The sequence below is a fragment of the Sciurus carolinensis genome, chromosome 16, assembly GCF_902686445.1.
Source record: "Sciurus carolinensis chromosome 16, mSciCar1.2, whole genome shotgun sequence".
In the NCBI taxonomy this organism is placed as follows: domain Eukaryota; kingdom Metazoa; phylum Chordata; class Mammalia; order Rodentia; family Sciuridae; genus Sciurus; species Sciurus carolinensis.
In genome coordinates, this window is record NC_062228.1 from 60,886,445 (window position 1) to 61,030,623 (window position 144,179).

At 42.8% G+C, this 144,179-nt stretch overlaps 2 protein-coding genes, 1 long non-coding RNA gene and 2 pseudogenes across 3 annotated transcripts; 2 read left to right on the plus strand and 3 right to left on the minus strand.

Annotated features, from left to right (window-relative positions):
* Positions 1-14,502: 14,502 nt before the first annotated feature.
* On the minus strand, positions 14,503-15,388 carry LOC124966192 (vomeronasal type-1 receptor 4-like; annotated as a pseudogene).
* A 31,887-nt stretch (positions 15,389-47,275) lies between these two features.
* LOC124966193 (vomeronasal type-1 receptor 4-like) lies at positions 47,276-48,165 on the plus strand (annotated as a pseudogene).
* Positions 48,166-58,382: 10,217 nt separating this feature from the next.
* Positions 58,383-77,515, plus strand: LOC124966194 (vomeronasal type-1 receptor 4-like). The gene is made up of 5 exons (XM_047527241.1): positions 58,383-59,255; positions 60,332-60,462; positions 68,717-68,796; positions 72,386-72,405; positions 77,294-77,515. Exons 1-5 carry the CDS (start codon positions 58,383-58,385, stop codon positions 77,513-77,515), a joined length of 1,326 nt encoding a protein of 441 aa, XP_047383197.1.
* Positions 77,516-79,271: 1,756 nt separating this feature from the next.
* On the minus strand, positions 79,272-109,165 carry Ppp2r1a (protein phosphatase 2 scaffold subunit Aalpha). Its single transcript, XM_047528920.1, has 15 exons — positions 108,998-109,165; positions 96,189-96,279; positions 93,282-93,382; positions 91,919-92,151; positions 90,961-91,108; positions 90,702-90,857; positions 89,130-89,244; positions 88,955-89,025; positions 88,228-88,362; positions 84,526-84,699; positions 84,158-84,218; positions 83,345-83,499; positions 82,258-82,400; positions 79,838-79,929; positions 79,272-79,721 (listed from the first exon to the last, which is right to left on the minus strand). The coding sequence occupies exons 1-15, from the start codon at positions 109,073-109,075 to the stop codon at positions 79,705-79,707; spliced, it is 1,770 nt and encodes a 589-aa protein (XP_047384876.1). The 5' UTR covers positions 109,076-109,165; the 3' UTR covers positions 79,272-79,704.
* On the minus strand, positions 96,291-108,639 carry LOC124967004 (uncharacterized). The gene is made up of 3 exons (XR_007105447.1): positions 107,748-108,639; positions 104,561-105,671; positions 96,291-97,369 (listed from the first exon to the last, which is right to left on the minus strand). It is a non-coding gene; the product is annotated as an uncharacterized LOC124967004 (long non-coding RNA).
* Positions 109,166-144,179: the final 35,014 nt, after the last annotated feature.

Sequence of the window (144,179 nt, forward strand, 5' to 3'; positions counted from 1 at the left end):
ATTAGACAGACTAAAGAAATTAAAGGGATACAAATAGGAAAAGAGGAACTTAAGTTGTCACTATTTGCTGATGACATGATTCTATATTTAGAGGATCCAAAAAATTCCTCCAGAAAACTTCTAGACCTCATCAATGAATTCAGCAAAATAGCAGGCTATAATATCAACACGCAAAAATCTAAAGCATTTTTATACACAAGCAATGAAACATCTGAAAGGGAAATGAGGAAAACAATTCCATTTGCAATAGTCTCAAAAGAACCAAAATACTTGGGAATCAATCTAACCAAAGAGTAAAAGATCTCTACAATGAAAACTACAAAACATTGAAGAAAGAAATTGAGGAAGACCTTAGAAGATGGAAAGATCTCCCATGTTCTTGGATAGGCAGAATTAATATTGTCAAAATGGCCATACTACCAAAAGTGCTATACAGGTTCAATGCAATTCCAATTAAAATCCCAATGATGTACCTTACAGAAATAGAGTAAGCAATTATGAAATTCATCTGGAAGAATAAGAAACCCAGAAGAGCTAAAGCAATCTTAGCAGTAAGAATGAAACAGGTAGTATCGCAATACCAGAACTTGAACTCTACTACAAAGCAATAGTAACAAAAACGGCATGGTGTTGGCACCAAAATAGACAGTTAAATCAATGGTACAGAATAGAGGACACGGACACAAATCAAAATAAATACAATTTTCTCATACTAGACAAAGGTGCCAAAAATATGCAATGGAGAAAAGGTAACCTCTTCAACAAAGGGTCCTGGGAAAACTGGAAATCCATATGCAGCAGTATGAAATTAATCCCTATCTCTCACCCTGCACAAAACTCAACTCAACTCACAATGGATCAAGGACCTCGGAATCAGACCAGAGATCCTTCACCTTATAGAAGAAAAAGTAGGTCCAAATCTTCAACATGTCAGCTGAGGATCAAACTTCCTTAACAGGACTCCCATAGCACAAGAAATAAAATCAAGAATCAACAATTGGGGGGTTTTCAACATGGCGGACTAGAAGGTGGCTGCATTTCATGTTGCTCCAGGAATCAGGATTCAAAAGAGGAGATATTGAGAGACTTGGGACCAACTCAAAGCAGCTGGGTGAGTCTCTTCCGTTGGGGAGGCGTCCTGGATGGGGCAATAGTCCCGGAACACAGGGAACTTTGTGAAGTAGAGCTGCCCAACGAGACACCCCCCTACCCCGCCGCTGGAGCAGTGAACTCAGACAACTGGGAGCATCATAGAGGAGGCCACTCAGCACAGCGCTTGGACTCGGAGCAACCCCTGGGGCTCTGGGCAGCTGCACAGAGGAGAAGCTGCACGGCGAGCTGTTTGGACTCAGAGCAACCGCTCCTGAACACGCCCGGAGGAGGAGGAGCGCGGCAGGTCGCTTGGACTCAGAGTGACTGCACCAGAGCTACAAGCGGTTGCCAGAGGAGGAGCTGTGCAGTGAGCTGTTTGAACTCAGAGCGACATCCCCTGAACACCGGGGCCTGCCCGGAGGAGGAGGAGGAGTGCCGAGGGTCGCTTGGACTTGGTGTGACTGCATCAGAGCTCCAGGCGGCTGCTCAGAGGAGGAGGCAAGTGGTGAGTTGTTTGGACTCAGAGCGACCACTCCTGAACACCTGGGGGACTGCCCGGAGGAGGAGAAGGAACGGGACGGGTCACTTGGACTCCAAGTGACTGCCCAGGGCTACGGGCGGTTGGCAGGAGGAGGAGGAATGCAGTGAGTTGCTTGGACTCCTAGTGACCGCACCAGAACACCGGGCAACTGTCCAGAGGAAGAGGCATGCAGCGGGTCACTGGAACTCGGAGCGACTGTACGGGGTTCCAGGTGGCTGCTCAGAGGAGGGGCCCGATAGCCAGGTGATTAGGTGCAGAGCAGGGTCCCAGGACCTAGGAGGCTTCTTCGTGGAAGAGCTGCACAGAGACAGGCTTAGAGATGGAGCGAAGGTTCCAGGACTGCGGGCAGATTCTCTGAGGAGAGGCAGCCTAAGGAGACTCATCTGCGAAGGGTGAGGCTCCCAGGCCCAGGAAGTAGGTCCAGGTCCCTGGAAACCTTACAGAGGAAGGCAGACCAGCCCAGGCGGTACTTGTAGATTGAGGAGAACGTCTAGGAGGGGAACTGACCAGCAAGATCTCCCCACCAGGTGAGTCTTCCCTGCCGGGTGAGGTTTTCCCACAAGAATGGTAAAACCAGAGACACAAGCCCAAACAGGCCTTGCCTCAGCCCAAAGCCTAGTCCCCTTTGGATGACCATTGGTCAACAAGTGGAGGCACTTCTGCCCACTAGCAGGGAATATACCCCACCTGAAGGCCACCACCCTTAGAGAGGCAGCTTCCTTTGGAGCACTGCATTATCAACTTCCTCCAAGACTTCAGGCTACTGAAGGCTTAAAGGGGATATACTACAAATCTTCAGGGACATTATAGGTCAATAGAGGAAATCTGCAATATCTTAGCAGTCCACTGATACCTGAACAATATGAGAAAACAAGGGAAGAAAATGCCCCCCAAAAATCTAGATGTTACATCAATAAAATCCAATGACAGCATGGCAGAAGAACTGACAGAAAGGGAGTTCAGAATGTACATAATTAAAATGATCAGGGAAGCAAACGATGAGATGAAAGAGCAAATGCAGGCATTGAATAATCACACCAATTGACAGGTAAAAGAGCAAATACAGAAAGCAAAAGATCATTTCAATAAAGAGTTAGAGATATTGAAAAAAAACAAACAGAAATCCTTGAAATGAAGGAAACAATAAAACAAATTAAGAACTCCATAGAAAGCATAACCAATAGGATAGAACACCTGGAAGACAGAACCTCAGATACTGAAGACAAAATATTTAACCTTGAAAACGAAGTTGAACAAACATAGAAGATGGTAAGAAATCATGAACAGAATCTCCAAGAACTATGGGATATCATGAAAAGGCCAAATTTAAGAATTATTGGGATTGAGGGAGGCTTAGAGAAACAAACCAAAGGAATGAAAAATCTATTCAATGAAATAATATCAGAAAATTTCCCAAATCTGAAGAATGAAATGGAAAATCAAGTTCAAGAGGCTTATAGGACTCCAAATACACAAAATTACAACAGACCCACACCAAGGCACATTATAATGAAAATACATAACATCCAAAATAAAGATAGAATTTTAAAGGCTGTGAGAAAAAAGAACCAAATTACATTCAGGGGGAAACCAATACGGATATCAGTAGTTTTTTTCAATCAAGACCCTAAAAGCTAGAAGAGCCTGGAACAACATTTTTCAAGCCCTGAAAGAAAATGGATGCCAACCAAGAATCTTATACCCAACAAAACTTATCTTCAGATTTGACGATGAAATAAAATCCTTCCATGATAAACAAAAGCCAAAAGAATTTACAAAAAGAAAGTCAGCATTACAGAACATTCTCAACAAAATATTCCATGACAAAGAGATGAAAAACAAAGAAGCAAATCAGCAAAAGGAGGAATTATCCTAAAGGAACTGTTAAATAAAGGAGGAACCAAGTCGTGACAAAAATAAATAAATAAATAAATAAAATGAGTCAAATGACCAGGAATACAAATCATATCTCAATGATAACCCTGAATATTAATGGCCTGAACTCATCAATCAAAAGACATAGACTGGCACATTGGATTAAAAAGAAAGATCCAACAATATGTTGCCTGCAAGAGACTCACCTCATAGAAAGAGATACCCATAGACTAAAGGTGAAAGGATGAGGAAAAACATACCATGCACATGGACTCAGCAAAAAAGCTGGAGTATCTATCCTCATTTCAGATAATGTGGACTTCAAGCCAAATTTAGTCAGAAGGGATAAAGAAGGACATTTCAAACTCCTTAAGGGAAGCATAAATCAGCAAGATATAACAATCATAAACATCTATGCCCCAAACAGTGGTTCAACCATGTATGTCAAACAAATCCTTCTCAATTTCAGAAACCAAATAGACCATAACACAATAATACTAGGTGATTTTAACATGCCTCTCTCACCACTGGACAGATCTTCCAAACAAAAATTGAACAAAGAAACCATAGATCTCAATAACACAATCAATAATTTAGACTTAACAGACATTTATAGAATATACCATCCAACAAAGAGCGAATATACTTTTTTCTCAGCAGCACATGGATCCTTCTCTAAAATAGACCATACATTATGCCACAAAGCTAATGTTAGCAAATATAAGAAGATAGAGACACTACCTTGTATTCTATAAGATCATAATGGATTGAAGTTACAAATTAATGAAAGAGTAAAAAACAGAAACTACTCCAACACCTGGAGATTAAACAATATGCTATTATATGATGAATGGATAACAGAAGATATTAGGAAGGAAATTAAAAAATTCTTAGAAGTAAATGAGAACAAAGAAACATCATATCAAAATCTCTGGGACACTATGAAAGCAGTACTTAGAGGAAAATTTATTTCATGGAGCGCATTTAATAAAACAAGTAAAACTCAACAAATAAACGACCTAACACTACAGCTCAAAGCCCTAGAGAAAGAAGAACAGACCAACACCAAAAGTAGTAGAACACAGGAAATAGTTACTCTGAGCTGAAATCAACGAAATTGAAACAAAAGAAACAATACAAAAAATTGACAAAATAAATAGTTGGTTCTTCGAAAAAATAAACAAAATTGATAAACCTTTAGCCACACTAAAAAAGAGAAGACGAGAGAAAACCCAAATCACTAAAATTCTGAATGAACAAGGAAATATCACAGCAGACACGACTGAAATACAAAACATAATTAGAAGCTATTTTGAAAATCTATACTCCAACAAAATAGAAAATTTCAAAGACATCAACAGGTTTCTAGAGACATATGAATTACCTAAACTGAACAAGGAGGAAATACACAATTTAAATAGACCAATTTCAAGTAATGAAATAGAAGAAGTCATCAAAAGCCTACCAACAAAGAAAAGTCCAGGACCAGATGGGTTCTCAGCCGAGTTCTACAAAATCTTTAAAGAAGAGCTCATTCCAATACTTCTCAAAGTATTCCATAAAATAGAAGAGGAGGGAACCCTCCCAAACTCATTCTATGAAGCCAATATTACCCTGATACCTAAACCAGAAAGAGACACATCGAGGAAAGAAAATTTCAGACCAATATCCTTAATGAACATCGACACAAAAATTCTCAACAAAATTTTAGCAAATCACATACAAAAACATATTAAAAAGATAGTGCACCATGATCAAGTGGGTTTCATCCCAGGGATGCAAGGTTGGTTCAACATCAGGAAATCAATAAATGTAATTCACCATATCAATAGACTTAAAGTCAAGATGATTTCAATAGATGCAGAAAAAGCATTTGATAAAATACAACACCGCTTCATGCTCAAAACACTAGAAAAAATAGGGATAGTGGGAACATTCCTTAACATTGTAAAGGCCATCTACGCTAAACCCATTGCTAGTATCATTCTAAATAGTGAAAAACTGAAAACATTCCCCCTAAAATCTGGAACAAGGCAGGGATGCCCTCTTTCACCACTTCTATTCAATATCGTCCTTGAAACTCTAGCCAGAGCAATTAGACAGACCAAAGAAATTAAAGGGATACGAATAGGAAAAGAAGAACTCAAACTATCCCTATTTGCTGATGATATGATTATATACTTAGAGGAACCAGGAAATTCCACCAGAAAACTTTTAGAACTCATAAGTGAATTCAGTAAAGTAGCAGGATATAAGATCAATGCACATAAATCTAATGCATTTTTATACATAAGTGATGAATCTTTGGAAAGAATAATTAGGAAAACTACGCCTTTCACAATAGCCTTGAAAAAAATAAAATACTTGGGAATCAATCTAACAAAAGAGGTGAAAGACCTCTACAATGAGAACTACAGAACACTAAAGAAAGAAATTAAAGAAAACCTTAGAAGATGGAAAGATCTCCCATGTTCTTGGATAGGAAGAATTAATATTGTCAAAATGGCCATACTACCTAAAGTGCTATACAGATTCAATGCAATTCCAATTAAAATCCCAATGATGTACCTTACAGAAATAGAGCAAGAAATTATGAAATTCATCTGGAAGAATAAGAAACCCAGAATAGCTAAAGCAATCCTTCGCAGGAAGAGTGAAGCAGGGGATATCACAATACCAGATCTTCAGCTCTACTACAAAGCAATAGTAACAAAAATGGCATGGTATTGGTACCAAAATAGAAAGGTTGATCAATGGTACAGAATAGAGGACACGGACACAAACCCAAATAAATACAATTTTCTCATACTAGACAAAGGGGTCAAAATATGCAATGCAGAAATGATAGCCTCTTCAACAAATGGTTCTGGGAGAATTGGAAATCCATATGCAACAGAATGAAACTAAACCCATATCTCTCACCATGCACGAATCTAAACTCAAAATGGATTAAGGACCTCGGAATCAGACCAGAGACTCTGCAGATTATAGAAGAAACAGTAGGTCCAGATCTTCAACATGTCGACTTATGACCAGACTTCCTCAACAGGACTCCCATAGCACAAGAAATAAAAGCAAGAATCAACAACTGGGATAGGTTCAAACTAAAAAGCTTTCTCTCAGCAAAGGAAACTATCAGCAATATGAAGAAAGAGCCTACAGAGTGGGAGAAAATCTTTGCCAATCATACTTCAGATAGAGCACTAATCTCCAGAATCTATAAAGAACTCAAAAAACTCTACATCAAGAATGCAAATAATCCAATCGACAAATGGGCTAAGGAAATGAATAGACACTTCACAGAAGAAGATCTACAAGCGATCAACAAACATATGGAAAAATGTTCAACATCTCTAGTAATAAGAGAAATGCAAAACAAAACCACCCTAAGATTCCATCTCACCCCAATTTGAATGGCGATTATCAAGAATACAAGCAACAACAGGTGTTGGCGAGGATGTGGGGAGAAAGGTACACTCATACATTGCTGGTGGGGCTGCAAACTAGTGCAGCCACTCTGGAAAGCAGTGTGGAGATTCCTTAGAAAACTTGGAATGGAACAACCATTTGACCCAGCTATCCCACTCCTTGGCCTATACCCAAGGGCTTCAAATCAGCATACTACAGAGATACAACCACATCAATGTTCATAGCTGCTCAATTCACAATAGCCAGATTGTGGAACCAACCTAGATGTCCTTCAATTGATGAATGGATAAAGAAACTGTGGTATATATATATACAATGAAATATTACTCAGCCATAAAGAATGATAAAATTACGGCATTTGCAGGCAAATGGATGAAATTGGAGAATATCATGCAATTCTACAGCAGCAAACAAAGCAAAACTGGAGGTTGAAATTCACACTTGATTGCATTAAATCTAGGCATGGAAGCTGAAAGAAACCAGCACAGACTTATCATAAAAACTTGACTACACACCAAAGATCAAAGTTATGAAAGAGGAAGAGGAATTCATGTCAATAAATGTGCAATCAAGATATTTGAAAAGACAAGAAAACAAGTAAACAAGTCTTACCTCCAAATTTACAGTCCAACCACAAAGGAAATGGAGGAATTTCAAAGAAAGACTATTAAATGATGATTATTATAAATGTCTAGTGAGCTAAAAGTTCTGAGGAATAAATTCAGAAAGCAAATGCAGGAGGTGAGAGACCATTTCAAAAAAGAGTTCAGCACCATAATATATGATCTAAAATTATATTATAGAGTCATAGTGTCAAAACAGCATGGTGTTTGCATTTCAACAGACTTGGAGACCAATGGAGCAAAAGACAGAGAGACAAATACACATAGACTCAATCATCTGATTGTTGAAATGGCTGTCAAAAACTTATGTTGGAGAAAAGTAGTCTTTTTCACAGCTGGTGCTGGGAAAACTGGATAGCCATATGTAGAAAAATGAAACTAAACCCTTACCTCTCACCCTGAACACAAAGTTCATCAAAGATCTAGGAATTAGAATGAGGTTTGGAAACTGATAGAAAAAAAACATAGAATCAACACTTCAACATGTTGACCCAGGCACTGACTGTGGGGACTCTTGGTAATTGACTAAATGTATTTTGATTTGTAAAATGGTCATGAGCTCTTGTGGGCCAGAGGTAGAATGTTAGGAATGTTATGCTTCAGTTATAAGGTGTCCCCCAAAAGCTCATGCATGAGACAGTGCAAAAAGGTTTAGAGGTGAAATGATTGGTTTATGAGAGTCTTAATACAATCAGTGATTTAATTCCTTGTTAGGGATTAACTGAGTGGTAACTGAAGGCAGGTAGGGTATAGAAGAGGAGGTGGGTCCTTGGGGGTGAGTCTTTGGGTTTATATTTTCACCTGGTGAGGATGGCTCTCTCTGTTTCCTGATTGCCATATCCTGAGTGACTTTCCTCCACCTCACACTTCTGCCATGATTTTCTGCCTCACCTCCAATCCTGAAGACAGGAGATGACCATCTATGATCTACTTCTGAATCCCTTGAGTGAGTCAGGACAGAACAAAATATGCAGTGCCTCATCACAAGTTCAGGTACCTGTGATCAACCTAGGATGAAATGGAGAATCTCAGGGAACAGAGCACTTGCAACTTGCTTTTATCAGTGTCTATCATTATAATCATTCTACTTTATTACAAGTCCCTGTCTATACTTTATTCCCTGATCTTTATCATATATATGGGTACATGCATAGGAACACAGTGCATAGGTTTCAGTACCATGCATGAATTCAGGAATGCATGGGGGATTGTGGGTTAGTGCATGAGCATCTCCATTGCCCAGTGCTGCAGATCCCAACTGGAAGGGCCAGATCCACCTACCTACTCTTTTCTGGGCCTCCCTCTTATTCACATCCATTCTCTAAACACACAAACAGTACACTTTTGAAAAATATCTATTAATTCCACATTTACTCTAGTTAGTCTCTGAGTCTGGTTTCAACCCTAAACAAAATCTCTCCATAAGATATAAATATATGAGATAAATATAAGGATTGTTTTTCTCCTACAATATCTACCACTCATTCCTCCACTGCATTTGGTCTTAGCAAGCATTTTCAGGAGTCATTGTAATTAAAATTACTTTTAAGAAGTAGAAGCTAATCCATTGAGTTTGCCTCCAGCAACATAGAGGATACTCTATGTGGGATGAGGACAGCCATCTTCATTCCTCTCCATAATGTCAAGGGAGGTCCCATATTCAGCCAGCTGAGGACCTCAGTGCCCTTGAGGGTGGACAACAGAAACACAAGTGACTCTTCCGTAAGTTTCTCTATTGGTATTTTGAGAGAGAATAATGAAAAAACATTGCACATTTTGCAAAAAAAAAAAATGTAATTTATATACTTACAATCAGATTGAGTAATTTTGTTTTCCTTAAAAGCGGAGCCTGGATAGAAGGGAGTCACATCTCCCAAGAAGAAAGGGGCTGACAGAGGGAAAACTCATAGAGATCAGCCAATTGGTGTTCGCCAACCACCAGCTGGGATTAAACTAAAGGGTCATACAAACATTTAATAGGGAGGAGAGAGTATGGAATGGCACAAAGTTGCACACTAGGACAAGCATTCTCTGGGTGGCTCTGGACTCAGGGCACAATTGGGGGGAAACTTTGATGTTGTGAATGTGCTGAACCTGCCGCTTGTTCCTGTACAGAAGGACAATCATGGAGCCACTGGACCAGATTATGACCACAGAAAATAGAACTTTGGGAAATACAAATAATGCTGCCTATAATGATTCTGTCATTTTGTCATGCCCTGCAGAAGAACAGCACCCCAAATATCTTTTCTCTGTTAGGTTTTTACTACTCCATTTGCCAAGAGTGGAAAAGTGGAATTTATCACCATGTACAGGATCCAGCAGAAGGAAATGGAGAATCCAAAGTACTTTGGAGCTTTTCCTTTGAGATTTTTCCAACAGCATTTAATGAGGCTGATTGCGATATTCTGGTAGACACCCAAGAGGCAGGTGATGGCGATGGAAGCACTCCTGCCCTCTCTCTGAATGTACAAAATAAGTTTGCACCCAAAATCACTGAAGAAATATTTCAACCCAAAACTGCTATTGTTCTGGGAACACCATTAGAGAGGATAATGATGGAGCTGGCTACAGTCAGGTACTTGAGAATCGGATCAGTGGACCTTAATAGCACTTATTGCTGGAAAAGACTAGGTATTGATAAAGCTGAGAGAGATTTCTCATAATTTTAACAGCAAATTGTGTTAAGAACATCAGTCCTATTACCACATTCTTGGAGGCCATTCTGTCATTTAACACATTGTCCTTTCCATTATGGCAACAGTCTTTTCTCTGAGCAAAATAACTCATTAAAACTTTTTGTAGCCAAACACAGTGGTGTGCCCCTGTAGCCTCCTACTCCTCAGGTGGCTGAGGCAGGACAGTTGCTTCAGTCTGAGTTTGAGACCAGCCTGGAAAAAATAGTGACGCCCATCGCAGAATATTATACATATTTTACACCAAGAGTAACTTTCCTTGTGTGCATTTGTGGGATTGCAAAGATATCAAATGGCATATATGAATGGGGGGATTCCCCAGTTTTTTCATGGAAAACTCAGCATGAGAAAACAGGTGGCGATAACCTGGGAGAAGCAATGGAAAGTGAGAGCAGTGCACAGAAAGCATGAGTCAACACCTCCAGAATAAACTGATGTTTGCTAGTCACATTGAAGAACAGGCAAGTTCAATCACCTGTGCATAGAAGGCACAAGTTCTGAATGTATTTCTGATCTAAATTTGAAAGAAAATGGAAGTTTTATGATAAAAAATAATATTTCCATAGCCTTAGGTATAAAGATGTTTATTTCATAAGCACTTAAAGCATATGTATTTCAAATGAAAATTAGATCATATTGATTACAAGATTGTTCTCATCACTATGATACTATATATGCTCTGTGACTCAGTCAGTGGGAGAGACTTTACAGAATGAACAATACAATAAGATGGACAATATATTCCAGCAAAACCTAAAAGAGAAAGACATTATTCAAAGAATGAATAAGCACATGGGGAATATGTTTGGTGCCTCTGTTAAGACCACTCCCTGGTATTATCACATAGCAACAGAAACTAAAATAAAAATGTCAAGAAATACTAAGTTTTGACATGATGGAAGTAAATTAGGAATCTCATACAATGACAATGCATGCTAAAATTACTACATATATTTTGGAAAAGGGGTGGTTTCTATTTAAGTAGATTGATATAAGTTATATGTAAGGTATTCATGTAAGATAATGTGGAAAGCAGGGTGCTTTAACTACCACAATGCTTCAGCACCTCCACAACCAGATTTCATTATCAACATCTGGGATTATTAACAATAGTCACCCTCAGTGAGGACCTTATTACATTGTATTTGGAGCCATCCTGGATTGGCATCATATCAGGGACATGGTGCCTACTAACTCAGTTCACATCAAAACAATTGTTCCCCTCCCTCCTCTACACAGGCACTAGATATGTTTCTACCCCAAATCATTTTCCAGAAGTGAGCACTTTCTAAAACTTCCCTCCTTATATACTCAACCTCTGGGACAGAAATAGAAAATACTCACCATACTTCTTGTGTGCAAGGTGCTGGGCTCAGTGTGAGGTCTTGACAGTCAGCATGAAGGGAGGGAGGCAGCTGCACCCTGAGATAACAGTCTGTGCTCCTGTGACCTCATTTCCTCTCAGGGCTGCAATTATCACTTCACCTGTAGAGGCAATGACAGGGCAGGCCTGGGGAGTCCAGGACTTTGCTAAAACTTTCTCCACACTTGCTAATTACTAAGGTAATCATGAATTCCTTGTTAGTAACTTCAAAATAATTGTTTAGGAGTTTGGAAGAGGTCATTGCTATTTCCTGACCCCTAAAGTTTGAAAAGGTGTCTATGAAAGGTGCAGGAAATGATGCTTTCCTGATTTCTTCTGTCCAAAACCTTGTTAATTCTTAATATTCAGATATTTTAGGCTCATGATTTTAAACAAAAACAAAAATTAAAAAAAAAGAGAAATAAAACAAATGGAATGAGGGAAATAATCTGAGATGGATGTGTCTAAAGGAAAAGGAAAACTCTAATGTCACAATTTATATTAGAAAACCCTGGGTTCACTTGTATAATTTAATATGAATTAATTTGGAAATGATGATATGAAAATATTGTAGGAATTATAACTTCATGAATATTGCTTCAGTAATGGTAGGAAGTATAAACAGAATCTAGTACTAGAAGAGAAATGCTTATAACAGTATCTCACAAATAAGATCCCCAGAATTAGAGAGATCAGACAGCAGTTTCTGACATTTTTACTAAGTATCACATAAGCAAATGTGACCATTTTAATCCAACAGCACTGAAAGTTCTCAGAATATTGCACATCATTTTGCAGAGAATATTAATAGAGTATGCATCAGCTATGTAATTAAGGAATAAATAAAAATTTTCATGGTGAAAAATCAATCTTTTGGTTTTTGCAATGTTGACCTATGTTCACTTTCCATTTGTCTCTCAAGTTTTAGGCTGAAGAAGAAGTTTGCAGGACACAGGACACTGTGCACACCACACCTATGAGGGGTCTCAATCTAGATCACCCTAGGACATTTTGACAAGTGAAGACTGTGCCCCCAAAAGACCCAAAGGGTCCTGGACTTTTTGAGGTGGAAGGCTTTTAATTGTTGCTTCAATTTCATTGCTTCATATTGGTGTGTTTATGTTTTCTATATCTTTTTGGTTCAATTTAGGTACATCATATGTCTTTAGGAATTTGTCTGAATCTTTGAGATTTTCTAACTTATTGGAGTATAAATTTTCAAAATAATTTCTTAATGATCCCCAAGATTTCAGTCATGTCTTTGTCAATAGCTCCTTTTTCCAACTATGATTTTGTTAAATTGGGTCATTCCCTTCTTTCTTTTGAAGAAATTGACTAAGGGCTCTTCAGCTTGTTTATGTTTTCAAAGAAAGCATTCTTTTGTATTGATCCTGTGTATTTTTCTTTGTTCTTAATTTCATTAATTTGACTCTGATCTTAATTATTTCCTGTCTTTGGAATAAGTTTATTTTTTATTTTCTAAGGCCTTGCCATAGAACATAAGCTTATTTATTTGTGAACTGTTTTTAAGTGAAGATATTCAATGTTATAAATTTTCCCCTTAGAACAACTTTCAGAATGTCCCAGAGACTTTGATACATTGCATCTCTGCCCTCATTTGTTTCTAAACCTTCCTTGATTTTTCTATCATTTATTATATGATCCATTCTTTATTTAAAGAAGTATCATTCAATCTCATGTTTTTGTGGGTTTTCTTGTTATTGATTTCTAGTTTCCCTCTATTAGATCTGATAGGCTGCATAGGATCATATGTTTTTTTCTTTTTTATTTGCTAAGATAAACCTTGTGACATAAATTTTTTTTCTTAAGGCTTTTAATTTTCTTTCTTCATTTTGTATGTTGATTATGATGCATCTTGGAGAATTTCTCCTCTGATCTTCTCTATAAGTCCTATATGATTTCCTGTATGTTGATGTCTATCTCACTTCTGGGGAAATTTTTCTGCCACTATCTCATTGAGTGAAGAATGTCACTGAAATATTGGAGGTATTGCATTGAATCTATAAAATGTTTTTTTGTTTTATGGTAGGAGTCTCTCTTGTGCCTACTGGTGTGGACTTGATTGACTGCTCTAGATGTTGAAATACATTGTTTTTAATCAGAGTCTCCAAACCACTATAGAGCTCAGTAACATGCATGGATTCAGGAATGCATTGGGAATCTTGAACTGCATTACCCTGCATAAGGCAAAGTAGCTGCATGACAATGCTCCACTGTCCAGTGCACCAGATTCCAACCTGCAGGGCCACAACCATCTACATACACTTGCCTGGGCCTCTCTTTATTTCATCTCCATTCTCTAACCACAACAATGATAAAATTTTGAAAAAAAAATCTATTAATTTCACATATATGCCAGGTATTCTTATGATCTGGTTTTACCCTTGAATAAAATCTCTCCACAAGATAGGAACACATTAGATAAATATATGGAGAGATAAATATATGGAGATATTGTTGACTACAATATCCATCACTCATTTCTGCACTGTATTTTCTTCTGGCAAATGTTTTCAGGAGTACACCTCTTGTCTAGTCATTGTGCCTAAACTGATTTTCTAGGACTGAGAACTCATTCATTTGATTTGCCTCCAGCTACATGAATTCAGATGACTTTATACAGGATGCTGTGCATCAGCATGAGCATAATCAGCTTTATTCCCTTTCACCATTCATTCATAGATCCCACATTCAGGTAGCTGAGGATCCTGATGCCCCTTGGGGTTTAAAATAGAAAAACAAATGAGTCTTCCATAAGTTTCTCAATTAGTGCTTTGAGCATGAAGAATGACTAAATAATTGCACATTGTGCAAAAACATACAATTCATATAATTATTAAAGAATTTAAGAATTTTCATTCCTTAAAAACAATCTGATAGAATGGAGTCATGGCTCATGAGAATGAAGGGGCTGACGGTGGGAAAACACATGGCGATCAGTGCACTGGTGTTCACCAACCACCAACTGGGATTAAAATGAAGGGCAACACAAACATTTAATAGGGAGGAGAGGATATGGAAACTCACAAAGGTGCACACCAGGACAAGGATTCTCTGGGTGGCAATGGACTCAGGGCAGGATCTGGGGGAAATTTTGATGCTATGAATGTGCTGAACCTGCTGCTTGTGCCTATACAGAGGGAGAATCATGGAGCCACTGGGTCAGATTATGAGCATGGAAAAGAAAACTTTAGGAAATACAAACAATGTTGCATATAATGATTCTGTGATTTTGTTACACCCTGCAGAATAACAGTACCTGAAATAACTTCTGTCAGGTTGTTGTTACTCCATTTGCTAACTGTATAGAGAGGAAAAATGGAATTTACCACCATGTACAGGATCCAGCAGAGGGAAATGGAGAAGTCAATGTACTTTGGAGCTTTTCCTTTGAGATTTTTCCAACAGGAACTCATGGGGCTGATTGTGATGTTCTGGAAGACACTCAAGAGGCAGGTGATGCCAAGGGACACACTCCTACTCACTCGCTGAATGTACAAAATAAATTTGCATCTAGTCACTGAAGAAGTATTTCAGCCCAAAATCTATTGTTGTCTGTGGAATTCCTCTGGCAAGAATGACCAGAGTTGGCTATGATCAGGTGCCTCAGAATCAAATCTGTGGCCCTAAATATACACTCATTGCAGAAAAGGACTAAATAATAATAAAGCAGAGAGAAATTTCTCAGAGTTCCCACTGCAGTCTGCGATAGGAACTTCAGTCCCATTGCCATGTCTCTGTAGTCCATTCCCTCATTCAGTACATTTTTCTTTGAAATATAGCAACAGATCTTCCTCTGAGAAAAATGACTCATTAAAAGTTTTTGTACTGAAGCTGAGTTGTATACACTTGTAGTCACCAGCTCCTTAGGAGACTGAGGCAGAAGTACAGTTTGAGCCAGCCTGGGAAATATTACAACACCTATCTCAAAATATATGTATTTTTTTACACCATGTGTATCTTTTACTGTATGCATTGGTTGGATTAAAAACACCAAGGTGTACATGTGAATGGGGGAAGTTCCCAGATTTTTTTCATAGAAAAGTCATATTTAAAAATCATATGATGATAATCTGGAAGCAGCAATGAAAAGTGAGACAAGTGAATAAAAGCACAATTCAACATTTCCAGAATAAACTATATTTGACAGTTATCTTAAAAAGGAGGCCTTTTTGACCTCCTCAGTGGAAATGATTCCTTAGCTTTACGTTATTATTTTTTCCTACATTTTTTTAATGTTTTTTGGTTCATGGACATATATACATAAGCATATATTTCTTTTTTCCTCATTTTCAGCATTTTTAAAATGTTTATCATTTTTTAAATTTTTTCCTTGTTCTTTCTTTTCCAGGGATAGGGTTTTGGATTATTAATTTTGGTTTTGTTTTCTATTGTTTTTGTTTGTGTGTTTCTCTTGCTTTTCTTTCTCTTTTCTTCAACTGACAGCCAAATTTGACTGTTCTCTCTTTCAGAATGTTAAGTGGTCTGAACTTCCCTAACTACAGACCTTTGTATCCCTCTGCTCAAACCCCTCCCTATGTCAACCTTTTTCCACTTTGCAGTTGCTAATTACAAACTCACAATTTTCTTCTTTATTCACAGCCCCGGGATAGCTGATGAGTCCCCCCTTGCAGATTCTGGGGTCCCTGAGGCCTCCCTCTCCCCTTCAGGTTCCCCTCCCCAAAGCCCCACTGCCCCCGATTAGGTCCTTCTCCCCAGAGTCCCACTTTTTCCCAGCAGATCCACCTCATCAGACCCCATACACAAGTTCCCCATCATTAGCATATGATTTCTTGTCTCCTTAAAAACATGGCAAACAATTCTCATACCAAGGTTAATTGGGACAAGATAAAGGAAATTATCCAGGGACCAGCTCTCTGTTTGACCCAGCTTACTTAACAAATTAATATTAAGTAACATTATGTTGTTACATTAATGTAACATTATGTTAAGTAACATTATGATGTTGTTAACAAATATACAAATCTAGATCTGAAGAGTCCTGGTGGCATTCTCTTTCTCCATTTTAATTTTATCATCAGGTCTGCACCTGACATTCATAAAACACTTAGTTAGAAAATGGACCCAAGACACCTCAACAACTGGTTCTAGATACCGCTTTCAAAGTTTTTAACAACTGGCAAGATGAGTCCAAACAGGATAGAGACACATCTTAAAGCTAACTATCAGCTCCTGGCCTCCACTATCCAGGGCCCGATTAAAGACCCTATAGCTAATGTCTCCACTGGACCCTCTAATGTACCTCCCAGACCCTAATGCTGATGTGGGAAAAATGGACACTGGGCAAAAGTCTGCCCTAACCTCAGGTCCCCCTCCAAGCCCTGTCCCAACGGTGGATAATGGGGACACTGGAATGTGGATTTTCCCCAGGGAAGCACACCCCTCCCCCTGGTACAGCTGCTCAATTCCCAAGTCCCATTCACCGTGTTGTTGGACGGAGGGCACCCCCGGGCTTCAGGTGGTGCATCTGAGGAACCCTGGGTTACAGGGATGGTGAATGGCCATGCAATTTCATTTGTGGCTGTTCCCACATACCCTGTGCCTTCACTTTTGACTCAAAGGCATGGACAAACTTTCAAATCAAATACCCCAATTATGGGAGTCTCAGGGATTCATATATCGACTGCAAACACCCCCCCCATTTTTGCACATTTGGATCCCTTTCATTATCCCATTCCTTTATAATTGTGCCAGGTTGTCCCATCCCACTATTGGACTGAGATCTCCTTCATAAATTAAAAGCTTCCATTGTCATTCCCCCTTTAATGTCCACTACCATCTTTTTACTTCGTTCTAGTCTGGACGTGGTCTCCATGCTCCCTCAGCCTCCTCATCGTCCTTTACTTGCTGGGATTAACCGCACAGTCTGGAATATTTCTCAACCTAATAGCCAGACACCATTCCTCAGTTCATATCCAACTAAGAGACCCCACCCATATTTCATGCTTCCCCAATATCCTTTAACCCCTTTAACCCTCAGAGGGTTAGAGCCTATCAACTCCTATACCAACCAACTCACCTCCTAACTCCCCCATTCTCAGTAAAGAAATCCAATGTCCAATTCCAGCTAGTCCAGGACCTCAGAAAAACCAATGAGGCAGTTGTTCCCACATACCTGTTGTGCCCAGTGCACCCTTTTATCTCATATCCCAGGCTCCACCACACAGTTTTCAGTGTTGGACCTGGAAGATGCCTTCTTTACTGCTCCCCGCCATCCTGCCTCATGCCAACTTTTTGCCTGTACCTGGACAGACCCAGGCACTCACTACTCGCAGCCACTCACCTGGACCGTTCTCCCACAAGGCTTCTGAGATAGCACCCACTACACTGGCCAGGCTCTCCAATGTGATCTGGCCACCGCCAATTTATCCCCTAGCCACTTTATAAAGTATGCAGATGATCTCCTGCTCTGTTGCCCTTCAGGGGGACATTCCACCCATCATACTGCCACTCTCCTTAATTCCTGGGCCTCCTGGAGGTATTGGGCTTCTCAACCTAAGGCCCAGCTCTGCTCCCCTCAGGTACGATATTTAGGCATCCTATTAACCCCAACCTCCCACATCATCCTGCCACAGAGACTGCAGGCTTTAAAGGACATTCCCCTACCATCCACTAAAAGGGACATGCTGTCCCTCTTGGGCCTTTTTTCACTATTCTTGCATCTGAATACCAAAATTCTCCCTCATAGCCAAATCCCTTTATAAAGCTTCCAGAGGGAACCTTTCAATCCTCTTCCATCTCCCTGTTCTTTTCCCTCTACCATTTCTACACTCCAGAACTTTATTCTCAAATCCTAAACTCTATTTATCAAACCCTGATAAGCCTTCTTTCCTGTCACTTTACTCAGAACACAGACAAACCTGGGGAGTTCTTTGCCAGAAGTCAGGGGTACCCCCACCCCATCACATTTCCTGCCAGAAAATGAGACTTAGTTTATCAAGGCTGGCCCTGATACCTCCGGGTTTTAGCGACAGCAGCACTCTTTATCCTGAAGCCAGAAAATTTGTGATCTATGAGTCCATTACTGTTCTCACCCCTCTCTCTTCCCAGATCTTCTCAGTCTGGGAAGAGATCTTCTCTCTCCCTTACCCCAACCAGAGTCCATCACTGCATGCACAACTCCTGGATAACTCTACCTACCTTCTACAACTCCTGGATAACTCTACCTACCTCTACTCTACCTCTACCTACCTTCAGGCAAGACTCCTCATTAAAACCTGCCACTCTTCTTCCACAAAAACCCATCTGCCCCTGTGATTTCTCACTCTTTTCCTGACAGGCTTGATTTCTTAATGACTCCCTTTTCACATATAATGAAAGTTGCTGATTCTCTTGCCCCAAATTCCTAATGTCACTTTCTCAGATGTCCTTCCACCTTTTTTTTTTCCTGTGGTGCTGGGGATCGAACCCAGGGCCCTGTGCTTGTAAGGCAAGCACTTTACCAACTGAGCTATCTCCCCAGCCCTCCACCTCTTCATAACAACACTTAGAGACAAATTATATTTATCTTATTTACCCTTTACCTTTACCTTTCTCCACCTCAATCACCAGACCTCTAACTTCAAGAGACATTCATTGGCCCAAACCCCACTCAAATTTTTTCTTCTCTATAAGTTTCCTAAGTATCATCTTTAACAGCCACACTGTACCTGAAACAATGAAGGCAAGAACTACCTGATTCCTGGTGGTCCTCCTGGTTACTCCCCCTTTATATTCTTTCCTCTCACAATAACTTTTCTTCCCTGTATTCTTTTATTTTTTTTAGTTGTTGATGGGCTTTTATTTATTAATTGATATGTGATGCTAATAATCAAACCCAGTGCCTCACACAGGCCAGGCAAGTACTCTACCACTGAGCCACAACCCCAGCCCCATGTCTTCTTAATTTTATACAGAAGCAGCTTCTTAGTAAGGTGACCCAATTAGCCCAAACTGCTCCCAGGCACATCTCAAAGTCATTCTCCTGCATTGACAATCTGAGTTCCTGAAACCACAACAAGGAAAGATTGCCTGCAGTTACCCTGAAGCTCCTTCCATACACACCCCTCTTCAGCTCCAACTGCCAGAATTCCTGTGTTCTCTCCCAGAACTCTGACTGGGGACCCTACTTTGCCCCTTGATATCAGGAAACAGCCAGACATGATATGGACACCCCCAATTCTTTATACCCCTTTTAAAGTATGGAATGAAGGATATGGTTACCTACCTGTTCTCCTGCTCCACACCAAATGATCCCACCATCAAACTCCTCCCACGACCTGGCCCTGTCCGCTGCCTGCCAGAAAGATCCACCTGAAGTAACTAACTCCTCCCTTGGTCTGGCTCTGCTGAGGCAGTACAAGAAGCCAAGAACCTTGTGTGGCCAGCAGCCATTTTACCCTGAAAATGAGTCACGTCAGTTGTTTGGCCCATTGACCCTGCCACTGAATGAAAAAGACTTTGCCGATCTGAGGTCTGCTTTCCCCTCTGTCACTTCGTGTGCCATGTGCCATGTACTTGCATTGGTTACCTATTGGCTTTGCTAGTGGCTACCAATTCTGTTTTTTGTTGGAATTAACAAAAAGATGTCATAGCAAAAACTAAGTATCTAGTTTAATGCTGTATATTGTTTGCATAGGTTGTTGTTTATTGTTTGTTTTGCCCTATTCTCTGTGGTGCTGGAATCTACAGTGACACTAAAAATCCACAGGGTAAAAATTCTGCTGCTGAACTCAGCCAAAAGACATACAAATTAATCACCCTAGATCTTCAGCTATACCTTATGCAAACAACAGAAGAGACAAAAACCCAAATGAATGACCAGGCCCCAAGTAGAAATGAGTAGGGGTGGACCACCCAGTCCAACCTATGGATATCCATTGCAATAGTAGAAACAGAAAGAAGTAACACAAAACCTGTGGACAGAGCACATGTGAGAGGGTCTGAATTCAGATCACTCTTAGATACTTTTTTCCTAAAATAGACCATGTTATAAGTCACAATGGAAGCTTATCAAATACAAAAAATGTGATGTCATCCTGTGAGTCCTGTCAGATTAGAAGGTAATGAAACCAGAAATCAACAGCATGGTACATAGAAATCATACAAATACATGGAGATTGAAGAATACATTTTTAAGTGAGGGACTGATCATATAATAAATGAGAGATGAAATCAAGAATTTTAAAAATAAATGAGAACAGAGATACAACATATCAAAATTCCTGGGACAGTATGAAGGCAGTTCTAAGATGAAAATTTGTAGCACTGAATGTCTATTAAAAAATTCCAGAAAGATCCTAAATAATGTAATGCTAAAAATCAAGGTCCTAGAAAAGGAAGAACAAAAAAATATAAAATCAGTAGAAGACATGAAATCATAAAGAAGATAATCAAAATTAATGAAATTGAAAATTCAAAAAGCAATACATCCGGGCATATGTGGTGCATGTCTGTAATTCCAGTGGCTCAGGAGGCTGAGGCAGGAAGATTGTGAGTTCAAAGCCAACCTCAGCAACTTACCAAGACCCTAAGCAACTCAGCAATACCCTGTCTCTAAATAAAATATTAAAAAGGACTAGGGATGAGGCTCAGTGGTTAAGGGTACCTGGGTACAATCCCCAAGAAAAGAAGAAAGAAAAGCAATACAAAGGATTAATAGAACAAATAAGAGATCATGCTTTGAAAGGATAAATAAGATTTATAAACTTTTAGATATCTGACCAAACTACAGAGAAAATTCAAATTAATAAAATAAGAGAAGAAAAAGGAAATATTACCACAGGCACTTGGGGAATCCAGAGAATAATTAGAAACTATTTAGAATATTTATTCTCTCTCTCTCTCTCTCTCTCTCTCTCTCTCTCTCTCTCTCTCTCTCTCACACATGAACGCACATGCTAAGGATTTAACACAGAGGCACTTTACCACTGATTTACATCCTCAGTTTTCCCCAGCACATTTTATTTATTTGTTTTAATTTTGAAATAAAGTATCATTAAGTGACCTGGTTAATTTGATGGAATTGACTTCACACAGCAATTCTCCTGACTCAGTCACTCTGAGTCACTGGGATTAAGTGACTGCACACACCACTGTACCCAGCTATTATACTCTCTTAAACTGTAAAATTAACAACATTGAATGCCTACTAAAAGATACCAGAAAGATCCTAAATAATTCTAGATAAATATGACCTGCTCAAATTGTTCCAGAGAAAACATAAGCATTCCAATATCAAGTAAGGAAATTGAATCAGCTATTAACGTCTTTTTGATAATGAAAAGCTCAAGACCAGATAGATTTCTCAGCTGAATTCTACTACACCTTTAAAGAAGAACTAACTCCAGACCTCCTCAAATTATTCCATGAAGTAGAAAGGACCAGAACTTCACATTCTATGAAGGTTTTATAATGCTGATAGAAAAACCCAAGGAAAGAAATCTACAGACAAATAACCCTGATTAACATAGATGCAAAAATACTTAATAATATATTAATGAATTCCTTTAAAAAATACTTTGAGAAGATAATATACCATGATCAAGTAGGTTTCATCCCAGGAAATCATGGTTTGTTTACCACATTCAAATCAATAAGTGTAATTTCCCACATGAAAGGAAATTAGGAAAAACAATCACATGATCATCTCTATAGGTGCAGAAATAGCCTTTGACAAATTCCAGCACCCATTCAAGTTAAAAACATTGGAGAAACTAGAGATAGAAGGAACTTGATTCAATTTCATATAGGCTACATATGGCAAACCCAAAGCCAACACCATCTTGAATGGAGGAAACAAAGTATTCCTCTAAAATCCAGGACAAGACAAGGATGTCCATTATCACCACTCCCATTAAATATAATTCTTGAAACTCTGACCACAGAAATCAGGTAAGAGAAGAAAATTAAAGTGATACAAATAGGAAAAGAAGAAGTCAATTATCTGTTTGGTCATGACATGATCCTATATTTTTAAAAAATCCACCAGAAGATTTCTGGAGCTGATAAATTCAGTAAAGCAGCAGGCTAGAAGATCAATGTTCAGAAATCATTTGCTTTCCTATATTCTAACAGTGGATCTGTTGGGAAAGAAATCAGGAAAACAATCCCATTCACAATAATCTCAAGAAAAATTAGGTGGGAATAAATCTAAACAAGGAGGTGAACTACCTCTATAATTAAAGCTACAGAACCCTGAAGAAGGAAGTTGAAAACAACCTTGGAAGATGGAAAGACCTCCCACATTCTTGGATAGGAAGAACTGATCTTGTGAAAATGGTTGTATTTCTAAAAGCACTAAACAGATTCCTTAAAATCCTCATCAAAATACCAAATGACTTTCTTCACAGAACTAGAAAAATCATCCTAAAATTCCTTTGGAAGGATAAAATACCCAGAATATTCAAAGCAATACTGAGCAAAAAGAGTTGTAATAGAGGAATCAATGGCAGATCTCAAGTTATACTAGAGCTATAGGAGAAAAAGAGCAGATTTTTAACAGCAAAAAGACATGAAGATCAATGGAATAGAAGACACAGAGACAAACTCACAGTTACAGTCATCTGATACTTGACAAAGTGCCAAAAATATGTTGGAGAAAAGATAGCCTTTTTAACACATGGCACTGGGAAAACTGGAAAACCCTGTATAGAAAAATAAAATGACATCTTTATCTCTCAAACTGAACAAAAGTCAAATCTCAACCAAAGTGAATCAAGGACTTAGGAATTATACTAAAAACTTCTCAAATGCTAGAAGACATAGGCTCAACATTGCAACATGGAGTTTCAAGATGGCGGCCTAGAGGGCGGCTGCATTTCACGTTGCTCCAGGACACAGGATTCAAAAGAGGAGATAGTGAGAGACTTGGGACCAACTCAAAGTTGCCGGGTGAGTCTCTCCCGTTGGGGAGGCGTCCCGGATGGGGCGGTAGCCCCGGAACGCAGGGAACTTTGTGAAGTAGAGTTGCTCGGCGAGACGCCCCTCCCCCCACTGGAGCGGTAAACACGGACAACTGGGATCATCGTATAGGTGACGGCTCAGCACAGCGCTTGGACTTGGAGCAACCGCTGGGGCTCCGGGCGGCTGCCTGAGGAGGACCTGCGTGGCGAGTTGTTTAGACTCAGATTGACCGCTTCTGAACACCGGGGGGTTGCCCAGAGGAAGAGGAGAAGCGCGGCGGGTCGCTTGGTCTAGGAGTGACTGCATCAGAGCCACAGGCAGTTGCCAGAGGAGGAGCTGCGTGGCAAGCTGTTTGAACTCAGAACGACCGCTTCCGAACACCAGGGGGTTGCCCGGAGGAGAGGAGAAGCGCGGAGAGTCGCTTGGTCTAGGAGTGACTGCATCAGAGCCACAGGCGGTTGCCAGAGGAGGAGGTGAGTGGTGAGTTGACTTCACTCAAAGCGACCACTCCTGAACACCGGTGGCCTGCCTGGAGGAGGAGCGCGGTGGGTCGCTTGGTCTCGGAGCCAATGCTCCTGAACACCCGGGGGTCTACCCTGAGGAGGAGGAGGAGGAACAGGGTGGGTCACTTGGGCTTGGAGTGACTGCCTAGGGTTACGGGCGGTTGGCGGTAGGAGGAGACTCGAAGTGACTTGCTTGGACTCCTAGTGACTGCGTCGGAAACCGGGCGGCTGTCCAGAGGAGGACGTGTGTGGCGGGTTTCTGGGTATCGGAGCTATTGTACGGGGCTCCAGGTGGCGGCTCAGAGGAGGGGCCGCATAGCCAGGCAATTAGGTGCAGAGCAGGGTCCCAGGAGATAGGTGGCTTTTTGCTGGAAGAGCCGCACAGAGACACGCCTAGGGGCGGAGCGAAGTTTCCAGGACTGCGGGCAGATTCTCTGGGAGAGGCAGACTAAGGAGACTCGCCTGCGGAGGGTGAGGCTCCCAGGCCCAAGAGGTACGTCCGGGCCCCTGGGAACATTGCAGAGGAAGACAGCCCAGCCCAGGCGGTAATTGTAGATTGAGGGGAACCTCTAGGAGGGGAGCTGACCAACGAGACATCCCCACTGAGTGAGTGTTCCCTGCTGGGAGAGGTTTTCCAACAGGGACGGTAAAACCAGAGACACAGGCACAAAAAGGCCTTGCCTCAGCCTGCAGCCTAGTTCCCTGTTGGATGACCATTGGTCAACAAGTGGAGGCACCTCTGACCACTAGCACAGAATATACGCCACCTGAGGGTCACCACCCCTAGTGGGCAGCTTCTTCGTGGAGCTCCGCATTATCAACTTCCTCCAAGACTTCAGGCTACTAAAGGATAAGAGGGGATATACTAGCAATCTTCAGGGACATTATAAGTCGATACAGGAAATCTGCAATATCTTAATGACCCACTGATTCCTGAACAATATGAGAAAACAAGGGAAGAAAATGCCCCAAACAAATCAAGAAGTTACATCAATAGAATCCAACGACAGCATGGCAGAAGAAATGACAGAAAGGGAGTTCAGAATGTACATAATTAAAATGATTAGGGAAGCAAACGATGAGGTGAAAGAGCAAATGCAGGCAATGAATGATCACACCAATCGACAGTTAACAGAGCAAATTCAGGAAGTAAAAGATCATTTCAATAAAGAGTTAGAGATATTGAAAAAAACCAAACAGAAATCCTTGAAATGAAGGAAACAATAAAGCAAATTAAGAACTCCATAGAAAGGATAACCAATAGGATAGAACACCTGGAAGACAGAACTTCAGATATTGAAGACAAAATATTTAACCTCGAAAACAAAGTTGAACAAACAGAGAAGATGGTAAGAAATCATGAACAGAATCTGCAAGAACTATGGGATATCATGAAAAGGCCAAATCTGAGAATTATTGGGATTGAGGAAGGCTTAGAGAAACAAACCAAAGGAATGAACAATCTATTCAATGAAATAATATCAGAAAATTTTCCAAATCTGAAGAATGAAATGGAAAATCAAGTCCAAGAGGCTTATAGGACTCCAAATACACAAAATTACAACAGACCCACACCAAGGCACATTATAATGAAAATACCTAACATACAAAATAAAGACAGAATTTTAAAGGCTGTGAGAGAAAAGAACCAAATTACATTCAGGGGGAAACCAATACGGATATCAGCAGATTTTTCAATCCAGACCCTAAAAGCTAGAAGGGCCTAGAAAAACATTTTTCAAGCTCTGAAAGAAAATGGATGCCAACCAAGAATCTTATACCCAGCAAAACTTACCTTCAAATTTGACGATGAAATAAAATCTTTCCATGAGAAACAAAAGCTAAAACAATTTACAAAAAGAAAGCCAGCATTACAGAACATTCTCAGCAAAATATTTCATGAGGAAGAGATAAAAAACAAAGAAGCACATCAGCAAAGGGAGGAATTATCCTAAAGGAACTGTCAAATAAAGGAGGAACCAAGATGTGTCAAAAAATAAATAAATAAATAAATAAAATTTTAAATATGAACCAAATGACCGGGAATACAAATCATATCTCAATAATAACCCTGAATGGCACTCTGCTGGGGCAGTGGCTGTAGGCGGTGGTGTTGCTAGAGGGCGCTACCGGCAAGGGTCCTGGTGGCGCAGGGTGGGTGGTGATGGTTCCTTCTGAGAATTCAGCAGAGCTTGAGCGACTGCAGGCTTTCAGCGTTCACGTGGACAGAGCGATTTTTTTCGGCTTCAGGGCAAGAGGTCTGCTGTAGGGCAGCTGAACTTGCACCAAAGAGCTCTTCCTGGACAGGATCGAGAAGGGCCTTGCTAAGTTGCTGAGACTGGCATTGAACTGGCGATCCTCCTGCCTCAGCCTCCAGTGTCCCTGTGCCTTTGCACCTGGCTTTTCTTAACAAAGATCATGCCACAGTCACAAACACCCAATGGCCCTTTCAGAAAAACAGTTCAATAACGATCACCCTGGAATGGAAAGAGAGGACACAAATGTGCTCAAGAGAGAACCAAGAGTCTATCATAGGGGTGAGACTTACAGACTGAATAAAGAGTGCACACTCTGAATGGTCTTCGAAGCAAATACTGAAGTCATTATAACTAGCTAGGCTTGGTCAGCTCTGTTTACGTTGAAGTATGAGGCCTCATTAGAAATGATTTCAGGATCCAAGATGGCGGCCTAGAGGGAGACTGCACCCCCGGTCGCTCCACAACCCAGGAGTTAAGAAGGGGAGGCATTGAGAGACTTGGACTGAAGTGGAGCCACGGGTGAGTCTGCCCACTGGGTAAAGCTCGGCCCGGGTGGCAGGCCCAGATAGAGGTGGCTTATCGGAGCCGGGCAGGGCAGCTAGAGTCATCCACAGCAGTCCTGCGCACTCCGGCGGTGGGCCCCGCCCACACAGCCAGCTTCTCCAGGTTCTCGGAACGGAACTGGCCCGCTAGTGAGAGCCTGTCTGAACAGAGCAGGCTCCGAGTCCCGGAGCCGCTGCAGTGCAGTGTACTCCTGCAAAGAACCAGCGGAGAGCCTCGATCTGCAATTAGCCTCAGGGATAAGGGCAGGGCAGCTGGAGACCTCTTCAGGCGGCTCTGCCCACTCCGGCTGCGGGCTCTCTTCACGGGGCGATCCAAGATGGCGGCCTAGAGGGAGACTGCACCCCCGGTCGCTCCACAACCCAGGAGTTAAGAAGGGGAGGCATTGAGAGACTCGGACTGAAGTGGAGCCACGGGTGAGTCTGCCCACTGGGTAAAGCTCAGCCCGGGTGGCAGGCCCAGATAGAGGTGGCATAGCAGAGCTGGGCAGGGCAGCTTGAGTCTTCCCAAGGTAGTCTTCCACACTCCGGCACTGGGCTCTTCCCACACGGCCAGCTGCACGGTGCAGGCCCACAGTGAGAGCATTTCCGCACAGAGCCAGTTCCAAAACGTGGAACCAGTAGGGGGCTAGGGGCAGTATTCTTCGAATGAGCTGCTTTATCAGATTCCTCCAAGACAGCAGGCTACTGAAGGCTGGGAGGTGATACACTGGAAATCTACTGGGACACTATAAGCCAATAGTGGAAAACTGCAATATCTCAGGGTCCCACTGACAACTGACCATTATGAGAAAACAAGGGAAGAAAATGTCCCAAACAAACCTAGATACTACATCAATAAAACCCAATGACAGCACAGCAGAAGAAATGTCAGAAAGGGAGTTCAGAATGTACGTAATTAAAACGATCAGGGAAGCTAATGAGGAGATGAAAGAGCAAATGCAGGCATTGAAGGAGGAGATGAAAGAGCAAATGCAGGCATTAAATGATCGCACCAATCAACAGTTAAAAGACCAAATACGGGAAGCAAGAGATCATTTCAATAAAGAGTTAGAGATACTGAAAAAAAACCAAACTGAAATCCTTGAAATGAAGGAAACAATAAACCAAGTTAAAAACTCCATAGAAAGCATAACCAATAGGATAGAACACCTGGAAGACAGAACCTCAGACATTGAAGACAAAATATTTAACCTTGAAAACAAAGTTGAACAAACAGAGAAGATGGTAAGAAATCATGAACAGAATCTCCAAGAACTATGGGATATCATGAAAAGGCCAAATTTGAGAATTATTGGGATTGAGGAAGGCTTAGAGAAACAAACCAAAGGAATGAACAATCTATTCAATGAAATAATAACAGAAAATTTCCCAAATCTGAAGAACGAAATGGAAAACCAAGTACAAGAGGCTTATAGAACTCCAAACATACAAAATTACAACAGACCCACACCAAGGCACATTATTATGAAAATACCTAACATACAAAATAAAGACAGAATTTTAAAGGCCGCGAGAGAAAAGAATCAAATTACATTCAGAGGGAAACCAATAAGAATATCAGCAGATTTTTCAATCCAGACCCTAAAAGCTAGAAGGGCCTGGAACAACATATACCAAGCCCTGAAAGAAAATGGATGCCAACCAAGAATCTTATACCCAGCAAAACTTACCTTCAAATTTGATGATGAAATAAGATCCTTCCATGATAAAAAAAAGCTAAAGGAATTTACAAAAAGAAAGCCAGCATTACAGAACATTCTCAGCAAAATATTCCATGAGGAAGAGATGAAAAACAACGATGCAAATCAGCAACAGGAGGCGCTAGCCTAAAGGAATAGCCAAATAAAGGAGAAACCAAATCATGTCAAAAAAAAATATGAGTCAATTGACTGGGAATACAAATCATATCACAATAATAACCCTGAATGTTAATGGCCTGAATTCATCAATCAAAAGACACAGACTGGCAGATTGGATTAAAAAGAAAAATCCAACAATATGCTGCCTGCAAGAGACTCATCTCATAGAAAGAGACACCCATAGACTAAAGGTGAAAGGATGGGGACAAACATACCATGCACACGGACACAGCAAAAAAGCTGGAGTATCCATCCTCATCTCAGATAATGTGGACTTCAAACCAAAACTAGTCAGAAGGGATAAAGAAGGACATTACATGCTGCTTAAGGGAAGCATAAATCAGCAAGACATAACAATCATAAATATCTATGCCCCGAACATAGGCTCATCCACGTACGTCAAACAAATCCTTCTCAATTCCAAAAATCAAATAGACCACAACACAATAATACTAGGCGATTTTAACACACCTCTCTCACCACTGGATAGATCGTCCAAACAAAAATTGAATAAAGAAACTATAGATCTCAACAACACAATCAGCAATTTAGACTTAACGGACATATATAGAATATACCATCCAACAAAGAATGAATACACTTTCTTCTCAGCAGCACATGAATCCTTCTCTAAAATAGACCATATTTTATGCCACAAAGCTACTGTTAGTAAATACAAGAAGATAGAGATACTACCTTGTACTCTATCAGATCATAATGGATTGAAATTAGAAATAAATGACAGAATAAAAAACAGAAACTTCTCCAATACCTGGAGACTAAATAATACACTATTATATGATGAATGGATAACAGAAGACATCAGGAGGGAAATAAAAAAATTCTTAGAAGTAAACGAGAACAAAGACACATCATATCAAAATCTCTGGGACACTATGAAAGCAGTACTTAGAGGAAGATTTATTTCATGGGGTGCATTCAAAAAAAGAAGTAGAAATCAACAAATAAACGACTTAACACTACAGCTCAAAGCACTAGAAAAAGAAGAGCAGACCAATACCAAAAGTAGTAGAAGACAGGAAATAGTTAAAATCAGAGCCGAAATCAACGAAATCGAAACAAAAGAAACAATCGGAAAAATTAATAAAATAAATAGTTGGTTCTTTGAAAAAATAAATAAAATTGATAAACCCTTAGCCACACTAACAAAGAGAAAGAGGGAGAAAACTCAAATTACTAAAATTCGGAATGAACAAGGAAACATCACAACAGACACGAGTGAAATACAAAACATAATTAGAAGCTATTTCGAAAATCTATACTCCAACAAAACAGAAAACCTTGAAGACATCAACAAATTTCTAGAGACATATGAACTACCTAAACTGAACGAGGAGGACATACACAACTTAAATAAACCAATTTCAAGCAATGAAATAGAAGAGGTCATCAAAAGCCTACCAACAAAGAAAAGTCCAGGACCAGATGGGTTCTCAGCCGAGTTCTACAAAACCTTTAAAGAAGAGCTCATTCCAATACTCCTCAAACTATTCCATGAAATAGAAGAGGAGGGAACCCTACCAAACTCGTTCTATGAAGCCAATATCACCCTGATATCTAAACCAGACAGAGACACATCAAGGAAAGAAAATTTCAGACCAATATCCTTAATGAACATCGATGCAAAAATTCTCAACAAAATTTTAGCAAATCGCATACAAATATATATTAAAAAGATAGTGCACCACGATCAAGTGGGTTTTATCCCAGGGATGCAAGGTTGGTTCAACATTCGGAAATCAATAAATGTCATTCACCATATCAACAGACTTAAAGTTAAGAATCACATGATTATTTCAATAGATGCAGAAAAAGCATTTGATAAAATACAGCATCCCTTCATGCTCAAAACACTAGAAAAAATTGGGGTAATGGGAACATTCCTAAACATTATAAAGGCCATCTACGCTAAGCCCATGGCTAATATCATTCTAAATGGTGAAAAACTGAAAGCGTTCCCCCTAAAAACTGGAACAAGGCAGGGATGCCCTCTTTCACCGCTTCTATTCAACATCGTCCTTGAGACTCTAGCCAGAGCAATCAGACAAACCAAAGAAATTAAAGGGATACGAATAGGAAAAGAAGAACTCAAACTATCCCTGTTCGCTGATGACATGATTATATATTTAGAGGAACCTGGAAATTCCACCAGAAAACTTTTAGAACTCATAAGTGAATTCAGTAAAGTAGCAGGTTACAAGATCAATGCTCATAAATCCAATGCATTTTTATACATAAGTGATGAATCTTCAGAAAGAGAAATTAGGAAAACTACCCCATTCACAATAGCATCGAAAAAAATAAAATACTTGGGAATCAATCTCACAAAAGAGGTGAAAGACCTCTACAATGAGAACTACAGAACACTAAAGAAAGAAATTCAAGAAAACCTTAGAAGATGGAAAGATCTCCCATGTTCCTGGATAGGCAGAATTAATATCGTCAAAATGGCTATACTACCTAAAGTTCTATACAGATTCAATGCAATTCCAATTAAAATCCCAATGATGTACCTCGCAGAAATAGAGCAAGCAATTATGAAATTCATCTGGAAGAATAAAAAACCTAGAATAGCTAAAGCAATCCTCAGTAGCAAAAGCGAAGCAGGGGGTATTGCAATACCAGATCTTCAACTCTACTACAAAGCAATAGTAACAAAAACGGCATGGTATTGGTACCAAAATAGACAGGTAGATCAATGGTACAGAATAGAGGACATGGACACAAACCCAAATAAATACAATTTTCTCATACTAGACAAAGGTTCCAACAATATGCAATGGAGAAAAGATAGCCTCTTCAACAAAGAGGAAGAATTAATATTGTCACAATGGCCATACTACCAAAAGTGCTATACAGATTCAATGCAATTCCAATTAAAATCCCAATGAAGTATCTTACAGAAATAGAGGAAGAAATTATGAAATTCATCTGGAAGAATAAAAAACCCAGAATAGCTAAAGCAATCCTTGGCAGAAAGAGTGAAGCAGGGGGTATCACAATACCAGATCTTCAACTCTACTACAAAGCAATAGTAACAAAACGGCATGGTATTGGTACCAAAATAGAAAGGTGGATCAATGGTACAGAATAGAGGACACGGACACAAACCCAAATAACTACAATTTTCTCATACTAGACAAAGGTTCCAAAAATATGCAATGGAGAAAAGATAGCCTCTTCAACAAATGGTGCTGGGAGAATTGGAAATCCATATGCAACAGAATGAAACTAAACCCATATCTCTCACCATGCAAGAAACTAAATTCAAAATGGATTAAGGATCTCAGAATCAGACCAGAGACCTTGCATCTAATAGAAGAAAAAGTAGGTCCAGAGCTTCAACATGTCAGCTTAGGACCAGACTTCCTCAACAGGACTCCCATAGCACAAGAAATAAAAGCAAGAATCAATAACTGGGATAGATTCAAACTAAAAAGTTTTCTCTCAGCAAAGGAAACTATCAGCAATGCGAAGAAAGAGCCTACAGAGTGGGAGAAAATCTTTGCCAAACATACTTCAGATAGAGCACTAATCTCCAGAATCTATAAAGAACTCAAAAAACTCTACACCAAGAATGCAAATAATCCAATCGACAAATGGGCTAAGGAAATGAATAGACACTTCACAGAAGAAGATCTACAAGCAATCAACAAACATATGGAAAAATGTTCAACATCTCTAGTAATAAGAGAAATGCAAATCAAAACCACCCTAAGATTCCATCTCACCCCAATTAGAATGGCGATTATCAAGAATACAAGCAACAACAGGTGTTGGCGAGGATGTGGGGAAAAAGGTACACTCATACATTGCTGGTGGGGCTGCAAACTAGTGCAGCCACTCTGGAAAGGAGTATGGAGACTCCTTAGAAAACTTGGAATGGAACCACCATTTGACCCAGCTATCCCACTCCTTGGCCTATACCCAAAGGACTTAAAATCAGCATATTACAGAGATACAGCCACATCAATGTTCATAGCTGCTCAGTTCACAATAGCCAGATTGTGGAACCAACCTAGATGTCCTTCAATTGATGAATGGATAAAGAAACTGTGGTATATATATACAATGGAATATTACTCTGCCATAAAGAATGATAAAATTATGGCATTTGCAGGCAAATGGATGAAATTGGAGAATATCATGCTAAGTGAGATAAGTCAATCTCAAAAAACCAAAGGAAGAATGATATCGCTAATAAGTGGATGATGACACATAATGGGGAGTGGGAGGGGTTAGTGTTAGGGTTAGAGTTAGGATTAGGGAGGGGGGCAAGAATGGAGGAAGGAAGGGCTGTATAGAGGGAAAAGAAGGGTGGGAGGGGTGGGGGGGAAGGGAAAAAAATAACAGAATGAATCAAACATTACCCTATGTAAATTTATGATTACACAAATGGTATGCCTTTACGCCATGTACAAACAGAGAAACAACATGTATCCCATTTGTTTATAATAAAAGAATAAAAAAAATATAGTCAAAAAAAAAACATTGCAACATATTGATGAAGACACCAACATTCTTAAAAAGATCTCTGAAACTCAAGAAATAATACCAAGAGTGATGCCATCATATTAAAATGCTTGTTAACATCAGTGGAGATCATTAAGTGCACGAAGAGAGATCCTGCAGAATGGGAGAGATTTTTTGCTTGCTAATTCTCTGACAGAGGGTTAAATTTCAGAATACATAAAGATTTAAAACACGTAACATCAAAAAAGCATCAACAAAACAACAAAAAACAAATAACCTCTTGGTGCAGTGATGCAAGCCTGTAATTCCAGCAGTTTGGGATTGAATCAGTAGGATCCATGGTTCACTTCCAGCCTTAGCAATTCTGTGAGGTCCTAAGCAACGTAGAGACACCCTGTTTCAAAATAAAATACAGGGTTGAGGATGTGACTCAGACATTAAGTGCCCCTGGGTTCAATTCCTAGTGCAACAAGAGCAACTACAACAAAAATGCACCCAAATAATCCAATCAATAAGTGGGTTAATGAACTGAAGAAGCATTTCCCAAAGAAGAAATATAAATGGAACACAAATGTATATAAAAAAATTGAACAAATGTATATATAAAAAAAATTGAACCTGGAAAACAGGGAAATGCAAATCTAAATTACAGTAGCATTCCATCTCACTCCAGTTAGAATAGCAATCATCAAGAATACAAGTAATAAATGCCAACAAGGATGTGAGGAAGAAGGTACACTCATTGTTAGCATGACTATAAATTAATACAACCACTTTGGAAAGAAGTATGGAGAGTTCTCAAAAGATTAGAAATGGAAACCCCATATGACTCAGCTTTCCGACTCCTTGATATTTATCCAAAAGAACAAAACTTATTGTGCCATAGTGATGAGGGCACATCAATATTTAATGTAGTGCTATTCATAATAGCCAAGATATGGACCAGACCAGGAAACCATCAAGAGGTGAATGAATTAAGAAAATGTGGTGTATATTCACAATGGAGTTTTACTCAAACATAAACAGGAATGAAACATCAGCACTTGCCAGTAGGGGGATGGAACTGCAGAGTATTATGCTAAGTGACACAAGTCAGACTCAGAAAATCAAGAACTGAATGGTTTCTTTCACATGTGGAAGCTACTGCAAGTAAGGGGCAAAGGGGAAGTGATCTTATAAGGGAAGACAGCTGGAGCAGGAGAAGCAGATTAAGGGAGAGAGAGAAGGGACAGAAAAAGGTAGAAATGTGGAAAGAAGTTTAAAATATTATGCTATGTCCATGTATACACAGGACACAATGAATTCCACCTTTGTGCATACCTATAAAGTACCAATTAAAATTGACAATTAGGAGGAAAAGCAATAAAGTTGACGAAGGGGAATAGTGAAAGGGAAAAGAGGAGAGAAACAGAAATCACTGAGGACTGATGTGGACTAAATTCAATTTCATGCATGCATGATTATACCAATATGAACCAACTATATTGTATAACAATAATGCACTAATTATAGCAAAAATTGTATTTTTGTCACTTCAAGAACAAAAATATAGTAGGATGTATAAATATATAATTGAACATGATTTTTTCCCTACACCATGACACATGAAATACTAATAAATGATAAAATAGTATAAGATAGAAATTAAGTCCTTAGCAATTTTATGCTAAAAGCTCGTATTTATCAAAACCTATTACACCACTGATAATAAATTAAGATTTTTTGAAAGACAAATAAAAGAAACATTTACCTACTCTGGAGACTAGGAATTTGAGCACACTGTATGAACTGAAACACAAAGGAATATGGGCCAATGGTTTGGGGTAAGTTGAGAATATTAACAAATCAGAAGAAAAAACACAAAGTACCTTTGGCCCTGACCACCAGGGTCCAAGACTCATAAAAATACTTCCCGTACCTGGTGTGTTTCCAAGTTCATCAGAGGAAGTCTCACCACAAGCATCACACCACAGGTGATTCAGTGGAGACACAGTTTCTGTCTCCATTGAGTGAATCAGAACTAGATGCTGGTCTGGGTTTCTGCTGAGGATGAGGTGATTTTCATAGTTTTATCCTCCCCTTTAGACATGAAGGCAATAATACAATAATACTGATATAATAATACTGATGATTTATTCTATGTTCATGCACTATGATGTGGACAGCAGGGTGCTTTGATTGTCACAGTCCTTCAGCACCTCCACAACCAGATCTCAGTGTCAACATCGGGGATTGATAACAGTAGTCACCCTCAGTGAGAACATTATTACGTTCTATTTGGAGCCATCCTGGACAGACATCAGGTGAGGGACATGACTCCTTTACTAACTCAGCTCACAACAAAAGAATTGTCCTCTCCCTGAGTACACAGGTATTGGATGTTTTTACTCCAAATCATTTTCCATAAGTAAGCACTTTCTAAAACTTCTCTCCTCACATACACTGTGACAAAAGAAAATACACCATGCTTTTTGTGCATAAGGTGCTGGGCTCAGTGTGAGATCTTGACAGCCAGCATGGAGGGAGCCAGGCAGCTGCACCCTGAGATAAATTTCTGTGCTCCTGTGACCTCACTTCCCCTCAGGCCTGCAATTATCATTTCACCTGTAGAGGCAATGACAGGGCAGGCCTGGGGAGCCCTGGACATAGCTGAAAATCTTTTTCCCCACTGGTTAATTACTAAGGCAATCATGAGGTCCTTGTAGCTTCATAATAAATGCTGAGGAGTCTGGGAGAGCCTTTGCTTTTTCTTGATCCCTGGAGGCTCACAGGGTCTCAAATGGAAGGTTCAGAAAATATCATGAGAACTATGAGGGACTTTTAGAGGATTTGTGTGTCTGTGTCTCACAGGATTCCAGGTTTCCCTGAGTTCTACGCCAAATCTTGTTAGTTCTTTTTTTTAGTTTTTATTTTTATAGACTGAATTTTGATTCATTATACACAAATGGGGTGCAACTTTTCATTTCTATGGTTGTGCACAATGTAGATTCACACCATTCAACTAATCATGCATATACATAGGGTAATACTGTCTGTCTCAGTCTACTGTCTTTTATTCCCCCACCCCTCCCACCCCATTCTTTTCTACACCATCCAAAGTTCCCCTATTCTTCTCTTGCCCCCCCTGCCACCTATTATCATCCACTTATCAGAGAAAATATTCAGTTTTTTTTTTATTTTTTGGGCATGGCAAGAGCCATAATTTTATTCTTCTTTATTACTGAGTAATATTCCATTGTGTATATACACCACATTTTCTTTATCCATTCATCAATTAAAGGGCATCTTAGTTGGTTCCACAATCTATTGAGCAACTATTGTGAATTGAGCAACTATGTACACTGATGTGGCTTCATCACTGTAGTATGCTGATTTTAAGTCCTTTGGATATAAAACAAAGGGTGGACTAGCTGGGTCAAATGGTGGGTCTATTCCAAGTTTTCTCCAGAATCTTCATACTGCTTTCCAGAGTGTCTGTTCCAATTTGCAACTCTACCAGCAGTGTCCACATCCATGCCAACACTTATTATTGCTTGTATTCTAGATAATAGCCATTCTAATTGGAGTTAGATGAAATCTTCGGGTGGTTTTAATTTGCATTTCTCTAATTACTAGAGATGATGAGCACTTTTTCATATATTTGTCGATCATCTATATATCTCCTTCTGGGAAGTGTCTGCCCAATTCCTTAGCCCATTTATTGATTGGGTTCTTTGTATTTTGGGTGTAAAGTTTTTGAAGATCTTTATAAATTTTGGAGATTAGTGATCTGTCTGAAGTGTGTGTGGGAAAGACTTTCTCCCACTCTGTAGGATTCTTTTCACATTATTTATTGTTTCCTTTGCTGAGAAAAAGTTTTTTAGTTTGAATTCATCCCATTTATTGATTCTTGCTTTTATTTCTTGTGCTATGGGGGTCTTGTTAAGGAAACCTGATCCTAAGCCAACATGATGAAGATTCGGGCCTACTTTTTTTTTTCTATTTGGTGCAGGGTCTCAGGTCTAATTCCTAGATCTGTGATCCATTTTGAGTTGAGTTTTGTGCACAGTGAGAGATATGGGTTTTAATTTCATTTTACTGCATATGGATTTCCAGTTTTCCCAGCACCATTTGTTGAACAGGCTATGTTTTCTCCATTGTAAGTTTTTGGCTCCTTTGTCAAGTATGAGATAACTGTACTTAGTGGGTTTGCCTCTGTGTCTTCTATTCTGTACCACTGGTCTACCTGTCTATTTTAGTGCCAATACCATGCCATTTTTATTACTATTGCTCTATAATAGAGTTTAGCATTTCATATAGTGATACTGCATCACTCTTCCTACCCAGGATTACTGTGGCTATTCTGGGTCTTTTGTTCTTCCAGATGAATTTTATGATTGCTTTCTCTATTTCTATAAGAAATGTCATTGGTATTTTAATTGGAATTGCATTAAATCCATAGAGCACCTTTGGAAGTATGGCCATTTTGATAATATGTATTAATTCTGCCTACTCAAGAACATGAGAGATCTTTCCATCTTCTAAGGTCTTCTTCAATTTCTTTCTTTAAGGTTCTGTAGTTTCCATTGTAAAAATCTTTCACCTCTTTTGTTAGGTTGATTCTCAAGTTTATTTTTTTTGAGGCTATTGTGAACAGAGTTGTTTTCCTCATTTCTCTTTTCTATAATTCATTGCTTATGAATAAAAATGAATTAGATTTATGTGTGTTGATTTTATATCTTGCTATTTTTCTGAATTAATTTATTAGTTCTAGAAGTTTTCTAGTGGAGTTTTTTAAATTCTCTAAATATAGAATCATGTCATTGACAAATAGGGATAGTTTGAGTTCTTCTTTCCCTATTCATATCCCTTTAATTTCTTTGGTCTGTCTAATTGCCCTGGCTAGTATTTCAAGGGCAATGTTGAATAGAATGGAGAAAGAGGGCCTCCCTGTCTTGTTCCAGTTTTCTTGGGGCATGGTTTCAGTTTTTCTCCAGTAAGAATGATGTTGTGTGTGGGCTTAGCATAAATAGTCTTTACAATGTTGAAGTATGTTCCTACTCTCCCTATTTTTTCTAGTGTTTTGAGCATGAAGGGGTGTTTTATTTTGTGAAACATTTTCTATGCATCTATTGAAATATTCACATGATTCTTAACTTTAAGTCTATTGATGTGATGAATTACATTTATTGTTTTCCAAGTGTTGAACAAACCTTGCATCCCAGGGATGAACCCCACTTAATTGTGGTTCACTATCTTCTTAATATGTTTTTGTATGCAATTTTCCAGAATTTTTTAGTCTAAAGTTTTCTTTCCTTGATATGTCTTTGTCTGGTTTTGGTATAAGTTTGATACTAACCTCATAGAATGAATTTGGAAGTGTTCCTCCTTTTCTATTTCATGAAATACCTTGAGGAGTATTGGTATGAGTTCTTCTTTGAATGTCTTGTAGAACTCAGCTGAGAATCTGCCTGGTCCCAGGATTTTCTTGGTTGGTAGGCTTTTGATGGCTTCTTTTATTTCTTCTTGAAATCAATCTGTTTAAAGTGTGTATGTCCTCCTGGTTCAGTGTGGGAGGATCATATGTCTCTAGAAATTTGTAGATGTCTTTGATATTTTCTATTATGTTGGAGTATAGATTTTCAAAGTAGCTTCTCATTATGTTATGCATTCCAATGGTGTCTGTAATGTTATTTCCTTTTTTATCACAAATTTTAGTATTTTGAGTTTTCTCTCTCTTTTGTTAGTGTAGCCAATGGTTTGTCTATTTTGTTTACTTTTTCAAAGAACCAACTTTTTGCTTTGTCACTTTTTGAATTGTTTCTTTTGTTTTAATTTTATTCATTTCAGTTCTGATTTTAATTATTTCCTGTCTTTTAGTACATTTGGTGTTCTGTTCTTTTTCTAGGGCTTTGAGATGTAATGTTAGGTCATTTAGTTGTTGACTTTTCATTCTTTTCTGGAATGCACTCCATGCAATGAATTTTCCTCTTGGTACTGCTTTCAGAGTGTCCCAGAAATTTTGATATGTTGATTCATCATTCTCATTTACCTCTAAGAATTTTTTTATCTCCCCACTGATGTTTTCTGTTATCCATGCTTCATTCAATAGCATATTATTTAGTCTCCAGGTATTGGAGTAGTTTCTGGTTTTTATTTTGTCATTGATTTCCAATTTCATTCCATTATGATCTGATAGAATAGAAGGTAGAATCTCTATTTTTTTTTTTTTTTGCATTTACTAAGAGCTGCTTTGTGGCATAACATAGGATTTATTTTAGAGAAGGATCCATGTGCTGCTGAGAAGAAAGTGTATTCACTCGTTGACAGATGGAATACTCTATGTATCTCTGTTAAGTATAAGTTACTGATTGTATTATTGAGTTTTTTGTTTAGTTTTTGTTTGGAAGATCTGTCCTGTGGTGACAGCAGTGTGTTAAAGTACCTAGAATTATCGTGTTGTGGTCTATTTGATTCCAGGAATTGAGAAGGATTTGTTTGATGTACATGGATGCACCATTGTTTGAATCATTAATATTTATGATCATTATGTCTTCCTGATTTATGGTTCCCTTAAGCAGTATGAAATGTCCTTCTTTATCCCTTCTGACTAACTTTGGCTTGAAGTCCACTTTATCTGAAATAAGAATGGAAACCCCCGCTTTTTTACTGAGTCTGTATGTGTGGTAGGTTTTTTCCCATCCTTTCACCTTTAGTCTGTGGATGTCTTTTTCTATGAGATGAGTCTCTTGAAGGCAGCATATTATTGGGTCTCTCTTTTTAATCCATTCTGCCAGTCTATGTCTTTTGATTGATGAGTTTAGGCCATTAACGTTCAGGGTTATTATTGAGATATGATTTGTGTTCCCAGTCATTTGGGCTTACTTTTGGTTATCTTGACTTGGTTTCTCCTTTGAGTGGTTTTTCCTTTAAGGTATTTCCTCCCTTTGCTGACCTACATTGTTGTTTTTCATTTCCTCCTCCTGGAATATTATGCTGAGAATATGCTATAGCGCAGGCTTCCTATTTGTAAATTCTTTTAACTTTTGTTTATCATGGAAGGATTTTATTTTGTATTCAAATCTGAAGGTTAGTTTTGCTGGGAATAAGATTCTTTGTAGGCAACCATGTTCTTTCAGAGCTTGAAATATGTTGTTCTAGGCCCTTCCAGCTTTTAGATTCTGGTCTGAGAAATCTGCTGATATCCATATTGGTTTCCCCCTATATGTAATCTGATGCTTTTCTCTTGCGGCCTTCAAAATCCTATCTTTATTTTGAATGTTAGGCATTTTCATTATAATGTGCCTTGGTGTGGATCTGTTGTGATTTTGTGCATTTGGTGTTCTGTAAGCCTCTTGTATTTGATTGTCCATTTTATTCTTCATGTTTGGGAAATTTTCTGATATTATTTCATTGAATAGGTTGTTCATTCCTTTGGTTTGTATCTCTGTGCTTCCTCATGCCCAATAATTCTTAAATTTGGTGTTTTCATGATGTCCCATAGTTCTTGGAGATTCTGTTCATGATTTCTTACCATCTTCTCTGCTTGGGCAACTTTATTTTCAAGAATAAATATTTTGTCTTCATTGTCTGAGGTTGTCTGAGGTTCTGTCTTCCAAGTGATCTAGTCCCAATGCTTTCCATTGAGTTTTTAATTTGGTTTATTGTTTCCTTCATTTCAAGGATTTCTGTTTAGTTTTTTTTTTTTTTTCAGAATCTTTATCTCTTAGTTGAAATGATCTTTTGCTTCCTGCAGTTGCTTTTTCAACTGCTTATTGTCTGTATTTGCTTGCTTATCTCATCTTTTGCCTCATGAATCATTTTAATTATGCAGGTTCTAAACTCTTTTTATGTCATTTCTACTGCCATGCTGTCATAGGATTCTATCAAAATAGCATCTTGGTTTGTTAGGGACACTTTTCTTCCCCTGTTTTTTCATATTGTTTCTGTATATTCCTCTCTAGCAGTGAAAATCTGAGGTACTGAAGTTCCCCCCCTGTAGGCTTATTGTGACCCTGCAGTTTTCCACTACCTCTCCTTTGAAGAGGAGATCAATATTAGAAGCACCCAATACAAAGAAAATGCAACCCTGAACAAGATAGGACCTATAAAGACATTAACATTATTGTAATAATGAGTTTGATTATTATTCACAGTATTTCTAGTGGTGAACGAAAAGGAGGGGTAAAGATGTAGGATGTAAGTGAGTACATAGAGGCACCTGTCAAAGGGCCTCCAGTCTCCTGCAGGTGTCTCAGGAAGGGAGCCACCTTCCCAATGTTGGTGGCCACGCCCTCAGAAATAATTTAAAATGCCTGCACCAGCCTCGAAAGAAGCTGGGGAGCACCAGCAAGGGCACGCTGAGTCAGCGCAGCATGGGCAGGTCTGAGTGGTGTCCGGCATCTGTCTGTGGTGGGGGGGAGCAGGCAGGATCCATGTTCCATGTCCATCTGCCTTGTTAATTCTTAATATTCAGATATTTGTGGTTCATGATCCCAAAAAAGGAAGAAAAGAAGAAAACAACAAAAGAAAACAGAAATATATAAATGAATAAATGGAATGATAGAAATCATTTGAGCAGGATGTTCAATGACATTAAAGGTAAAGGAAAAATACAATGTCATAATTTACAATACGAAACCCTGGACTTATTTGTAAAATTGAATATGATCTAAATTGAAAATGATAATGTAAAAATATTATAGGAAAAATTATTTCATGAATATTACCCCAACAGTGGTAGGAAGTCTAATCAGAACAGTATCACTAGAAAAGAGATGCTTATAACACTATATCACAAATAAACTAACCAGTATTATAGGATCCGCCAGCAAATTCTGTCATATTTATTGAGTATCCTATAAGTAAATGCTACCATCTTAATCCAATAGCACTGAATGTTTTTCAGAATTACTCCACATACTTTTTCACAGCAAATTAAAGGATTATACATTGACTTTTAACTAAGGAAGTAAGAAAGAAATGTAAATTTTCATGGTCAAAGACAATCCCTCTATTGTTGCAAAGTTGACTTATGTCCACTATCCATTTGTCTGTGAGGACTTTTTGTCAAGGGTAAGGTTAAGGGATACAGGACACACACACAAAAAAAAAACAATCACTTCCTACCCATCTGTCAGTCTGGGGATTCCCTCAATCATCTTTGACCTCTTACCTCCCTGTAAGCACTCATGACATCCACAGAAAACTCTCATGCTCATGGCTACCATTCAGTACAGGACAGGAATGCAGATTAGAGTCAGCCCAGGGAAGAATCTGAGAGGAAGAGTCCAGGAGAGGTTTCTAATGTGGAGTTGCCTATCATCCTCCCTATGGGGTCCCAGATGCACTGCTTCCCCACCATATGAGAGAACAGTCCTGGATACCATCAATCAGGGAATCTAACCTAAACCTGGGTGCCAAGAGCTTCTTCTGGAGCCCATCACACACTCCACATGGATGAGATTAGCCTAAGGCTGGGATTTTACTGTAGGACCCCATACCCAGCACCACTCACATCATTAGAATATCTTGTGGCCAAGCCTCCAGGCAAACACAGCCTCTCCTCTCAGGAATGAAAGTTCAGTGGTCTGGTGACCACTGCCCAGTAGCTAAAGGCAAAGGCCTGACCTCACTTGGGTAAGCCTGATTTTTCACTTCATTTTCCAACTCATGGTCTCAACTGAAGGCTCCCTTTCAGCAAAGTGAGCATGTTTGCTGGAAATCTGCACTTCATTCAGACCTGACAGAACCCAGGCAGCAGTGGGGTCATGTGCATATGTCCAGCACTTGGAAAAGCCAGAGAGGGGCAGAGAGAGATTTAAACAAACAGTGACTCAATTCTGTGCGTCCATTACATACATAAAAAAGCCCAAGTGCTTTGGTCAAGCAGGAACCTCATGAGAAGACCTTCTCCATGCTTCTTTGTTCTGCCCCATGTCCAGCCTCCTCACTCACCATCTGTCCTGACTGCCTAAGCCCACCTACCCTCGCTCAGAGCCAGGTACTTGCCTGACTCTACCCCTCAGAGGATCAATCTTGCAGCCAAAAATCACTACCAATTATTCCAGTTCTACTACAGGTTCTGTCTGCTAATCCCACCCCAGGACTCAAAGGATGTCAGCACATTGGAGACCCCCCACCAGGCTCAGAACCTGGAGACCTGACCTCATCTCTCTGGACTATCTTCTCAGAATACTGATGCTGCCCGAGTCCACAGAATGGAGCTCAGATTTTAGCCCTATGTGGAAGCAGAATCTGTAGCACAAACCAGTCCTCCCAACAAGGGCTCTCACTGAATGCAGGCTCAATGACCTCAATTACACATATCTTTTCAGTTCAAACTCTCACCAGTGCATGAGAATATGTGATATTGTGTGTGTGTGTGTGTGTGTGTGTGTGTGTGTGTGTGTGTGTAGAGGGCTGGCCCACAATAATGACTCTAATCCCTGACCTGAAAATGGGAGTGATTGGATCGTGAACTTTACATACAATTGTGGATATTTTTAATAAATAACAGCGTCAGTTTCAAGTGTTACTTTGTGTTTCTTATCAGAGCAACGAGCACTCATTACTGAAATTTCTTCACAAAAAATGGTGCAGGATATTTTTTAGGGTTTATTTATATTAATTTTGCAAGAATATTTATGCAAAAAGTTTATATCAAGCCAGTATCTTTTTTATCTTTTTTATTTAGCTTTTAATTTTTTACAGACTGCATTTTGATTCATTGTACACAAATGAGGTACATCATTTCGTTGCTATGGTTGTGCATGATGTAGATTCATACCATTCGTGTAACCATACATGTTCATAGGGTAATGATGTCTGTCTCATTCCACCATTTTTCATACCCTGCTCCCTCTCATTTCCTTCTACATAATCTAAAGTTCCCCCATTCTTCTCTCACTCCCCACCCACCCCACCCCCACTATATATTTTTTGGTAACCATTTTATATTCTTTTTTTTTTCTTTTGATACCAGGGATTGAACTCAGGGGTACTCAGTCACTGAGCCACATCACCATCCCTATTTTCTATTTTATTTAGTGACAGGGTTTCACTGAGTTGCTTAGTGCCTTGATTTTGCTGAAGCTGCCTTTGAACTTGAATCCTACTGCCTCAGCTCCTGAGTCACTGGGATTACACGTGTGCACCGCTGTGCCCAGCAATGTTTGATATTCTTAAGTAACTAGAACTACTTATCTGATCTATACAAACATCCTGCCAAGTAATCTCATCCTGGTGTTTTTATGTGTGTGAAATATTTGTTGATGCTTCTCTGTTTCTGCTATGGGTATTGATCTGTTTCCTTCCTTTCACTCATTGGGGTAAATAGTGGTAAAGTATATTTTGCTACAAATATAGATATATATTCATTGAGTTATGCAAGTGAGTCCAAAAAATTGACTTATTTTTGTGCAGAAAAGTCCAGTAACTTCCAAGGTGAATTATTAGCATCATGTTCTTCTTTTTACTTGTGTCTCTTTCTAACCCTTCCCAGATATTAACTCATTTCATTTCTCCGTTAATTCCTTCAAAGATGGTGCCACTCAGGGAAATGAAAAACACAAAGTACTTGGTTTGGGGTAGAAAATTTCTCAGGGAAGCAAGGAATACAACAGGATATTCATAGCTTAAATCCCAGTCCTTCACACAACTGACCTCAGTGTCTCCCGCCCCTTCGAAGTGAGACCCTCTCTTGCCTTCAGAGATCATAGATAAGTAAGAGCTTCTCCAAACACTCCCAGTTCCACTGAAGACATATTATGAAGAAACATAATTGTTTTTGGTGAGTGTCACCTGGGGGAAAGTTTACAGAAGTGCCCTCAGCTCCCCAAGCCTGCAGTCCATTGCTGCTACAGGCACAGTGATAATAGCAGGTCCAAGGGGAGGTGAGGTCACAGAGTCACAGACCCATGTCTCAGGAGCTGGCTGCTCCCTGCAGCACACATCTTGGTCACAGAGGCCTCTGCACTGAGATCATCTTCCTGGCAAAGAGAAAGTGCCTGGTGAGTAATACAGTGTCAGTCTGAGAGCTGCATCTGTGAAGGAAGACCCATTTCAAGAGTCTGGGTAAGTGATCACATCAGAATAGGAAACGCTAGATTGAATCCAGTAGAATTTCAAAGCCACTGAGAAAGTAGAACGGTTACTGAAGAATAGACTCAAGACAGGAAATATAAATGGGTTTCCACGTCCAGCCCCAATTCCTTATGGCTCCTAAGTGTAACTAATGTGATACTCACTGACAGTGATTGTTGTGGTTTAATGCAAGTAAAAATGAAAACTGATTTTCAAGGTGCGAAAGGAGATTGCTTTAAAATCAGTCTTCAGCTTAGCCTCCATGACAGGAATCCTAGCCTGAATCCTCAGGACTTCTAGACATGAACCAATAGTCTCTCTCCATGCTTGATGTATGGAGAGAGAAAGTTACGGAAATCATCTCGCCTTATGGAGAGAGTGATCTGAGGGTGACTGCTTGAGCAGTTTTCTCTGGCTCTGGGCATGGTGCAGTTTATGCAGACAGTAGTTGTACCAGTCCTGAAAGCACCAGAGTTCTGTGTTTACAGCGAGACTATTTCCCTCTTTGGGCGGTAAGCAACATGTATGGAAAAATGAGCTTAGTTATCTTGGGTTTTCCAGCATCATCTGCCATACATCTATCATCTTGCTTCTGTATGAAAATATTCTAATCCTCATGGTAACAAACGCACCATCTGGCCCAGGAAATGATCATGGAGCAGACTTAGGGTATCTCTTCACCTTCTATTCATTATTTTATGGACATAAAACCATCCTAAGAATAAAATCTACTAAATTGATATTTCTAGATTACAACAGAAAATTTACTATTGCAATTTTTTATTTTAATGTTTGTATTTTTTAAAATTTGTTCTAATGTGTTACATATGACAGTAGAATGCATTGATACATTTGATAGATCACACATAAATGGAATGTAACCTCTCATTTTTCTGATTATACATATTTCAGGATCACATCAGTCATGCAGTCATCTATGTACATGAGGAATTATAGTAGAGTGAAACAGACACTATTGCAATTTTTTAAAAACTCAAGACTTCTTTCTGTACATATGCCACATTACATACTGAAATATCACTCACCAATCTTGCTCTGTGCTAACCAATATCCAATATTGCCCACTCTCCAGGGTTACTGCTGTGCAGATTTTGTTAAGTTTCACTTAACATAGGTATTAATTAACCCAATAAATGTATCATCTGAAATCAGTAATGATTTTGTTTCTACTCTACTCTTTTATCAGATGTTGGTGCCTGATGCTAAAGCTTAGGACATGGCATGAGATTGTCACAAATTCCTGTGATAGGGGTCATTGAGCCTATCACACAACCATGTGAGTCCTGGGGCAGCTGCCCTGATGTGGCCAGTCCTGCCTCATTGCTTGTCACTCACCATGGGACAGGTGCCTGCAGTGCTACAGTTCCCCCAGTGCATCTGCAGGCACTAAAGTGTCTAAACATTTCCTAGTAATATATACTGACCCATAGTCTAAATCTTTACAAGCAAATCGAAACATATTACAATAATAAATTATAAAGTACCATGAGTTTAGCATATAATAGGAATGTTGACAAACAAAAGTAAATACAGAACTGGATAGTTTGAAGAACACAGATAAAAAACCTTTAGGATACCCTGGTGGTTCACTGAACTCTATTTCCCCTCAGCCAGTTTCAAGACCTCTCTCTGTCCTGAATCAGGACATGAATTTGGATAGACATTTAACCACTGAAGGTTCAAGTTCCTTGTCATTATGGAACGTCACCTTAGCAACCGCCCCTTGTTGTGAAGATCCATGAAGTCACCACATGTGTTCCCTACACAGCAGCAAAGTGTGCATAATTCATGTTTTTAAAAATATATAAAAATCACTTAGAAATAGTCTAGTAAAAGAAGAACCTTATGTAGATCTTCACAGTAATAACTCTGGAGAGTGGGCAATGCGGGTGTTGGTTTTCAGGACATGCAGCCCAGGCCTCCTGTTCCCCTGCAGGAACCTCTGGCTGGGACAGCAGGGAACTGGCAGGATGGCAGCCAGTTATGTGGCTGCAGGAATCATCTTCCTGTCACAGACTGTGGCTGGAGCTCTGGACACTTCCTCTCTTCTCCTCCATTACCTGATTCTTGACTTCACTGGGTGCACTTGATTCTGGGCACTTGATTGTGGCCAACTTATTAACTCTCCTGGGTAAAGGAATTCCTCAAACAATGGCGGCTTTAAGTTTGAAATTTTTCCTTGGTAATATTGAATGCAAACTGCTTTTCTATGTTTACAGGGTGGGCAGGAGTGTTCATTGTAACCATGTACCTGCTTAGTGCCTTTCAGGCCACCGCTATCAGCCCCAGGGACTCCAGGTGGGCAGGTCTTAAAGTGAAAGCTCCCAGGTACATTGGTTGCTCCATACGCCTGAGCTGGATACTGTATATGTATAGATATTATTACTAATATGTATGTGCCTGGAAAATGGAGGGATACAACCATGACAGACCTAAAAGGTTTTGGATACTGTTCTGCCATTCATCATGACACAACCACAGTCACACTGCATGCAGCATTGCTCTCATTCCCTGATGCTGTGTGTGTGGGGCTCATGCTCTGGGCCAGCAGCTCCATGGTGCTCACCCTGCACAGGCACAAGCAGAGAATGCAGCACCTTCACAAGACCAGCTCCCCCAGGTCCTCTCCTGAGTCCAGAGCCACCAAAGCCATCCTCCTCCTGCTGAGCACCTTTGTCTCTTTTTACACCCTTTCCTGCATCTTTCAGGTTTGTGTGTCTGCTATTTATAATCCCAACCAGTTGTTGGTGAACACAGCTGCAAATGTCTCTGGTGTTTCCCAGCTGTCAGTCCCTTTCTGATCATAAGCAGACACTCCAGTGCATCCAGGCTCTGTTTTGTCTCTATAAAAAAATTTTAAATTCCTAATTTATGAACAACATGTAAATTGTAAGGTTTGCACAGTTCATTCTTATCCACAAAAATGTAGGCACTGGATTGGTTGTATCACTTGAAAGGTGGTTTACACACCAACATTTGTACGATCTAAATGTGTACATGTGGGTTTGTATGTGCATTTGTGAACATGAGCATGTGTGCATGAATGTCACTTTGTTATTATCCATAAAGTGATAATTCTAGAAAATTGTATGTGTCAAATGTGAATTTCATATTTAATACCAATTAGAACTGTTTCAAACTGATTTCACATAAAATCCACTTACATATTTTCTTGCTATTCTGCAGGCTTGTTATGTTCAAAAATGCAGAATGAATTTTTTATTTGCCTACTATGAATCCATATGCATGAAATAGGTACTACTTTTTATTGTTACAAATGATTTTTAAATTACTGATATGTACCTTCGAAGCAGTTTTATGTCCAAGTCAGGTATGAATTGCTCAATGATATCTTATAAAGAGCGCACACTTTGCATTCAGCTTCTATACTGTAGTACAATCCTGTCAGTCTCAAAGTTTCCTCTTCATGCCTCTACCATAATTATGTTCAAGAGGAAGCCGCACGTGACATCTAAGACCATAAACCACTTTCATTTTCTTGTACTTCCTATAAATGGAACAGTTCAGCATGAACTCTTTTTTTTATATTTGACTTTGAAAATTTGATATGCATTAAAGTTTGTATTTTCACATGTGCTTGGTGATAGAATTCTGCAGGAATATCAAATAATTAATTTGCACCTTCCTTTCTTGACACACAAGTGCTACGGTATGGATATGATTGGAGTTTTTCCTCCAAGTTTCACATGCTGGAAGCTTTGCCCCCAGTGTGATAGTACTGGAGGTGGTGGAATCTTTGAGAAGCGGAGGCAAGTAGAAGAAGGTTGGGTCATTGAGAGATCACCCTAGAAGGAATAAATGATGATCTCCTGGAATGTATTGGCTCCCACAAGAACGAGTCGTCTTACAGCGAGAGCAGGTGTCTCTGTTGTCTCTCACTCCCTGTCCTGCCCTGTCGTCTCTTCTGCACATGCTCCCACCATTGTGATTCCATCTGCTAGGAGACCCTCACCAGAGCTGAGCAGATGCTGGCCCTGTGCTCTTGAATCTCCAGAACTGTACTGAAATAAATTGTTTTTTTCAAGTACCCAGCCTTAGATGTTTGGTTATTGTAACAGAAAAAGGTAGATGTAATGTGATCATTTTTTGGTTTGCAGTATCATGATGAGGACTTTCATGTAGGTTCACAAAGTGTTTTGACGATGATTGTATGAGTTTCTGCTGGTATGTGTGTAGGGTGCCTTCATTGGTCATGGGTTTATACTTACTTGGCATTAGGATACATTGACAAAGAGTTTACCAAATGTTTGTATGAATTTCATCCATGTAGATGCTCCTATTTTAGTAAATATCAATTGATATGTCCCTCTTTAGAGTTAATAATTTATGTTCTGTTAAACATAGTTTGCTATTATAAAACCTATGGCATATTCTCCTTCATTGTCTTCAAAGACATCAATTAATACCTTGAAAATTTACATCAGTGAACTATCATTAGAATCAACTTTAAATATATGTTGATAGTGACTTAAAACTTTTTAAAGAAGCAAATTATGAATTTCAAACTGTTCTGAAAATGTTGCATTAGATATTTTTTGTCTCTGATTTGTCATAATGTAGTCTATATTTTAAAACCTCTGGGAAAATATTTTGAGAGTTTTTGCCTTGAGATATTCTCGCTATTTGAGGAGATAGATATGCTTACTCTGATTGAAGATTGACAAATGTGCACACTGTATTCTTCTATCCTGTGGTACCCTATAAATATGTACAATTTTTAAAGACTCAGATAAAGGTAAGTAAATTTAGCTGTGCAGGATGGGGTACACTCGCAATCCAAGTGGCTTGGACGACTAAGGTAGGAGGATAACAATTTCAAAGCTTCAGGAACTTAGGGAGAGCCTAAATAATTAGCAACACCCTGACTCAAAATAAAAATAAGGGATGGGATGAAGCTCAGTGGTATAGCACCACTGGAATCAATCCCTGCTACTACTCCTACTCCTAGTAATAACAGTAAATTAATAAATTAATTTAAAGCATCTGTTTCTCGCAGTTTGGTCAGGTGCTCACACACTTACCATCTTCAGTGCCAGTAATAATACGAAACATCCCTCTCATATGTCTCATCTCTGACCATCTGTTCAGCTGCACCTCTCTGCCTTCTGCATTAAGGGTCCATGTAAACACTCTAGGTCAGCCAGATTATCCAGGTATCCCCTGTCTTAAGATCAGGCGATCAGTCATCTTAGTACCATCTTTAAAACCCATGTAACCTAACATAACCTCAGGAGAGACTACGGGACCACTCTTCAGGTCACCTTGGAACGACCCTGTTCACAGCCCAGTTTTCACTTGTATTTCTCAGGATAACTGCAGAATGGGCTGAGAAGGTGACACGGTAAGACAGGAAGGGAGCAGGTGGAACAATACAGCCTCTGTTCCAATTTTCCCTGAAGTCAGGTCACCCTTTAATAGTTTAGAGAGTCATGTAATTCTAGGGCATAAAACCCATGGAGGACATCTTTCTGGGTCCTTCAGCTGTGGTGTAAGTCAGGCACACCTGGATGAAACTGAGTCCTCCGTGAGGAGTCTTCATGAGTGCTGAGAACAAGCTTGGAATGAGTCCTAAGCTTCTGCTGTCCCTTGCTACCTATCTGTAAGTAAAAACTTGCTTGTTGAACCTAGGATGTGTGGGTGTGCTGTTTCGCCAGACTAGAAGTCAGTATCCAGCCATAGTGATCTTGCTTTACAATAACGGCTGGGGTTGGAAATTTTCCCTGGCATTATGATACCGCTGCATGTTTTTGCAATGAAAAAATGGTTATGCAATTGTTAATATACCTAACAAAAGTTTTTTCCACTGATGATTCCTTGTGACAATTTCTTAAAAGAAAGAGCACATGGGAAACTAAAATCTTCACTTGTTTTATTTTTATAAAAATAATACCTATATAGTGAAACTCATAAAGCTTAAAATATGACTTTTATTTTTCCTGCTTTATTAAATTATAATTGACAAAAATTGTATACATTTAAGGATTGCAATGATATATATATATACATGAGTGTGTATGTATGCATATGTGTATGTAGTATAAGTAGTATATGTGTATATGTAGTTTATGTGTATGTATATGCATGCACATATAGTACATATACATATATAACCATTGCAATCCTTAAACACATACACTACCATGCTCTGCATCCAGTCTCCAGGGCTTCCCATGCTTTGACTAATTCTGAACCCTGTGACGATCCTCTCCCACTTCCCCACACTACCTGCTGGGAAACTCCTCTCACTCTCTGCTTCCATAAATTCAACATCCCTAGGTTTTGCACAGAAGTGGGACCATGTAGCATTTGGTCTTCTGTGTCTGGCATGCTACACCTACCATGGTGACTGCCAGATATATCCATGGTGTTGCAATGGAAGGATTTTCTTCCTTCCTAAGGCTGAAGACTGAACCATGTGCTCCTCATTCATTGGTCCATGGAAGGACATTTGGTTTGTATCCAGTTATGACTGTGTGAATATTGCTGCAATGTTGTGGCAGAGCAGATGACCTCTGGAGACAATGCTCTCCTTCCTTTGGCTCTGAACCCAAATGAAAGATCACATGTTACCTCAGTCTTTCACTGTTTGAGGAAATTCCATGGTGCTTTCCTTAATGACTGTACCAATTACCTACCAAAATATGTACCAAGATTGTATTCACTAACATTCTCACCAACTGATGTCTTTTGACCTTTCATAACTATTCTAACAGGGTAGGATGCATTACACTGTCATTTAGATTTGCATTCCTCTAATGATTAGTGATGTGGAGTACTTTTCAAATACTATGTCCTCTGGGAAACATTTTGTTGAAGTGCTTCACTCAATTGTAATGGGATTATTCCTATTTTTACTTTTTTGCCAACATTTCAGAAGTATTTTATTTAGAAATGTAGATAGTCTAGCACACATTTTGAGATTCCCCACTACTATTTTGATTTTTTTTTGAAATTTTTTATTTTTATTTTTATTTAGCTTTCAATTTTTTACAGACTGCATTTTGATTCATTGTACACAAATGGGTTACAACTTTTCGTTTCTATGGTTATACATCATGTAGATTCATACCATTTGTGTGATCATACATATGCATAGGGTAATACTGTCTGTCTCATTCCACCATTTTTCATACCCCACCTCCATCTCATTTCCTTCTACATAATCCAAATTTCCTCCATTCTTCTCTCACTCCCCACTCCCCCACCCCCATTATATATCATTCTCCACTTATCAGGGAAAACTTTCTGCCTTTGGTTTTTGGGGATTGGTTTATTTCACTTTGCATGATATTCTCCAATTCTATCCATTTATCTGCAAGTGCCTTAATATTATTCTTCTTTATGGCTGAATAATATTCCATTGTGTATATATACCGCAGTTTCTTTATCCATTCATCTGTTGAAGAGCATCTAGGTTGGTTTCACAGTCTAGCTATTGTAAATTGAGCTACTATAAACATTGATGTGACTGTATTACAGTAGTATGCTGATTTTAAGTCCTTTGGGTATAAACCGAGGAGTGGGATAACTGGGTCAAAAGGTGGGTCCATTCCAAGTTTTCTGAGGATTCTCCACACTGCTTTCCAGAGTGGCTGCACCAATTTGCAACTCCACCAGCAATGTAAAAGTGTGCCCTTTTCCCCACATCCACACCAACATCTATTATTATTCGTGTTCTTGATAATAGCCATTCTAATTGGAGTAAGATGAAATCTTAGAGTGGTTTTAATTTGCATTTCTCTAATTGCTAGAGATGTTGAACACTTTTTTATGTATTTATTAATCACCTGTATATCTTCTTGAGTTGTATGAGCTTCTTCTGTATTGAAGATATCAACTCCCTATAGGACATTTGGCCTCCTGAAATTTTCTCTTATTCACAGTGTGTCTTAATTTTGCTCAGTTCTCATCAATAGTGGTTGCCAGGGACTGGGGGAAGGGAGAGAAGGCAGTTCCTGGTCAGTGGGCACAAAGTTGCAGTTGAGCAAGATAAATAAGCTCTAGAGAGCTTCCTTAAAACATGGTACCTACCTATGGTCAATAAATGTGTGTTGTACATTTAAAAATTTGGTAAGATATAGATCTTGAATGTTGTTACCACAGGAAAGATTTTTAAAAACAATAGAAGACAAACAATAAAATTAAAGAGAGTACTGGGGAATGTGTTGCTGGGTTTGCCTTTGCTGTATAGAAGCTTTCAATTTTAATGTAGCTCCACTTGTTCAGTTTTTCCTATAGTCCACATTTTGGTGCCTTATAAAAAGAAAACATTGCACAGTGCTGTAGTTCTTTATATGTTCTTGTAGTAGTTACATGGTGCCAGATCTCACATTTCAGTCTTTCATCTATTTGAAAGGGTTGCTGATGTGCTGTGGAAGGTAAAGATCCAAGTCCATTTGTTGGTATGTGGACGTGGTCTTCCAAACTCCACTTACTGAAAACATTTTGATGATCACCTTGCAAGTTCTTACTGTCTGTGTTGAAAAGTACAGATGACCATATATGTGAGACCCTGTTCTGGGTGTTCCATATTCTACTTCAGTGGTATTTAAGTTTGCATTTATGTCAGTACCACACTGCTTTCATTCTAATATCTTTGTAATATAATATGATATTATATGTGTGACGTCTTTAGCTGTGTTCTTTCTCACCACTTGTATAAGCTTTTGGGGTCTTTTGTGGTTTCATACCTATCATAGATTTGGTCTTCTACTGTGAAAACTGTGATGGAGATTTGAGAGAGATTTCATTGAATCTGTAGTTCACTTTGAGTAAGATGTACATTTCATAATACTGTTTCTCCTGATTCGTGAATGTGGGATACCTTTCTATTTACTCGTGTTTCCTCAATTTCTTTCATCAATTTCTTATAATCAGGGTAGGTAGATAATTAACCTTATTGATTATATTTTTCCTAAGCATTTTATTCTGCTTGAGACTATTGTAAATATGATTGATTCTTGATTTTCTTTTGAAAAATTTTTGAAAGATAGGCCACAAGTGATTTTATGTATTTTATTTATTTAATATGTATAATCTGATCATCTTAAATAGAGACAACTTCATTTTGTCTTCACTTTGAATTTGGAATCCTTCCCTTTCTTTCCTTGCGTAATTGCTCTTTGCAGGGCTTCTAGTACTATGTTAAACAGAAGTGTTGCCAGGTGTAAGTGGTGCATCCTGTGATCCCAGAGGCTCAGGAGGCTGAGGCAGGAGGATTGGGAGTTGAAACCCAGCCTCAGCAACATACCAAGGTACTAAGCAACTCAGTGAGACCTTGTCTCTAAATAAAATACAAAAAAGGGCTGAGGATGTGACTCAGTGGTTAAGTGTCCCTGAGTTCAATTCCTGGTACCTCCCCCGCTCCCCCCCCAAAAAAAAAACCCAAAAAACAGAAGTGGTGACAGTGACTATCCTTGGCAGGTGCTTAAACAGACAAGGAAAGCCCTTGACTCTTCAAACCTGAGTATCCTGTGGTCACTTGGCCTCAGTATTTGGCTAGGCACCTCATAGAAGGATTTGTTACCTTCCTCTTTGGGGCTCACCAGCAGTACACCAACACAGCTCACTTCCTTGGGGCCCTGGGCTGCATCACATGATGCTGGATGACTTGATGGAAGGAATATGTGTGAGAGGGAGATGTGATGTGGTCAGATGGGAAGCCAGAGGGCAGGCAGGGCCAGTCCTCTCTTACATCACGACCCCTCACGAGAACTAGCCAGGGTCCCATGAACTGCCTTGGCCATTTCAATGGACCAAGGCCCTAGTGACCCAGGCCTCACCTCATGAGGGGCCTGCCACACATAACATTGTCACACTGGACACCAAGCTTCCAAGACAAAAACCCCTCCACCAGCTTCCTCCCCAGCTCCCCCTGGCCAGGTGTCGAGGTGTCCCCTCCAGGGCCCATCACCTCTCTGCAGACTTACGCTCTTGCTGTCACGCTGCAGGCCTGTTTTGGACACCCTTCAGGGCAGGACCCCCTATAATCAGTGTCCACAGGTGGGATTCATGCCTCTGAGACAGTCAATCTTCTGTGACTTTCACCACCCAGTGACCTTCACCTCTGTTCCCACTGCCCACTCCCAGGAGCACCTTCATTCCCACATGACCATGTGCCCACATCCCCACTGCCTGTTAGACCACAGGTCCTTAAAGTCCCTCTGCCCCCTCATCCTCCAATCCCAGTTGTGCACAGTAATGTTTAAAGGATATTTCATGACCTCTGGACTTCGCTCCTTGACCTTACCTCCGTGTTCTCCTTCCTCAGCCTCATGGGATCTGCACCGTCAACCTGTGCACATGTCCCCCTTTCTCCATGTCACTTTTTTCCTCATCTCACACCCATGCCATATCCCTGCCCAAAACACACCTGCTTTCCTACAAGTCTTGCCCTGAATGGTGAACTTCACAGCCTTTATTAAGAAGGTTCATGGTACATACTGTCCCTGCAGGGTGGGAGGGATTAGAAGCTGATGCTTTAATATTAGCAGCACAGGCCTATCTGAGAGTAATGGAAATAGTGCAGGCCTGTCAAACCACCTGACCCAGCTGGCGTAACCTGTGAGAGAGGTTTGAGAATATTTTTTGTTTCTTAAGTTTCTTCCTCTGTCAATAATGGGGGTGATATTGACAATATATTTATCTGCAAAGTTTTGATAAGATATTGGCATTGATTTGGGCAAATAAGTCCAAATTAATTGACTTGTATTTGTGCCAATGGGACAAATGACTTTCAAGATGAATTATTAACATTACATTCTTTTTTATTGTCTGTTTTAAAATCTTTCTCAGAATATTTTGTTGCATTTTATTTCTCTGATAGTAACTTAAAAGATGGTGCCACCCAGGGAAATGGAAAATAGGAAACAACTAGGTTTGGGGTAGAATACTTCTCAAGGAAACAGGAAATAAAGTGTGATATGCATAGTTCACTGCCTGTCCTTCACATGACAGACCTCAGTATTTCATGCTCCCTCCAAATGAGACCATATCTGTCTCCACGGATCATGGGTAAGTAAGAGTCTCTCCAAACATTCCAATATCCCCTCAAGACATGCTAGCAAGAAACTTCATAATTGTTCTTGGTGTCACCTGGGAAGAAAATTTTCAGAAGTGTCCTCAACTCAAGCCCATTGCTGCTACAGGTACAATGATAATTGCAGGTCCACAGGGAGGTGAGGTCACAGAATAACAGACCCATATCTCAGGAGCTGACTGCTTTCCTGCAGCACACATCCTGGTTATAGAGGCCTCTGCACTTAGATCACCATCCTGTCAAAGAGAAAGAGTCTGCTGATTGTTTCCAAAGTCAGTCTGGCATGTGGAGTCTGTGAGGGAAGACCCATTTCAAGAGTCTGGGTAAGTGATCACATCAGAAAAGGGGATTCTGGATTGAACACTTTAATGTGCCACAGCCATGCAGGAAGGAGCTCAATTGCTGAAGAAGGGGCTCAATACAGTAGAGATAAATGGGATGACAGTCCCAGCCTCAATCTCTAATGACTCCTGATTAGATGAATGTGATCCTTGCTGATGGTGATTGATGTGCCTTAGTCCAAGGGAAAAGGAAGTGTGGTTCTCAAGGTGTACAGGATGTTGTTTTAAAATTAGTCAGCTGCTCAGTGTTTTTTACAGGAATTATCTGCAGAATATACATGATTTTAAGAGCTGTTCCTATAATATCTCCATCTTGGTGTATAGAGTAGGGAGAATTTTCAGGAATCGTCTCATCTTGTGTAGAAAGTGATCTGATGGTGATTGCCTAAATAGAAAGTTTTCTCTAATTCTGGGCAGGGTGCAGTCCATGGAGACACCACTTGTAACAGTCCTGGAAGCATCAGTGGTCTTTGATTATGGTGAGGCTATTTCCACACCAGCTGTCAGATGTGTATCATCTTGTCTTCCCTGTTACAAAGATTCTCCTGGTTTTAGAAAATGCACCATCTGCTTTAGGAATTGATAGTGGAGCAGGCTGAATGTTCAGGGGGAATATAGAAAATCTCTTCATCTGGTTCTTTCTGGTGAACCTAAAATTCCTCTCATCCATAACATCTGGTAAACATGTGCATTCAAACAACCTCAGAAATCTTTGTTTGAATTTTAAATGCACAAGTTTTCCTGCCCACATGTGCCACATTTCATGGATGGCTCCTACTGTAATATCATCCCTCAATCTTGATTTTTTGAAATAATTTTACTTAACATGGGTATTAACGAAGCATGTATGTATCCTCTGCAATGAATAAATATTATGTTTTTGTCCTAAACACATTTATACCATGACGATTCTTCATGTTCAAAAGCTGAGGGTATGGCCTGGAGAGGTGGCACCAATCTTATGACAGGGGCCATGGAACTTGTGTTCCCAGCACACAACCTGGGGCAGCTGTCCTGATGTGGAGCCAGTCCTGCCTCGCTGCACGTAACTCGCCATGGGACAGGTGCCTGCAGAGCTTTAGTTCCCTCAGTGCATCTGCAGCTACTGCAATATCTAAATGTTCCTTGATAATTGATAATGCACAGAGTAAATCTTCACAAGACAATTGAAACATTTTTCCCAATAAGAAGTTATAAAATAGCACTAGTTTAGAAGATAATAGGAATATAGAAGAGCAGAAGTAAACATGAGCTGGATTGATAGAACCCCCCTCACTAGCATTAGGGAGGGCCGATGGTTCATATACCGTCTCTGTAAACACTCAGTTTCAAGACCCCTGTAGGCATCAGATCAGGTATGAATTTGGACAGAGACTTAACCTCTGTGTGCACAAGTGCTCCTGGTCACCATGCAAAGTCATCTCAGCACCTGCCTCATGTTGTGAAAATTTAAGAATCACTATCTCCTATCTTCACAGCAGGGTGTTATTCTCAATTCTTGCTTTAACCTATTCTTACAAGCCTCAGTAAACCCTGTTAGTGAAAATAAAACCATAAGTTCTCAAAGTGGGAACTCTGAAGAGTGAAAAACATTGGATTTTGGTTGACAGGACATGCAGCCCAGGCCTCCTGTTCCCCTGCAGGAACCTCTGGCTGGGACAGCAGGGAACTGGCAGGATGGCAGCCAGTGAGGTGGCTACAGGAATCATCTTCCTGTCACAGACTGTGGTTGGAATTCTGAGCAATTCCTCTCTTCTCCTCCATTTCCTGGTCCTTGACTCCACTCGGTGCAGGGTAAGGCACACAGACTTGCTTATTCAGCACTTGTTTGTGGCCAACTTGCTAACCCTCCTGTGTAGAGGAATTCCCCACACAGTGGCAGCTTTTGGAATGAAATATTTCCTCAGTGCTATTGGATGCAAGTTGCTTTTCACTCTTCACAGGATAGGCAGGGGTGTGTCTATTTGCAGCATCTGCCTCCTGAGCATCTTTCAGGCCATTAAGATTAGTTCTGGGAACTCCAGGTGGGCAGAGCTTAAAGTGAAAGCTCCCAGGTACATCATCCCTTCCATATACCTAGGCTGGATCCTGTCCTTCCTTTTAAGTATTATAAATTTTATGTACCTGACTGCAAAGAGTAAAAATGCAACAGCCACTAATCTAAAAGACTATGGATACTGTTCTTCTGTTCGTCATGACCCAAGCACAGACTCACTGTTTGCTGCAGTGCTAACATTCCCTGATGTCGTGGGTGTGGGGCTCATGATCTGGGCCAGCAGCTCCATGGTGCTCACCCTCTACAGGCACAAGCAGAAAATGCAGCGTGTTCATAAGGCCAGCTCCCCCAGGTCCTCCGCTGAGTCCAGAGCCACCAAAACCATCCTCCTCCTGGTGAGCGCTTTTGTCTCTTTTTACACCCTTTCCTGCTTCTTTCAACTCTCTGTGGCTGTTGTTTATAATCCTCACTGGTTCCTGGTGAACACAACTGCAATAGTCACAGGGTTTTTCCCAGCTATCAGCCCCTTTCTTTTCATGAGCAGAGATTCCAATGTATGCAGGCTCTGCTTTGCATGGATAAGCAACAGAAAGACCCCTAATGTCATCAGGGATGTGTAAATGATAAGGTTTTACCCACAATAAGGCTTTTCCCACTGATTGTTTATTCATTCATACCCGCAAAATTATAAGCACAGTTATACAGTAATATCATATGAGAATGGTGATTTATACACATATACTTTTATGTTAGAAATGTCTTGGGGTGTGTGTGTGTGTGTGTGTGTGTGTGTGTGTGTGCTTCTGAACATGAGCATGTGTGCATGCACATCACTGGGATTGTGTTTATTATTCATTCAGTAAAAACTCTGGAAAAATGTAACTTAACAAAAATGTAACTCTGTAACAAATGTAAATTCCAGTTTAACTATAATACCAATCATAACAATGGCAAAATGTTTCAACATAAAATCTACTTTTGCTTATGTTGTTCTGCTGTTCTGGTTGATTAAGTTGTTAAAACATGTAGAATGTATTTTTCATTATTTATCTACGTTCATGGTAGTCTCTTGAAGGAATTATCAAAGTCAGCATTGTCAAACAATATTTGCCTACAGAAAGGGAAATCAGATTTGTATATTTCATATAATATTGAAATGGGAAATAATGATCTACTAATGCTCTCTTTATGACTTGTGTTGTATTAAATTTCCTTTGTTGACTTCTTCTGTGTTGTTTTCAGAATGAAACATTTCATCTTTTCAAAATAAAATCAGACCATAAACTTATTTAATGCATTTACTGTCCACATTGACATTATACAACATTGGAAGTTAATCTATTTTTATTGCAACTGACTCATATCCACTGAACGGCATGTGACATCTAACAGCATAGATCACTTTCACCTCTTTTATATTTTGTATAATGAAGTAGTTTGTCATGAACTTTCATATTTATGAGAATTCCATGTACTTTAAAATTTGTTAGTTTCACATGGTGTTGGTGACAATTAAACTTCGGGCATTTCAAACAGCCCTGGCATTTTCTCTTGAGGCACATGTGCTCTGGTGCAGATGTGATTTATGTTTTTCCCCAGTTTCATGTGTTTGAAGTGTTTTCATCACAAGATGATGTTGTGGGGTGGAACATTTGAGAAGTGGAGGCAAAAAGAAGGGACAATCACCCTGGAAGAGCTTAATGCCGACCTTGAGGAGTATATGAACTCCCAGCGGAACTGGCTGTCTTACAGCGAGTGCAGGTGTCTTTGTGGTCTCCTGCACCTGCTCCACCATTGTGACTCCATCTGCTGTGAGGCCCTCACCAGGCTGAGCAGATGCTGGCACCGTGCTCCTGAATCTCCAGAACTGTAGCTAAATAAATGTATTTTTTTCTTTAGCAAGTACCTAGCCGTAAGTATTTGATTATGGCAATAGAAGCAGATGAGAACAACATGTAAGTGTCATTTAGTTTGGAGCTTCATGACCAGCGCTGGCATGTGGATTTGGCAATACGTTTTGAGGACACTTGTATGAATTTCTACTGGATATAAATGCAGTGGTGCCCTTGTTGATCATAGTTTAACACTTATTCAGCTCTATGATATATTGTCACAGTTTACCAAATGTTTCAATAAAATTCAGCCCAGTAAGTGGCTACTATTTTTAATTTCATGGTTTTTGGATTGTTTATTTGTTTGTTTGTTGTACCAGCGATTGAAACCAGGGGCATACAAACACTGAGCAACAATCCCAGTCCTTTTTATATTTTGTTTTGAGACAGGGTCTCCCTAAGTACTTAGGGCCTTGCTAAATTATTCAGTCTGGCTTTGAATTCACACTCCTCTTGCCTTAACCTCCCAAGCCAGGAGGATTACATGCGTCTGCTACCACATCAAGCATAATTTTATGTTTTTTCAGGAGAAGAAAATGGTTTTATTAATCATAACATGAAACTAACATGAAATCCAAGAACTGAACAAAGTTAAATAACGCTGTTATAGAATTTACCGTTTTCATATTCACTTGGGGAAATATTAAGAACTGGTATTGTAGCTTGGTGGTAAAGCTCTGCTGATTTCAATCTCAAGTATCAGGGAAAAAAGAGGGAAATATTATATATTAGGGCTCTTCTTGGTGTTTTGAGCTAATTTTAGCAAACTTTTTCTTAAAGATAGAAAACATACAGCAATTAACATATACTCCTAAACTGTGCTAAGAAAGTTAGAGAAGTAATACACAATCTTAGATGGTAAGAGCCAAAAGATTCAGAACTGTTTGGCAAACATTGAGAACCTTATTTCCACTCTAGAAATGTGTTGTTACCTCAGGGCACTGTTTAATCGAGGACGCCAGTGCTGGCAGTGGGTGCCACGTGCTGAGTTCCTTCCTTCCGGAGTACCAGATAATCGATCAAGACTCAAGTACATTTTCTTTCTCAGTTTTGCTTTTTTGTATCCAGGGAGGCAAATGTGCAAAGCAACTGCTGTGAATCTTCTAACTCCAATTAAACAAGGGCAATGAAGTAGTATCAGGGATGTCTCTCAACTCTTTCCAGGACTTCAAATAGCAGAATTCTGAACAACTTCTCAAAGCTAGCTTTCCATTTTGTATAAGACTTGGTAGACACTATCAAATTAATCTGTATTGTAGAAATTTCTGCTATCAACTACACTTTGCCCTCAAAAAGGGCTAGAGTTATGGCCTCAAACAACTTTAAATATAAAGTAAATTTAAGAGGTTTTATTTTCTCCATAGTGAAGATGTTTTTTCATTTAGGTGGCCATGAGAATTAATTTGAGCACATACATTCAGACTTTCATCCATACATGTGTATCTAAGTGAGTCACTGTACCACCTGAATAACACTAGACGCTGAGGGGACAAGTGTGAGGTGCAGTTTGGTCTTCCTAAACACCGTCCTCTGTCGAGGAAGGCGGGTAGACTGTGATGCAGATGCCTAGAAGCCATAGGACGGTCCTCCTCATCTGGGAACCCTGGGTCACCAGGTCTGCCCACCATGGCTATGTGCACACCTGCTTCCCCTGCAGCAATGGCTCTAAGGCGACATGTGTCAGAAGTGAGGTGTCCTTGGTTGAGCATCCAAGGCTGCTGGCAACCTTTACAGACCCTCCCAGTCCACTTTGTCTGCAATCATGGTGGTCAGTGGGCACCCCACGCTCCACAGAGTCTCCCTCTGCAGTTCATGAGCCTCTGCACTCCCTGAGGAGCAGCCCTCCACCTGCACTCCAGCCTCGCTCCACCTCCTGACTGCTGGGCCTCCATCTCCAAGGAACTCTGCCTCCATGCCAACTGAGACAGTGCTGTCCACACGTGGCCCTGAGGTTGTGAGACACTGTGGTCTTTAGTCCAGAGACACCTGCCAAGCTCTGGATCGTCTGTTGTAGGCCATTTACCACATTCGCAGATGCTGCAGGAGGATAGAACAGCCCCATCCAGGTGGCCTCTTCTTCATTCTGTTTCCTGGAAAGATTGACATGCTGTTGGAACTCCTCTCCGCAATGTGTCTGCAGACACTGTTTAGTATTTTCTTCTGTTAGAAAAGAAAATGTCTGGAAGGTACCAGGGATGGCCTGCCAATAGGAAGGGTGGAGACAACACCAGCTTCACTCCAGTAACTTCCTGGGCATCAGGAGCCCTGTAACAATCCTGGGGCTGAGGAGAGTGTTTGGCCTGCAGTGTGACCCGAGGACCTGCAAGTGGAGCTTGGCCACCCAGGTGCCAGAACTCTGAGCATTGCCAGATGCTCCTACTTTAAAAAAAATAACAGATTTGTCCCTCTTTCATTTATATTTTTCTCTTTCTGGTAAATATGCCTTCCTACTCTAGTATCTCTGATGTGTTTTTTTTAATTTTTTTCCTAAGACAATTTTTTTCTCTAAAATTTACAACAGTAATCCAGATTTTGTTATGTGATTTAAGTCTTTTTAAAAACAAGAAATAAATTTCAATATATTCTGAAAATGTTGATTTGATGTTCTTTCTCTCGCCTATCACTAACACCACTTCCCTTCCAAGTTAATTCATGTCCAGTTTCGTGCTCTTTCCTCCTCCCCTGACTCATTCAGACTCATCAGTTTCTGGGTACCATACAGTCAAGGTTAGTCCTGGTGCCGAAAGTCTTCAGTGGGACAGGATCCTGGGAAGACTGTGGGTAGGAAGCACCAGGACTCTGTCTCCCCAGAGACAGTGACGCGCCATCACAGTTGTGGGAGGTAATGATTCTCCAGGAACCATCTCCAGGAACCATCTCTAAAGGCTTGAAACTCCCAAGAGAAAGTTTGACTGTTAATTTAAAATCAATATCAGACATTTTCATCTGTTGGCATAGCAACATCTACCCACCTCCCGCTGACCCCTGGACATCAGCCATGTGTATAGCCTCCTAAAGCAGTCTGTCCACATCTTGCAGAAGTCACAGTGAGAACAGTGAAATTTTCTTTTCTAAACCTTTTCATATTTTCTTGATTATTACATTGAAAATCCATTGAGCATCAATTTATGTTATGATATGTGTAATGATCACAATTTTCTTTATTCCAGTGTAACTAAATTCCAGGTTATGCTGAGAATGTCTCATTTTGCTTTCTCTCTCCCTCTCCCTCCTTCTCTCCTCCACTTCTTCCCCGCAGGTCAGTACCACCTCACCCTCAGTGATCAGTGACAACTTTCCCATGAAATACACTGTGTATTCTCCCCATCTCCTTCAGTTTCTTGCAATCTCTGGTAATCCCACAAAGCAGCACCTAAATTATTCTTGTGTCAAACTCTATAATGAGCCCCTGTGCTTAGAGGAATCTTTGTTATCTTGATTTAAAGAAAAATGTGCTGAATGAAACACAGCCTCCAGGTATTTGGCAAACGGTGTGCTCTTCTCAGGCTATTGTCAGAATCCTGGGAGTTTCTCTGGTCTTTACTGTTGTCCTTTCCTTTATCACACTAAGAGCAGGCTGCATCTGCCCATTTGATTCTCAGGCAGCTGCGTATACCAGCTCCTAATCAGACTTTCTAAGGGGCTGCCCCAGGCAATGGTAGCCTTCCTCTATCTTCAGAGAGTGGGTAGGGGTGTTTCTATCGGCACCATCTACCTAGAGTGTCTCTCAGACCATCACATCCATCCCCATGAATTCTCATGTGATGGACCTTAAAGTAAATGTAGTGAAGTACATTGGCTTCTCTGCTTCCATCTGGTTTCCTACGCATGTTGATCAGTTTCATTTTTTCCTGTGTGTTGCATGTATCCAGAAAACAACATGAGAAACACCACGAAGACATGGGACATTGGATATTGTTCCACTGTAGATCATGGAAAATCGCTGGTTGCTTCTATACAGCGTTAATAGTATTCCCTGGAATTTCTTTTCTGTGCTCATGATCACAGCCAGTGGCCCTGTGATCTTCAAACCATGAGCAGGTTCAGCACAGTCACAGCACTAATGTTTCTCCCAGGTTCCCTGAGTCCAGAGGGACAGAGAGCATCCTTGTTTGGAGATCATCTTTGTGTGTTTTCACACCCTCGTCTCCATCCTTCACATCTTCTTTGCTCTTTTCTATCATCTCAGTTGGTGGTTGGTAAACATTTCTGCCCGAATTTCTTTGTGTTTTCTAACTTCACCTCCTTTCTGTTCATAACTTGGGATTCCTCTCTATCAGGTTCTGCTTTCACTGGATAAGCAACACAAAACTCCCTAAGTTGATCACAAATGTGTTTTTTGCACAACTGTCAGCAATTTATCCATTTAACTATACAAGGCAACACAGATACATAAGGAGAGGACACATTTTTCTAAGGGAAACACATCGGTATTTCCGTCGTCTGAGAATGGTGGCGGTGAACAGTATCCTTTCATATCATTATTCACCAAATGTGGCTTGAAACACAAGGTACTAACTCCTGTGTTTGAAAATCAGTGTTTTACTAAGTCGTTTGCTCTTGGAAAACTTTGCCAATGGAAATGGAGTGAAGAAATGGGGTCAGCTGAGGTGAAGCAGGCATTGAATTCCAGCTACTCAGGAGGCTGCAGCAGGAGGATTGCCAGTTCAAGGAGAGCCTAAGCAGTTAGGGAGATCCTGTCTTCAAATACTTTTAAAAAGGACTGGGGTGCCACTGAGTTGTAGGTCACTTGTTAACCATGTAAAGGTCTTGATTTCAATCTCAGTGTTGAAAAAAATAAAAGGAAGGAAGAGTGAGTGAATGGATATTTCCAAAAATAATTCTCTATGGGTTTCCTGTGTATTCACACATATTAGAGGTTGATGCTTGTGCATTTTCTCTGATGTACTGCATTTTCATGGTTGTTTATAATAATAAATATCCTTGCCCAATAAGGGTAGAAAACAAGCTTGTTTACTTTACATGGAAATAAGTATTCAGCCAAGTAACAGCAATATCCAAGGTGCCAGGAAAGTTGGAGATCCATGGAAAAAGCTGCATGTGAGAAGTCTCCAGGTCCTCAACTAAATCAAGAGAATTCTATGTGTAAATATAATGCACCAAAATTTTTTTTACAGAGTATGAGAAAGACAAAGAGAGAGAGAGAGAGGGCTGGGGAGATAGCTCAGTCAGTAGAGTGCTTGCCTTGAAGCACAAAGCCCTGGGTTCGATCCCTAGCACCGCAAAAAAAAAAAAAAAAAAAAAAAAAAGAGAGAGAGAATGAGTTATAAAACCATCAAAGGTTAAGTGAGGGCTGGATCATCTAGGAGCTCTAACAACCACGTCATGCTCCCTCCATCAAGAATGTTGGTTGCCCATATTCTGGATAACTTGTTTATTTAAAATCAACTTGGCACTAAGGTGAAGATAAAGCCAACTTCAAGCTTGCCCCCTTGTAATGACCATGCCCCAGATGTGTCCTCTGACTTCTCACTGCCTCATCCCCAGATTGCACCTGCTGGACTTGTGAATCCTCTAGGCACTGTGCATTCATGTGGACCTCAGAGGAACAGACGGGTGATTTGTACATCAGTGCTCCAAAACAATAGGCTTCAAAGATCCAAAAGAGTATAGTCCATACTGAAGGGATAGATGACCTAGGAGACTGAAGTTAGGAGAACACCAAGAAGAGAATGTGGAGCTGGACCTCCCAATTCAGAGAGAATCATCTCTGGATAAGCCATGAATGTAGCAGAAAAAATTGTATATTAGCCTGTTTTCCATTTCCAGGACAAAATCCTTGAGACTGTGGACTTTATAGAAAAAGCTTCATTTACCTCAGTTTGGAGGTTCAAGAGCATGGCACCAACATTGGCTCAGTTCCTGTGAGCCAGGCTCCCCTGGCTGAAGATGGAATCCAAGCAGGACCAGGTAAGGAGGAGAGGTCATATGTCGAGGCAGGAAGGCAGAGAGGGGCTTTCTATCTTATAACCATTCTCTTATTTGTACTCACTCACTTCACAGTTGGGTTATCTCAATCATTTCCCCAGCAGATCCAGTGGCCAGCATTCACCCTCCAGGACTCAATTCATAAACACCCCACCAGCTCATAACATCACCACACTAGTCACCTTTTTTAAATACAAAAAGTCTTGGGAGACAAACCCCACCCAAACTATGGCACCCTGGGGGCAAAACAACACATTTTGGTCACAGAAAGGGCAAGCCCTTCCAAAGGCTTAATGAAAAAAGACAGCAGTCATAGGCATCACTGATTACCCAGGAAGTAAAGAAGTAATTGGAAATTCCCACAGATGCAGGTACCAGGTGTCAGTGAATAACACCTCCTGCCAGACCTGCCCACATTGCATCCTGAACCAGGCATCCCTAGGAAAAGAACCATGCTGCTGCTGTTCTCTATTGTACATCCAATGAGTTTTTAGGGAACCACCATCTGACCCAGTCATCCCACTCCTAGGTTTATACCCAAAGGACTTAAAATCAGCAGACTATAGTGACGCAGCCACATCAATTTTACAGCAGCTCAATTCACAATAAATTATGGAACCAACCTAGATGCCCTTCAACAGATGAATGGATAAAGAAAATGTGAGATACACAAACACACACACACACACACACACACACACACACACACACACAATGTAATATTACTCATCTTTAAAGAAGAATGAAATTCTGGCATCTGATGGTAAATGGATGGAGTTAGAGAATATCATGCTAAGTGAAATAAGCCAAACCCAAAAAAAAAAGGCTGAATGTTTTCTCTGATATGTGGAAGTTAATTCACAATAGGGGGTGGGGATAGGGAAGAATAGAGTTACTTTATATTATGTAGAGGGGAGTGAAGGAAGGGGAAGGAGTCTGGAGATAGGAAGGACAGTAGAGAGAAACAGGCATTATTACCTCATGTACATGTATGACTGCATGACTAATGTGATCCTGCAATAGGTATAATCACAAAAATGAGAGATTACACTCTACTTATGTATGATCTATTAAAATGTATAAATGCATTCTACTGTCAGGTACAATTAGAAGAAATAAAATTTTAAAAATTAAATAAATAAATAAATAAATAAATAAATAAATAACCAGTTGAGTATTTCCAATGTCAGATTCTCTTCAGGGAAAACCCATTTTAAGAGTCTGAATAAGTGATCATATCAGAAAAAAAGGATTCTGGAATGCACATGGTAAATGTTAAAGCTACTCAGGAACAGAAAAAATTCTGAGGAGTGAATTCATGATATAAAGACAAATGGGGTTCCAGACCCTGCACCAATCCCTGATGGCTTCTAATTTAACTTAATGTGATCTTGACTGACAGTGGTTGTTGAATTAAACAACACTGATTTTCAAGATGTGTGGTATTGTCTTAAAATCAGATTGCTGCTCAGCCTCCCTGAAAGGAACCCTAGCCTAAATCTACAGGATTTCAAGAGCTGGACCTGTACTTGCTCCATGCTTGTTGTAACAAGTAGGAAGAACTTACAGGAATTCCCTAGTCCTGTGTAGAAAGTCATCTGAGTGATGTTTGCTGGGTGATGTTTTCTCCATGTTGGGTAAAAACACAATGGAGACAGTAACTGTACCAATCTTAAAACCATCAGTGATCTATGATCATGGTGAGGCCATTTCCCACTTAACATGGAAAGTAATATTTCAAGAAAACTGCCTACATATTACAGGTGTCCAACACCAGTTATCAGGTGAATAATGTCTTGTTTTCACCTATTTAAAATATATTCTCCTGATTGTAGCAAATACATCATCTGATCCAGGAAGGAGGAGGCTCTGAACGGGCAGGAGATATGTAAGAAATCTCTTCACCTATGTTAATTTTTTTGACCTAAATGTTATCAATATAGAAGCCCTATTCAATATATACATTTCAAGGACAGCTGTATTTGAATTTTTAAATGCACGATATAGACAAAAATCTATTTCAAGTGTTCAAATACACAGGACTTCATGGTGTACTATCACTCACCAATCTTGCTCTGTGCTAACAGTTGCACTTAACTCAGGTATTATCAACCCATAAGCGTAGCATCTGAGATCAGTAATGGTTTTGTTTCTACTCTGTGCTCTTTTATCAGGTACCTGATGCTTCCTGGCAGGATTGTCACAAATTCCTGTGATGGAGTCATCGAGCCTGTGTTCCTAACATGCCATGCATGTGAGTCCTGGGGCAGCTGTCCTGATGTGGAGTCAGTCCTTCCTCATTGCTTGTCACTCACCATGGGATGGGTGCCTGCAGTGCTGTAGTTCCCTCAGTGCCTCTGCAGTTACTGAAATACCTAAATGTTCATTTATATTTGATATTTCATGTAGAATTAATATTTACAAGCATTTTAATGGAAACATTAAAATAAGAAGTTATAAGATACCACTAGTTTAGAATATATTAACTGGATTGTTTGAAGAACCCAGTTAACTGGTTTTTAGGGAAGCCTGGTGGTTCACTGAACCCTGTGTCCATTCAGCCAGTTTCAAGACCCCTCTCTGTCCTTATTATGAATTTAGATCCCTGTGTGCCCACGTTCTCCTCCTTGTTTGGAAAGTCATCTCAGTGCCTGTCTCCTATTGTGAAGATTCAAGAAGTCACCAAGTGCTGCCTTCATAGCAGGGATTTAGTCACAACTAATGCCTTTAGATACACACAGAAATCTTTTAGAAATAGCCTTAGAAGAAGAAACATGAAGTAAATTTTCTGAGCAGGAGTCTTGTGAGCAGAGAATGTTGGATTTTGGTTGACAGGACACATGCAGCCCAGGCTTCCTCTTCCCCTGCAGGACCCTCTGGCTGGGACAGTGGGAAACTGACAGGATGGCAGCCAGTAAGGTGGCTCTAGGAACCATCTTCCTGTCACAGACTGTGGCTGGAGCTCCGGGCAGTTCCTCTCTTCTCCTCCATTACCTGGTCTTTACTTCACTGGGTGCAGGGTAAGGCCACAGACTCGATTCTGAGGAACTTGATTGTGGCCAACTTGCTAACCCTCCTGTGCAGAGGGGTTCCCCAGACAGTGGCAGCTTTTACTCTGAAACATGGAAACTACTTTCTTCACAGGGTGGGCAGAGGTGTGTCCACTGGCACTCTTCTTTCTCCACAGGGTGGGCAGAGGTGTGTCCCTGCCTCTTCAACATTTTCAGGCCATCACACTCACTCTGGGGACTCCAGGTGGGCAGTTTAACATGAAAGCTCCCAGGTACACTGGCTCCTCCTGAGTTGGATCCTGTACCTCCTAGTAAACATTCACTTTCTTGTGATTAAAAAACATAGTAACGAAATTACCACCGGCCTAAGCTATTTTGGATACCGTTCTGCTGTTCATGATAGAACCCTGATCTCACTGCATGCAGCACTGCTAACATTCCCTGATGCCACAAAACCATCCTTCATCTGATAAGCACCTTTGTCCTTTCTTATCCACTTTCCTGCATCTTTCAAGTTTTCCCGGGTGTTATTTATAATCCGAACTTGTTCCTGGTGAACAAAGCTACAGTAGTCCCGGGTGTTTCCCAGCTGTCAGCCCCTTTTCACTCATGAGCTGAGACTCCAGAGCTTCCACACTTGGCTGTGCCTACAGATGTACTGCAGTGACACATCGGTCACATTGTAAGAGGACTGCAGCACACACAGACATACACATCTGCAGAGTTTTCCAATGTGTTTTTGCATGTGTGTCTTCGTTCATGTAGCTTCAAGATGTTGATTGTCCCTGAAGCAATGTGAGAAATTTTACACGAGTACTAATTTTTCAATTTTAAGGCTCATTAAAACAACAATCTCTTCAACATAAAATCTATTTTATGTCAATCTTGTTATTCTAGTTGATTAACTGGTTACAAGGCAATGAACTATCTTTCATCTATTTACTTCGACTCTTTCAGTCTTAGCTATTTCTGGAGTCGGATATGCTCCCCTGGTGCCATGAGGCCTCCTGTCTCGGCCTTTTCTCTTGAAAAAATGTCCAGATGAATAACAATCAAATAGTATTTGACTTCAAAAGAGCAGTTAGTAAGTGAAATAAGCCTTTTATGTTAGTATAACCCTGGGCAGAATTTACCTACAGATCATGTACTCTTCATGACACTTGTTCTATTTTCTTATTCTGTGTTCATTTCTTCTGTGTAATTTATTTTCATAATTTCACATTTTACCCCTTTTCTTTGATGGTGAATATTTACCACTTTAGATTTCAACTTAGAAATTATAGCATATTTTTGAAAACTGGTCATTGGGTAAAATCATTTAGAACTTAGTCTCCACACTGATGATGTAAGGTTGTTGTATACTAACCCGTTTACCTTCTTTTCAAGTTTTGTTCATGTGTTTTTAAAAATAATTTCATTTATTACAGGCCACAAGTGCTCTGTTCAATGAGATTTCACTAACTGAACCAAACACAGCTCTGCATGCAGCTCCTTTGTCAAAAAGACAGCAAGGTTCTCCTCATTGGTGCCACCTCATTCCTGTCCCATTGTGGTCCCTAGGTGACCACGATGTGACAGTTAACTACATGAGTCACTTTCTTCTCTTTTGTATTTTGTATAAATGGAATCACATTGCACAAACTCTTTAGTATCTAGCTAAAATTACACGCTTGTGAACTTGCCTGCATTTTCACATTGATAGTGATCGGATTCAATTGTGTGGGTATCCAGCAATGACTCTTCCCTCCCTTGATGCCCACACAGCAGGGCTTTGTATAGGACGTTGGATCTCCAGCTTTAATATACAGGTTTACATCACCTCAGTTTCAGAAAATTCTTTCAATTTTACAAAATTTGTATATTCAATTCACACCAAGAAAAAAAAAATCTCTTAATTTTAAACTTGACATGTTCACCTTTGTATTTTTCTCCCCCCATTTAAGCTTATTTTCCCAGGACTGGAATGTAGCTTAGTGGTACAGCACTTGCTTAGTCTGTGTAAGTCTCTGGGTTCAATTCCCAACACCATGGAAAAAAAAAATAAAAGAGAATATGCCCACTTCTGATTCCTGACATTCTCTCTTGGTCTCCTTGGCGACTCCTGCCACTGTCCCCCTGAGCCTTCTCTATCCTGTGCCATTGCCCCCTTGCCCAGGCCTCTTTCTTGTGGCTCAACCTCCTCCTCACACACTTTTACCCTCCTTCCACCACTGCCTACCTCCAAGATCTGCCAGCTCATACTTCCCTTCCTGTCACGCCCCATTTCTAAATCTGCAATAGGTTTCCTGTGACTTTCGCAAACCACTGACCTTTACCTTTTGCCCAGGACCTCATCTGCATTTGCCCCTTCATTCTCCAGAAGTCCTGCAGACTCTACAGCGCTCTCCGCACTTAACTCCCTACATTCTGCCCCACGCCCTGATCCCTGCAATGCATGTGGACACCCTGCCACACCTCACACCATCTGCCTTTCATCCTTGCAGATTCTCTCTTCTGCTCTGTGCTGCCAGGCCCAGACTCTACACCACTATTATTCATAAGTACCCTGCCCCTTTTGTATGCCACTGTCCTCCACCCCAGCACCTCCTCTCTTCCCAGTGCTGCAGTCTTCTTACCAGGTGTCCCAATGTGAGATGGTCTAACACTCACCGATTTTTAAGGCTGTGGCTGTAGTCTGGACTTGGAATGCTCCCCAGAGATTTCGTGTGTTAAAGGCCTAGTTACCGGGTGGTGCTATTGGGAGGTGAAAGGCCCTTTAAGAGGAGGGACCTAATGGTCCCTGGGAACACGCCCTTGAAGGGAATCTTGGGATTCTGGCCCTTTGTCTTCCAGCTTGCTTCCTGGCTGCTGAGGTAAGTGGCTTTTCTCTGGCACACACTGCTACCATGACATGCTGCCTTGCTACGGCACCAAAGTATTAGGGTCAATTGATCATAAAATGGAAGCCCCAAAACCGCGAGCCACAATACGCCTTTTCCCCTTATGAGTTGATTATCTCAGGTATTTCTTCAGCTACAGAAAGGTAAGAGTTATTTATAAATATTGTCCTGTAAGTTGTGTGGGTGGAAGGGCTACAAATGATGGGATGGACCCTCTCCTCCGGCATCCAGAGGTCTGGAGATATAACTCCTCTAGTACACATGAGCATGTCCAGACACACACACACAGCAACTATGTATCGTCAAGGGTACTTAAGGTTTGAATGTGCTGACACTGAATGTGAGGGACTGTGTGAGCATCAAGTAAGCAAGGGTATGTGCTACTTGGTGTGTACTTGAATGTGAATGACACATGCAAGTGTGCATCCTCTTGTAAGTGTGCAAATCGGCTTTTTTATCTAGTCTGGGTCTAACTCCAATCCAAGTTGAACACTGGGGATGCCTGGATAATGAACCTGGATCAAATTGTGAATTTGTCTCTAGGAATACTCAAAGAATCCGTTTCAACTCCTAAATTAAGTCATCCTGATGTGGGTGAGGTTCAAGAAGAGTGACAGAACTCCCTCATTAGCCATGAGGGGCAAGTCAGAAATTAGCTTGTGCCTCTCTACTCTAAGACCAAATTTCTCACCATATTGATGGTGCTGTGGGAAAGTGAGAGCCTCAGTCTTAGGCCTTTAAGAAGGTAATTCCTCAGCCTTAGACCTTTAGGACGGTAATTCCTCTCCAATCTGTAATCCTCAATGCTTCCAGCAGTGAAGAAAACTCTAGGGGTTTCATGCTTTGGAGCCTCCAGCAAAGGCAGGAAGCACTCGTTTGGAGTACCTCTTAGAATATGGACTCAGGACCAGCCTGCTGTGTGTGCATGTGTGTGTGTGTGTGTGTGTGTCTGTGTGTCGGGGGATGGAACCCATGACCTGGCACACACTCTAACACCAAGCTACACTGGCACGGCACACTGTTTTGAAAGTCAGCTATGAACTTGCAACTAGGCTCTTGTCAAGAAGGCTGAGCCATGTGACTCCAATCTGACATTCCCGTTTTAAGGTATGTCAACTGGAATTCCACAAAGAACATGGTACACACCTGTCCCAAAAGACCACCAACTACCAATGGCAAATTCAAGAATAAGAGCAACTTTTTTTTTTTTTAGGGAAAATGGTAGTGCTGATGAACGTTTTGTTCTCATCTGCTGACGGGCAGGTATTGGCTCTATGAAGCTCTTACCTGCAAGGGGTGGGGCACTGAGGCTTTAGTTATAAACCTGGATTTTTATGAGAAAATTAAAGGGGCACAGACTGAGTCCTAAGTCCGGGTTGATATGAGGCAGACAGATTTTGAAAGGGAGCCATAGGTGCACATAGTGGACATTCTAAGAATGTAATTACCTAGGATAGTTTCAGACTTTCAAGGCTCTGGCTTTGGTGGTATCAGAGTCAAAATTTCTATGGGGTAAAGAAAGGCAGGTGATAGTTGGGTCACTATGGAATAGCAAGGGAGACAGTCTAAACTGCACGTGAAATACGATGAAAGACTGATGCTTGGAAAGGAGACCAGGGGGACTGGCCAGGCAGGGCAAGTGGGGGCCTAAGGCCAGAGTGTGGTGGGGGCTGTGAGCCCAGCTCCCCTTGTCTGAGCTTTTCTTCTCCACTGGAGAATCCTCAGAGACCGTCCCGTTGCTCTGCACTGCGCGTGGGTCAGAGAGCATGCCTCCTCACACCAGGCTGCCTGGGACACAGCTGCTACAGACAAGGAGAGCGCTTCCTTTCTTTCAAACAGACAGTGGGTCATGGCTGAGTGGAACTAGATGACAAGCTGCAGACTGCATTTCCCATTCACCATGTGGGGCTTCTCCTGTTTCTCTGCCACAGTGAGATGAATTTGTTTCTATCATTATTTAAGAAACTCAGAGTTATGTCAGGTAAGGGAACCCCAGAACTAGTCCCCAGTACAGCCTGCCCCTTGCCTGTTCCTCTGCTCATATTAACCAGTTATGCAGGCATAGAGACACACTGAGATGGGCCTCTCAGGAGATACCAGATCTCTATTCCTAGAGGAAACCTGTCCGGGCATGACGAGTGAGAATAAGGCCTGGGACTTGTCCGAAGTTCACGATTCATCTGTGTGTGGTGGACGACTCCTGGGAAAATACCAGAGTATTTCAATGGCTTAGAGGACAGCATCAGAGAGCGCAGGGTCCTCAGGAAAGAGGCAACGGCAATACTTGTTCATCAGACACCTTCCATACCAAGACTTCTGGACCAAACCTCCAGGATAGGAATGATCTGAAGAGAACACAGAGACTATGGAAACCTGTGCTTACGTGGGAAAGAGGAAGCCCTGACCTCAGGAGGCACAATTATATCTGGTGGAGTTTCATGCTCCAGGAGGCAAGAGTCTGTCCCCTTCCCTAGTAGAAGACCACAGACTGAATGAACAATTAAAGATCATAAAATCTTAAGAGACACAGATCCCTTGAAGGAAAGACAATGAAAAAAATCTTACCCACCTTAAAAATGAGTAACAACAAAGGAACAGACCTAGAAAGTCAGAATATTCATAATGAATTTCCGCCATTTGTCTGGAGAAATGACAGCGAGAATGGAGTTCCAGTCGCTCTTCTTATCTTTCAGTTATCAGTGCAGAAGTAAGAAGGGTAGCAAAGGTGGAAAACTGAGTCACAGGTCTGCCTGTTTAACCCCGGGGTCTCCAGGGTGCCCCTCTAATCCCTCCCTGAAGCAACAGGCCCACCATCTCTGAGGACTTTCAATGCCTTTGCAGCTCATAAGCTAGTTTCAGCTGTTCAATACCAGTGCATGGTATGCCCTTGTAGAACCCCAAATGGACTAAGACAAGGCCCAAAAGGCAGGATAAGAATCTAGACCTGAAGGAAGAGAGGAGGGACCTGAGGAGACTGAAATCAGGAGAACACCAAGGAGAGAGGCAAGACGGATCTACTAGCCCACGGGAGGAGCCCCTAGTATGGATACAGGATGAGCAGAATCCTGATTTGGGAGAGAATCCAGTTCTTGCCACAGGGTAGGGGTTTCTACAAAGGAGGAAGTCAATTTGCTTCAGTTGGTTCAACTCAGGAAGCTCCAAGCAGAGGGATACCTGCAAACACTGAACTAGGAATGAGCCTCGGAGATCCTAGGCCAATCCCACGCTCAAACCAGGGCTGGTTCTGTGGGCAGTAGGTTGTGCTAAGGATTAGGAGAGCCTGACTGAGAGCTGAACTGGGGCTTAACCTTAGATTTTGAGCTTTCAGAGGACATGAGCATGAGGCAGCCCAGGCAGAGTCCACTGATGGGCATCCTTGTAACTTGTAACTGTCTCCTGCCTTGAGCAAAGACCAGTGACAAATGTGAAATTCTACAGCTGGTTGACCACATCTGAGGGTCACAGACATGTTGTGGCAGACCCATCAGAGAAAGGGACCAACATCTATAAATATGTTGAGATTCTAGTGTCAGCAACTGTGTTTGAGGCCTAAGTCCTTTCAAAACCCCAGGGAGCCAACCTGACCCTATCAGCAGTTGCCAAGGATCCCAGATCCCCAGGTCAACCCCTCCTGGCCCCAGGCTGGCTTTGGGAGTCTATTTTTGGTCATCCAGAAAACCTCCCCCTGTTCCCCCCTGGGAAAACAAATTTTCATGAAAATCCAGAAGACAGAAAAAAATGCATTAGTTTTCATCCTAGGTCAACTTTTGAGGAAGGCACTTCTGATTACCAGGAATGCTTACTGCTCCTAAGTAAAGACATATTGTGTTCCAAAAAGTGTCTTCTGCTTGGGCCACATTGGAGTGCAGGCTCACCTAGGAACGTGGCCTTGGTCAAGGACGGGGTTCATACCCAGAACACCCAAAGCCTGCCCTTGCTCTGAAATGCTGCCTGGGTCATGCAGGGAAGACGACAGTGGCCCAGCACATCCTTTTCCACTGCAGATTACTTAATGCACATTTGCTCAGATGTTTTATTTTTAGACTACATGTATTTTTTTTTTTAATGCTATTTTAAAAAACACTCTCTACAGAAACATTGGGACGTTTGAAACAAGAAGATTCAAGGAAGATCTCACCCCAGATCTGGCTCAAGCTGCCCTCCCCGTGCGCCTTCAGTGTCAAATGTTACAGAGCTGTGGGGTCACTAGAGCGACAGGCTTCTGAGGGCTTCCCTCCCACTAGACCTCCAGGAAAGGCAAGGGACAAGCATCTCCAATGTTAGTAATGGGAACGGGAAGTGGGGGTTGGCTAGATCCTGATGGGAGGAGTGGGAAGAAAGCTGTGCATCTGAGACATCTTAAGGATAAGGCTGCCCTGCCCCACAGAGGTTGAGAAGCTGTACTCAGTTCCCTGCACTCAAGCACGGCCTGAGATTCCACCCTGAGCACATTCTAGAGGAGCAGGAAAGGGAGACCTTCCCTGAGGGGGGAAGCAGGGTAGCCGTAGGAACACTGCTATGGGCTGTGGGCACTTCCCTGACCCAAAGGGAAGTGTTCTCACATTACTACCTCCCCTTTCTGCCTCAGACCTACTGTGCAGGTGACAGTCTGAGAGCTATGGTGCTTGGTGTGTCAATAGTAACCTCGGCTATCTCAACACTGGACCAAAGGAAGAGCAAGCAGTGGGCAAGCCTAAAAGCCAGGAAGGGAAGGAGGACACGATACCTGCAGACACGGGCAGGAATCTCCCTATTTTCAAGCAGCACACATCCCTCTCCAGCCACAGGACAGAAGTGGCTTCCAGGACAGGAAACTGACCCCCCATGTGAGCAAGTGTTTTGCACACCCTCCCTTCCCAAGGCAGCCTGCTCTGAAGAAAGCCCTGGAGATAAGAGCACTGTCCTGGGAACAGTGGACATTTTCTACAGTTTAGAGGCTTACTCACGGTCCAGTGGAGGTGGAGCTGGGTGGGAGTGTACGTCTGAAGACTTTTTTGATGTGCTCCCTGAAGGAACAAAAGGGCAAGGCCTAGAAATACGGCAGGTGCTGCTCACGGGCCAGCTGCACGACGTTGCTATCTAGAAGCAGGTCACCCTGACAGTGCCCCTCTCAGGTGGGTACCACAGGAAGGGAGAGACCCTCCCTAAGAGACCAGGCACTGCTTGCTCCCCAGCGTGAGCTGCAGCGCAATGCCAAGGAGTCCTCCACAAATGACAGGCATGCTGTGGGACAACCACACGCTGCCTCAGGAGAAAGAGGCAGAAGAGGAGGAGCTGGGGTGGGAAGTGAGTGACATTAGTACCCCCCACAGCAAAACAGACGGACCCAGCCCAGGCAGCGGGGCTGAGAAGGGGCTCCGCGCAGCAGGGACATCCCTGCGGAGGTGCACACGGGCTCCACCAGGAGCACAAAGGTGATGGCGAGGGAAGTTTCCAGGCCTGTTGTCACCCTTGGACAGACAAACCTGGAGTCTTCCTTTCATCAGTCCTGATGACACGCAGGACCGCTCCTTGGTGTGAGCAGGCATCACCTTGAGAACCTCACTGGCTTTGGGAAGCTGCAGCAATTCCTGTGCCCAAAGAGACAGTGCCATGTCTGAGGCTCTGCCCGAACCTCTACTCATTAGCTAAAGGCACTGGATAACCCCACGACTTCACCTTTGACCCAGGTGGTCTGGGTCAGACTAGTAAAACAGTGGAGAGGTTTCTGGCAAAAAAAAAAATCAAAGAAGTAGAATCATCCAAAAAGAAGACACTTATGTGCGGGTGCTGTGAAGTGGTCACTACAGAGAAGTTGTGCAGCTGCTGATTCAGACCTGCAGGGCAGAGAGGGTGACAGTGGAGCCCATCCTGGCCCTGTCCTGACCAGTTCCAAGACTAAGGGCCTTGTTCTGTGAAACCCTTCCGCACACACACAGCGTCCCTGGTACCAGGCTCCTTCTTCTCGACCCTTCCTTGTGACCAGTACCAGCTGGCTGTTCACAGTATCAGGAGCCCAGGCTTCTTCTGTCTTGCTCTTCTGCCCTGCAGGGCCTACATTCCCTAGGTAATCTTCTGGCCTAAGATGGCTGTCTCCATTCCAGCCATCTCATCTACAGTCCAGAGTTAAGGAAGCAGGGAAGGAGGGGTCATGCCTCTCCCACCCCAACCTACCCCCAAGGATCATTTCATAGAAGCCATATATACCTTCTCTGTCCACACCTTTCTGGCCAGAATTTAGTCACAACTCCACACCAAACTTCAACAGACACTGGGAAATGTCCTGACTTCAAGCAGCCATGTGCCCAAGAGTTTCCATGTTAAGAGGGGCAGAACAGAAATTGAGAACAAATGCTTGCTGCAAAAGTCCTCTTACTGCTTACTGCTATAGCTTTGACCACTCTGAGATTCGGAGAGAGGGTGTAGGCCCAAGACTTCCTAGCACGTAGGGCCTGGCGTACGGGTGTGCAGCATCTACAGTGAGTCTGACTGCACATGAGGTGCCACGCAGGGCTTCCCACTCCACAGGAACTAACTCATTGGCATTCACAACTGGCCTTACAACCTAGGCACAACTGTAACCCCATGTTACAAAGCACAAAACTGAGGACTATGCTTTTAAGCACCAAATACTCCATCAGTGCCTACACGCGTCAATCACAGCACAGGACTCCATAGGCAGACCTCACAGGGGACCACTGCCCTACAGGCCAACACACTGCTGGTGGGCCTCAGAGAGCCCTTCTCACTCTGGGGACACCAGCTGTAATGGCTCCAGGACTAGGTCTCCCCAGAGAGAAGGGCAGCGTCTGTGGCCCTGAGGTGGCACCCCTCCTCCATGCTGACAACTCAGACCAGAGGACTATTTCTAGACCTTTATTTCTCTGTGAAAAGGAGGAAAAAGGAATAAAATAAAAATGGCAGAGTTGACACAATAAAATCCACTGGAGGATGGAGAAAGGGAAGTGGACAAGCAGACAGGAAGGGGCCCCACTACAGCAGCAGGAGCCAGTGACCTGGGACGCTTACATCCCTCCCCAGTGTGAGCAGGGCTGGCCCCTTCCTCCCAGGGTTGCTGCCCTGTCCTACCTTGTGCTCCCCTAGCCCCTGGGAGGAGGACAGTGAGAAGTCAACCCAGGCTGGGGAGAGGAGAAACCGTGCTGGGTGAAGGGGCCTGGGGTCAGACCATGCACAGGGAGTGACAGTCAGTGGCCCCTCACTGTCTCCCCAAGGAGGTACTCAGGAGAGATGAAGGGTGGACACCAGAGGCCGGTATTGGCTCTTCTTCCAGCATCAGGCGAGAGAGAGAACTGGGAAAACAAGAATAGGAAGACTCAGAACCACGGCCGTCCCTTTGCCCACCACTGCCACATCTCCCTCTTCCCAGGCCACTATGAACTGGGGCTCTATGCTTTCAAGGCCTTACCAGTCAGAGCCTCCTGGGCAAAGTACTTGACATCCACATCCTGGTCCTGGGTCAGCTTCTCCAGGATGGGCTTGACTTCACTCTGCAGGGTGCTGGGAGAAGGGAGAGGACAGGGTAAGCCAGGCTTGGCTGGAGGCCACAGATGGGCAGAGTTCCTGACTATGGAGGCAATTACTTTGAAGGCTGGAAGGTGACAAACAAGGACAGACATCTCAGAGGCCCAGAAAAGGAACGTCAGAGCTGTCAGGGAAAGCAGAGCAAAGAGGCAGAGAACCCTGAGTCTCAACTGGGCAGCTGGGTGCCTTTCACTGATCAGACACCTATCTACGCAGGACAACTGCATATCACGTGTGCATGCAGTGGCACATCACTCCTGATTCTTACACACGTGGAGCTTGAACCAGGAGAAAGACACAGTCCAAACTGGGAATAAGTAAAAGTCGTGTGGCCAGAGGCTCAGCTGGGGAGTTCTTGTTCCTGCAGGAGTTCAGCAGAGAAATCCACCTCTTGATTGGGCCCAAGGACATCTGCCTTCACTGAAAATCAATAATTCTGGGAATGAAGAAAGATCTCAGAGACAAACTAAAGGTGAGAGTCTCCGGAGCAACACAGAGAAAGGAGGTGTGCAGACCCCATTTGTCTTCTCCTGGTTGACAGAGAACTCCCCCTTCCTCCCATGTAACGACCCATTTGTTTTATTTCTGAATTGATGATATAAATGGTAAGCTTCCTGGGTCTGGCTTCTCCCTCAACAGGATGTTTGAGTCACACATGTCATTGCAAGGATCTGCTTTCTCATTGCTGAGTTTTCCATCCTACAAATAAGCCCCAAAGAATCCACTCTAGGGTGGACAGGCACTTGGGTTGCTTCCATCTTGCAGCTACTATGTGCAAAGCTGCCACCAACATCCTTCTGTCTTCTCTGGGACGTAGACCAGGGTGCGAGGGCTGGCACGCAGCATTCAGGTATTACGAGGCTCATCACAGCCCACCAGCATTCGGAGCGTGTCGCAGCCCCTCCACAGCCTCTGGCAGTCAGGAGCCTTCTGCTGTTCCACACCCGGCCACAGAGCACTGTTATGCAACTGGTCTGGCAGTGCCAGGACACCTGGCCCAGCTGTGGCCATGCCTTCCTGATGGTGAACGATGCTGACGCCTGTCATGCCCTTCCTGGCCACATGGAGACCCTCCTTTTGAGCTATCAGTTCAAGTCTTTGCCTCTGTCTTTCTTGGGCTTCCCTTGCCTTAGTATTTGTAGACAAGTTTTCTGGGTGAATCCTTTATCAGAAATACCTCCTCTGAGTCAGAGGTTTTCCATTCTACTTCGATGTACCTTTTCATAAACTATTCTTCATTTTACTAAAGGCCATCCTATTGACCTCTTCCTATGCCGAGTCATAAAGATATACATTCTCCTACATTTCCTTCCAGGACACTTATTTATCTTTCTGGCTCTGCCCTGTCATTTCAAATTAATATGCTTATACACTGAGGCATCCAAGTGATGTGGACATCCAATTGAGCCAGCCACTTTTGAAACAATGGGCATTCCCTGCTGGGTGCAATGGGGCCGGCTGCAGCACAAGCTCAGTCTGCTCTGCCGCCTCCACCCGATGCCACTGTGCTATAAACGTTCTTGCGTCAACACCTCTTTTGAGCACAGTGACATTGTATGTCTTGGTATCTGGTAGAATACCTTGTCCAACTTCATACTCAGGAATGCTTTGGCTGATTCAGATCTCTGCACTTCTGTGTTATTTCCAGCAAGTACCATCCTGTCAATTTTCCACTAAAAATATCTGCTGAGATTTAATGGGCTGATAACAAATCTAAAGATGAATTTGGGGAACTGTCCCATACGTGGATATCATATAGGTCTCCCTGAATTTCTCCAAACAATGTTTTATAGATTTCACCAGGGGTTTCACATCTTTCATTAAATTCATTCCTGGTGTGGGCTGGAGATATAGCTCAGTTGGTAGAGTGCTTGCCTTGTAAGCATAAGGCCCTGGGTTCAATCCCCAGCACCACAAAAAAAAAAAAAAAAAAAAAAAAAATTCATTCCTGGCTATTTGATGTTTGTGCTATTATTTATACAAGCACATGCACAAACATATATGTACATAAACACACAGAGATTTATATATGTATGTGTACACATACTATATGTAAATACTCAATAATTTCATTTTCTAATAAAATACTTGCTAACTTCATTTTTAATGCTCAGTTGCTGGCACACAGTGCCACCCTCTCCTCTCTCCTCCATTCTGTGAGGCAGGTCACAAGAGTGCTGAGGGGAAGGGAGAGGACAGGGTCACAGACCAAGCTAAGAAAAGGACTGATTTCAACCCTGGGCTCCATCTTCAAGGTCAAAAAATAAGATGCCCTGCTAGTGTGAGGGAGCATACAGGCCTCACCTATTGTCCAGAATGGGCCCTATCTTCTGTAGAGACTTGGCCACGTTGAAACGGACATTGGCGACTGGGTCCCCAGCCATGCGCAAGACTGTGGGCAACATATGCTTGGTGGTGATGTCCTGCCCACACACTTCAGACAGCACCTGGGGGCCAGTGAGTGACAGAGGGATTATTATGTGAAGTTCAGGCTAAATTCCATGTTCCCTGTCCCCTGACCAGGCCACTGGGATGATCATCAGGTGCTAGGGGGATGCTAGGCAGCATCAGGGTCCAGCAGACTTGCCCTGAGTTGTTTATCCTCTGGACACTCCAGGTCCCCCTACACCATGGCCTGTCCCCTAACACTGTGGCATACTCCTGGTCTCTGTCCTCTGGGACAGAGATGGGCCTTGATTTCTAATCCCTGAAACCCCTTCTTCATTCAGTGGTTTTTTAAACTGTGGCATGGGAAGAAATTATCAGAATACTGAATTACATTTGTTTCTGAATCCCATCCTTGAATTTCTAGACATGTGTATGATGAGTATGTAAATACAGAAGTACATGAGATATCAAAATGAGAAGGTACACAAAAAGATATGAGCACTTCCTATATGTGTCCTGACTGTTCTAAGCCCTTTACACATTTAACTCAACACAACCTGATGAGTTAGGGACTGTGGTTACCAGTAGTAAGCCCTTCTAGAGAGAAAACCAAAGCATTAAGTGGTTAGGTAATTTTCTCAAGCTGCAGAGCTTGCTGAGTGGCAGAGTTAGAATTTAAACCTACGTCTGATTCTAGAGCCTGAAGGCTTAGCCACCGTGTCATAAATAAATAAGCTCACATACTCGGCAGGAAAGAGGGTGCTCACGACACTTTGGAGAGTGCTATTCATGTTTAACAGGTCTCTCCAACCATCTCCCCCTATGCAAGTCCTGGCCCTGAGAGGACCAATGGCCCCAAGCCTGGGAGCCTCAAGCCTGCAGCTCCAGGTACCCTGGGTCTCTGCCACTTCTTCCAATTCCACCCAGCTGTTTGGTTGGGGGCCCTCTTCTGCCCTCCTCTCCCAGACACACTGTTCCCCAGACATGCAGGTGGGGTGCTCACATTGATGCAGAAGAGTGTAGTCATGCGGTGCAGGTAATTGGGGTCTCCAGACATGGCCAACACCTTGGGGATGATAGTGGCATGGGCCCACTCCTTCCCAAACTTCTCTACCAGCTTCTTGAGGTTGCTGGTGGCTGCTTCACGGATAGCATAGACTACAACAGGGAAGGGTAAGAGGGAGGTGGTTCAGGGGTGAAGTGCTCAAGGTGTGTAACATCCTATACACTACTGCTCACACAGCAATGTCTGTTGCCAGGCCAAATGCAAGTCAATAAACTCGGCCAGAAAGAAAAAAGGGCTCACTACTCTCTACCTAGTGTCTTCTTTTCATACGACATCTCCTCATCACTCCAAGAGGAACTGGCCTCAATATACAGAAGGGCAAACTGAGGTTCCAAGAAGTCATTTGCCCAAACAAATCATTAAGTACTTAACACATCAAGCAAGTACCTGGCAGAGATAAACACTAACTTTTATTTTTTACCACTATTAATAAAAACAAGCAATTCTTACAACGGCCCTGAGAGACTGAGATGAGAAGTCTCATGTTTCACAGAATGAGTGCAGGGCTGAGAGATGGCAATGACTCGATTAAGCTTCCAGCCAGGAGAGTGGGATTCAAATCCAAGTCTGTCTGCTCGGTGTTCCTGAGTAACCTGCCACATCCCCTTCCCAGCCTGCACTTCTCTAGGGCTCTAAATAGCAAGGGAACAGGTCCGTGTGAGCACGTGGAGTTGGGGCAGTGGCCCCAGCCCATCGTCCAACCCTCCTGGAGCTTTCGCCTCCTCCCACCATCCTGCTGGAGGGACTCACCATGATCCACGAGCCAGGCCATGCACAAGGAGTTGAGTTTCTCATCAAAGAATTCCACCCCCTGCAAGAGCAAAGGAGATAAAGGCTCAAGGGAGAGTGGGCAGGGCAAGAGGCTAGAGACCCCAGGGAAATGAGGTCCATCCCAGACACTGGACACTTCACAGCCTCCTGAGGTGGCCCTTTCCCTCCGCCTGCTTACTGCATTCTACACATGTTCTAAGGACCTGTTTCCCGGGTCTATTCCTCTGACTCCCCTACAGCAGGCTTCCATGCCATTACCCACCACAGCCCTGCACACGGCACTTACCAGACCCTGGCAGTCTGCCACCCCAGGGCAGTGCTGCCAGGCCCCAGGTCTCCTCACTCACCAGCTGTCCAGCCAGCAGGGGCATATATTCAATGATGGCCAGTCGCACCCGCCACTTGGCGTCCTCAGCCAGCTCCACAATGGCAGGGAGCAAGGACTGAGAGAGCTGCCGGATGCCGATCACCTCATTCACACAGTCCAGATTGGAGATGATGTTCAGTCGCACCTCTGGGCACTGCGGAGAGGACAGGAGGTTCCGAGAAAATGCTCTGTGTGCTCAACCCAAGACCAGTAAAAAGAGCACAAAAGCACCAACTCTGTGTGACCAACACCTCACAAGGGCCTTCCCAGCTCCTGGCCCTGTAGTAAAGGCACACACAGGGCAAGCAGTGTGTATCACCAGGTGATGCAGTCTTTTATATCTTATCACCTCAAGACATGTTTAGCCATTTTGGAAGAACTAGCAGGAATCACAGAGGGAAATACAATGTTGCAGCAAAAGCAAGAGTAATGTAGACATGATTTTAAACCTGCTCTGCCTCCTGCTAGCTGGGGCTTCTGGGAAGGGCTCCTTTCTGGATATCAATCTGTGACATGAAAAGCGCATCCAGGCCTCAAAGAGCTGCTGTGGCTACTGAGAGTAAAGAAGAGGCCAAGTGGCTAGGACACAAAGGGATTAACAGGCAGGAGCTCATTCTCGTCACTGCTGTTGCTTTTATTCTCTGTCCATTTGAGTCCCAGAGAGCATGTTTCATTCATCCTACGTCTCCAGTACCCAGCAGTCTCTGGCCCATAGGTCTCAATACATGTCTGCTGAAAGAAAGACGGAATTTTTGTGTGTATACTCTACTGTACTTGGAATTGAACTCAGTGCTTAAAAAAGCATTCTGGCCCTTTTTAAAATTCTATTTTAAGACAGGGTTTCACTGAGTTGCTGAGGCTGGCCTTGAATTTGCAATCCTTCTATCTCAGCTTCTAAAGTAGCTGTAATCATAGGCATGTGCCACCATGTCTAGTTAAGAAATATTTCTTGAACTACTTGTGACTACCAGTATTGTGAGATCTTTTGATTTACCACATGTATATATACATATTGCATCAATGTCCATAAAGCATACAAACAAATTTATAAGAAAAGACATATAAACAAAGTTAGTTCTCTTTGTTTTAGATATCAGAGATTGTACATAGGGGCACTTTTTATTTTGAGATAGGATCTTGCTAAGTTGCTGAGGCTAGTCTCAAACTTGTGATCCTCCTGCCTCAGTGTCCCAAGCAATGGAAGTGCAGGAATGTGCCACTCCACCGGGCCAAAATTAGTTCTTGTTACTCAAAACAGAAGCCTCCTAGATCCTTGTCCTACATTACATATTCCCAAATAGCAGACACTGAGTTACTTTTCTCTATATTCCCTTAGAAGTGTGGAAAAAAGAAGCAAGCACTGAAATAAGCCAGTGAACCAACTAAGCAAGTGTGCAGTAAAGTCAGTAGATTCAGGCTGTCCAAATGTGGTGCATTCCAGAAAAAGGTCTGGCCCCTGACCAGCTCCTGGGAAGGAAGCTCTAAGCCCCTGGGATGTCCTGATAGGCAAGAGTGTCCTGGTTTACCTTGTACCTTGGGTCACTCCAGATAATCTGTGCTAACACTGTGATCCATGGTTGAGGTCTTGGAACATTTGGTATCAAGCATGCCCTCTGGAGGGGCTGGAGACTAAGTAAAAATTATCAGTCACACAGATGCTCCTGGCCTGTGCAACCAACCACCAATGAAATCCTGGCCATTAAGGCTCGGGCTGAGCCTCCTGACTGGCAACACTCCATGTGTGCTGCCACGTATCATTGCCGGGTGAAGTAAACACTGTCCCCACAACTGCGCTGGGAGAAGGTAACAGAAACCCAGCTGGTCTCTCTCCCATGCACCTGTGAATCAGCAAAGACTTCGATCTGGATCCCTGCACTGCATGAAACAGGAAATTTGAACACAACTCATCTGAATTCTGCAGGCTGTTGCAGCAACTCACTGAACCTGAGGATGGACTCAGGGACCCAGACGCAGCAAGCAATGAACAAAAGGACTGGCAATCAATGGGAGGACAAGATGGCCTTATCCAGGACCCCCAAAGTGGAAGCCCCCAAGAGGTTCCCCAACAACTCCTTTGTAAAAAGCATATAAATCCCTCTTATCCAAAAACATGATTCTCCACTGGGGATGGAAGACAGCCGGTATTCTGCTACCTAGTCTGAAGGCTAAAGAAGTCTTAGAACCAATATTCCTCCCACCAGCCCTGACAAGGAGCAAACTCAATTTTCTACAACCCAGATGCTCAGGGAGAGGGCAGGAAGAGTTCTAGGGCTCATCAGGTTGTTGATCTCACTTTCCTCTTAGAGTGCTTCAACAGTCCACTCCTTGAACTTCTGTGAAACGCTGTTCATGTGTCGATAAACTGACATAAATGAGTCTGTTGAAAGCTTACCCAGCTTTCCTTCAAAGGCACTTGGATCCAACAGTTTACAAAAGCTTGGCCTGTCATGACATCAGGAGAGTCATTCAGTGGTTTCCTCTTACCAAAGCAAAACTTTTAGTGAAAAGATTTCCACCAGCAGTTTTAAATCTAACATAACCCTTCTGCTTTGTTCTACCCTGGCTCCCAAAAATGGCTCTTTGGGACCTGAGCCTGACAGAGTTAAACTGAAGACTGACTCTCCTCAGGAAAAAATCCACAATCATATGCTACAATCTTCTGACCTGCCCTTCCTTCCTGCTCTAGAAAAAGACTTCACCCCAGTCTAGGAAAAGGCACATGTGTACGCATCAGAATCTACACCTACACGTCATCAAAGAGCTCCATTAGAGGTAAGCATGACCCAAATAAAATGGCACCACTGGTCCAGCTGGCTCCTCCCTGACCCCTACAGCCAGTCCCTGTGGCCTCCCTGCACCCTAATGTCACCTTCCTTCCTTTGCACTGGCCTCAGGGTTCTATTCTAACACCAGATGAGTCTCAACTCTGCCACTTGCCCACAGACACAAATCCAAACTCCTTTCCCAGTGGTCACACTGGTGATCTCTCTAGTTATCACCTTCTCTTGCTTTCTGTGGTCCAGCTTACTTGGACAGTCACGAGTAGCCACATGAGTATCTCTGACTAATGGGGCACACGGGGTGTGAGCAGACGTGATGTGTGTTGTCCTTAGGAGGACCAGGCCTGCTGCTGTAAGGTGCCTACCCCTTCACTGGGACTAGGAAACGGCAAAAATTAGAGCATTCACCTCAGCCCAGAGGGAGCTGAAGTCAGCAGGGCTAACCCACCAGTGTGGGCCCACTGTGAGAGAAACAATCCTGTCTTATTTAAGTCACTGAATCTTGGGGTCTCTATTACAGCATCTTCACCTGAACGGTAAAACACATGACCCACCTGTCCCAGCACCTACAGCACCTTGGATGCTGCATATGCGTATTGCCCTTCTGCCTTCTCTGCTGCCAGTTTCTGAAGGTGGAAGAACAAGTCCGTTTTCTTCAGAAGACTTGTTCTTCCTCATTTGTATTCCCAACACCCAGGAAAAGGACCAAACACAGAGTGTGGGACACATAAAACAAAGCCTAATAAGAGAATGGGTGAACACACAGACCATTGTGCCCACAAACAATAAACTCAGCAGAGATTTGAATGCCTGCTGAAGTTCTAGGAGATCCCTGGTCAATCAGGGCAGCCAGACCGTCACCTGTGCAAACTCAAGAGTTGAAATCCCTCCTGGCACCTTACCTCATCCTTCAGCTGAGCCAAGAAGAGGGGCAAGAGGTGCTCGATGGTGTTGTCTTTGCCCAAGATGGGTGAGAGGCCCATGATGACGGAGGCCAGGGCTGACTTGACGTGCTGGTTGGCATCTGACACCAGCTCCTGGAGGGAAAAGGAGGCTCCGGCATCAGGTCAGCTCTGCAGTGGCAGTGGCCAAGCAGACACCAACTCTGAGGAAGCCGAGACGACCCTCCTCCGCCCTGCTCATTCATGGAGACAGGCAGTTCAGGGACGGGGCAAACCAGTTTCTAACGTGCCCCCACTGCTTAGAGCTGATGACCCCTGCACCCAGTAACCTCACCCCAACCCCAAAGCTCTGTTGATGAGGGGACCAGGATCCCGTCTGAGGACGCTCACTGCCAGCACCTGCTGCCAAACCCAGCCTGAGCCTCAGATTCCTGCTTTTGTTTTTGGATACTGGGGACTTAACCTAGGAGCGTTCTACTACTGAGCACGTGGCCCCCCAATCCTCTTCATTTCATACTTTAGGATAGGGTCTCGCTAAGCTGCTGAGGCTGCCCTCCAACTTGAGGTCTCAAGCCCTGCTCCAAGCCTCAGGTTCTGTCTGTAGTTAGAACCCCAGTTGCCTCAAGCCCAAGTGGGGCACTGGCAGGTGGGGAACCTAGTTTGGGCCTGGCAGCCCTGAGCCCAGCACACGCCTTCTTCTCTGACCCTCCCCCTGAGCTCCCCTCACCTTAACACAGGGCAAGATTTGCGTCATGATCACATTCTCCCGACAGTCAGCTGAGAGGCTTTCGCAGAACTCTGTGGGTGAGGAGAGGGAGGGCAGGTGAGACCCGGCGTCCTGCTCCCACTCCCGGCCCTTGGGCACCCACCCCCCTTGCTGTGTTCTGGTTGCCAGCACCAACCTTTGACCTTGTGGGAGGCTGCAGCCCTCACCTCAGCCTCACAGTCCTTCATCAGGTTCTGGAAGGCAGGGACCAGATCTGTCTTGGTGATCTCAGGCCCCACTGCTTTCTGGAGCTACGGAGAGGGCCAAAGAGGATGAGTGACAGGGGAGAGTAAGGGTCAGCTGGGCAGCCACCCTGCGCCAATGGGTAAAATCAAAGTCAAGACGCCAGAATCAGGGGCCTGAGCAAGGGGACCAGAATCTTCACTGAGCTCTAATCCTGGCACCAAATGACCCTGGATAAAACTCTGTACCTCTCTGAACCCTGGCTTCTTCAGAAGCAAAGTTGAGGATCCTGAGGGCATGGCCTTCACAGTTCTGTTGCATTAAAGATAACAACAGACCTCCTTATCATTCAGGTTATTTTGTGTTTGGTTTTATGTTACCTGATCCAGAAACATTTTAATGGATACGATTTTTATTTTTTTAAGACTGGTTACCAGAAATAGGTATTACTTTTATAATTAAAATGAAATGATAAAGACTGAGGGGGTAGAAGTACACAAGTCCTGCCTGTCTCCTAGCTTAGACCTGCTCAGAGTTCATTCCCACAGACACAGGTGGGAGCAGGACGACTCATTACCAAAAGGGGAATAAATGAGTAAAGACCTTGTCAGGCCTTCCTTTAATACATATTGCTGTCTGCTGGGAACCAAGCACTGTCTCAACAGCCCAAAGCCCTGCCCTCCTGGAACTTCTACTCCAAGGCCCAGACTGACCCAGTGTGTGCTGTTCAGGAGACAAGGCCAGGGAGGCACTGACCCACAGGCATGTGCACACCTGCTTGCATGGTCAAGTTCCCTTGCATCTTCACAGAGCCCAGGGAAACGGTACTGGAGGCTCTGACCCTTCCAGCAGACACCAATGTAAATAAGCAACAACTCAGGAGAGGGAGCCCAGGATGGGAGTGGCAAGAGAAGTGTGTCTGATCCAACCTGCCCATCTCCACTGCACCGGGCCCGAGATCCAGCCCTGAATCTTCCTGCTCACACCTGTTCTTCCCAGGACACAATTCCTACCCTAGCTCTCCTTCACCCATGCATCTTCCACAACCAACTTAAGCACCACAACCAGCTAAAGCACATTCTCCTCAATGCTTCCTGGTCCCCACTACCTATGTGCCCCACACCTCTGACACTTCATTATCAGTTTCCCTCTATCTAGGCTGACCAGCCCCTTTGAAGAGGAATATGCTAAATTCACTGCACCCCAAAAACTCCCAGTAAAGAGAGGATGATCAACAAAGAGCACTGTCCTGGGTTGCTGCCCCTGTTCTATCTGTTGGAGGTGTCAATCGGACCAATTAAACTTTTGGAAGTCTAAATTTGGCCTCAGAATCTCTCACTACAGTACTTCAGTTGCCATCAACCAGCCAGGATTGGCATGTGTAATGGGATTCAACAGGTCAATCACAGAGATCTTCCTGTTCCACCACCTGAGAGAATACGCTAGCCTAATGAAAACCTCCACTCCTGCACATGCCTTCCCGGTCCTCTGTGTGTCCCCTCCCATAGGTAGGTCCCTTGCCTACCTCGGTGAACTTGTCAGCCACCATGTAGCGGACACGCCAGGACTTGTCCTCAGCAGCCTGGCGCAGGGTGGGCATCACTAGGGCCTCCAGGTCCTCCTGTGGTAGAAGCTGGGCGATGTTCACACACGCCTCCACAGCCAGCAGCCGTACCGAGTCCTGGGGAAAGGATTGGAGCAGGGGTCCCACTGAGCCCCAGCATTCCCTTTAAGAAACTGGGTCCATCAGAGGCAGGAATGACGGGGCCAGGGGACAAACTCACCTGCTCGTCAGAGGCCAGGTTGGAGAACATGGGGATGATCTCGCTTTTGACGTTGTCCAGTTCTAGTACCTTTGCAAACTCCCCCAGCTTGGAGGCTGCGGCCCGCCGCACCATGGGGGTATCATCTGAGCACAGGTTCCGGAAGTACCTGGGGTGGAGAGAAGAGGGCTCAGGAGGACGAACCCTGGGGATCCCAAGGCAACAGACTGCGCAGGGCTGAAAGGGACACCACAGATCCCACAGTCACTCAGGTGCTAACTCTGACTGGGGGACTGTGCAAGTGATGGCCCCTCTGAGTCTTTCCAGCCTGTTCAGTGGGGCTGACAGCAACAGTTCCTCCCCACAGGTTGACGCCAGGTTTCAACATGGTTGAGACACTGAGGTCCTGCCTGCACACAGTACATCCACAAACAATGGCAGGTGCTCACAACTATGGTAATGACCACATAAAGTGCTCAACCAAAATGCCACTAAAGGGTCTCATCTTTCAGCAGCAATTATGTCAACCAGTGGTGTGGGGACTATCGCACACCTTCAAGCATGCGAGTGAGCCAGCATCGTGGATGAGGTACAGGGCAGCAGCCGGAGGAGTGATGGAGACGGTCAAAACCTGAGGGTGTGGCTGCTGAGGACTGCAGACCTGGGACAGGCCCCAGGGAACGCCAGGCGTCATTCACCAAGGCTCCAAGTACCCGATTCTGCAGTAAGCACTCTACAGTGACAATTCTTTTAAAGCCTCACAGCGGCTTGGGAGGAAGAGCTCCCACTGAGGCAGAGCCTGTGGGTTTACTGCCATGGTGTCCAGAGATCATTCTTGAGGACAGGCCTCCGATGGGAGGAGCTGGGAGAGCTTGGGGGCATCAGGGTCCTGGGTAGACCCAGAGGGGCTGAGGCTCCAGAGAAGGGGACCAAGCTGACAGGGAGGCTGGCTGCCAAGAGAGAAAGAAGAGGGACTCACTGCCGCAATTCTGCCTTGACAGCACTGGACACTCGGGGGTAGCAGACGGAGAAGAGGCCACAAGCCGAGGTGCGGGAGGTGAACCAGTCGCCACCCGCCAGCCGCTTCACCAGCGGCACGAAGTGGGCCTCCAGGTCTGAGGGTGAGTGCTCATGTGAGATGGCCCGCAAGGATTCCACCGCCTTGTCCCGCACCACCGTCTCCTCCACTGTGGCCAGCGACTCTAGGGGTGGCTGTGGCAAGAACATGAGGTCACTGGGGGACAGCCCCCTTCCTGCCATCTCAGCTCTGAAGCCCCACCTCGTGCTCCCGGGAGGACTCATCTCTGATCACCCCATCCCATTCTTCATCTGGTGAGCCTTCCATAAAGGCTCTTACTGAAGGGTCCTTGAAAGATCTTCACCGGGATCCACCAATCTTAAAATCACACTAGGCACTTCTGTAGGAGGGGGCACCACCTGTCCCTTCCTCTCCAGGTGCAAGGATCTTCACTGACACTGAGCAGGACGCCTATTTGCTGTGTGTTTGAAGCAGGGTCACTGTGTCACTAAATCCTGTGAACGGGTCCTGACACTGGCCTTATTTCAAAGAGTAGGAATCTGAGGTACAGACAGCCTAAGTTACTTGTCCAAATTGGCAACCACTACAACCTAGGACCTAAAACCAGGCCCCCTGGACTCTATCTTCTCCTAAACTGCAGTTCCTGTTAGTATCTGACCCTCTTTGTGTCCCTGGCCATCATCCAGGATAATGACACACCGGCAGGCAGCAGGGCAGGGTCTGGCAGAGAGTCAAATGGGCACCCTGGAATCCCAGCTGTACCCTTACTAGCTGTGTGACTTTTTTGGGATGCTCAGCTTCCCAGGGCTCCAGGTGGTCCCTCTATTCAGAGACTCTCTCTACCCCTAAGGGGAGACATGACAGTGACAATGACAACTGTAGGGAACATTACTTAGTACTATGTGCCAAGTGTTGTGCCATGGGCTTCTAAAGTCAGTTATAAAGTAGGGGTTGATGATTCCCATTTCATAGAAGAGGACACAGAGAAGTCAAGTAACTTTCTTACAAGTCACACAACAAGTGGTAGAACCCAGTCCAACTCCAAACCCAAAGCCGTGCCTGCTGGGCCTGGCACTAGTCAGAGAGGTGTCCAGGGGAACAGTGAGGATGGTAAGTGCAACTTCAGTAAAACCATATTCAATACCGCTACTGACCTGATGGACTAAGGTTATGTCAAGCCCTGTCTGTTCTGAGGTGGTCCCCAGCCTCTGCTCTATCTTCCCCTTTCTGGTCCCGGCAGGAAGGATCACAGGTCAGACTTGGCAGAAGGGGTTGGAAGAGGACTTGGCACTTCCAGACTCACCAACAAGCAGTGCACGTACTCTGGGCCTCCCACCAGAGTGGTAAAGGTCCCCAACTGCTCCGCCAGGGCCAAGAGGACCTCATCCTCATCATAGATGGTGTCTGTGGGATCAACACAGATTCTGTTACAGTGCCACCCCCCCAAGTTCAACCCCGGACCCTCAGTAATCCAAGCTTAGAACAGGCAGGCTCCACTCTGCTTCCTTACACTGTCAGCACCCGTCTCCCACCTACCACCCAACTGGCACAAACACTGAGCCACAGGTTTGGGTTTGACAAAGCCCAAGTCCCAGGACTGCCCTTTGCTAGGTGTGGGGCAATGGGAGAGGTATATCACCCACTGAGCCTCATTTACTGCTCCTGAAAAGGGTGCTCATCACTGTTGTCTCTCAGTGAGGGCAGACGATATGTATACAGGGCAGAACTTGGTCACTGGAAGCTTTCTTGTGTGGGGCAAGCTTCCAGGAAGTTCTGCCAGGAACTTCTTCCTCTTCTGCCTAATAAAGTCTTGTCTGTCTTTTCAGACTTGGCTTAGCTTCCACCTCTTGCAGGAATTCCAGAATGGCCCTAGACCAAGTCAGGCCCCTTCCTTGGGCCCTCTCCTCCACGCTGCCTTTATCACCACCGTCTGTGTTCACCCTGGGTCCCCCTGAATGTACCTACTCCTGCCAGATACCAGCAAAGAGCTCAATTCAGATTCAGAATGACTGATTCTGTAATGGGAAAACTGTCCCTGTATGCCAATTCAAAGGCCTCCCTCCTTGAGCTCAAGACTTTTCTCCCCAAGGCAGTGGGAACTGCTACCACTGGCAGAAAGAACCATGTCTCTGACATCCATCAGCATTTAAAGCCCTTTGAGCTTGGATTTTTGCTACCTGCAAGCCAAGGAGAGTGGCCTCAGGAGAAAGCAGGCCTGCGAACACCTTGATTTCACACTTCCAGCTGCCAGAAATGTAAAACTAAATTTCTGATGTTTAAGACACCTAGTCTGTGGTATTTTGTCCTTAGCAAAAAAATATAATGTGGTAATTTTCCTCTCATAACAATGATTCTGAATTTTCTGTAGGACTGAGCTTAGAGAGGTCTTTAGGCTTGTTCTGTCTCCAACACCACCACTACCTTTTCTGAAAAACACAAAGTACCTGACACCTGCCATTCTGAACATTTTCCAATGATTTGAGGTCCAAAGCAGAAAAAATATGACATCACTTGGGATTCCAAAAGCTCAAAAAAATCCTTGTCTGAATCACCAGTTCCTCCTCAGTCTTACAGCTCCCACATTACTGTGACCCTCAGTTCTTCCCCTTTGGGTTATTAACATTAAAATGTTACATGTGATTCTACAACATAATGAAGGTGTATGAACTCACCAAGCCTCCACGTGACCCATGTGTTACACATTACTCTGTTTCACAGAAGGAAACAAAGCACACTGGGGCAGGAATGAATTCAAGCAGTCTGACTCCAGGTCTTTGCTCTCAGCCACTGTCTCCTCTGTCCTTCTCTTCCTCCACCCAACCGTTAACACAAATTCAGAATGTACGTGAGGTTTTCCTATATCTAACTGGCTCTACCCTTAGCAGATATCGACGATGGTACCCTGTCCTCCCCTACAGGTTTAAACCCAACTGCTCCCTGTTTCAGCAAACTCCAACCCACCTGGTTTGGGGGTCACCTGCTCAGAATCACAAGTACACACACCTACTCCTCAGGTGGTGGTCAGAGTTTCACACACCTGCGACCCTTAGCCACAGCTGCGTCACTGCAAACAAGTCACTGAACCTGTTCTGTTTTCCCAACTGCTAGTGGGAGGGGTAACAGTCCTGGCCGCCTCCATCCCTAGGTCCAGAAGGGATGACCAGAGAGAAGACTCTGCCAGTGGCAGCACTCTAGACCTTCAGCTGCAGTTTTAACTAGTACAAATGTAACGTCCAGAGGTAATTTAGGAAGTGACACCAGAGATTCACTACTGACCAAGGTCCAGCCTGTGCCAGGCATTCCACAAGCAGTCCCACACAGCTTCACGGAGGGTGGGCGTGGAGGCAGCCCACCACCAGCAGAGGAGCGCGGGCCACAGCCTGGCCATCACAGGCTCTCTACAGAAGACTGTCTCAGTCCTCACCTTACCTCACACTGCTACACCTATTCACCCATCGGGAATCTGAGGGAGGGAAACATGGGCCGTCTAGTCCCAAGTCACACACAAGGAAAGCAGGAGACTGGATTTGAATCAGGGAGCAGGGACCCCAAGTTGTGTTAATGGTCCATTAACAAATGCTATCAAGTTTGGAGACATTGCCTCCCCAACAGTACGACCTAGGCAAATTATTTCACCTTTCCACATCTCAGTCTCCTCATCTACAAAACGGGGACAGTAGTATCACTGGTCATACGGCACTGCTGAGAGACTAGCTCGGTGAATGGCAAGGGAGGGAAATCCTCACAGGTTCAGGCACCATATAATGCTTCATGTGAACTGACTCAATCTCACAGAACAGCCCAGATACCACCGGCACATGGCAAGCGTATTCCAAGTGTCAGCAGTCATCATTCATCTCCAATGCTCAGTCATGCTAGAATGCAGAGATGATTATCCCCATTTTGTTGATAGGAAAAAAAAAAAAAAAGGGAAGAGTCAAGTAAAGAAACCTGCTACAGTCACCAGCTAACAGCTCGAGCCCAGTGCAGATGGGCTTCAAGTGCCTCGAGGCCGCGACACCAGCCTGCCACCATCATTGCAGGTCTCCACTCAGCAGGGCTGCACCTGACTCCTGAAGCCCTGTCCCCACTTCACAGAAGTGTGGGGCAGGCACAGTATGTTAGGTCTGCAATGCACTTCTATCTTAATCAGTAGGAACCACCTCCGGTACTCGCCCTCCACCTGTGTCCCAGGAGTCCACCTCATTACCTGTAAGGAAGGGCAGGAGCTCGCTTCGGGTCCTCTCAACCCCGAGGGCCAAGGCAATAGTGGACAGCTTCTTAATGCTGTTGAGGCGAAGCTAACCAGAGAACAAAAAAAGGGAAGAAAGTTAGGAATCCACAACTCAAGGCAGTTCCACAGCTCTGGAAACAGGTCAATTCCTAGAAACATCTATGTGTAAAGATTTTCAGTAGTGATGTAGTCATCACCTACCAAGTGTTCTATGACCTCGAATGGACCATTAAAAAATAATGATAGGAAAAAGCAAACAAAAAACAAAAACAATGGTAGCAGAGGCAACAAATGCCAGAGTACCCTCTGGGTTTCACCGAGCCCACCACTACTCAGTGGCACTTCTCAAGATTGCACCCTGCCTCCCCAACACCGCGCGCGGCCCCCTGCTTTGCCCATCTGACAAGATATGCGTGCCCTTGGACAGCAGCAGCCTTGGCACAGAAGGCTTACTCTGGGCCAGGTCCTACGCTAGGCACTCACGCCCAAGATCCCACTTCATCCTCACAACAGCCCTTGAGGTCTGAGCTATTTTCTAAAGTCCCCCTTTTATGAAGGGAAACAGGCTCAGGGAGCCAAAGTTTCTTCTCATAGTCACAGAGCTAAGATGGTCTGAAGCAGGCATTTAAACCCAAGGTTGCTAGCTAACAGTGATGATGAATTAACTAACAATGCCATAACATTTCTATGAAACAACAGCAAAACAGTGCTAATATACCACTAGCATAGTGGATTGACCTGTGGCCCATGATATTATGATACATATTTTCATTTTCTTCTAGAGTTCCTACCTTGTAACTCTCTCCTCAAGGCAGGCTGCAGACACCAAAATTTCTCTTTCTCAAGGTAAGCTACAGAAACTGTAGCCTTCCTCAGTCTGTCTTGGAGCTGCCCCAGATGAAATTCTCTGGAATTCCTCATCTGACAGTAGATCATAAGACCCCCACTTCAGAATGGGTCCTACCCATGCCCTGGAAACAGGAATGCTTGCACACAGGCCTAGCTGGATTTTCCCACCCTGTCTATCACATCCTCAGAGCCTGCAGAGGAAACCCTGCTAACACCTTGATTTTAGACTTCTGGTCTCCAAAGAGTGGCAGGACAAATCTGCTGTCTTATGACACCTGGTTTGTGGTGATTTGCTGCAGTTTATAGCCCTAGAAAATGAATACATTGGTTAACACACGACAGGTCACTCTCAAAGCACTTATGTGCTGGATCCTCGATGCAGCCTCTCCAGCCTGGGAAGAAGGCATCGCTGACACCCTCTCCACCTACGGCAAATGAGGCCCAGACCAGCTGCAGGCTGACTCCACAAGTGTGGGTCTCTCAAGGCTGTCCAGAGATGGGATAAGATCACACAGTGAGAGTCGAGGAAGCAGCCAAGGGCCAGCCAGCACCAGTGGTCACACACAGGAGTCCTCTCAGTGGAGAACAGGAGGGACGGGGTGAGGTAAGGAGCAGGCTCCCACTGCCTGCTCTGAGCCCAGGAAAAACTGAGAAGAGGTCTACAAGTGACTGGGGCCTTTGTGAGTGGTGTTCTCTGGTGAGGGGGTTTAAGCGCCTCTGGACCACAGGCAATACTGAGATCCTAATGAAATGCTAAGTTGAAAAATGCACATCCGGAATTTCTTACAGAACGTTACTGGGCCTTTTGGATCACCTGAGCTTCAGGTGGCCCCAAAACTCATCTTCTAAGCAATAAAAAGACCAAAGAATAAAGTCCTGTAAGACCCACAATTCACTTTCAAATGAATAAAATGTACACAGAGACATACCTATGGAATGATAGAAAAGCAAATACGACAAAAATAATCCATCCGAATCTGGGTGCTAAGTAAATAGCAGCTTAGGGTGTCAGCCAAGAGGTCAGCAAAATTGTTCCATAAACTGCTGGTAAATATTCTCAGCTTTGCACATCCCCAACCCAGTCTCTATTCCAAACATTCAACTTTGCCCTCATGGTACAAGAGCAGCCGCAGAACCCAATATCGTATAAACAAATGAGCGTGGCTGTGTTCCAACAAAAGCATACTGTGCAAGCAGGTAGTGACTGAATGTGGCCCACAGGCTGCACTTCGCTGACTCTTGTACTAGTTTTTCGATGTTCTTGTGTCTGAACCTTTTCATAAAGTATAGTGGGGAGCACTGCTCTAGTTGCCTGTTTTCTTCATCTTTGCTTCAGACTAGCTCTGAGTTCTCCCAGCTGCACTTCAGGGAAAGGCAAGCATGGGCGGAGGCCTGAAGTGAGCAGCAGCCTTGAGGACCATGGGAGGTGGCAGAGCCTCACCACAATGATCATCGTAACTAGGCCAGCAAACGTTCTGACCAGCATCTGTTGGTTGTTTCCTGTGTACTTCTGAAAGCTCAACAAGGGTGATTAACACAATTCCCAGAATGGTGCTCACGGGTTTTGTTTCTAGAATGACTCATTTTACAGGTGAGGATGCTGACTTGGAGAAGCTGTCACCTGCTGGAAAGCAGCGGAGCCACAAGCAGAGCTCAAGTACCTGACTCAATCTCAACATCACACCACCTTTAAGGGAAGATACCCAAGAGGCAGGTTCAGAGAACCAGCTCTCCTCTCCCACAGTGGAGAGCTGTCCTTGGACATCCTAGTTGTGGTTTTGTTAATAATGTCCACGGGTCTGTTTGGGCAGAGGGCACAAGAATGCCTAATAAAGGTGTAACAGGTGCTGTTTCAGAGCCACACCACCTCAGTTCAAGGTAAACTGTTTACAGAAGCTGTGGGATCTTGGGCAATTTTTCTACCTTTCTGAGCCTCAATTTTTCCACTGGGAAGTGGGAACGATAACCTAACCTCAGAAGGTTGTCATGAGTACAAAATGAAAAACTCCCAGAACACCCTAGCACCAGAAAAAGATCAGTAAAAGCAGCTGTGGCATCCCCTGCTAATAGCACTCTGATTTTGCGTACTTTGGGGGGGGGGGTGCGGGGGGGGGCAATGCTGGAGATTGAAACCAGGGCCCTGTGCTTACGAGGCAAGCACTCTACTAACTGAGCTATATACCCAGCCCCAGCACTCTGATTTTGTTGGGGTAATCAGGAAGAGCACAACAGGCAGCTGGCTAGCTGCCCACCAAAATGTGGTGGCAGATTATACCCACAGTGCTTACTATGCATGCTTTAGCATTCAACTCATTTGACCCTCACACCCCCATGAGGGGACACGGGACACCCATCTGATGGTAGAGAAAGCAAGCACAGAGTGGCTGAATACCCTCACACAGTCCACGGGGAGCAGAGCCAGAATACAGTCTAGCCACCAGGCGCTACTGGTCCACGGGCCTCTGCCTTTTCTAGTGGGAGGGAAGCTGGCGCTGGTGCCATGGACCCCTTAGCAAGATCCAGTGTTAGCAGGTCTAGTACTGGCATGATTTTGAAGTAGAGTAAGCATGAGCACATTAAATGGAAGCATATTAAGTGGTGCATACAATAGGTAAAATAGGATATGGATATGTTGTGATTCCCACTGGTGACAGGTTATAAAAGGATTCCATAATAATATGCTTTCAATAGAAGAAAAGTTAAATGTAAGTTAGAAGTTAGTGGAAATTAAGTTATTTTTCCCATCCAAATTCATGGGCCTTCCTGGGAATCAGAGATAAGCCCCAGGTCAAGAGCACCTACATTGGTTATACTGTGGTTCATATCACCTGCTTTTCAGCTATGAATAAGACCCCCTTGGAAAAGACATTTCCAAATCACCTTAATTCTGGATCTGCTACTTGAAGACTAGCACATGGTCAATGAAACCCAAGTGAAAATGGTATGTGCTACTTATAGGAAGTGCTTTTACAGTGGGACGGCGTCACACCTTCCTTCCTGTTTGGAATGTGGTCATAATGTCTGGAGCTTCAGGAGCCATCTCAGGGCCTTGAGGCAACCTGGAAGGTGTTTGTAAAAAAACAATATGCAGAGTACAATGCTAAGAGAGTGGAACCCTAACATCCTGGAGTGTCAGAGCGGCCTGCACTGCCACCAGACTCTCTGATCATCAGTCAGAAATAAACTTCAAGTTCATTTAAGCCCCTGTTATTTAGAGTTTCCTTACCATTGTAAACTTAATCCCAACTGACTCAGTACACAGTCTAGTTGTGGATGAGACCTAAGGACAAGTCTGCTAAGGAGTCCATAAAAGAACCCTTCCTTGACACAAGAGAGGAAGAAGAAGACAAGTAAGTCCTTCTATGTCTTGGGCTGGCTCTTCTTTCAGTGTGGTTCCAAGAGGACAGCAGATGCTATGGTAACCCTGTGGCCGCTCGAGGCTGGTCAAAGGAGTGTTGCACTTGACCTAATTCTGTGATATCCTTGAGGTGCTGAACTTGTATAAAAAATAATGAACTTGCTGTTTAAACAAACCTCGACTGGGTTTCCCTGTAGCATTCTTGGCACAACAGTTATTAATATCAGTAAGCTCCTTTGCTGTCCCTTCATCATGTCATATCCCAAAAGGACTTCCTTGTGTACTGTATTCTAAGTGTGCTCCACCAGCACCTACTAGAGTCCACCCACAGGGCTTCATGCTACTCTTTTACCAAGGACCTATCTGTCTCCAGAAGGCCTCAGCAAGAGCCCAGTTCAGGAAGGCCTAAGGAATAAAATCCTCCTTCCCTTTGCATGCACCTGTAGAAACACTATCCACTTCTAAGACTCACCTCACATTCGAACCATGGAGTCTTCAATGAAATGAGTGAGTGCAGTATGATCCCACAGGATCTCACACATAGAATGTCTTCCTTTCAAAATCAGAATAAAAAGTCAGTGGTCTTGCCAGAGGCCTTACTCTGGCTGACCTGTCGCCTGTCTAGTGATCCATTTTCATTCCCCATCACTCCCCTTGTTCTCTGGGTGCTTGTCACAATGGCTTCCTTGAGAGTAATCAACCAACGAACAACCCACAGCCACTCCCAGCCCAGGTCTGCACACTTGCTGGCTTGTTGTTTCCTTGGTCTGGTAAGTTCTCTCCCACCTGCCGCAGGGCTCTTCCCTCACCTCCTGGGGTCTCTGCTCAACTCTCACCTAGTGACCAACCTACGCAGAATGGTACCCACCACTCTGCACGGCTTAACTTCTATCATGCCCCAACATGCATTTGCTAGCTTACTGTTTCTCCTCCCCTCCTGGAGTATGAGCCTGGCCAGGGCAAGGGATTCTGCTTCAAGAACCTAGTGCAGGGCCTGGCACAGAGGAAGTACACAATAAATATTTGCAGGCTTAATTTTGGTAAAATAAACATAATACAGATGTTAGCATATGCAGAGGAAAAAAGTACTCAGAGAAATATGCTCAAAACAGTTGCTGTTTGGGACAGATGGTGGCCAATAATGGAGGTGGGATGTGTGTGTGATGCGTATACTTTGACAATGTTCAGTGAATGACATCGTATCCCCACCATAAAGCCCTAAGGTCTACTGCAGCTGTCCTCTTTATTCCATGAAGGACCAGATTTTTAAATGAAAATAAGGTGTGTGGGTGGATGTGTGTGGAAAAAATAAGCACCCACCTGATGACTGTTTAGACTCACTGAGAAGTGAGAACAGCCAACGTGACCTCTACTTCTGCGGCATCTGAATTTTTTTTCCTTCTTTTTTTAAAATAATCAATGAGGGGACTGGGGTTGTGGCTCAGTGGTAGAGCACTTGCCTCGCATGTGGGAAGCTTTGGGTTCGATTCTCAGCACCACATATAAATAAATAAAATAAAGGTCCATTGACAACTAAAAAACTGTTTAAAAACAAAAAAAAAATCAATGAGTCTACTCTGGCTTCACCTTTACTGGCTAAGGATCCTCAAGCCAGTCCCAGGCACCTTGGAACTACAGTTTCCACTGTAAAATGAGAAATAAAGGCCTGCCTCACAGGATAGCTAGGATGATCAAAGGAGGACCACAGAAAAAGAGCCTGACCCAGAAGCACTTGCTATTACCCATTATTATTCTCATGTGCTTCTGAAGCAGGGAAAAGGAAAAAGTACACTAAAATGGGGGGGAGAGTAATCTCCCCACCCCCTTGGAAGCAACAGCAGTTCTCAGTTTGTTCAGCATTATGATCGTTTACAGATGTGCCTGTTCCCCCATCTGGAAGGCACCTTGTCTCTGGGATAAGGAAGGAGCAGGACGAGTACCAACTGAAGATTCGTGAACTGGACTTCAGTACAGGGCTGGTCCTACTGAAAAACAAACAGAGCTTTTGGCAAGATAGCACCAAAAGCAAACAAGGAAGCTCCTGCCTCTGCCAAGGCTGGAGCAAAGGCACTGAGAGCCAAGAAGGTAGAGCTGAAAGGCATCAAGTCACATACACACCCCTGCATGACACCCACCTTCCAGGGGCCCAAGACACTGCAGCTCCAGAGGCAGCCCAAATACCCTAAGCGCACCCTCCCAAGCAGCACAGTGACTGCCATCCCATCATCAAGCTTTCCTGACCACCTAGTCTACCATGAAGCAGATGGGAGGCACTGCTCTGTTGCCAGTGTTCACTCTGGACGTCAAGGCCAACAAGCACTAGACCAGCCACACTGTAAAGGAGCTCTATCTCACTGATGTGGCCAAGATCAACAGGCTGACCAGTTAAACGGACAGAAGGCCTAAGTTCAACTGGCTCCTGACTGTGATGCTTTGGATGCTGAAAACAATCAAAATGGTCTCAACTGAGTCCAGCTGGTTAGTTTTAACTATGTTTTTTCACTATAAATACACAAACACAACAAATTTTGAAGGTTTTAAAAACCCAACTACTATTTACAGAGTGCTTTCCATGTGCTAGGTTCAAAACTAGAACTTATACATGTTCTCTCTCACAGCCAGGGAAGAGCCAAACACTACTCTGCACTCACTTCCTCACAAATGAGAAAACTAAGGCAGAGAGGGGAATGCTGTCCCTCAGTGAATTTGGGCAAAGCCACTGCCCTCTTCCACCTCTTCCAACTCCTTATTTGTAAGCTCTCAGAAGGCAAACTCCTTTTTCTCTGTTCTGCTTTACCAAGTCCCCAGACACTCCATAAAAAGAAGCCAGTATCTGGAACACCATGTTTCCAAAATGTAGACACAGGGGAATTCTGTAGTGTCTCAGATGATGGCTATTAACTGCTGTCTTTACATAGTCCATCTAATTTAATTGCAAAACGCTGGTACCTGTGCCTTCCATTCTTTTTTTCATTTAACTAGAACACCAAGGTCCCAGGGATGGAGATGTAGTTCAGTGATAGAGTGCTGGCCTACCACTGGGTTCCATCTGCAGTACTGGTGGGGGCTGGGAGGGGGAGACAGGGGAGGAAAGAAAAGAAGACCAAAGACAAAGACCCAAAGGGTTGAGTAACTTCTGTGGGGGACAATCTGGAATTCGAACCTTGCTGTGCCCTGCCCAGGACACTGCCTCTTCTATGTGATCTTGGGGGGGGGGGGGGGGGGCGTCTCTGCAGGGGGGCCAAGGTTGGGTGGTGGAATGTGCCCTGAAGCCCAGTGTCTTTGGACAATTCTAGTTTTGCCACTCATGAGGTTGTATGATATTGGCTGAGTATCCTTATTAAATGGGAAGAATCAGACTCAAGATTCATGGCCAAATCTGATTTAAACCAATCCAACTATAAAAGGATGCTTCTGAAACAATCAGGAAAATCAGATGATACCAAAGAATTGCTGCTAACTTTCTTAGGTGTGATAATGGCAGTGCAGTTATAAAAGTGTCCACTGTTTCAGAAGTGCATACTGAAAGATGGAGGAGGAAATGTCTGAAGCCTGGATTTTTTAAATGCTTCAGGAAAAAAGGAAGAGGAAAAGACGAAACAAATGTGGCAAATATTAAAAATATTGCTGTAGCTAGGTATCTAGTATTATTTTCTCTACTTTGATGTATGTTTGAAATCTGATGATTAAAAAATTTTTAAAGGAAAAGAAGTCTTCTGTGAGGATTTAATTAACACAAACAAAGTACTCAGCACACTGTATAGCACACAGGGTTTTCCAGCCTCAGCACTGCAGTCATTTGGGGCTGGGTAATCCTTGGTTGTCGGGAGGGGTGAGGTGTGCTGTCCTGTGCATAGCAGAATGTGGTGTAGCATTGGTGGCTTCTACCTGGCAGATGTCACCAGCACTCCTCACAGCTGGGACACTGCCTTCTGGTCTCCGTCTGGAATTGGCTTGCAGGGGAGGCTTGGGCAAGACATGCAAACCTAGTGAATCTATGGTGGGTTGAGCAGGGAGAACTAAACCTTTGCTCCTTACCACATCTACTACCTCACCTTCCAAGTATAAGGTCCATAGCTGTCATGAGGAGCGAATGAAATCATCACCTGCTCAATGTCTTTACCTTGAGACAGCCACTTACCATGCCATTTCACGGCACCTCCACAACCAGGTAGATGCTGATTCTTCATCTTTATCCTCATTTTACAGATGAGGGGGTCTGGGCCCAAAGATGCGAGCTACTCCAGGGGCACAGAGAACAAACTGGCAGAGCTGAGATCAAACTTCCATCATCCTCGCTGCCTCCCTCTACATTACCCACCAACACCACATCAAACTCATCAGCCCTTCTTGACATGTCCCGAATCTAACCACCTTCCTCCATCTATGTGCTAACACTGGTCCTGTGTTCTGCAGTGGCTTCTCATTAAGACTACCTGCTCCTGCACATCTCCTGCCCCAATAGCCAGAAAGATACTTTAGAACATTTCACTGCTCTGTCCAGATCTTTGCCCTGCCCACAGGCCTCACCTAATCTAGCCTCATCTTAGTCCTCACATCCCACCACTTCACCATACACCCAACTTCAGCCATGTGGGCCTTTCTGCTGTTCTCTGAATGCATCAAACACTGAGGCTCTGTACCTGCTTTCTCTCTGCCCAGATTCTTTTCCCTCACCTGTTCATTTCCCTTCACTTCATTCACGGCCTGTTCAACATCCCTTCTCAGGGGAGCCTTCCCTAACCTGAACATCAGCCCTGGGCTTGCTCTATTCCCTGTCACTGCCCTGTTTTTCTTCTCAGCAAACACTGCCACTGACATCAACTACTGATCAATCATCTGTCTTCTACTAAAGTACACACTCCACAAGGGCAGCAGCTTTGCTGTTTTGCTCCCTACGGTATCTGAAATGGAATCGTCCACATAGCAGGTACATTATATCTGCATAAATATTTTCTGAAAAGAATGTATTGAGACTACAGGATCTGGTATTCCATGTTCTTTCTAGAATCCTGTACTGTCTCGCTGAAGACAGGAGAAATCTATAAGGCCAAATTCTACTCCACCCTGAGTCTTACATCCTTTGGTATTCTTCCCTGGCTTTTCCATGCCTCAGCTGTAAGGCTTTGGCCAAGTTATTTACCTTTACTGTGCTTCAGTTTCCTCATCTGGAAAATGTGGACAAGCAAGGGAACCACTTCAAGGTTGTGAGAATCCAACGAGAACATAAAAAATGTTCCTTTGAACAGCATCTTGCAGAGGCAAATATCAGGTAATTTGATAGAGATGGTTTAAGTCAGGAGTTAACATTTTTCCCCTCCAAACAGACAGACAGTAAATATTTGGGGCTTTGAGGGCCAGACCATCTCTTTAAATACTCTACTACTATAGCACAAAAGCTGCCACAGAAGACATGCAAACATATGGACGTATCTGAGTTTTAAAAATAATTAATTAAAATAAAAAACTTTATTTAAAAAAGCAAGCAAGCATAGGGTCAGGCAGCTGTTTGCCAAACCCTAGTTTCAATGATGGCTCACAAGGTCTTTGCAAGGTCTGACCTATTCAACTTCATTTCCCATCATAAACAGCTCATTCCCTTGGCTCCTATGGCCTTCTGTTCCCTAACACTTTCTACATACTCCTGCCTAGGGACCTTTACAGTGATTTCCTCTGCCTGGAATGGTAGTTCATAGACATTCATGGTGCCTGCTGCCTCCTCTGTGTTACCTACGCTGGCCATCCTATATAAAGTTGCAGCACACTCTCCAATCTTCTCCAGACACAATCCTACTTCATTTTTCTCCACAGTACTGATCAGCATCTACCACCCTCTATAATGAACTTGGTTTCTTGTTTGCCTCAAGAAAGTGAGCTCCACAAGGGCATTTTTGTTCACGGTACACTGTCATGTCCCCATTACCCAGATCAATACCTAGCACACAGTTAAGTATTCCATACACACTTGCTGAGTGAGAAGTGCCCCTTCAATGACCTCAAGGCAAAAAAAAAAAAAAAGAAAAAAAAAAAAGTAACAAAAAATAACCTTCAGTTATTTAAATTAAGAAAGCAAAAAGAAAACATTTTATAACCATCCTCAATATTCTATGACTTTTCTCCTCAATCTCTACTTTCTAATTATAGTAATTGTGATAGGCAGAATGAGACCCACCAATCAATATATCCATGTTCTAATCCCCAGAAAACATGAGAATCTACTTTATATTGCAAAAAAGATTCCGCACAGGTGACTGAGGTTAGGACCTTGAGATGGGAGTATGATGCTAGATTATCTGTGTGGGCCAGAGAACCTTTCCTGACTGAGGTCAGAAGCATATGTGACTAGAAAGAATAGTTGGAGAGAAGCAATGTGGTTGGCTTTGAAAACAGAGAAAGGAGTCATGGGCCAAGGACTCTGACAGCCTTAAGAAGCTGGAAATGGTGGGGAAACAAGATTTTCCCCTAGAGTCTCACCAAAGGAACACAGCCTTGACCACACCTTGATTTTAAGTCCAGTGAGACCCATGACAGTCTTTGGATCTCCAGAACTGTAAGACAATACATTTGTGTTCTTTAATATAACAAGTTTATAGCAACTGTTACAGCAACCATAGGAAACTAGAATGTTGAGCAAAGATAACCAAGCTCCTTCTTGCGTCAAGGCAAATCTCCTATAAAACAGCTTCTCAATCTTAGCACTAAGGATACTTAGGGCTGGATAATTTTTTTTTTCCCCTTCTGCTTTGGGGTCAATGTTCAGTGCATTGTAGAGTGTTGAACAGCATCTACCTGCACCCACTAGAGGTCAACAGCAATCCGATGGTATGACAACCAAAAATGTCTCCAGACGTTGCCAAATGTCCCCTGGTGGGCTAAATCACCCCAAGATGAGAATGAGTCATTACAGGTCTGCTCCCTCTGGGAGGCTCTTCTTCCAGTCCCACCTTCAACTATGCATCCTCAGAAGCACCTTCCCTGACTGGCCCACCCCACTCTGTACTTGCTGTGCCCCCTGCCCAGAAACCTCACAGTTCCTTCCCTTGCCTCTGCAGTAGGGTTATTTGCTCAAACATCAAAGTCTCCCCTGACCACTCTTTAAAATCATATCCTTCATCACACACATAAATTCCCATCTGATACAATATACATTTCACCTGATATCCACTGTTTCCCCTCACTAAAAGGTAAATTCCCATGGCCTGGAGTTTGTCTGTCTTGTTCCCTGCTGTGCAACAGTGTCAAGGACAATGCCCAGAGTAGAGGCCCAACAAACCCTTGCTGATTCACTATCACATCATCCCACTTGTTTCCGTCTCACCATTTCTTACCTGTTAATAATACTGCATACTTAGTTCTGTTTACCTGCAATATACCTGTATCCTGACAGCAACTGATGTGACCATGATATGCCTGACACTATACACAATTCAGGTGTCCACTGAACAAATGAATTCATACAATGGGCCAATTAACTAGATATTTAACCACATTTGAGAGAAGAGGAAGACAAGGTTTAAAGAGATTAAATGCCCATTGTTAATCAGCAAGAAGTGGAAGAGCCAGGATTTTCAACTGCAGTCTATCTGACACCAGAACCTAGAAGACAGTCAGGTTCGGCAGGCTTCCCAGTGCACCTAGCATAACTTCATAAAGGGGAAAACGGGCTCAATTGGAGGATGGGACCTCTTCAAATGCCAATCCTAATAACACAGCTAACATTTACTGGGTCCTTACAAGCGCCCAGGCACCGTTCTATTTTATAATTTCAGTTCCTCACAAACACCCAATAAAGCGAAGACTATCATTAGCCCCTATTTTATGGAAAACAATCCCAGGGCGATGAAATAACGTGCACAAGGTCATTCGGAGGGTGGGAGGTGGACCTGGAGTCTGAACTGCGCTCACACCCAAGCCAGACGGGATCAGGGGTCTGGGCCACCCTAACGAACTCATCAGAAATGTCAGTCCCCTAAGGAAACTGTCCTAAGGGGCAGCGGGGGCCAGGAGGGTTTCTACCGCGTGATTCACCCCCAAATCTGGCTAGCCCTTCCCTCGAGAGTAGAGTGCTTTCACGTCTTCCTCCCCTTGGGGATCTACCCAAAATCAGTCGCGGAGGGCGGGCAGGAATGGGGATGGCAGCCTTGCCTCTCGGTCCCCACCCGACCCTGCTGTAGAGACCCAAGGAAGGGCGGACATCCCCGGGCCGCGCTGAAAAGACCCCCGCCCCACCTAGCGAGAATCCTGCACGCTGCCCAGCCCCAGGGGCCACTCAGCCTGCGGCCAATCACCGAGGCGCCCGCACTCCCCCACCCCGGCCGCCGAGCCCAGGTCCCGGGCCGCCGCGCGCTCCGCAGGCCCGGGACCCTCGCGGCTCGCCAGCCCCCGCCCTCCGCGGGCCGACACCCAATCCAGGGCGCCGTCTCTTGGAGTCCGGCGACCCAGAACGATGAGAGCAGAACGCTGATTGGCCCCGTCTCCTTCCGCCACTCCCAGCGAACGCTCAGCCCTCTCCAAGAGGGCCTTCCGCGCCCCGGTGTCCCGCTCCCCGTCTTCCCCAACTCCCTTGGAGCCTCCGGACCTGAACATCCTCGTTGCGAAGTTCATCTATGAGCACCGCAATGGGGTAGAGCGAGTCGTCGCCGTCAGCCGCCGCCATCTTGGCTCCGTCCCGTTCCTATCAGACTGCGGCCAGCGCTGTGCTGAAACGGGGTTAGGGAGGGGCAGGGCTGGGAGGAGGAGGAAAGGCGGGCGTGGGGGCGCCTGAGCCACTCTACAGGGGCTGCCCCACCGTCATTGGCCGCGTTAAGGGCCGCCAAGCCCGCATTTCTTTGGTCCGAGCAAGTGAAATCCCGCCCACTTCCCATTTACCATTGAACAAACGAAAGAGATTGGTTTGCAGTAGGGGAAAGGAAGCGGAAGTGCGGGGTTTCTTAGCGACCAAGATTGTACCCGCCCACGTCGCTGCTAACAACGGCCAAGACGAGCAGTTGCTTCTAACCAATGAGGGACCCGGAACCGGAGGAGGCGGATCTGCCCTTGGGCGAGTCTGGGAGCCGGCTTTGCATGACTTGTGGAAGCCGGCGGATCTGCAGGTTTTGGCTGGTCTGGCCTTGGTTCGGCTGGTTGGAGGACCACCTCCCGGCACCGTTGTGAGGGCGGAGGCGGGAGGATCTTTGCTTTCTGTAGAAGCCCTGAAAGGGGTAAAATCCTGATCTTTCCTGCTGATGCCCGAGGCCCTATCTAGGCGTTTCCTCCTCCCTTTCCCCCTTGAGGGGTGAAAGTAGAGCTGCCTGAGCATTTCTTGTCAACAAGCCTTATTGCCCCAGCTGCACCCTTTCCTTGGAGTGCTATTCCTGTCCACTCGTCGGATTTCCGCAGAAAATTTCCCCCTTCCCTTCCTCCCCTCGTTTCAAACGTGGTATTTCAGGCCCCTCCCCTAAGACCAGCGGCTTATTTACTGTCAGAAGTAGAGTCTTTGAACCATCTTAGATCACGCATTTCTTCAAGAAGCCCTAGTTCCTTTGGGCAGCGAGTGTTTCCTAGCTAATGCATACGGGGTGTGTGGGGGGGGCGGTGGGTATGTTGCTACTAGGTTGTCATCAGTTCCAGACTTTTCAATAGATAGTTCGGGGAACCCGTGCATTTTAGAAATTGAGATGGTAGTGATATTTCTAATCATGAAGTCATCTTAATAATGTCAATTCAAATAAAAACTTACGGGGTTTTCACTTGCCATGTTCTAATTTTATATTTATACTCCTTTTTCCCCTTATGCCGAAAAAAATCTTAGTTTTTAGTGACGTTGACATAATTTATATTTTGGGATGTGCATATAACTATATACTATTTATAATTATATTTTAGGTTATTACATTTGGAAACATTAAATATTAAATATACAAAATATACAATAGAAATGTTTTATAATTATTTATTCTATAGTTAGGAAAATATATAAAACATATGTGTAATAGTTTCAAATAGTTCCTTTTGCCCTTAAGAAATTTCCCACTTAGGTGCGGGGCTCAGTGGTGCATGTCTCTAATCCCACCCATTTGGGAGGCTGAAGGAGGAGTACTGCCAAGTTCAAAGGCAGCTTCAGGAAGCTATTGAGGATCTGGGCAACTAAGTGAGACCCTGTAATTAATTAAAAAATAAAAAAGGCCCGGGGATGTGGCTCAATGGTTCTGTGCCTCCAGGTTCAATCCCTGATAACAAAAAAGTAAGAAAGATTTTCCACTTGGAATGTGTAGGCAAAACATTGGGTTTTAAAATTACCTTAAAAGAGTTCTTGTCAGGCATAGTGGCCTACGGCCTGTATCCCCGTGGTGGCTCAGTAGGCCCAGGGAGGAAGATGGCAGGTCAAAGCCAACCTCAGCAATTTAGCCAATTAAATTTAAAGGGAAGGGAGGAAGGACTGTGGATATGACTCACCTGTTAAGCACCCCTGGATTCATTTCTGATACAAAAATAAAATAAAATAAAATTCTTCAGTATGGCTGTTTCCCCATCTTGATATATACTTGCTCATTTGAGAATTCTTGTTCTTTGCTCAATATTCTTAGAGTGATCAGAGGTAGTTCCATGAGTAACCTGGGTATTTGTCAGGTGATCATGATCAGCTCCAGGAATTCCAGGATGATAGAACTTAAAATAAACAAGAAATGATTAAAAATAGTTCATTCAATCAGTGGTAAAAGATTAATTGACAGAACTTAAAACTAAAATATCTGCCAAGTTCTTAAGCATCTCCAATATCCCGTGCTGGGTTCTGAACATGCTAGTTAATATCTTTCCACCTGTGCATAAGACTGGCTAATGGAGCAATGAAAAACATCACAAACAAGAAAGATTTGAATGTAAATGATAAATCTATTATGGAAAACAATGAATATTTCTCAAGAAGTTAAAAAGAGAACGATAATATGGATCTAGCAATCCCACTTCTAAGTAAATATCCAAAGTAAATGAAATTAGTAACCTTGAAGAGATACCTGTACTTCATGTTTATTGCCACAGTAAACAAAATGTGGGGAAAATCTAAGTGTCCATCAGTGGATTAATGGATAAAGAACACACACGCACACAAACACACACAGCACACATGCACATGCACACCTCAGGGAATATTATTTAACCTTATAAAAGAAGTAAATTCTGGCATTTGCAAGGACATCTATGAACCTGGAAAAGACATGCAAAGTGAAATGTCATACACAGAAAGACAAATACTGTATGACTTTGCTTATATGTGAAACCTAAAATAGTTGCACTCACAAAAGCAGAAAGGACAAGGGTGGTGGTTGGGAGGGTCTGCAGGGAGGCTGAAATGGGGAGAGGTTTGACAAAGGGTACAATATAATACATGATAAATAAGTTTTGGAGAGGTACTGTACCTACAGGGCATTGACTAACGATATCGCATTATACACTTAAAATTTGCTAAGAAGGTAGATTGTAGAGGTGCTTTTACCACAGAAAGAAAAAAAAAAACTTAAGAAAACGTAGACAGTGGGAGGAAACTTTTGAAGGCACTGAGTGTTTTATGACATTGTGATAATAGTTTTATGGATGTGTACTATTCTCCGAACGCTTCAGGTTATATACATTAAATACCTATGACTTTTTATATGTATAACATACCTCAACAAAGCGGCTTTTAAAACAAAACAGCAAACTCATACTGTACTGCTGTATATAACTCATTGCTCTTTCAAAGGTTTGAATTATAGCTAGGTGTGGTGGTGCACACCTGTAATCCCAGCGGCTGGGGAAGCTGAGGCAGGAGGATCCAGAGTTCAAAGCCAGTCTCAGCAACAGTGAGGCACTAAGCAACTCAGTGAGACCTTGTCTCCAAACAAAATACAATGTAGTGCAGGGTTGTGGCTCAGTAGTTGAGTGCCCCTGAGCTCAATCCCCTGTACCCGCCCTCCCCAAAAAGAGTTTGAATTGTAGGGCAGAGTGGCACAGGCCTCTGGAGACTGAGGTAGGAGGATCACAGGTTCAAGGCCAGCCTCATCAACATAAGGAGACATTGTATCAAGCCAAAAGTAAAGAGGACTGGGGATGTTGCTAGGTGGTAAAGCACCTTTGGATTCAATCCCCATTACAAAAAATAAATAAATAAATAAAATAGGTTGGATTGTACAAAAGAGAAGACTTGCACTTTTCCAAATCAGGATGGGTTAAGCATATAAGCTAGGGAATGGACCTGGGACAGCAGAATTTATCTACAAAAATGGAGGATTCAGAATGTTGTGGGTGAGATGGAGCAGGGGGGAGAAGAATGGGATAGCAGGGACAGGAGCTGCCTAGATAGAGAGCAAAGAACTAACTGGCAGAGCAGCCCAGGAGACACGCTGTAGAAAAGTACTTACTCTAAGTTTATTGATTTGTTTCTCATGGGGCTAGATGGTTCTCTCTCCCCATGTGGCAGACATATGGCCTCCTTAATAAAGGCCAAATGGCTCACTGAGGCATCTGTGGAAGTGGTTTCTTTGAGGTACATGAGAGGAAAAGACTGAGTTAAAGTAAAGGTATATGGTACAGGGAAGCTCAAACAGAGGACATGGTAGATCCAAGACAATGAACCCTCAGGAATTAAAAAAAAAAAAAAATTTGCAGGATATTTCTGAATGTTCAGGGTTGAGACTGGCAGGGTTAAAGTCTAACTCTCCAAGAGTGATGCTAGGACCCTCTGATATCTAGGTTATGTGTGGAATAAATGGAATTCTACCAAGAATTACATTGGATATGACAGGATGGATGCGGGACAAATGGAAGACCCAGGAAAGACTGAAGGTCTTCGGATACGAGGCCTGGTAACCCAGGCTGGAGGGCAGGAGGTGGGACAAAGTGTACCTCCTTTTTATCTCTTACCCCTCCCCAAAGAACTCTTGGTGCTGTTTCATCAGTCTGTGATGCTGGCACAGAACTCTCGTCTGGAACATGCACTCATTTGGAAGCTCCAGGCAACAGTGCCAGCAAGTGTACCTGAAACACCAGAGAACTGTTTCTTTGCTCTGAGGACATCTAGAACGCATAGTTGAACTCAAGTTGGATTCCATGTGCTTATCTATGATCTAGAGAAGAATCAATTTTTAACCAGTATTTGAGGAAATCAGAGATTTAAGAGAACACCAGACCCTGCAACCAGCAAAAACCATCTGCCTATTCCACTTCATACCTAATCACTAACATCAGGTAAGAGATATCTAAGATCACACTTGGGAAAGATGAATATCATTCTTCTAGAGAATAAGGTTGGGCTGGGGTTGTGGCTCAGTGGTAGAGTGCTCGCCTAGCATGCATGAGACCCTGGGTTCCATCCTCAGCACCACACACACACACACAAAAAAAAAAAAAAAAAAATTAAGGTAGAGAATAAGGTTGAACAGGATGGGGATCAGAGTGAGGAACAGAACTTTCGTCCCAAACTTTTAATCTGTGTATGTGTTGTGGATGGCTCCAGGAAAAACTCTATCCTGTTTCAGATTACTAAGGTGTAAAGGATCCCTGCAAAGAAAGGGTCCAACCCTTCCCAATTATAGGTCACCTTCCTGTGACAGGGGTGTATAGGCTGTTTGTGAAGATGTTGATGAGCATGGCAATGCAGAGCCTCTGGGAGTCTCTAATCCCAGGGGAATGAAGATGCTGTGGTCTCAGGGAAAAGAATCCTATCTCATGGAGCATCATGCTCATGGTGGGTCATAGCAGAGGACCATTGACTGAAAAATCCATTGGGGTTCACATGCAGATCAGTTTTCTTGAGTCCCCTAAGGAATAAAAATTTTAAAATTATATATATATATATATATGAAAGGAGTAATAAAGAAAGAATACAGACCTGCATTAGCTGATGGAGAAAAATGGTACATTCATGAATAATAAAAATCTTCCCTTTGATTACAGAGAAGACATTGAGAATTGGGTCACAGTCTTTCATTCTTTTTCTTTCAGTGTCAGTCAGGGAACAAGAGAATGACAGATGTGAAACATGGAACTGTAAAGTCCTGCCTGTCCAGTCCTGGGCTGTCCTAGGGCAGCCTCTTTACCTGCTCCGGATCCCTGGTCTCTGAGGATGCCAGTGTGTGGGCCTGAGCCTCTCAGACAGCAGTGTCCTCAGATGCATCTTGCCAGTTGGTAAGTGGTATGAGACGCACTGGTTAGAACCTCAAGTTCCCATGTGGGCAGGTTGTTGTGGAACTTCCTGAGTCACAGACTTTTCCTTTGAGCTGGCTCCTGACTGGCACAATCAGGTATAATGGGAGGTCATGTGTACCTTTAAATCATTAGTCATAGGTGAGTCTTCCTATGATAAATATATACTGCTAGATGTTGTGTCCTGATGTTAGAAATATCAGAGTGCTGCAAGATATCAAATGCATGCTCTGAAGTGGGGGGTCAACAAGGCAAAAAAATATCATTCTTCTGCAGAAGAGCGTGCCCACAGAGGGAATCCAGTGAGCATGCAAACATGGGGAGGCAGTCTGCTGCTAATATAGCACTCCCCTTGTCCTGGCTGGAGGAGTTGGGATTACAGTCTGTGACTAGCCAATTTTAAAACTGGGATGGGCAAAGGGAAAGGCTATAACTAAAATGGCTATGATGGAATCCAGTTCAGGCCAAATACTATATTCTGAAAATGGGCCAATGGACTTTCTATTTCTCACACTAATTCCTCAGACACGCAGACTCTAATCTTGCAGGAATCCACTGTCAGGGGACCATTTTTCTCACTTTCTTATAAGATTCCTTTGTTTCTAATTTCATCCCATGTAACTAGGGCTCCTATATCCCACTTTGGAGTGCTTGCTGAAAAACACCTGAAGTTACAAGGGACCTTCCTTTTTTCTTTGAAAAAGCAGATCAAGCTCTTCCATTTTCCTTCTATTTCCTTTTTCTAACCAGGGACTCTGCAGTTCTAGGGCCTCTTTTTCAGCCTGGGGTTGGCATGGAAGGGGAACCCAGGTGAAAACTAACTTGGGTTATGGATAGAAGGCCAGTGAGATCAAGGACATGGGGCTGCAGGGGTGCAAGAGTATGATACCAGACCCACCCATCCTAAGTCACAGGTAGCACTCCTATAACAAGACACACGTCAGCAAGAGAAGAGCATAACATTTATTTATTCAGAGTTTTACATGATATGGAGCCTTCAAAAATTAAAACCCAAAGACCCAGGGAAAAGCTATTTTTATACTTAGACTCAATGAAGAACAGGTAGCTGTGTGGAATTCTGACTGGACAGAGGCTGTGATCTAATGGTAATAGACTGAAAGGGAAATCCAGAAAGGCCTGTCAGTTGGGATTCTTGGCCTCTGTATGTGACATTCCTTCCTCCCAGATACAAAGCAGGACCCTTTCTGCAACAAGGGTCTTATGATCCATTATCAGACAAGGGAGGTCAGATAATTTTTCTCTGACCAGCTCTTACACAAAAAGGTATGTGTATGTGGTGGGGTAGAATAATATTCGTAGGTTTTATGACTGACTTTAGGGGAGTGGGGTTTGAATTTCTATGGACTGACTTGGGAGGAAAAAGGGGAGTAGGAGAAAAATGAAGTTATTTAAATAACATTTTAAAATAATGTCCCCTTTGTTTCCTGTCGGTCTTAGGGACGTTTCTAGAGAGTCTCACCCAGGTACCACCTCTTAACTTTTGACAGAAAGTGGAATTGCATCAAATTTTTAAATCCTTATGATACTTAGTCTTACCCTAAGCAAAATCCATGAGGGGCAGATTTTACTATTATAATGATATGCCAAAAGATGTAAAGGCAACTCTAGGTCATCTTAGCCCATGCCCACTATTTTTTAAAAATTTTTAATTTTATTTGTTCTAATTAGTTGTACATGACAGTAGAATGCATTTATATATTTTAATAGATCACACATAAATACAGTGTAATCTCTCATTTTTCTGATGATACATATTGCAGGATCACATCAGGCATGCAGTCATACATGTACATGAGGTCATAATGTCTGTTTCACTCTACTATCCTTCCTTCCCCCATACCCCTGCTCACTGGTTTTAATTGGAACTTGTTTTTTCAGGTCTTTGAAAGGAAGGAATGTCTCAGATGTGGCTGGTGCACCTGGAAGTGGGTGGTTGTGGGTTGCATGGATTGTTTTGGAATGCCATAGTTTCTTAACTCAGTTTCTCCAGGACACTTATCCTGGGACTGAGATGTGTATAGAGCAGGTTAATCAGGAAACTAATGGTCACACCTAGGAATGACGTAGTCGATAGATTAGGTAGGAGGAAAATCATCCTGCAGTGTCATTATAACCAAGATCTAAGCTGAGCCCATAAGGATTTTGGGTAGCAGGAGGAGGTGGATCACAGAGGTGCACACAACGTCACTCCACATGGTGACTTCTATAGCAACCTTGGGAGTGGAAGAATCAACATGCAACCCATAGAAACATGAAGGGGAAAATCTCAGAGAACATTTTAGGGTTTAACTTTGTTCATTTGAGGTATTTGAGGATGGAACTCAAGGTTCAGATGCATGTGGGCAGACAGAAAGGACCATTTCCTTAGGTGATGTCAGGGTCCCATTGGGCGTGTGCCTCATTTCTCTTGTATTAGTAGATGTTGATGGTGCCTGTGTTGGAAGCAAGGCATTGTGAGTCTTTGTGACCTTTATGAGCTCATGAGTTATTGGGGTTTGTATGGTCTCCTATGAGGGTATTATTATGGACTATTAATTATATTTCTCCTTGTAGTAAGTATCTCTCTTCTGTTTCATTTCAGAAGTAAAAAATAAACAAACAAACAAACAAACAAAACTTGCTTATACTCTCTCTTCAATTCTTGTCTCCAATTTTCACTTGAATCTTTCCAATCAAGCTCTCATACCTCCTATCCATTCTTTCTTCTTCCTTTCTTTCTTTTCTTTCTATCAGGGCCTCACACACATGCTGGGGAGGCATCCTGCCACTGAACTACATCCTTAGCCCTTTCTATTTTATTTTGAGACAGGGACTCACTAATTTGTTGTGGCTGGCCTTGAACTTGTGAGCCTCTGACCTCAACTTCCCAAGTCACTGGGATTAAAGGTGTGCAGCACTATGTCCAACTCACATCTACCATTTCACTGATGCTCTCTTTTTCAGAGTCACTAGTGGACCCACTTCCATTTCTAAATCTAGTATTTAATTTCCTGTCTTTGTCTTTCTTTTCCTGAAAACAGCTATCTACTAGGTTTAATTTTCTTCTTACCTCAGTTTCCTCTACTGGAGTCTCCTGAACACTGATTCCTTTTTTTCCCCTCCTCCTCTCAGGGATTCTTCCTCAGGTAACATGAGTCTTCAGAAGTCAATCCCAAGTGTTCAGAATCAATACACCCCCTTCCTGGCCATGACCTCTGGGTATGGTGGAGTGTTCCATGGTTGGGTCTTTGAACCTCTTCTCATCCTGTCTTTACCCACTCTCTCTCCTGATCAGCTGGTCTCATGACGTTGAGAACACATAACTTTTTCCATTACCCCTCTCCTCCCGGTTTCTCCCTGGACCTCATGGTCCTGTCTCTCTTGGGTTCCTGGACATCTCTGCTTAGGTGTCTGCTAGCCATCTGCATTCTTGTATATCCAAAGTGGCTAACCCACATGCATCTGTGGGCTGCTCTCTGCATCTCGTGTATTTAATATATAGAAGATGTTAAATTACTTAAGTGTTTTAATTTATGTGATGAAAAATTGCATGTTTACTTAAAATGAGTAAGGAAACCCAGGGTGTCCAAGATTCTTTTAAGGTATGGGAGAAAAAGTGGGAAGACCTGGACCCTGCTCTGCTTCCCCACGGCCTCTCTGCCCTCGTTCCTGCTGTGTCCTCTGTTCAGTCACCTTCAGTCACACAGGTCTCTCTGCTTTTCCTGGCACAAGGTTGCTCCAGCCTCAAGGCCTTTCCTGAGTCCTGGTGCCTCTGCCTAGTCCTCTGTGGCCCTGGGCTGCAGGTGGCCAAGACATCAGGTCTTTTTATGACATCACCTGCTCCATGGAGACTCCTGTGACTTCTCCAGCTCCTGTAACTCTCTGCCCTCCCACTCCCCCACCTCTGGTCCATGCAGCCTGCTCTGCCTGTTTCCTTCTGTTCCTTCACCGTTCACCTTTTGGATTGGTGACAAGGATTCAAAGAGAATAGAGGCAGAAAACGGGAGGTGAGCTGAACTTTCCCCTCTGGTTGTACTCAACCCTGGATTCCCGTAGAAGTGCTGAGACATTTTGAAAATCTCTCTCTCGTGTTCTTTTATCAGAGATTCCCATCTTCATGGTCAGGGTGGAAGCTGAGCCTGAAGAATAGATCAGGTAACCCAGGTAATTCTAATTTGTGTCTGCCATTGACACCAAGGATCTGTGTCATCCACCTTGAGGGCTGAGATCATCCTGAGATCCCAGGAGAGGTGAGGGGGCTGTGCTGTGGTTCAGTTTGGTCAGGACCAGGCTGTGCCATGAAGGGGAGCCCAGTGCTGCCCAGCTCCCCACTGCTGCAGCCTGTGTGTGTGCTTCACCAGCAGGGAAAGAGGACTCAAAGAAAGAAGTCAGAAATCTCCTGTGGGCCTTCCTGCAGTTTACTGAGCCTGGGTCTCCCTCGTACAGTGGGCAGCCAGGGACCACGTTCCCACATACTGAGGTCCTTCCTGTGTATCTGCTGTGGCACAGGAAGCAGGTGTGTTGATTCTGAGCCTTAAAAGTTATGTCTCCAATATGATGATTTTATGTTTTGCTAGATCTGGCAAGATGCCCCATCCATCAAATGAACCTCCTCCTGCCAACATCACAAAAGATAACTCCCTCATTTTTTTTTTTTTTCTTCAGTACTGGGATTGAACCCAGGGATACTTTACCACTGAGCCACATCCTCAGCCCATTTTATGTTTTATTTTGAGACAGGGTCTCCTTAAGTTGCTTAGGGCCTCGCCAAATTGCAGAGGCTGTCCTTGAATTTGTAATCCTCCAGCCTCAGCCTGAAGCCACTGGGAATACCATGTCCAGCTTAACCCCCTCATTTTGAAATTGGAGTTTTCAGATAAAACTGGATTCTCTGCTTCACTAATTTCTTCCTGGGTTCTTGTCTCTTAAATTTGAAGAATAAAAGCCATGTATAATAAGGGAAGGGAAGAATGAATGGTGCAGGATCTTAAGTAAGAAGAGAGAACTCCCAGTGTGGAAGGGGAGTTTATAGCAGAATATCTGGTTTGGTATGCAGGCCTAGGGGCTTATATGGCTTTGGTATGAGCATTTATCAAAATCTGTTAAACAAATTGGCATTGGAAAAGTACCAAGGTCATGGGCCATGTCCTTGAACCTTTGAGTTTTAATCCTTCCTGTAACTCACATCTGGGTTTATCCCTACCTTCCATTTTTCTGCCTCTCTGGGACAAAGGGGTTCACTTTTATGTTCCCACAGGTGAGCTTCATGGTCTTTACATTTGGTAAAGGCCTTGAGGGGGCCCATTACCCTGATTGCCTGACCATCATCTCTTCTTATTCAGGTTCAGCAAAACTTGCTACTATATATTTTTTTATGTTTTAAAAATCTGGGGGTTCGATCCCCAGCACCGCAAAAAAAAAAAAAAAAAAAAAAAAAAAAAAAAAAAAAAAAAAATCTGGGGGAAGTGAACTAGGCCTGTTGGTGCATACTTATAATCCCAGCAACTCAGGAGGCTGAGGCAGGAGGATTGCAAGTTTGAGGCCAGCCTAGCTACTTAGACCCTGTCTCAAAATAAAAAGAAGAAAAAGGGCTGAGAATGTAGATTAATGAGTTCACATGGAAAGGGAGGGACAACAAGCCTTTGAATTTCCATTTTTGATTACTTCAATCTGAATAGATTTCATTATTTTGCAGACTATATGTATATACATGTATATATTTTCATGACTTAAATTTTAAAATGTATTATAGGAACTATTTTATATTCTGCCATTTCATTCTGCACATATGCCCTGAATTCTTCTTTGCTTTATGCCCTGTCTTGTTTTGTTTGTTTTCTTTTTTGGTCTTTCTTTGGAAGGTTTGACTCATTGAATGATTTAAAAATGCTATTTCTTTTATCTCTAATGTTTTCTTACTGAAAATTGTCTTCATATTTGTCTTTATTTTAGATTTTTTTTGTGTATATTTTGTTGTGGGTGGTATATTTGATTGAAGTTCCAGATTATATGTATCATAATATGTTCAGATATAGTTTGTCAATGCCTTCTGTTTTCTTTTCAAAATTATATTGGTTTTCCTTCAGCATAATGCAACCAGATGTTATTGAAATTCCACATGTAAATCAAGGCAAATGCAAGCATGGATTTTATTTCTGCAGATACAAAAACATGCAGAGATATGATCATATGGTGCATATTCATGAATAGCAAGGAAAGTTTTAGTGCTCATATTCTGAAATCGCACTGCAGGATATAATTCTTACTGCTACTAAAATGTTCTGGGACACACTTCAGAGACACTAATTCTCATGCAAATTATGAGTACTTATTCCCCAAATTGTTTGTTATTTGAATTCAACTAACATAAAAAAATGTTATAGATGCCAATCAATCTTTTAGCTTAATGTTATATGATTAGTGTTTATGAAGTCCCTCAGTGAAATGAGACATGCTTAGGTTCACAGAAGAGATGATTCCAGGTTGAAAAAAAGTGATTGCAATTTAATGGTTAAGACATACATTCTAACAAATAGTAACTAGATGTAATTTCAGTGGCTAAATATGAATCATAAACAAGCACACCCTATTAAGGTTCTTTTGATTAAACTGTCCTCTGTGGTGCCTACCCTCTATTTGGTTTTCAAGAGTAATACTAATGTTCATTAATCTGTGATATACAACACAGTTACCTTTTGAGTTAGAAGGGGACCATCATTCTTCTTCTAGACAATTATTAAAATATGAATTGATTCAGACTTGAAAATCTCCCCATTATGCCTGTTAAAAAACCTCACATTGATCAATACTGATTTCTTCAAGACTTGAGAGCTACAATTAACATTGTTCAAGAGATGCACCCCACAGTACCTAATCCTTGCACCCTATTAACTATGAGGCCAGGTAACTATGGCTGGCTCACAGTGCAAGATTTAAATGATACATTCTTCTGCATTCCCCTGGAAAGGAAGTTCCAATTATTGTTTACTTCTGAATGGCAGGAACCAAAAACCAAAGTAACTATCCAGTATTGCTAGACTGTCCATCCTCAGGGTTTTAAAAACTCTCCTACTCTGTTTAATGAGAGTCTTATCAAAAGACTAGTGAGGGTTACAGCTAATCAAGGAATCCTTTTACACTATGTGGATGACTGTTTATAGCTAGCCTGGACTATGAGCCCTGTCTTTCAGATACTATTACTAATACTGAACCCTCTAGCCTCATGTGGATATAAGGTGTCCACTAAAAATGCTCAGAATTCCAAACAACATGTCACTTACATCTGAAATTCCAAATTAGTAAGGAACCCAAGGTTTGATGTCAAGTCGAAAGCCAGCTATTTTGAAACTTAGAGAACCCAGGTTCTGGAGGCAATTACACTACACGGGAATGACAGGATGCTGCTGTATCTGGATGCTAATTTTGGACTAGTAGCAAATTCCACATATGAGGCATTGAAAAGGAGAGAAATAAGACTTTTGACTTGGACCCCAGAATGCCAAGCTGCTTTTGAGAAGTTAAAACATAGCCTCATGACAGCCCTTGCCCTGGGCCTACCTAACTTACAAAAAGAAGTCAGATTATATGTGCATGAGAAATAAGGTACAACACTTGGAGTTCTCTTACAGACACTGGGAGACGTACCACAACTAGTAGCCTATTTGTCAAAACATCTTGACCACATGGCAGAAGGATGCCCCCTCCCCCGCACCTTGGGGCCATAGTGGTCACTTGTGATTTACTATGAGAGGCTGAAAAGTTCACTTTAGGACAACCCACACTGGGTTTGTCCCTCACCAAGTCTTAGTCCTACTAGAACAGAAGACGGCTAGCAGCTAACAGCTGGGAAGTTGGGGAGATACCATGTCATGCTATTAGACTACCCCAATGTCAACTTTAAAATCATGTCCTCCTTAAATTCAGCAACACTGTTGCCTTTAGATGATAATGTAACAATACCGCATAACTGCCTGGAAATCTTAGAAACCGTCTACTCTAGCAGGTTGGACTTGTCTGATCAGCCCATCACAGAACGGGTAACAATAATCACAGGTCTGCATGGGTTAGCAGTACTAGCAAAAATCAAAGGGTAGCCTTAGATCTTATATATTTGGAAAGCAGCATTAATGATCAGAAATAGACTTAGTCAAAGCAAACAGAGATAAACCAAATGGTAGTGTGGCCCTTCTATGTCAGATAAAATACATAAAAGAGAGCACTTCTTGCTTACTTTGATGGTAAACTGTACTTTTATGAACTTTTACAGAATTCTTAGACAAGGCTTAGACAGATATAGTTCTCAGATGTATACATGTATCTAGTCACATATATTTAGGGTGTCAATTATGTTGTTATACTGTAAAATAATGTTGTTTACTTAAGCAGTTATTAAGTAATCATCTGAAAGACTTTAAAACAGGTACAAACCCTAATTCCTTTAAGGCTTAGTTTCCCTAATAAAATCTACAGATAAAAGAAAATTATCTTGATAGATAAGAGCAGATCAATGTTTCAGACTATGCTTCATATTAGTATATTTAAATTTGAATAAATTTGATAGATCGTGCTAATTACAGCCAATTTAATCACAGACACAAACGTTTTGAGATTTGCCTTCCACAAACTTCTGCAACTTACTTGGATACTCTATGACTTGCTTCTATCCTTAGTTTTGTCCTTTCTCTCATCTTGGATTTTAGCACAATATTACCTGACCATAGAAAATACTTCTCATCTGGAAACATTTTTTACCTTCTAATTTTTCATACTAAATTGTATTTCCATAGTTATAACCTTCTTATATTTCTTGTTTAGTTTTAGTCCCTTCCTTAAATTTGTATTCTGAAACAAACATTATCTGTGCATTTAATTTACACAACAAATTTTATCCCAGAGAGGTATCAAACAATCTGGCATGTACAAAACTGTGCCTTGATCTTTTTCTCCCAGGTTGCATTCAAGGAATTAGAGCACAGGATGTTTTTGAGGCTGACCTGTCTCCCCTATCATTATCACAATGCCATCAGTTGTACCCAGAGGCTCCTTTTGGGTCTTTTTTTTATTACACTAGGCATATTGATATTCAGTGGAGGAGGCTCTTTCCATCTGGTTCTCTAGGCTTCCTTGAAGATGCCTTTGCAGAGGCTGCCGACAAAACATGGGTTGGCCTTAGTTTGTTTTTTCTTTTCTGGGTGCAGTTGTTTATCTTGCCAGTCTCCTCATGCATTTAAATTGATGTGGTACTGTCACAGCAAGAATTGCTCTGCCCCATTGATGGCTATCCCCTGGCCAAATGGGGTGTCCTGTTGAAGCCAGAATTGGGGACAGGCAGTTAGTGTAGAAATAGGGGATTGGGTCAAATCAAGCAAATGGAAGCCATGAAAGCCATCTACCTCTGGAAGTTGGAGACCGCCCTGGGAGAATGGAATGTCAAGGACCTGCAGAGCCCACTGATAACCAAATTTACCTGCCCTTGTCATGGGCTACAGACAAGGAGATGCAAATTAATGCCCCTGGGCCCTTACCAGCTTGGATCACCTTGGCTCTCCCCCTGCCCATCACTTCTCACTTTATGCAAAACCGGGTCTAATCACAGAGGCTGGAAGGAGAGATAGGGGAGAGAACTGGAGAACAAAAGAGACCTTAACCTATAAAAGATGAAGGGTGAGCTCACTTCTGGGGACTTTAGAACATCAGCCATGGCCCCCTTCTCCCTCCCGGGAGAAGTCTGTATTACTACTTTTAAATAAAACCTGCTTAATATGCTTGCCTTGGCGTGCTTCTCTAGTGTTCAAACTTCAACATTAGAGGGAGTAGAACTCATCACCAGTAAACAGTGGTATCACTGTCAGATCTTAAAAGGAGAGACTATTCCTCTTCCCAGGTTTTAAATATTGTTGAAAACTATTGCCACATTCTCTGTGGCCAGCAGTCTCCAAATCCAATTGGCTGGAAGTCAGGGCAGAGGTCAGGTTCTCTGGACATTTTTCTATAGTCAGGCAGGTTTTCTCAGGTTTTTTTTTTTTTTTTTTTTTTTATCCATCCCAAAGCTGGTGTGTCTGATCCGCAGTGAACTGATCTGCAACTTTCTGAGGCCAAGCTGAGAAACAATGCTGGAACTGCCAGCACTGGGTTTCAAGGACTTAAATCTTGTTTTAAAAAGAACTCTTGTTCTGGTTTCCTACTATCCTTGCACACCAGAGGCAGTGCCTTTATACATCCTCAACTTAGATCCTGACTGTTCAGACTCTTTACATGCAACTGTATGCCTGTACATACAGAATTTCTTCCATATACTTTACCTCTGACAGACCAACTCCAGCTCCAAGATCCTTCCCAAGAGGATGCCAGGTGCAGAGGCACATGCCTGTAGTCCTAGCAACTCGGGAGACTGAGGCAGGAGGATCACAGGTTCAAGACTAGCCTCAGCAATTTAGTGAGGCCCTAGGTAACTTAGTGAGTTAAATTACAAAGGACTGAGGATGTGGCTCAGTGGTTACATGCCCCTGGTTTACATCCCCAGTACCCAAGGACTGGATTATTAGTTCCTATAATGGGTATGTACTTAAGGACAGATAAATCTGCCTAAAATAGGGAAGAAAGGTGATCTCGTTTTCTCTAGGATTAGGGAGGGGGAGAGATTAGGGAGGAGCAGGGAGAGAGGAAGAGAAAGAAACATGTTCATTTAAAAGCTTAGTTGCAGTGCTGGGGATAGCTCGGTTGGTAAAGTGCTTGCCTCATATGCATAAGGCCCTGGGTTCAATCCCCAGCACCACACAAAGAAAGAAAATATTAGTTGCAATGGCAGAACACCAGGGAGTATATTGAAAGCATAAAGTAGACATTATTATGTCATGTATTTATATGACTGCATGACCCATGTGGTCCTACAACATGTACAATCATCAAAATCCATTTATGTATGATTTATCAATTAAAAAGATAAAAATTTTAAAAAGTGTAAAGTAGACTACTGTTAACAATGTGACCCAACCGTGTGTCCCTTTCAATGCCTCATTGTGTGGAAAGAGTTATTCTCTAGGCCAAGGTCAGTTACGAGGGAACATTGAGACTTTTTACTAATGCAGAAACTCTGAGGGAACTATACTCCAGCAGACAAGTATCCCATAGGGAGTTATGATCAGGGACACGGTACTGGCTGCACGTCAGGACAGCTACCACAGGAACCATTTGGTGTGTGTTAGGAAAGCAAGCACAAGAGCACCCCCGGAAGAATTGGTAACAATCTGCCATTTTCTAAGCTTTGAGACATAAAGCATCAACACATGATAAAAAAATGCAAGGTGGAAAAGAGTTATTGATTTAGGTAAATACACTCAAGTGTTAATTACTACCTGACATAAGCACAACTATTTCAAAGCAGTAGGACTGGTGTATGATACCACCATAGGAGTCCCCTGTGCCATCTTGCAGATGTGGAGCAGGTCTTGTGCTTCTAAGATTCAGATACCAGATTATCACCTGTCATTCAAATGCATATCTTTCACAGACTTTTCATTAAAGCAAATTCAAAAAAATCACTGGAGGGCTGGGGATGTAGCTCAGTTGGTAGAGTGCTTGCCGTGTAATCCCCAGCACCGAAAAAAAAAAAATCCACAGGAAAACTGAGCATAAGGTGAAGAGATTGTCTATCTGCCCTCTGCACACTCATCACCTCCTCCACTCTCAAACTCCTAGGCCTGATGTCATATTTGCTATCATCAAGGGAATATGTTTAAACAGGCAAAAACAAGAAGGTATTACATCTGACAGGTGAAGCTGGAAACCTGTAAGGATTGTGTTCACTATTTCCTACACACTCCTCACTACGTAGAGCAGGGAAAGCGCCTCACCAGAAGCATAGACCACTGCTGGTTTCAGGATTACTGCAATTGCTGTGCCCATGGATTGCATCATTCCCAGAATTAAAGGAAATTCTGCTCAAGCAGTCACCATTCAGAAACACTTTCTACAAAGGACTAGAGGATTTCTGGAAATTCTTTGCAGTCTTTACAAGTGTGGAGAGATTATAGGTTCAGCTCTAGAAATCCCGAAGATTTAGATCAGGATTCTTGTCATGGAGCCTAAGTAGCAGATTCATTTCAGAACAAAATCCTCATGAACATTGAACATTAGTGTTTAATTCAACGACCATCTTCAGTGAGATCACATTAAGTTAAATTAGGAGTCATCAGGGATTGGAGCAAGGTTTGGGACCTGCTTTTTCTTCACTACCTGGCTGATTCCACCATGGTTCTGATTGGATTCAAACCAGAATCTCTTTTTCTGATGTGATCACTTACCTGGACTTTTGGAATGAACCTTCCCTCACAGACTCTGCTCTCAGACTGACATTGGAAATACACACAGGCTATTTCTCTTTGCCAGGATGGTGATCTCAGTGCAGAGGTGTCTGGGACCAGGATGTGTGATGCAGGGAAACATCCAGCTCCCGAGATATGGGTCTGTGACTCTGTAACCTCACCTCCCCTGGAACCTACAGTTATCACTGTGCCTGTAGCAGCAATGGGTGTGCAGTCTTGGGGAGCTGAGGACACTTCTGAGAACTTTTCCCCAGGCGATGTTTATCAAAAGATGTTATGTTTCTTGCTAGCATCTCTTAAGAGTAGAGTGGAATGTTTGGAGAGGTTCTTATTCATCCATGATCCCTGAAGGCAGACAGGGTCTCTCCCTTACAGGGAGCAGGAAATACTGAGGTCTATCATGTGAAGGACTGGCAATGAGGTGTGCATGTTCCATTTTATTCTTTGCCTCCCTGAGAAGTTTTCTACCCCAAACCTGGTGGCTTCCTGTTTATTCTCATGAGTGACACCATCATTGAAAGTATAGGATAGAAATGGAATGAGAAAAAACATGTGGAAGGTTTTAATACAAACACAAATAAAAGGAAGAAAATGATGCTAATAACTCACCTTGAAAGCCATGGGATTCATTTGCACAAATACAAGACATTTAATTGGAACTCATCTGCACTATTTGATACCAATTCATACCATGTTTCTGTGGGAAAATATCTCCTACCACTATTGACACCAATTCTTGACAGGAGGGGGAAGCAGAACAATATCCATCCAAGAAACAGGGAAAGTTTTCAAAGGGATCCCTTGCCCCTGGCAGTGGCAGGATCAGATGGTTTTACAGAAAGATCTACCATTTTTGTAACTATTACATGAGCTGGTACTACTAAAACCAATGCAACAGTCTCAAGAGGTGGCCAAAGAAAAGGCAACCCTTTCTGTTACTATAATCCCTCCAACCCTGAAGGAACCATATTTACAAAAAATCTTAATAGATGCTGTGAGGCTTATAATTTGGGTCCACATCTGTGGTAGCAAAGCAAGCAGGTTTGGGGCATTTACTCTGCATGGTATTAGAAAGAAGTGGTAAGAAAGAGGACACCAGCAAGGGGAATATGGGGCTGTGATGGTCAATCTGAATCTTCAACTAGATTGAATTAAGATCTGTTTATGATTAAGAGGCTTCTGTGTGTGTCAGTGAGGGTGTTTACAGCAATGATTGGCATAGAGGACAGCAAACTGAGGCAGACCCACCAAAACTGTGAGCAGCACAATCCAATAGGTTGGGGACCTGGATGGAACAACAACACAGAAACCGGGGAAGAAGGAGAAAGCAGCTACAGATGCAGCTTGATTCTTCATGAGCAGGTGCTTTCATCGCTGCTACGATTGCCTGAGGATATCAGCCTCCAGTTCCTGCCCTCTTCCAAAGTGGACTATGACCAGTGACTCTCCAGGAGTTTCCAGGCCTTTGGTCCTGGATTGGGGCTGCATCATTGATCCTTCTTTTTGTGAGGCTCCAACTCCTTGGACTGAACAGATACTGGAGACCCCAGCTCTCCAGCCTGCGGACAGCTATTGTGGGACTCTTCAGCTTCTAGTCTTGTAAGTCAATCTAATAAGTCCCATTTCCAAACATATCCTGCGATTCTGTTCCTCTTGAGAACCCTGACTAATTCAGGGGACGAGTTGATGTGGACCCTGGAATGCTGAGGAGAGAGTGCAAGGGATAGAAGGTAGAGCTGAGAAGGGCAAAATGTTGTAGAATATCTAGAAAAAGTTAATGTGCATGGCTGGGTTTTAGCCTGAGGGGGCAAAGAGCTAAAGGATATCAAGAACGTAGGTCTTCCAGGGAACAGAGACATGGTGTGTATGTTTACAAGGGAACACAGGGGTGCCTGTGGATGTGGAGTAGGGGGAACAAAGTTGAAGGTCACTGATTAATAATACTCTAGACGATTTAAGGTCTCTTAGGTATTCATACATACACTTGGTGGCGAGTTGTAAATACACATGGGATAGGATGTCCCAGATTAAGTATCTGTCCAAACAGGCCTAGAGTGGCAGAAAAAGAGCGTGAGTCTGGAGGGAGGCAATGGACCTTAAAGGGAGACCAATTAGATCCAGGGCAAAGAGGGAGGTGGGGAAGGTAGTCCGGGGAGAGAGCTAAGGAGGCCATGAAGCAAGAGAAACATCAGAAAATCTGAGAAAAAAGAAGCATGCTATTGGATTTCACAACTAAATATGAGGCTACCCAACCATGCCGTATAACTGGAGGCCATGAAAAGTCAAGAAACTCAAGAAGGTATCTTGATTTAGGACCATGCTTACATGAAAGAAATAATAATACAAAGAGCTGTGCACCCAGAGGCAAAATGGAGGGTAATGGAATTGGCTGTAATTGGTTTGGGATTTGAATTGAGAGTTGGCATTCCTGAAAATTAAAGCTTGGACTTTTGGTTGTGAAGCCATGGGGAATAGACTGAGATACTGGAATTGGAAATAGTTATCAGAGAAAAAAAGGATGACCCTAGTGATAGGTTTTATATGGGTAATGGAAGTTGGGGGGGGCTACCTGAGACCCCTAGGATAGGCATCACAGAAGAATGAGGGTTAGGTCACAGGACACAGGTATGTATGTGTGGTAATATGGGTCCAGAAGAGCACAGGTGTTTTTAGTAGATGACACACACTGTTTCTGCTATCTGCACCATATACGCAGAAGTACATTTCCAAATACAAATTTCTCGCTGCACAAATGATTTCAACCTTAAGCACAGAATTAGGTAAATCACAAAGTTTCATCCTACTCTCTTAAAAGCATTAAGGCAAGATAAGCATAATACTATTAATCCTGTCAACTTGCCCTTGGATTCATGTTGACTAATTTGAACAACAGACACATTTCACTGAAATCTCATCTCTCCACCACTGGGTGGGTCACCAACTATCCTCCTCAGTGAGGATCCATTAAACTCTGAGAGGTGCCATCAAGTATTGGTGTAGGGTCTCGCCCTTATCGCCCCTAGCTGAGCTCAGGAATGAGGAATGTTCCTCTGCTTGTCCCCCCTTGTGCCCCTCTGCACCAGATCTTTTTCTACCCTAGAATCCCTTTTCCAGATATGAGCTCTTAGGCAGACTGCCTTTCCTTATCCACTCTGCCTCCCAGACTGAAATACAAAATACTCACCTGACTCTTTAACTCTGGATATGGTGGGCTGAGTGTGAGGTTTGGATAGCCAGCATTGAGGCAAGGAGGTAGCTGACCCCTGAGATGAAAGTCTGTGCTTCTGTGACCTCACTTCCCCTTAGAACCACTATGATCACTTCAGCTGTAGAGGCAATGACAGTGCAGGCCTGGGGAGCCCAGGGCATCGCTGGAAAAAGTTTTTGCCAACTGCTGTTTACCAAACGTGCAGTTTTTTTTTTTTTTTTCTGTTTGTTTGTTTTTTGTATCCCCAACATGATCTTTGAAGGGTATGTGAGACATTCTTACATTTCTATGATCTGTGATGGTTGGAAAGAGCAGGAAATATGGAGGGTTGTATGTGTCAGCAACTAGCAGAGGTGCCTTTGTGCTTTACTATGCTTCCTGCTTTTCTAAAATATTCTTAAATCAACATCATCCTTCATACCTACACCATTAATCTAGGACATGAACCATTCAACAGCTGAAATGGTATGAAACAAAAGAACAGCTGAGGATTAAATAGTGTAGAACCATGTGTTAAGAAATTTGGGAAGAATGATATGGAAATTTTTAGGAAAATACAGTTTGTCAATGCAACACCGACAATGATAGTAAATCTAAACAGAAATATACCCTAAAAAGACAGAGATGTTTATAAAAATGGCCCTCAGGGGTGGGGGGGAAGAAAAAAAAATAACAGAATGAATCAAACAACATTACCCTATGTAAATTCATGATTACACAAATGGTATGCCTTCACTCCATGTACAAACAGAGAAACAACATGTATCCCATTTGTTTACAATAAAAATAATAAAATAAAATAAAATAAAATTGGTTGCTGGAAAAAAAAATGGCCCTCAAAAACTCAGCTCCAAGAGGAAATGGTTGAACAGGCAGAATTGACCATTGGACATTTGGTTTTCCAAACATAAATCCACAATTTGAACTCGGTCCCCTATCCATTCTCCTTTGAGAGGTTTGAGACCAACTGAGAAGTTATAGGAGCACATTTCCCAAGGACCCACCCTCACTTCTGACCCTGCATGGAAGTCCAGGATTCCCAAATCAATCTCAAGTACCCTGCAAGGACTCATGGAACTAATTGAAGGCTGCTGTGCTCATACTTATGTTTTGTTAGAGGGGAAAGTCACAAGGTTAATCAGCCAAGGCAGGGAGAATGTCAACTTTCCAGAACAGGTACTGTAGGTGGGATCTTTCCCTGGAGAGTTACAGTGGCATTGCTCTCTGGGCATTAGTATACGACATCTGGAGAGTGTACAGCCAGGCAAGGGCACAGTGTGGCTGCCTTGAGCTCCTAGGGCTTGGTCAGATACTCTGCAGGGCTGACTTTAGTTTTCATCCCTCACATCAGTCCTGAGTGGGAGGGGGCAGAACATGCTCTCCAAGTGTCTGGAACTGGTATGATGTGTCCCAAAGCCAGTCATGAATCAGAATGTCAGCACACTCAATATTCAAGCAACCAAGAAAACCAGGGCTTGCAGATCATCTCTCAGTGCCTCAGGGCAAAGGCCAGAAATCACATAGGAAAGATTTATTTCATTTCTCCACAGGCCAGCTCCTGTGCATTTTTCTGATAAATGTGAAGAAAAGGCAAATTGATGTAATGTATGTCAACATGATAAGGTTGTACATCATGAGTCCAAAGTCCACATGACATTCAGTTTGAAAAGTCAAGAGCTCTCCTGTGTTAGAGAAACTGCCAAGGACACTTACTGTTCTCACCTCCACCACTTCTGGTGCTGTCCTAGAATTTGTGAGCAATTAGGCAAGAAGAGAACAAGGAGTCCAAATTGGAAAGGAGGAAGTAAAATTGATTATGTTTAAGACGACATATATGAATATATGTAGGATCTATGTATGTATTTACATACACGCATATAATGCACATATATATGCCCACATATACACACATGTAGTATGTATATATACATATATATATATATATACTTATTTATGTGTATATTCCAAATACCCCACCAAAAAGTTTTGAGAAGTAATAACCACTTGAATGAAGTGAAGTTGCAGAACAGAAATCCTTCATAAAAATAAGTTGTTTCTACATTCCAAAAACAATCTAAATAGTAAATGGAGGAATCAATCATATTTACAATGGTCTCAAGTGGAATAATATACTTAGTGATAAATTTAATCAAGAACCTGAATGATTTGCATACCTCAAATTATATTATTGAAAGAAATGGCAGGAGAAACAAGTAAATGGAAATGTATTTCATGTCCATGAATCAGAAGAAATAATATTATTATTAAAAGTCCAGTTGGGTGTGGTGCACAGTCTGTAATCCCAGAAGACTGGGAGACTGAGGCAGGAGGATGGCAAGTTCAAAGCCAGCCTTAGCAACTTAAGGAGGTGCTAAGCAACTCAGCGAGACCCTGCCTCTAAATAAAAGAACTGGGGATGTGGCTCAGTGGTAAAGCACCCCTGGGTTCAATCCCTGGTACCAAAAAATAAAATAAAATAAAAATCCATATTACCCAAAATGATCTACAAATTCACTGAAATCCCTGTCAAATATCCATGACACTTTTCACAATAAAAAGACAAAACAGACCTCCAGTTGGTTTGAAAACACACAAGATCCAAACAGCTATAGCAACCTTGAGCAGGAAAAATAGATTGGTATGTCACATGAATTTCATATTACATAATGATATAATAATAAAAGCAGTGTGGCACTAATATGAATACAGACTCCTACACCAGGAGAACAGAATAAAGAGCACCCAGAAACAAACCACGCACCTGTGGTTATCTGTATTTTAACACAGATGGCAAAATATGAAAGGGGTAATCACTGTGTGTTCAATAAATGGAGTGTGGAAAAACACATACCCACATTTTAAAACATGAGGTGGTATCTTTTTCTTCTATAGCACAGAAGAACCCTTTATAGGTAGATTTCTGAGACGTGAGCCCTGGCACTATGTGGCTACCACAAGACAACCCTGGGAAGCCCCATGATGCTGTCATCATCCTGGTTTGCTGATGCGGCAACCCAAGCATGGGTAGCAACAGGGAAATTGAACAGGTGGGACTTGTTGAATGTAAAAGCTCCTGCACAGCAAAGTGGAAACCAGCAAACTTGAAAGACAACCCAGAAATGGGACAAAGTGCTGGTAGGGCACATGTGTGTGTGGGAGGCTGACATCCACAACACAGAAGGACTCATACAGGAATAGCCCATTGAAACCGAGGGAAGCCCCTGAACTGACATCTTCCCAAGGACAGGTAAGTATGAAAAGGTGCTCAGCCACGAACCATCTCAGAAATGCAAGTCCAAATGTCAATGGGATGTATCCTCAAACCTGCTAGAATAGTTACTAGAGACCAAATGATATCAGTTGATGGTGAGAATGTTGGAGAAAAAAATCTTTATACACATTCAGGTACGTAAATTGGTATGATCATTAAGGAAACCATTTGGAGTTTTCTCCAACAACTAAACCCAGAACTACCATAAGACCCAGCAAACCTACTTCTGTGCATATAGTCAAAGGCATGCGAATAGTGTCCCCTAAAGACATCTGTGCTGCCTTGCCACTGTAGTGATCTTCACAAACAGACTGAATGTCCACCCATGTGTCAATGCACAGCAAGAATGTGGTTCACAGATGCCATGGAGTGTTCTTCAGCCTTGGAAAAAAGGAAAATCCTTCCACTTCAACAACACAGAGGCACCTCGAGGTCATCATGCCAAGTGTAACAAGCCACAGAACACCAGATGCTACATAATCCCACTTCTGTGCAAAATCTCAAGTTGTTAACTATGGAAGCAGAGAGTGAAAGGAACTACCCAGCAGTAATGGTGTGGGGAAGTGGAAGAGGATCTTCACAGGATTCAAATTCTCAAAGCATGAATGAGCTCTGGAGATTGAATGCAGAGCATGGTCGTGGTTGACAATGACTTTGTGTGTTTGAAGTCTCCTTAGGGAATCCACCTTCAGTATCTCATCACACACACACACACACACACACACACACACACACACACATCTATGTGAGGTGAACATGAGTGCTAGCCTGGTTGAGGGGTCACTTCACAGTGTACATACATGCCAATCCCACTGAATTCCTTAAAAGTATATAATTTCTGTCGCTTATACTTCAATAATGTTGAAAAATAAGGTGTTACACCTTTATTTTATGTTTTATGATCTTTAATATGCATATATGGAATTATTGTCATTATAAAAAAAAGTAACAAGAGGAGGGGAATCCGACTTCCCTTGGCTTCCTCTTTATAAGAAATCATCACAAGGGGTAACAGTGGTAAAGATTTGTAGATACATTTACACTTTGGATGATGCTATTTTTTTCACTGCCAAAAATCCAGTATCATTAACCATGAGTAGACTTCCAACCTCAGATGTTACTGAAAACCAAGTTCAGAGTGGACTGGAAACTGACTTCTCTTAGTCTGGTGACACAGAACACCCACCCACCCCAGTTACAGATGGGGAGCAAGGACGGCAGTTGCTCAGGACTCATTCTAAGCCGGTCCCCAGCACTCATGAAGCCTCCCCAGGGAGGACTCATTCTTTTGGAGTGTGCTTCACTTGTCCCACAGCTGAGGGAACCCAGAAAGATGCCCACCCTGGGTTCTCCACCCTAGAATCACATGACTCACTGGGCTTACCTGTCAACGGGCATGCCGATTCCAGGGAAGATTGGAACAGAGCCTGTGCTCTTCCAAAAACTTCTTCCTTTCGCAGGGTGTGTCAGAGATCCTCGATCCCTGTGGGCCAGAGCCGTGTGATAGGTTCACAAGACATTTAAAAAACAACAACAACAACCAAAAAAAAACACCCAGAGACATGAATGAGGCTCAAGGCTTCATTGAGAACTGCTTACAGGGATGGTCCAGTGGCAGTGAACTGTCTCTCAGTTCCTCCTTGTGCTTTGCCAGGCAGGTCCTCCTCTTCTTCCTGGCACTTTGTCCAGTGGTGGCTTGCTGACCAAGTGACACATATCCTTCCCACAGGGCCCTCAGCTCCACACCAGTCACCACTGAGAAGGTTTGACATATGCTTCAGACCCTATGATATTATCAGCATGAGCCTGCTTTTGCTTGTGTAACCAGCATCCTGAGAGGAACTGTCTGGGCATGTGTGCAAAGAACAACTTCCACAGGTGACACACACTTGCTCCAGCTCCCAGTGTGTGTGAGGGCAAGCCATTGTACCTCGAGTGAATGTGTGTCTGGACATGCTGACCCAGGCTTGCCCTCACTATTCCCTTACATAGCTAGATTTTGGGGAACAGGGGGGGTTCAGGGACATGGTGTTTTTCTGTTCCCCTTTGAGAATGACAAGGAATTACCTTTTCATCAATTTCTGCAGTTATTTTGGAGAACTACAAGCAAAAAATGGAGGAGGGGGTCAGGTAACTTACTGTTTCTAGGCTACGTGGAGAGAAGTTCTTTAGTTACACCTGAGGTTGTGTTAGGTTGCGGGGCAAAAGGGGTGTGAAGATGGTTCTAAAACTACTGATGGGCTGATCTTTTCTTGTGGTACTGGGGATTGAACCAAGGGGCACTTAACCTCTGAGCCACATCCCAACCATTTTTTTAAAAAAACTTTATTTAAAGACAGGGTCTCACTGAGTTGCTTAGGGCCTCTCCAAGTTGCTGAGGTTGGTTCTGAACTGGCGATCCTCCCTCCTCAGCTGCCTGAGTCACTGGGATTACAGGCGAGGTATTTTAAGAGAGGGGATTGCCCTGGATAATCTGGTTGACTAGTGTATTTACATGCAGAAGGCAGAGAGATGCATCAGAAGAGATGGTCAGAGATATGAAGTCTGATAGGGATTCTTCATATTATTACTTGCACTAAAGATGGTGAGTGTGTGAGTACTCAAGGAAACTGTGGAAAAGAAATGTTTTAAATGTATTTATTTTTACCTGGTACCTAAAAATTGCACGTTATTATAAGGTACCACAGGATATTCAAGTACAATGTGCTCATTTGGTAATGTTCAAATCACGGTACATATAAATCCTCAAACAAGAAAATTCTTTATCATGAAAACATTCAAAAGCTTTCCTTCTCTTTTTAAAAAAAGTATTCAGTGCAACATCATTATTCATGGAGACCCTATTGTGCAATGGAACACCAGGTCTCCTTTTTCCTATCTGATTATAGCTCAACACTCTTAAATCAACCCTCCTTCATTCGTCTCTATCCCTACTGTCCCCAGCACCTGGTAATCACCATCTCGCTCCCTCCTCTGGTGATGTCACTCCTCCCTCCTACTGTGACATCACACTTTTCATTCCCCACATGTAGATAAGATTGTGTGCCACCTGTCTTTCTGTGTCTTGCTTATTTCACTGATCACAGTGACCGCCAGTTCTATCTGTGTTGTCACAAATGACAGGATTTTATATATGTTCATGCAGAATAGAATTTCACTGTGTGCGGGTACCATGTTTTCTTTATCCATTCTTCAGTAGATGGACTCTTGGTTGGTTTCTATTTTGCAGTTATGTTGAACAGTGCTGCAGTAAACACGGAAATGCTTTGCTTCCTCCAATAAACTTGCATCATTTCAGTGAGGTAGGTTCCCAGTAGTGGGATTGCTGCTTCATACATCAGTTGTAGTAATGTTTTGGGGAACCTCTGCATTGATGTCCATGATGGCAGTAATGATTTACATTTCCACCAACAGTTTCCATTTTCTCCACATTCTGCAGTAGTTATGATCCTTTGTCTGTTTCCCAATAACCTTTCTAACTGGAGCAAGGTGATAGAGTGGTTCTGATTCACTGTTTCCTAGTAGTTAGTAATGTTGGACATTTGGGGTTGTATATATTTAAGATAATGCCATCTATCTACACTGACCGTCTACTCCCTCTTTCTGAATTTGGATGCTCTTTATTTCTATCTCTTGCCTAATTCCTCAGACTAGTCCTGTTGGCACTTTGTTGAATAAAAGTGGTGAAAGCGGGCATGCTTATCCTCTAATAGAAGGATATAATTTTTCCAACCTCTAAAATATTTGAGAAGTGAACACTTACCCAATGTCTTCTGAACAGAGCTTGCAAGACCCTTGATTTCAGCCTTCTGATACTACTATCAGAGGATGAAGCAATCCCCTGAGATTTCTGATCTGCAAACCATAAACTACAAAAGTTTTTATTAAAAGCTGCTAGGTTGTGGTAAGTCATGGCAGTCATATAAAAATACGTATAGGAAAATGTTTAATGGCAAAAAAATTTTTAAATGAAAGAAAGACAAGTTTGCCATTTGTTATCTGAGATCAGTACTATTTTGATCTTTTGCCAATAAAGATTTCCATCATTAAGGTGTGAATTCCTGCAGTTATGATATACATCTGCTCTTTTACCTGCGTTTGCTCTACACACACACACACACACACACACACACACACACTCACACCTAACATTTTGTCTGGGCTCAGTATCTCTGAGGCAGAGAGGGCAAGCATATGACCTGGGACTCAGCCTTTGCCTGTGAAAGAGATACCATATTTTCTTCTCTTATGCTCTTTCTCATTATCCTGAAGAATCACACCTGCGGTTTGAGAACGTGCAGTCATATGGCATAAATCTGCAATTCTTGTATGGACTGAATTGTGTACCTCCAAAATTTGTATGTTGAAATCTGAGCCTCCCAGCTCCTCACAGTGTAAACTTATAGACTCTGTGCAGATGCATCTCCAGCCCTGTAATCTCCACCCTTTGACCAACTGTCACCACCCTGTAATTCTTATTCACGTCCTAGGTCTCTTTGCCCTGTTTCCCTCTAATTCTTTGACTGCCATTTGTGTTTTCCTGCATGTAGGAAGCTCTTGTAGATTCCCCCACTTCCTTTCTGCTCCCACTATGGATTCCTTCTTTTGTCAAGTCCGTCCCCTCTGCATTTCCAGGAAGCTCAGACTGAAGCTCTGATCTTTTATGGAACCAACATCTTCAGTCCCCTCTTAGGACTGTTTGTTTCCAGCTCAGTGACTTCAGCCCAACTCCTGTGTCCTTTCTGGCTTCTCCTGAGCAAGTTTAGCTCTCAATCACAGACTGTCATTGACTCATTGTGTTCTCCTCCCACACCTTGTACCTGCCCTTTTCCTAGGTCATTCAACCTCAAGTTTATAATTGTGATTGGCAGCAACATTGCGGAGTTTGTAACCATTGTTTCTTTGGATATTCTGTCTTCCTCTTCCTCTCTCTTCTCATGCTGGGGTACCCACAATGTGTACAGTCCTCGAGCTGACAGTGTTCCACAGACCCACAGGCTCTTTCACTCCTCTTCAATCCTTTTTTTTTTACTGTTCCTCGGAAAAATCTTTCTGTTTCCCTGTCTTCAAGTTTGCTCATTCTTCTGTCTGCTTAAATCTGAGTATCTACCCATTGAGGTTTTCAATTATTGTACTTTACAGCTGCAGAATTTCTTTTGCTTCTTTTTTATTTTAATTTTTTGATACTGGGGATTGAACCCAGGGACACTTAGCCATTGAACCATATCCCTAGACCTTTTTTTAAATTTTAGTTTGAGACAGGTTCTTGATAAGTTGCTGAGCCTGGCTTTGAATTCACAATCCTTCTGCCTCAGCCTCCCGAGTTGCTGGTATACAGGTGTGTGCCATCATGCCTGACCAGAATTCCCTTTTGGTGTCTTTATCTGTTAGTGATCTCGCTATTGACATTTGCATTTCATTTAAACATAACCTTGAGGGGTTTCTGCAAGTCTTGTATTAGTCCCTTGAATATTTTAAAAACTGTTTTTCAAAAGTTGTTGCCTGTTAGTTCCACCTTCCGGTCTTTCTTGGGAACAGATTTTGTTGGTTTTTGTGTTTATTTGAACCTTGAATGGATCATACTTTCCTGTTCCTGTATGAGCCTTTTGACTTTGTTTGAAAACTAGAAATATGAATATAATAACACAGTAACTCAAAATTATGTTCCCTCCTTCCCCAGAATGTCAGTTTTGTTTTCTTTTCTTTCTTTATTTGTAGTTGTAGTCTGTTTTGGTCAGCTTTTTTGCTGCTGTGACTAAAAGGACCCAACCAGAAGTTTATTTGGGGGGCTCATGGTTTCGGAGGTCTTGATCCATAGACAGCAGACTCCATTCCTCGGGACTCGAGGTGAGGCTGATCATCATGGTGGAAGAATGAGGTGGAGGGAAGCATCTCATAATGATCAGAAAGGAGAGAAAGAGAGAGAGACAGAGAGAGAAAGAGAGAGAGAGAGAGAGAGAGAGAGAGAGAGAGACTTCCCTTTAGACCCCATGGCCACTTCCCAATGAACCACTTTCTCCAGCTACACCCCACCTGCCTCCAATTACCATTCAGTTAATCCCATCAGGGATAACTGTGCTGATTAGGTTAGGCTATAACCCAATCATTTCTCCTCCAAACCTACTTGCATTGTCTCACAAGTGAGTTTTGGGGGACACCACATCTAAACCATAATATAGTCTGTCTTTCCAAAGATGGGGATGAACGCACTGTGAAAACTTAAGGTCTTCTGAGGCATGTTCTGAGACAGTTCTTTCTCTGTGCATGCTTTAAATTCCACAGTACATGCAGGTGCTCTTGAATGTCCTGGATCTTCAATGACTGACTGCAGTAATGAAGAATGGGAGGAAAAAAGAAAGAGGTAAAAAAAGAAAAGAAAAAGCAAAAAAAGTAGCCCTTTGAATTTCAGGAGAGAAAAAGAAGTGTCTTGTAATGCCTGGGGAAGGTGTGACCTTGGCTGCCTACCTGTGTCATCAACTCCAAGGCCAAGTTGACAATCAGCAAAGAGAGCACAGGTCCCTACTTGACACCCAGGGTTCCTATAGCCCACCTGACTTCTCCAAGGTGTGGACAGGCTGCTGCAGGAGCCCATACACATGGCGGATGCCCTGGGCATGGAGTGGGTATTGGTGGATGCTTTTGTGATAAAAGGTGAAAATGACTGACATTTAATTTTCCATTCAATCTCTTTGCTGGAAGTTCTAAGTCTTCAGTATATTCCAGAAAAATTCTGCAGAATCATTGCATCAGGTGGATAATGACAGTGAGTTTTTGTTTATGGGGGGAGAGAGAGTCCTGGTGTTTACTACTGCACAGTCTTCTCAGGATCTTCTTCTACCAAAGAGTTTTTACACCACATTTGGTATAGATTGATGCTGAGACATCGATGAGACCCAGACCCAGTGAGTCAAGGAGAGAGAAATGCGTGGGACACCTGACATAAAATACAGCTCAGAAGGGAAGTGATGTTAACCTGGGTGAGGAAATGGCAGGGAAGAAAAAAACACTAATGCACACTTTCAGAACACATTGAAATTTAGTTTGTTTTGGTAAAAAGACTTAAATCACTACCAACACATATGAAAGCTGATCCTTAAGGTTTTCTGATGTAAACTTTCAAGGTACCAACTGATATCTTTGAAGAAAATGAAAGAGACATCTCAGAGTTCTTATAATAGGACGCTTTAACAGAACATAAATTATTATTAATTATAAAGTAGGACATGTCAAATGATATTTATTGAAAATGGGAACATCAGCTCTGTTGAAATTCACAGAAACATTTGGTAAACTCTGCAATACATCCTAAAGCCAAATAGGTATAAACCTATGACAAACAAGGGCACCACACGAGTATGTATACCCAGCAGAAATTCATAAAAGTACCATCAAAACTTCTTGCAGAACCTACTTGCAGTGCTGACCATGATGTTCCAAACTGAAAGACACACCCATGTTGTATTAATCTGTTTCTGCTGCCATATCCAAATGACTATGACTGGGTACTTGGTAGATAAATATATTTATCTCAAAGTTCTGGAGATTCTGGTGTCAGTATATGCTTAGCTCTGGTGAGGACCTCACAGCAGATGGAATCACAATGGTGGGGGCAGGTACAGAAGAGACCACAGGGTAAGTGACAATGGAGACACCTGAACTCGCTGTAAGAAGACCTGTTTTTGTGGGACCTAATGTAGTCCACAAAGTCAGTATTAAACCCTTCTAAGGCTGTTTGCCACACGAAAAAAATACCTTCTACTAGTCTCCCTTCTCAAAAGTTCCACCTCCCCAACATCATGACACAGGAAATGAAACTTTCAATACATGAAACTTTGAGGAAGAATAAATCAAATAACATTCAGAGCATGTGTGCATCAAGAAAAGAATGCCGAAATGTTTGATATTCATGCAGCTACATTCTGTCACCAAAGAGTGGAAATACAAATTTTAAAGCACATGGAATTTTAAAGTCAAATATAAAAGACTTTATGCTGAACTATTTCATTTATATGAAGTACAAAGGAGGTGAAAGTGATCTGTACTGTTAGATGTCACACGCTGGTCACTCTTGGGGAAGCTCAAGAGGCAAGGAGTCAACGTAGAGACTAAGTATATTGTCTCTACACGGAGAAGCTGTCAACACAGGTGTTTGTTCAGGTTGTCACATTTCTTTGAGTAATGCATTATGGATTAGTACATAAAATATTTAAAGATACATATGAGCTGGGGAGGCAGGCCCAGAGACCCAGGCTCAGCACAGTGTTGCTGCGTGAGACTTCCTTGCCCTGCAGTCCTGGGCCAGAGAACCAGGCAAGACCAGCCCAACCTCAGCCTGCATTTTCCTGCTCATGGTGCAGTTGACCTCACCACATGGAGGTGCCTCTGCCCACTAGCAGGGATTATATCCCACCTGGAGGCCACCATACCTAGAGGGGCAGCACCCTTCTTTAGGTCACTGCATTATCAAGTTCCTCCCAGACATCAGGCTACTGAAGACTAGGTGATTTGAACAGTATTATAGAATTTTATGGTAGATTTCTTATTAGTAGTAATATTACAATTATTCTTATTGTACCTACTATTAATCCTACTTTTCTTTTTCTTTTATTTATATTTTTCTCATCCTCTCTATTTTGCTCTTATCTATCTGTATCCTTGGAGACTCTTTCTCCCTTTTCACATGCTAACAACCAATTTCTTTTAATTCCACTTTCTATGACATAGTACTCTATGACATAGTACCTCTATAGATGCACTTCTTATCTCATTAATGTTGCATCCTACACACCTCCCCATCCTCTTTGTCTACCTTTAGAAATTGTGGTCCTTATTCCAAATCTATTGACTAAACTGTAGATAATAATTGAGCTCATAATCTCTGTTTATTAAGACCATATGGTTAATATCTTAAAAGGGACTATTTGAGTTAAGGATGCATATTATTTGTATAGTATGCTGCTAACATTGATCTCTCATTTCAAGGTGAAGTATTGGAAACCTGCAGGTACACTATAAGTCCATGGGGGGAAGCTGCAATATCTCAGTTTTGCACTCCTAGAAGGGAAGATACATGAACAACATGAGAAAACAAGGGAAGAAAGTATACCAAACAAACCTAGATTCTACACCAATAAAATCCAGTGATGTTGTGGGAGAAGAAATGTCTGAAAGGGAGTTCAGAATGTACATAAATAAAATGATCAGAGAAGCAAACAATGAGATAAGACAGCAAATGCAGGCATTGAATGATCACACCAATCAACAGTTAAAAGAGCAAATGCAGGAAGCAAAGGATCATTTCAGTAAAAAGATAGAGATGAAGCCAGAACTGGGGACAGGCAGTTAGTGTAGAAATAAGGGATCAGGTCAAATCGAGGAAATGGAGGCCATGAAAGTCATCTGCCTCTGGAAGTTGGAGATTGCCCCTGGGAAAATGGAATGTCAAGGATCTCTGGAGCTCATTGATTACCAAATTTACCTGCCTTTATCAAGGACTGCAAGCAAGGAGCTGCTAATTAATGCCCCCTGGGCCCTTGTCTGGCTGAATCACTTTGGCCCTCCCCCTGCCCCATCTGCTTCTCACTTGTTACATCTCACCTGCAAAACCAGGCCTAGTCACATAGGCAGGAAGGAGAGATAAGGGGGGAGAGAACTTAAGAACAAAAGAGACCTTAACCTATAAAAGATGTAGGGTGCACTCACTTCTGGGGATTCTAGAACATCAGTCATAGCCCCCTTCTCCCTCCTGGGAGAAGTCTGTATTATTACTACTTTTAAATAAAGCCTGTTTAATATGCTTACTTTGGTGTGCTTCTCTAGTGTTCAAACTTCAACATTAGAGGGAGCAGAATTTGTCACTGGTAAATGTGAAAGACCCTCAGACCCCCTGTCCAAGGAAGAACTCACGTGATCCCTGGCTGCAAAAGCAAGAGGCAGTTTATTGATTACACAGGCGCCTGCGGGTGCTCAGTAAAACCTCAGCCGGAGCTTCGGTGAACTGGCACACCGGGCTTTGGGGTACAGGTTTTTTATAGGGTAAAGGGGCAGGTTTCCTGCGCACGGTAAGCAACAGATTTCTTATTGGTTATTTTGAATCCAGCATTTAGACATTCTTGGAGAAGCCATAAATTTACTTTAACTGGAGAGGGGGATGAAAGATAGAGACACAGGCGGAGACACAGGCTTCCCCAAATTGCCCGCAGCCCCTCTCTTCCGCACCTGCATAAACACAGGCTTTCCCTAATTGCCCGCAGCACGGGTCGTAAAAAATGGTAAAGAATGTATAAACTCAGACTTCTTTCACCTTATCTGTGAAGGCTAGGGGAGCTGACCCGAGAAGGAACCTTGTTAAGGATAGAGCGGCTCAGAACTTAAGATGCCATGCTTCACAAGCCATAATTTTACTTTGCCATTTACAGTCCTTCGTTATCTCATCCTATTTACTCTGTCCTTGGTCAGGAATCTGGTATCTGAAGTTTTACAGGACAGTTTTATAGTTCCTGCTTATCAGCTCCGGTTAGTTTAGGCATCCTCTGACTTTCCCAATTATCCTGCCTCTTTCTTAGCTAAATCTTCAGATAAATTCCTTTAACATGCCCCATTAATAATTTTTCTTTTTCTCTTAAAAAAGGCCTGAGCTGGTGGGACAGGGGTCTTTTCAAATGGTGGTATCAGACTTGGAGGTCCCACCGAGATCTACGCCAATATAAGCTTCTCTCTCCATGCACCCCACATTTGTTTGAGGTGCATCTTTCTGTCTCTATATTTTTGGAGGGCAAAGTGGGCACCCGCTGGCTAC

What these genes read in the sequence shown, in the direction of transcription:
- LOC124966194 (XM_047527241.1), top strand. Translation starts at nt 58,383, where the DNA reads ATGGCAGCCAGTGAGGTGGCTACAGGAATCATCTTCCTGTCACAGACT. An exon ending in TCATGAGCAGAGATTCCAAT is followed by an intron (nt 59,256 to 60,331) that starts GTATGCAGGCTC and finishes TTTCATCACAAG; the next exon opens with ATGATGTTGTGGGGTGGAAC. An exon ending in GTTCCTAACATGCCATGCAT is followed by an intron (nt 68,797 to 72,385) that starts GTGAGTCCTGGG and finishes TTTGTCTTCCAG; the next exon opens with CTTGCTTCCTGGCTGCTGAG.
- Ppp2r1a (XM_047528920.1), bottom strand. Translation starts at nt 109,075, where the DNA reads ATGGCGGCGGCTGACGGCGACGACTCGCTCTACCCCATTGCGGTGCTC. An exon ending in ACCTGGCCTCTGACGAGCAG is followed by an intron (nt 90,858 to 90,960) that starts GTGAGTTTGTCC and finishes TCCTTTCCCCAG; the next exon opens with GACTCGGTACGGCTGCTGGC. An exon ending in CTACACTCTTCTGCATCAAT is followed by an intron (nt 82,401 to 83,344) that starts GTGAGCACCCCA and finishes ACTGGCCCCCAG; the next exon opens with GTGCTGTCTGAAGTGTGTGG.